Here is a 128,920-nt window from a genome sequence, read left to right as displayed (position 1 = left end):
ACACTTTAGTTTACATGAACTGCAAAATTGAGGGCTTTTATTTACAAAATTCTTATTTGTTGTCCATATGACATTTTATATAAACATTTGTTATTAGAAAGATTAACACTAAACTGTTAATTACTCAAGACTAGAGGGGTGTAATGTGTTACTAACCTAATTTATAAGTGTTTGTGAAATTAAGCATGCTTTGAAATCATTTCACCGGAAATTATAGCAACTTAAAATCTGATCGTGTTAATGAAAAAAAGGGTTTTTGAACTTTAATCATTCAAGAAGATTAAAATTTAATAAAAACTTGGTGTTATATTGAATATTGATTTTAGTCTCTTAATGTGTACTTAATTCAAATTCATATTATATTTTTGTTTTTATATTTAATAGATAACTTATTTAATGTTATTACATTAAATTTTAAATTTATTATTATACACATTTTAATTCATTAATTTTATTTAACTTTCTCTAATTAGTGTACATAAACGTTGTATCATAATATATTTTACTAAAGAGAAAATTAGAATTAGATGCCTCATTTTAGACTTTTGTAGACTAAACATTTATGATTTTTGAGTTTTTGATTAAGCTTTTGAAACATTTGATTAAGATACTCAGACTTGAACTACTTCAGTTTAATTGAAATTAATTTACATTTAAATATCTGCTATATATTTTAAATAATTTCAACTATATTTAAGTCTAAAAATTTAAACTTTTCAAATCTAAATGTACACCCACGCCAAATGGAAACGTACCAACATTAAATGAAAACGTACCGACAGTCAAACAAAAACGTTCCAACCCCGAATTAAAACGTACCCAATTATAAACTATATTAAAATGAATATTCATCTTTTTGGAATGTTTAAAAATATGTTTGATTCATACACAATGCTCTAGATAATCTTGTTTTTTGGTGGATAAGTCTTTGGAATAACTTTTAGTTGATCGGAGATAAATCCTTATTATTGTAGATAATGCTAAATAATAACGCTAAATCATATCTACCAATTAATAAAACACTCATTGTCAACCAAAACCCTATGAAAGTACAAGTTTAACCCTCTAATTAAAACAGAATATGAATAAGAAATATGGGCAGAAATGTAATTTTACACAACTAAATTTTACTTTTTTTTTCTTCAAAGCATCACCTACATGTGATCCTAAGATATCTCTAATTAAAAAAAAAAATTATCACTCTCTTCCACTCTCCTTCTACTTCAAAAAGAAAAAAATAAAAATAAAATTCACACACACTTTATATGTGCCCATATGCTAGTATAATTTTGAATTAACAAAAAAGCTATTGTCCGTTGATTAATGACTCTTTTTATAAAAATAAAAAATAATAATAATTAAAGTAATTTAAACTTTTACATTGTTCACGACTCTTTCTATAAAAAAATAATTACTTAAAGTAATTCCTCGTTATTAGGACAAAAAGTAATAAAACTTATGTTTTGAAAACAAATGTACCAATAAGCTAAATGGTCTAAAAATTCAAATGTACCAAGTAACTAAATGTACCATTATAATCAAACGTACCGATATAACCAAACGTACCTAACAACTAGTTTTGTTACATTCTATTTAATTTACTAAAATAAATATTTTAATAAAAAATAAAAAAAATCTTAAATCATCATAATAAGAGATGTATAAAAATAGGAGGAAAAAAGGGAATGCTAACGTGAATAGACTTCTAATGAAATAAAATTAAAGTACCAAAATTGTAAGGAAAATGTTTAATCAAATTTGCAAAAGGAATAGATGTTTAGTCTATGACATTTAAAAACGAGGCGTTTATATCAAAACGTCCATTTACTAAATTAGTGTACCGAAATGCCCGTACCTAAATATATTGTAGTGAATTAGTGATACATAAGAAAATAGGGTAAATTATAAAAAACTACCTCAACTATGGGTCTCACCACACTATCATACCTCATCTTTTAAAATTGACAATGTTATACCTCATTTTTAGAATTTGGCCCAATATTATACCTTATGTTAGCTTGGTCATGAATTTATCAGTTAAATGCTGATATGACTTGATTCAGGGCCCACTTTTTATTAAAAAATTAAAAACAATAATTTACCCTTAAGAAAAAAAAATAAAATAAAAATAAAAAAAATAAAAACCCAAACACCTATCTTCCTTGACCCCTTCCTCTTTCCTGCAACCCTCAACCCCTTCCCCACCCACGCTAACATCTCCCCCCCCCAAGACCCACCTTTCCCCACCCTCCCTGCAACCTCACCGTCCTCCAGCTCCTCCCCTCATTTGTCTCTCTGTTCCTCAGAACATCGTTTTCTCTCCATGGACGCGACCGACTCGGCTTTCCCAGCTTCGAGTGGGAAGTTGAGGCTCGCTTTGACACCTCAGAGCTTGAATGCTGCTCGATCGTAAGCCTTGGCTACTTCAATCGCCGCATCGAAGGTCCCTAGCCAGACCCGAGAGCCTCTGCGGTTCGGATCTTGGATCTCCGTCGCGTACTTGCCCCACGGTCTTTGTCGGGCCCCTCGGTAGTGCTTCTTCTTCTCTTTGTTCGAACTCACTTTCTGAACCGTCACTGGCTTCACAACGGCCTCGTCTAAGTTGGCAAACTAGATCCACTTAGTTTTGTTGGGAAGCGAGATTATGAGTGAGGGCTTTCGGACTAGGTTAGTGGGTTTAGGTTGCAGGAAGGGCGGGGAGAGGAGGGTCTAGGGGGAAGATGTTGGTGTGTAGGGAAGGAGTCGGGGGTTGTAGGGAAAGGGAAGGAGAAGGGATCTGGGTTTTGGATTTGGGTTGCAGGGAAGGGGAAGGAGAAGGGATGGGAAGATGGGTGTTTTTTTTTTTTTTTTTTTTTTTTAGAGGGTAAATTATTATTTTTAATATTTTATTAATTTATTAATTTTTCAATAGAAAGTGGGTACCGAATCAAGCCACATCATCATTTAAATGAGAAATTCACGGCCAAGCTAATGGAAGGTATAATATTGGACCAAATTCTAAAGATGAGGTATGACATTGTCAATTTTAAAAGATAAGCTATGATAGTGTCGTGAAACCAATAGTTGAGGTATTTTTTTGTTATTTACCCAAGAAAATATGTAAAAACATAAGTGTACCAAAAATTCTATACCTAACTATATGATATTAAACTAGTGTACCGAAATGTTGGTACCTAAATATATTATACTAAACTAGTGTACCGAAATGCCCATACCTAAACATATTATACTAACCCAAAGTATCAAAAGGTTTGGACCTAAATATATTGTAATAAATTAGTGTACCAAAAAATCTCTATGAAAATATTTTCTTATATAAGATGCTTACCATAATGAGAATTAAAATTTATAATATTTTCATAAAATCATAAATAAAAAAAGATCATTGAATACATATGATGGCATTAAATAAAATATAGAGACTAAAATCAATTTTTAATCTTGTATAAAATATTTTTCTAAATTTCATGTTATTTAGGAATTAAAATTTAGTTTTCTAACCAAAAAAAAAAAAAAAAAAGTGCTTAGAGAAAACTGTAATTAACTGCAACATGTACATTTTCCTTTGGGAAACCTCCGCAGGCAAAGCCGTTGGTCCGCGTCTCTGTCTCCCCCTCCAACCCCACTGCACATTTTTCTTTCATTCCTCTTCCTTCCATCTCTTTTACAATTTTTTTTCGGTCCAACACATTTTTCTAATTACTTCATTTACGCGTAAACAGAAAACGAAAAAAAAAAAAAAGAAAACCCAAACCAAAACTCTTTGCTAGCTCAGCTCTGCGAGTTTTCACTATTCACACCACATTTCGCCGATTCGATCATCTTCCCCCACTGATCGATCGGTCTTCCTCCCTAAAAAAGCACACATTTTGAGCTTTCGTATGAAATTCGAGTTGGGTTTTGTTAAGATTTGAATTTTAGATCAACAGGGAGAATTACGATGTCGAATTTGGCGAGTAATTTCAATCAGAAGATCGACTACGTGTTTAAGGTGGTGCTGATCGGAGACTCGGCGGTGGGTAAGTCTCAGCTCTTGGCTCGCTTTGCTCGGAACGAGTTCAGCTTGGAGTCCAAGTCAACCATTGGGGTTGAGTTCCAGACTAAGACCCTCGTGATCGACCACAAAACCATCAAGGCCCAGATTTGGGACACTGCCGGCCAAGAAAGGTAATCACTTTTTCATATTTTTGTAAATTCTGGTGCATTGGTGATTGAGTTTCTGTGTTTCTTTGATGTGGGTTTGTTGCTGCTTTTAATTTATAATGTGGGTTTGTTGTTATTTTCAATCTGTGATGTGCGGTTAGGTAAAATTTTGATTTTATATTTTTGTTTGAGATGCGGATGATGGTGATCATGATTTTGCTGAATTTAGAAGGGAGCCCTTACTTTGGTAAAAGTATTTAGCCCGAAAGAGAATTGCTTTTAGGCCTCGTTTGGTCTCTAGTATTGGATTGGAATCCGTAACTCACTATATTCAAGGTATGTTGGAGAAAGAAATGAAAAAATTGTGTCCAACTTGAAGGTAGAAGACGGATTACTCATTAAGGAAAAACCATTCACCTCTATTTTCAAGATACCTTGAATACAGTAGGATATCCATTCCAATTCAATCCTAGATACCCAACGATGCCTTGAAGAGAAATCATGACCAGAACTCATAATTCATTAGATACTTTTTATGAATGTCAACTAAGTATCGTAAGTAAATTGCTCCCGGTTGTTCAATCATTTGATAACCAGAATCATTCTTTGATAAATGATCACTATGAGTCAGACTTAATAGAATTTGATCAATCCTTTTTTTTGTCGTTAAGGTGGAGAACTGAACCAAGAATTCTCTTTCTTTATCATCAATCAAACCACTATTCGAGACCCAGGATTCTATTTTATCATCAATCCAATCACCGTTCATGTTTTTTCTTATCAATGAATGGATCTCTTTACTTGTATGTCTTAGATGTCTCGTATTTCTCGAAAAAGCGATTCGATTGATTAGATAATGTAATACTAGGTTGATGTCAATTAATTAGTGTACATAGATCTTGATTAGTGGATACTGGTCTATGAGATGAGACACAATCCATGACAATGAAGGGCTGGTTGCGAAATTTCAGTTGGCTCAAAGCAGAGGATATGTAACAATGTTGAATCATGATTTAGTAATTGTCAATTTTAGGATGAGATAAAGGTTTAGATTGAAGTTGAGGTAGAGGAAGAGGAAGAAGCTGAGATGGATGCTGTCACAAGGTTAGAGTGGATGACTGCCAAGGGAAGCCAATCGTTTTGAAACAACATATTAGGCTATGAAGACAAAGCTTCTTCAAATGACTAGCATATAGGATATATTCTGCTCATTCTTTGCTTATAGGATATTTATACATACATATATATATATGTATGTATGTATGTATGTATGTATATACATGTATATATTTCAATTAGTTACCCCTAACATTTGTGTCTATTGTATAAAATTTGAAAGTCCTGTTATTCATATTTTTGCCACAAAGTCCATCTTCTTGTGCTTGTATGTCTCACACTTCTGGTGATGATCTCAGATACAGGGCGGTGACAAGTGCATACTATAGAGGTTCGGTGGGGGCAATGCTGGTCTATGACATAACCAAGCCTCAATCATTTGAACATGTAACCAAGTGGTTAGAGGAATTGAGGGGGCATGCCGACAACAATATTGTTGTGATGCTTGTAGGTAACAAGTCCGACCTGGGGACACTGCGAGCTGTACCTTCTGAGGATGCTAAAGAGTTTGCCCAAAGGGAGAACCTCTTCTTTATGGAGGCATCAGCACTTGAGGCTACTAATGTTGAATCTGCATTCGTTACAGTCCTAACAGAAATTTATAGAATTGTTGGCAAGAAGTCCCTCATTCCCAATGAGGAAGCAGAGTCTGGGAGTTCCTCACTTCTCAAGGGAACAAAACTTGTCGTTCCTGGACAAGAGCCCGAGCCTCAAGCAAGTAGCTGTTGCTGGTCTTCATAGAATTGTGGCCTTTTCCTCCTGCAACGTGGATTTCTGCTGTTTATACTTCCAGTAATAATTTTAACCCTCTTTCTTTAATTAGTTTGCATTTCTACTTTCATGTTTGTCATTTATTGACATGGTTACATATTTCCATCGTTTCAGGAGACGAATCTTATACAGCTCGTGGTAGAGTGGGCGATTAGGTTTACCCTCTTGTAAAAAGCGGTTGGCCGACGGACTGCACAGAATTCTCAGACTCAAAACATACCAGTAATATGATACAATTGACACATGTACTTGCCTGTAGTATGTTCATACATTTTTTTTCTTCTGATTTTTACCAGCATTTGGTGGCTGGAATAGTGAAGGTTCCTTTCAATTACACTGAAGAACACTCACCTACACACGTGAAACTAGACGGAGAGCAGTGTGGCGTGTGAGTAAATGAGCTTGAGTTTGGTTGTGGAACAATGCTGCACTTAAGTACTTTTTTGAGGTTTATTTTTTATAAACGTAGCTTTTTCTATGTCACGAGATGATGGATTTGAACTTGAGATCTCTTACAATATTAGAAAAGGTTAGATTGAATGCTAGTTGATCTATAAACTTACTCAAAGGTCTGCTTTATCGAATGCTATATATGAGTCAAGGTATTGCACAAACTCGGAAAGTATATGACTGCTTTATAGAATGAATGAATTCATTTGTTCCATAAGGTTATTTGAGGGATCAGTACTCGCTTTATAATGTATTTCAATGATCTAACTCCCTATCTTTTAGGTCGTCCTTTAAAATCATCTCTACCTCAAATCATCCAAATTCGGAACTATATGAACGTTTGATTAAATGATAATTATTCTAGTGTTTCTTTAAATAACTATATTAGGAAGTCACAATGGTTTTGAATTTCTATAATTTTTTTGCAAACATTCAATTGTCATGTGTAGTCTACCTAATCAAAATGGATGAAAAATTGGATGATTTTTTTTTAAAATCTAGCATCAAGGGGAAATTGGCTATTTATAAAAGTTAAGGGAATAATCGGCTAAAATTAAAATTTAAGGGGATAATAAGCTAATTAGGAAAGTTCAGGGAAAAGTTGGCAGCTCTATACAAGTTGGGGAGGCCAATTGACAAATATGTAAGTTGCAAAAGAAGAAGAAGAAGAAGAAGAAGAAGAAGAAAGAGAGATATCAGTGAGCTATACTAAGGCTAGAGAGGAGATATAAATAGTAAGAGTTACCTTTGTACTCATATGATTTTAGATAATGAAAAAAATTACTATTGCTGTCCGACAACATAGACATATTTACTGAACCTCGTAAATATTGTGTCATATTTACTTTATATTATGCTGTACTCATATCGTCAATTTCACAACACATTATCAACACGACAAAAACTCTCGTGTCACTAGAAAGCAACCTGCTCTCCATCGCGTGCAAGAATGTGATCGGCTCGCCCCGCGTGACCTGGTGCATCATGTCGTCGAGTAGCAGGAAGGAAGGAAAGATGAAGGTTATATAGAAGATCCAAGAATCAATGGGAGGAGCTGTGACCCTGCTGGTGCATAGGAAAAGACTAGAGTTTTGGGGCGGTGCGCTTTTAGTTGCACCATGGGCAAAAGCGAAAAAGAAAGAAAGAGATACAATCGGACATGAGAAATACCAAAAAAATTCTCTCAAAATTGAGTCTCTTCATGAACTCTTCGCAATCTCATATGATGTGGCGGAAAGTCTATAAAGATCCCACTTTTGAGAGTCTCTTAGAAACAAAAAAGAAAGAAAGAGACACAATCGGCCATGAGAAATACTAAGGAAACTCTCTCAAAATGAAACTCTTCATGCACTTTCCACAACCTCATATGATGTGGCGGAAAGTCTATAAAGATCTCACATTTGAAAGAGTCTCCTAGAAAGCAAAAAAGAAAGAAAGAGACACAATTGGACATGAGAAATATTAAGGAAACTCTCTTCATAAACTCTCCGCAACCTCATATGATGTGACGAAATATTTATAAAGATCTTACTTTAAGAGAGTCTCCTAGCATTTTCCCCCAAGAACACAGGTTTGGTGGATGGTCAATGAGATGTAAAAAAAGGGAGGGGGGTGGTTTGTCGGTGATGTGAATAATTCACCTACCTTTTGCACCAGAGGCCACAGAGCCGAAGAATAAGAGAGACGGTCTCACATGTCGTCGGGCCAAAGAAAGGAAGGATAGTAAGTTGATCTTTCATTTTATACTAATATATTATAAAACGAATGGTGCATGTTAACACTCTCAACCTTTCTATATCTATATATGTGTGCGTGTGAATGGCACGACATTGTTGCCCTTATCATAACAACATTCATTATCTTTAAGTTTTAATATTAACGTGAATAGTGCTGAATTAAAGCTCTTGTCACAATCTTTACTTATTTAAAGCAATGATGAAGTTCTTTGATTCTCGTCATATAAAAAGATGAGTCCTGAGGTTCCTTTCATGCTATATTTGGAAAACCTATCCTCCTAACAGCATCACATTGAATAAATGATCGCCTCTTATATAGAGGAGAAGTAAAAATTGGCCTGCAGGCTGCAGTAGCAAACTGAACACATAAATTTTTGCTTTGCATAATCACTTTTCTTTGTTAGAGCATTATATTTCTCGTTTCATCGTTAACCCAACACTCATATCATCAACAAATTAATGATGTTTGAACAGGAATCATCGATCACCTGTTCTAGAGTTTTAATCGGAGTAGCAGAGAAGAGTCACCTCATCAAAATTCGCCTGGCAATGCTGCCACCAACACTAGCCTATATCCTTGGGGATAAATCTTGATTCATCCTCTAAACCGTCTTTATACAAAAACATGCCTGCTAAGAAACGAATACCAAGTATCAATTTTACAGAAATCTTAACCTTATATGACTGAAATGAACTCAAGGATTCACTAAAAAAGAAGAAGAAACAGAGATAAATTGGAGCAGACTAACCCAAACCCATAAACCCTCTGTCTAAAGTGCATGGGACTCACGGAAAATCGCAACTAAGGGTTTATGGTAAAAGCACAAATTTTAGAACATGTTACTATTGCGTAGTTAACATCAGGCACAAGGGCTGAAGTGAAACTGGTACATTTTAAATGTTGGCGGGAGTGAAATCGTGGAAAGACAGCAAGTTACACTTCCAAAAGCTAATGCTGGCAAAAATTTTCTCGTTTCATACAACCACAAAAAACAAAGAGCAAAGTCAATTCGCCTTTTATCTTAACGTAAAATCAAGCTTGATGCCCTCATTATTCCAGGCCAGATAAGTGTAAGGGGCTACAGTCAGAAAACGTAAACTTAATTAAAAGATAAAGCATTTCAACCACAAGAAAGATACATACTTCAGAAGAAATGGCTGGCCATTAAAAGTTGTGGCTTCTCTTCGTCTTCTTCAACCTCGGCCGAAGCTTCAGCTTTAATTTCTTCAACCCTTTTATCCCATATGCTATCTATTAGCTTCCAAGTTTCATCATTGACCCTTTGGGTCTGCAAAAAGAATCAAACAACAGTCAACTAGCATGACAACAAAATGTTGCCAGGCAAAAACCCCAGTAAGCATAAATCTTCAGATACCTCCATAGGGCGGGGTGCACCAAAGGTTGAAAATCCAGCATTCCCAGGTGCAAATGTAACTCTTCCAGGAAGTGTAATCCCATGAATTCCCCACCTCCCCGCATAAATTAGGGCACCATATTCATCAACCGGGTTCACTTCAGGCTGATAAATGAGCGAGAACAAATGCTTCAAATACTCGTATCATATGGACTAACATGTAAACTTTCTCACCCTTGTAGATTCCAAGCCTAGAAGAGTTGAATAAATGTTGGCATATGGATCAAACATTTACATAAATTAGATTGAGAACAATTTGTATATATCTTGGGTCGGCAAGGAGTGTTCAAAAAATCACGTAAGGGTTAACTCGCATTTAATCTAGATCACTAAATGATAGCATTTAGTGGTTAATTTGTCAGCTGCATTAGAATAAAATATAAACTACCGATGAATGAGACAGACATGGATAGCACCTATGAGATAAAAAAAAAAAAAAGCTTACAAATGCCTCACTCTAATTCAAACTATTTAGTTCCAGAATTATCTCAGTAGAAATTAAACATTTATTCTATCAGAAGAAGTACATCCAAACACAGCAGTTCAAAACAATCACTATCCATAAAAAAGTTCAACAATTACCTGTGGTACTTGAGGAGACCGTTTATATATGTCCCAAATTTCTTCAGCTTTAATCTCTCCATGGTCAAGTAAAATATCTGCACGACATGAAAGCTTTCAGCCAACCAAATAGTATAATTAGAGTTTGACTAGAGTGATACTACCAATCTCATATTATGTACATAGAAGCTCAAACTCTCACACAAAACAGAACGTAACCAAAAAAGATTAATAACCTGTAATTGTCTCTACAGTTGAATGATACTCCCTTAGTACAGATAAACACTTGTCCTCAGCATAACGCATATATTCATCTCGAAGTGCTTCAAGCTTGGCTGCAAGCTATTTAAATTCACAAATTACTGATACTATTTGCATCCTCAAAGTTTTTTTCTTTTTCTGAAAATGATAAATGTAACTCAGATTGAGTAGGCATACATTTGGCACAAGATCATTTTGATTTCGGTAGTATGCTTTCCCATATGCTGTCATTCCTGTCTGCAGAATCAGAAATTCTGCAAGCCTTGAAGCCTCCAATGTGGCCTTTGCAGAGATCCAACACAAGTTGTCAACCCCAAACATCTCCTCCTCAATAACTCTAGCTACAAATTGGAGCAAATCAGTAAGCCATAACACTTCTTTTCTGCATGTCTAGGATTAGATTTACCAAGAAAACAAAAAAAATAAACAAATAGATGCAGAAGAAATTCAACTAGGTGCTTAATAATCAGGTTTATACAACCAGAAGACATAGGGTCCCTTAAATTCAACTGTAGGCACTAGTTTGATTTTATATCAATAACTTGTCACTTCCCCTAACCACAGTCCTAAAATCTTAGCAGCAAGTAGTTTGAATATTTTTTATAAAAATTTGAAGAAATATGAGTAAAGTATCAAAGATTGTTACGATTGCAGTAATTTGAGAGAAGGCCGAGGGATGGAGAATAATAAAGAAGAACAGAGAGAAGAAATATGATGGCACCAGGCATTAAACAAACATTTTCATCCAATCCAATTTGATCTGTTTACAACAAATTGTGTTAAGTAGGTCATCTCCCATTGGTTCCCTAAATGAACTCCTGAGTCCAAATTTAGAAAGAATTTAGAACATTTCAACTCCAACCATGCTCTCTAGTTAGGGACTCCCTAAACTAGTGAGCATGGTTGGAGCCACTAGTATCCCATTTCTCTCTCCTCAGATTAAGGAGCACATTTCTCTTTAAATCATGGGATTCCAAATAAGGTAGACTTCTAACCCAAGCTATAGCTGCCGCATCATAATCTTGATATTATGATGATAAGTGCAACTTAGAGACCACCATGCATATCCAGGTGTTAGGAACATTCATTGAGTTACATGTTTTCATTGTGTTGAAATCTGAACTTGCAACCAAAAGTGAACTTGCTAACAAGATAAATCTCTAGGACTTACGAGCACATGCACGCACTATAGAGTTTACAAAATCTGATTTTCTTGAGAAGACCTTGCCCGGTATTTCAGTGTAGCGCATATTTGGCTGACTACGAATGGATTTTATATCTGTCTGAAGAAGATATAATGCAATGAAATTAGCATGCTTCTACACAGGAAAATACATGTCACACCAATTGAAACAAAGTCGAACTACTAGCCTCAGCGAAAGGTCGGTATGGATCGGGAAAGTAGCACGCAAGGACAGCAACAGCTGCTTCTCGATATGCCAATCTAAGTTTCAGTTCCTCTGGAATTTCAGAACTATCTTCCTGACCTGTTTCAAACGTGCCTTTTGCTGCAAAATGATAAACAAAAAGAACATGTTAGGCAGTAAGCCAGTCTATGTAATTCGTGAAGCTAAGTTGTTCGTGGAGCAGGGACGCAGGGAAGCATATTCTCGCCCAGCAAGAAAGAGCTGGATGGGGAAAAGGTCCACTAACCCGTTTCAAAGCCTCTAGAAGCTCTTCCCGTCCAATGTAATCTAAGTCCTTCCTTGCAGTCAAAATTCCAGCTTCATTCCTGTCAGGTGATTGGAAAAACATAAGCATCACTCTGTCACTATTGAATTGAAACTTTTAGATACCGATTAGGCAATAAATTACAGTATGTTCTGCAACTCTGCACCGGTAAAATCCTCAGTAAGCTCAGCAATTTCATTAAGGAGAACCTCCTTCTCCTCTTCAGAACGGAAAAATTTATTTCTAGCGTGCACCTATTGGCACAAAAAGTAGATGTTATGCAAGGATTAGTAAAAATTCAGAAGCCAGAGTTTCGTATGCTAGAAGCAATGACAAAATTACCTTCAGTATAGCTAGTCTACCATCCTTTGACGGCAAACCAACTCTAATAATCTTGTCAAAGCGGCCCTTTCTCAATAGAGCAGGATCAAGGATATCCAGTCTATTTGTTGCACCTATGACTAACACCTGAAAAGGGAAAATCAGCAGCCAACATACAAAATCTCCTTTTCAATTGAAGAAGAAAATGCATACCTGTGAAGTAGAAACTTTAAATCCATCCATTTCTGTCAGTATCTGAAGCAGACCTTGTTCCCTTTCTGCACCACCCTTCAGAAGACAATTGAAGAGACTAAAATTACTGATGTGAATTATAATAATGAAACCAACTATACAATCTTAAGACAAAAAGGCACCAGTTAACTAATTCCTCAACTTCCTATAGATAAATATGTATATGTGCCTATTTGGAAGTGCATGTGCCTATTTAGTTGGCACCAAATGCAGATTCATTTCAGTAAAACCATTGCACACTCTTGGATAATCATATCAGCAACTGCAACTTCAAAATGTGTCATCCATGAAACTTTAGCAAAATAGGAAGGGCAATGCTTGTTTACTGAAATTCATTCAAATGGGTAAGGAAACTTTTCTCCGAGAACTGCTACAATTAAAAGAATACCAATCCTTTTATAATCAGTACACTCCATATTTTCTCACACCATGTTTTGCATGTCGATTCATATCCGTATAAGTTTTGCATGTCGATTCATATCCGTATAAGCAACAAAATATATTATTCAAATAGAAATGATAGCTTTAGTTCTTCACAAGTTTTGCACTGCTCACATAATTAGACACATAGTACATAAATCTCTATTATACCTGTAGCAATTTTAGAGTACCTTTTTAGAAAAAAAAATTATTTGAAAATATAAAAAAACACAGTACAAGGCAAAGTGAACGAGAGGTACATCCCAAGATCGGTGCAACTTTCACTGAAAACAAAAGAATATCATACTACACTTCTAACATCATAAGATAAAAAAACTCTAAAAACTACCTTACATCAGCTCCCCAATCAAATAAAATTAAAGAAAAGGAGAGATTCCTAAAGGCTGGAGACAGAGAACTTTGAAAGGGAATTTAAATGTCCAGTCCGTAGAGTTATCAGTGAATCAATGTCATCATGTATACAATATGCATTATTATCTGTATAAAATGAGAAATGCAAATGTAATGAGAACAAAACATGAATGAACATACAGCCCAACACAAGCATTTGCAAAGCCTAATGCAGCAGGACCGCACAAATAAAAGTTAGAAACAAAGCAAGAGCCAACCATCAATTCAATATTTTGCCTCTACCCTTCTTTTCTTCATGAAGGTGTAGGAAATAGAGGAACATAAGAATAATGAGAGAGAGAGTCTATTAACTTACCCCACCAATATCAGGTCCACCACGTTTGCTACCAATGGCATCTATCTCATCAATAAATATAATGGAGGGTGCGAAGTTTCTGGAACTAGCAAATAGATCCTTCACACGTGATGCTGCAACACCTACAAACATCTGGAGAAAATTTAAATAAGATCATTTGGATGAAGCAATACAGTATTGATTGTTCTGTATGGAAGAAATTAGGCTTTTTAGCCAAAATCGTCCTTGAGATTGGCATAACTCCTCACTTTGGTCCTTGAGATTTAAAATCGATAGAAGCGGTTCTTGAGTTTGTCCACTGTCAATCATTTTGGTCTTTCTGTGAAAAATCTCCTTTAAATAATAACCAAAATGATAAAAACATCTCAATTTTTGTCAAATAGTTTTGGCCCATTGCTTATTAAATTGAGAGTATTTTTATCATTTTGTCCTTATTTATCCGAGATTTTTTTACGGAAGAACCACAATGATTGACTGTGGACAAAATTAGAGACCACTTCTATCGATTTGAAATTTCGGGGACCAAAGTGAGGAGTTATGCCAATCTCATGGACTATTTTAGCTAAAAAGCTAGAAATTAATACAGACAATAACCAATTCTATGTCTATCATAAGACATTACAATATAGTAAATCATCTATATAAAATAAAATAAAAAAAATAAAAAAAAGAGGCTAGCGGAGGTAGGAATTCTGAAAGAACTCTACTAACTGTTCCAGGTACTTGCTAAAGATATCTACATGGATTTTAAACATGGTATTTGATCTTTAAAAGTTTTAATTTACGAAGGCATTCACTCCTTTCAAACTCACAACCATGACTTCATCAGCTCAGACCTCTACAAAATCAGTGCCGTTTGCTGCAAAGAAAGGCAGTCCTGCTTCGCCAGCAATAGCTTTAGCCAGCAGAGTTTTTCCAGTTCCAGGAGGTCCATGAAGGAGTACGCCTTTTGGGCAATAGATGCCTTTATCTTGGAACTCTTCATCGTTCTTTAAAATTCTTACTATCTCCTGCAGTTCCCGCTTTATATATTCCTGGCCGGCAAAATCATCAAAGGTAACACCAGTAGATTCTTCTGCTGATATAAATTTTGCCCTGGAGGAAAAACAAGTATAATTAGAGACCACATAAGGTGCTTGTTAGCAAAACTTGGTACTCCATTTAAATACATGATTGCATGCTCTCATCTTATAATTCTGCAGACATAAAATTCTGAAAAGTTGAACTATCTAACAGAACAAATTTTGTCACATTGCTTTCCCGCATCAAAATGCAAACATCAGTAAGACAAACAGCCTACTAACTCTTCTCATCAAAACAAAGCAATCCACTAAGTCCAACGATAGAATCACATAAGCTCCTATGAAGGATAAACAAAAGCACAAAAACCTAACTACAACAAATATTATAAATCAATAACCAAGTCTGAAAATGATTGGCAATACCCAGAACAATAAGTGACCTACCAGTTTCTAAGTATTAAGTTACCTGCAAATAATAGCATAAAACTACAAAACCGTCTGAAAAACTTTAAGCTTCAATGGGCCAGCACATAGTTCAGCTTGGAGGGTGCTTGATTGCAAATACTCATCTTGCAAGGTACTCCAAAACCATTGCTTGTCCGTTTCAGAAATAACATTTTTAACTCTTAATGCATAATATACTTTGTAAAATTGACAGGGTACATCAACACAACTCAAACTTACTAAGTTTAAGTCCATAACAGTTTTTTAAAAGTAAGCCTAAAAAAGGGTGATCTTGCCAGCTATACACAAGCAAACTCAAAGCAAAATGAAGTATCCAACAAGTCACTCTGCACATACCGGCTCTTGCCTAATGATCCAAGCGCACGGCGCTTGAGTGGCTGCCTGGTTTTCTTGCTAGGACTTCCTAAATCAGATGGTATTAATTTTGCATAAATGGGTCTTGTCAAGTTGTCAATCCAGAGATACAATACAATGGACAATGCAAGCCGCATAGACCATACGACTGCAGTTGCCACAGTAGAATATACTTCTGCGGGTACAGTATCCACATTCAGAACCTCAACATTCACTATTTGCTGATGCAACTTCTGCCAAACATCATTCCAGCTATCTATTGGCATTCGGTCAACCACATGACGCCGAAAAATAACCTCCTTAGAATTTCCTTTCGCTTCTTCCATTTTCTCATCTTTGTAGTAAGGTAGAATCACTGCAGAAAATTTTCCATTATTCAACAGAAGGATTTAAAGAAATAAAGATGACACATGTAAAGTGTTGTCAATGTCTTGGCATGTGCAACTATCATGAGAGAGAGACGAAGAACCCAGCGGTAAATATGTTTCAGAGGTTACGCCTGATCTCATAAGAAACAAAATCTTTTATTAAAACGATAAAGAATATACAACAAAAGGAAGTAGGTGTACCCTGAAATTCAGCTAAATAATGAAGCAACAAAACAGAAGCCATTGAAAGAAAAACAAAAGAACAAAACTAATTTACAATTACATACCAATCGGGATAAATAGCATGAAAGGACCATTGCTTAAAATCTAAAGAATCTGAAAGCCCACAAAGATGTGCTCGATAAAACCTGGTAGTATTACAAATGCCGAATAGCAAACGAACTCAAGCTTTAATGGAAGGGCAGTATATCCAGCAGAATTTTTTAAAGCAACAATTGGATTGACTAAAAGCATGACAAGAAAATATGTTTAAAGCATGGAAAACAAAAAGAAACAAGAACAAGGCCTAACTTGAAAAATAGCACCAAATGGAAAGTACCAATAACCTGGAAGACAGTTTAAATTAGGAGAACAAATTTCTACCTGATATTGTTTGACCATAGTTTGAGTACTCCATATACTGGACTTTATTTGAGTTAAGGAGTCTCCAAAAGTCACTAAAATCAATCCTGTGTGAGTTCTCAGGATCCCACTCTGTTCCCCTTAACTTTCCGCGCATAGTCAACAAGGCCCTGCTCCAGTATGAAGCCATGACAAGCTGTCTCTCTAACTGCAAATTTGCCTTGTTCTCAAGTTCTTCCAAGTCATTTATCCTCTTTTTCTCAGCATCCTTCAGTTTCTATAAAGTAAGGGGAACTAGTAAGTGAAAGAATCCAAATTACTGACATTGAATTAGTTCTCCTTATAAAGACAATTTAGAGAAAGAAAGGAGGAGAACAATATAATGCATAAGATAGAAATACAAGGAGGTTTACATAGGATTGCAAGACATAACTAAAACTATTTAAACAAAAACCTCTCTACACTACTACAGAAAGCCAACATCCTATTCAGCATGGTCACTCAGTTTTTGTATTTCCCAAATGACCCGTGTTGTAGTTGAAGAGTGAGTAAATCACTAGAGTTAACAAAAAAGGGTATTAACTAATAACTAAGCCCAAGTCTTCTTATAGAATTTCAAATCTCTTCATACGCCCCAGTTTCACTATTTTTTAAGATTTGTTCCTACTTAAATATAAAATGCCAATTTATAACAACCTGCAAACAGATAATAAATAGTACAGTAAATGAATAGACCAACAATGGATGAAAACAATATCATAGAAGCGGTCGGGTACACAAACGCTAGTGATATACATAAAAAAAATATAAAGTTGGCAGCTGTAGTTAAGAATACCAAACAACTTTGAAACAGAAACAAGGATTCAAATCCAGCATCACACCCAAATACCAATAAAAAGAAACGTAACCCTAGTTTCAATAGAAATCTCAACGCCCTCAAAATATATATGTGTGTGTGTGTGTGTGTGTGTGTGTGTGTTCCATTGAGATGAGCTTATCTATGCACCGAAGCATCCTCCACAAGCTTTCTCAAAACCTAAATTAGTGGTAATATGAGATTAAGAATAACACAACCAAAGCATATAATTTGTTTTGACTATAAACCTATTGTTTTAAGGGAACTGTGGGAACACCATAAGATTGGCAACTGTGATAGCTAGCCTCCATATCACAATGTGAGAACAACACATAAACAGAGTTGGGATTCTACAAACTCAAATTGATGGAAATGAATAACCATTTATTTAGAGCTTAAAGGGGCTATTACCCATTAATACCAAGTTATCATAAGCAAGAGGTTTTGCCACCTATAATCCTAAGCCAGAGATTTCCGTGTCACCGATAATCAAACTTACAACCCCATTGTGACAATTACCATTGACGCAATTTTGGGCCACCTTTCTAGCCTAGTCCTACTCCCTACCTTCATTCAATGCAAGTTCTTCACTCCAACTAAAGCGGCATAAAGTTAAGTTTACCATTAAGATTTATCCTTTTCCTTCATTTCCCCGGCCCTCAAACAGTCTAAATACAGATTCAAACACACACATAACCAAAACCAATTGTATAACCACAACTGAATACCAACAAATAACATGAAATCCTGTTTTTCTATGATTAAAACAACAAAAGAGAATTACTTTCTTCATTATTCACCTTAATTTCTACTCTCACAATTTGCCAACACCTAAATGGATTCAAAAAACCATCACCAAAAGACAAATAAGCAAACAAACCCCAGATACAAAAATCGCAATAAAAACAAAAACATACCTCAAAAGCCGCAACGGCCGAGTTGTTCGTTGTCCCCAAATCGACAACTTCAACTTTCTCGTTGACTATACGAAGCGGCCCGACTCTTCTAACGCCGTCGAATCTTCGGCTAATAAAGATAAAGCCATTGGACGGCGTCGTTTGGCCCAGTCTCTGACCTAAAAACAAAGTCTTGGGGGTTGTGAAATCGGGGGTCTTGATTGAAGAACCACGCGAACTGCCCAGGACGTTGATTTGAGCCGCGGGGGAAGCCATCTCTGTGATTTTCAGGCGAAATCAGGGTTTTTCGTACATCACAGCGCACCGTAAGTGCATAAGACAAAGGCACCGAGAGTGTTTCTGTTAGTGAGAAATGGAAGTCAGGTGGGAGGGGATAAGGGGGAAGACGAGAAGGGGTTTTTGGAATGTTCTATTTCCCGTTTGAAGATTTGTAAGTATCGTTTGGAATATTTTTTAAAATCGTCAAAAGTATTTTTCGGTGAAAATGTTTTGGAAACATTTTTAATAAAAGCATAAGTAAATTTTTTTTTTTCAATTATGTATTTTTAGAAGAGCATAAAAATGCTTTCGAAATTTAAAAATATTTTCTAAAAGTAATTTAATTATTTTAAAAGTACTTCGTCTTTCTGTTTGATTTTGAAGGAAATCAATTCTAATCACTTCAGCCACCACCATAATGCTTTTAGCTATCTAAAAATTAATATTTTAAGACTACTTTAGCTAATTTTTATTTCATCTCTAACTATGCGGAATTATTTTTTTTTCTTTATATTTTACTTTTTTTTTACCAAACTTAATACGTCATGGACCTTGCATGTTACCTGCTCTGGGGCCAAACTTAACATGTAGGGGGCGTTTGTTGCGCCGGACTATCTCGGACTGGATTAGCTTCAAGGACTAAGCTGGACTGGCTTAGACTAGACTAAATTGGACTAACTTAGTGAAGCGTTTGGTGCAATATTGGACTAAGAAGCTGGATAATAACAAATTCTAATATTATATTATTTAATATATAAATTATTAATATTTTATTATGATCTTATCTTTTTCTTCATCTTTTCCTACCATTTCCGTCCCACTCTTTTCCTCTTCTCTCATCGTCTCACCCTCTCCCTTTTTTTTTTCCTCTTAGACCTCTCAATTCATGTCTCTTTCTCATTCCTGGTCAAACTCCTTATTGATTCCAATCTCTATTTCTCTGTCCTCCCTGCCTCTCTAGCAATGCATTGTTCGAATGGAACCTCACGGCTCCAATTTTCTCGACGAGTTGCAGGTTTCCCAATGTGTTTTCCGGCCAACCCTCGTTAAATTAGATGAAGTTAGCACCACCAAAAAATTCATCACCATCCCTAGACCGAGATCTTAGTTTTGAATGCTCGAATCTGTCATGGATTTGAAGAAGCCCAAACAGGCCGAGACTTCTAGGCCATTTTCCGGCCACATTCGACCATATTTTGGCCTCGATTCAGGTAAAATCGTAATCTTGTCACTCCCAGCTTCAATTTGGTATATTTTATATGAAAGTTGGTTGTGAAATGGATCTAAAAGAGAGTCGGAAAGTTAATGATTGATCTAGGTGACCGGAGATGATGAGGAGTTTGTCGGGAGTGGTCGTTAAGCATGACAAGGATGAGAAAGAGAGAATAGTCTTAGCTAGTCCCATGGTTATTGGGGGGTCTCGCTAAGACCTCTTAGTGAAGGGTTTTGTCCATGCTAGTCCCCTTTAGTCTCATTAATGTTAGTCCCAGCATGGAACAAACACAGCATTGGACTAATAGCTAGTCCAGTCCAGTCCAGTCCAACTTAGTGAGGGCAAACAAACGGCCCCGTAAAGTTGTAGCAAACCCAAATAAAACAGTTGGCTTCTTAGCTTGGTGTGAATTGTGTGATGATGGCCGAGGGTCAGTTGTGCTCAGGTATAGAAAATAACCAATAATTAATTTAACTAATACAGCTATAGAAAATACGCAGATAATTAATTTGTGATTATGGGATGGTTACGGCACATCCGTATCATACTCTGATCCAAAACGTTACATCCCACGGTTTGCTATCCCCTTGTGACATTGCTTGTACAAAAATATAAATTAAAAGAACTAGATCCACTAAGTCTAATAGTATTTGGATTTGGATCCAAATTTTAAAATCCTCACATTTTAATCATTCATCGTGCATCGTGCAATCAAAAATAATTTGATTTTTTAATTTAAAATTAAATATAAATAGTATCTTATTTTTTTTCAACGATTGAATCGATTACTTAATTAGCTTATATTTGAATTATAATTTCTCTGAAGACGTTTTCTTGGCAACCAAACACAAGTTCTCTCACATGCAATCAATTTATTCTTATTAAAAGGCCTTGTACCAAGTCCTTTGAGAAAGATCAAAAGGATTGCCAAGCTTCTATTAAGAAGTAAAGACTAAAGATATCAAAATCGAAGGCAAGCAAAAACAAACTACCAAACACCACCATAACAACCATAACAAAACTGAACTTATGTTTTTTACATTAACGGATATCATACCAAACAAGCAAACGGCTTTAGAAATTATCCATCAAGGGAATGCTAAAATACATCAAAACCAAAGATAATATAAGCTCTCATATCATGCCACTAAGAAACAAGATACGCGTGTGCAAGCTCCAATCCTAGCATCCTCTATCACCATACATCTCTGCAAGCTCCAAATCCTGCAATCAAAACAAGGGCAAGCATAAATTAACACCATAAGGACACATTTATACTCCAGGACAATGCACAAACCCCATCTTGTAAGATAATTACCCTAACTTAAAGCCATGAAATGATCACTTACATATTTTGTTGAAGGCTACAATGTCACAACTCTGAACATACTCATTAATTGGTTCGACAGTAAGATGTTCCTCAATGAGAGTGTCAACAGAGACCAGGTCATCAACAATTGTCATCATTATTTGCAACTTCTTAATCCCGTACCCAACAGCTACAAGTTTGGCTGCACATTAAGAAAATAATAATACCGAATTAGCATCAAGACTAAAATTTGCAGAACAATACATTAGCTTCCACACTAATAACACAATAATATGTCCTCTTTAACAACAAATAAACCTTGGATGAAGGAAGAACTTACATGCTCCCCAATGCAAGCCTTCCAAGTGGACACTTCTTACAGCCTCCTCTAGCTTTTTCATGTCAGTTTCATCATCCCATGGCTTCACATCCAACAGAACCGACGACTTGCCAGACTCTTTCTTCTTTGTTGATGCCTTGATAGAAGCTGCACGTTCTTCCGCAGCCTTTTTCTCCTCTTCAGTCTCTTCCCCAAAGAGATCAACATCGTCATCATCGTCATCCTCAGCAGCCGAGGCCTGAAAATCATATCATGTTGTACTACATCAGTATAACAATCTTATGCAAGTTTTTCAAACTGATAAAGCAACACAGTCCAACTTCGCAAATTTCAATTATCCTTAAATACATGGAAAATTAAAACGAAGACATCCAAATTCGCACTCAGTAAATAGGGAAGAAAAATACTTGCCTTTGTATCAGCTACAGGCGGTGTAGCAATTGCTTCCCCGGTGGCAGGAGCAGATCCCTCAATAGTGACACCAGATCCTTCTCCGGTTACACCACTACAACAATGAATATAATCAAATAATTCAAAACAGTGTTCACAAATCAAAGAAACCCATTAGAACTAGTAACAAACAAAAAAACAAATCCATCAAAAGTTTTACGAACTTACGAAATCCTAAGAAGAGCAGCAATGTGGTTGTACCACCTAGACACATTCACAAATTCGGAAGAAGGAGCCTTTGAAAGAGCTGCATACACAGTGATATCATCCTTGGAAGCCTGATATCCAGTGATGTAACTGCGAGCAAGCAAGTAGTCATCGAGTTTCTTCAGGCCGGAGGCCGAGTTGACGTCAAAGACTGTGACTGCCATTGCTAGGTCTCCGGTGATTTTTCCTGCCACCCATACAAAAAAAGAAAAAAAAAAAGTCTTTCAACCCTAGATGATTACCACAAAAAAATATACATTATTTACGTAAAATTCAAACATAACTATCAGTGCCAAATATCAATTACTAGAAAATTAAAAATCTTTCTAGGGTTTTACTGAAAATTCCTAATCAATTTAGTTCTAGGACTGAAAGAAAAACTAGAAAACGATTTCAATTGACTGTGAAAACGAAATTACCACACAGATTCATGAATTGTATATCCAAAAACACTCTGATTAGATAAAAAGTAAGGATCTTTAGCAATGGATGTGAGATTACCTGAAGAGCGAGAGAGCTGCAGAGCCTGAGCGAGAGAGAGTGAGGTGGATATTTTTAGGGTTCTAACGATTTTATAAGCAATTGGATTTCCTGGCTACATGCGGAATCGTTTAAATGGGCCGGTCCGAAACAAACAATGGTACGGCCCAACAAGTTTAAATAATATTGGTACGACAGAAGACGACACAAGATACGCCGTCGTTTGAAGTCCTTTGCTCGCTTATGGCCTAACCCACGGAAAATTTTTAGGTGTACCGGTACATCAAATTTTTTTGGTGTACCCTCACTCATTAAAATTTTTTTGGTGTACAAAAAGTGAGGGTGCACCAAATTTTTTTGGTGTGCCGGGTACACCGAAAAATCCCTCCTAACCCACCTGCGTCGACCTCGAGCAATTCCCAATTTCCAGTGGCCGGTAGGAAGGAGAAGAAGAGGGGAGAGAGTACAGAGGGAGAAGAAAGGAATGCCGAAGAGAACAACACACACGTACTCGAGCGAGGACGCAGCTCCGGATGGACCTGACTCTGATCTCTTCGTCTATTACTGCAAGCACTGTGGATCCCATCTCCTCATAACTGGTTCTCTCTCTCCCCTCTCTCCTTAGATACATACATAGATATATATATATATATATATTGGTTTTACTTGGATTAGTTGTATGACTAGAAATTTATAAGCTTGAAAGGAAAATTTGGTTAATGCTAATTTAAATCGTAATTTTGTATTGGGTATAATCGCTGTTTCTGAAAAGATGGTTTCTTGAATAATATTTTGGGGGCTACAAACTATACTGAAGTGTGTGTTGTGTAAGATACCCAATTGCAGAAAATGCCGAAGAGGAAGACGGACAAGGCTTATGTGTTGGACAAGAGCAAGCATCTTGCAAGGCTCAACATTGCTGAGGCTGGAAAGGTTTTGTTGAAAAGGTGCTTAATTTCTTTAGTCTAAGTTAACAATTGGGTGTTGTCACTGATGTATGTATGTTTAACACCAGCTGATCACCGGCCCTCGGTTTCTTGTAGTTTATTTCGTATTTGGGAAAGTATTTTGCAACTACACCTTTTTTAAGCAAAGCTTGATTTTGTGATTAGTTTTTCGAGTACAATTGTTATGACTTTGCAACATTGTTGATGCCTTGAAATCTTGGTTGATATAATTATTCAGGGGGGAAGGGAAATTGGAGAAGCAATTTCGAATGAACTGTGTGGGTTGTGGACTCTTTGTTCTCTATCGCTCTGAAGAAGACTTGGAAGGTGCTTCTTTCATTTATGTTGTTGATGGTGCTCTAAGCACAGTTGCTGCTGAAACCAACCCACAGGTATGAAGAAAATTTACAGAAGGCTTTTTACCAACATCTTGTGTGGTACCCCGATTCTGGAAAAGGATTATTTTCTATAAATAAAGGGCTGTATATGTCTCACTATATCCTCCTTGTAATGCATCTTTTGGATTGTAAACATAGATTTTGGGCCAGCAACTAAGCAATTTGTTTCTACATGAGCATAGCAATTCCCTTTTGCAATGTTGTCATGTTTTCTTTTTATGAACATCCATATATAATCACTTCATCCATATTTACTAATTGGGTAATGTGATGTGTGTAGGATGCTCCTGTGCCACCTTGTATATCAAACCTAGAAGGGGGACTCGTTCAAGTGGCTATAGAAGTGGAAGATCGTGCACAACGCTCAGCAATCACAAGTAAGAGAAAATATTAAATGGCTTTCTGTCATCTTATTCAGCATGCAATGCTTGCTTGTTAGGTCAGATTACTATCATAAGTCAGAATTTCCTGCATGTACTGGAATTGGATTTTTGGATTTCTTGTATGACAAGTACAAGTCCATGTGAGGTCTGTATGCATCCCACAACACCTGTAGTTGGCAGTTTTAATATGTAAAACTTGCCAAAAGTTAATTGTCGGCTGGAATTTTAGATCGCTGATAATTTACACACTTCTTTCTCTTATGCCAGGAGTGAATGCTGATGATGTAAGAGTCACTGTAGCTGCACCTGCTGCTCGGGGAGAAGCAAACAACGAGCTCTTGGAATTCATGGCCAAAGTATAATTCTGCTTTTCTTTGTTAAATTTTTAGGATCCCAATCTTTTGGAACAAGTGTTAATTTAAGCCTTAACTCAATTGCTTTTTTGCATAGGTGTTGGGTCTGAGACTAAGCCAGATGACTCTTCAGAGAGGGTGGAATAACAAATCAAAACTCCTTGTGGTGAGTTAAACGAGTTTTACTATCTCTCTTTCTCTCTCTCACTCATTCATTGGGTGGCTTCTTGATGATCATAATCTGTTTCAAATGTCCCTGAGAGATCGATATCGGTTTTGTCAAAAGAAGTTTTCCAAGATTGTATACATTAACTTCGGTGTCAGACTCTATTCACTGATTTAGTTTCTGGATGCACAAATACATGATACATCTACTCTGAAAAACTTAGGATAGGACAGCATATCAAAGTAACGGTACTGTTTATAAAATAATAGCAATCACAAGTAACGGTAGCATGAATATAAAAGCAACGTATGAGGATGACCCCTAAATTACCTATGAGTTATAGTTGCTTAAGGACATGTGACATGCCAATTTAACTAAGAAACTTCATATGTACTAATCTAACTTATCTTGCTAGCTTTCTTCCTTATCATTTGGTGATTGTTTCAGGTAGAGGATTTATCTGCTAGGCAAGTATATGAGAAACTTCTGGAGGCTGTGCAACCTTGAGTCTTTACAGTGCAATTTCAAATGTCAACTCTAATGAATAACATCAGTCGACGTGTATGTTTACAGCTTACCCTGGACATCAGCGGTACAAATTATTCTTGTGTTAGTTGTGATGCAATATGAATCTTCAATTGTACAATCCCGAGTCTTTTAGGCGATAGCTCCATATAACTCATCTGTACTCTTGCACTTTATATTGATAAAGGGTTGGTTGATTATATGCACCATTTCTGTTTCCGTTAGAATCCACTCTCTCTACTCTCACCTCTGTGAAAGATGTTAGCAATGTGATAAACAAGATTAGTGTCAATTTTTGCGCTAGTAGGGAAGGGTTTACGAAATGCGATTCCTCATGGTAGTCAATCACGCAAATGCTGCCCGAAATTCAAACAAGATTAGTGTCAATTATTGTTTAAGACAAGTAGGCTTAGGCATGTGGATGGAGTAACTGTGAGCTTTGGCACATGTTTCTTGCTTACGAGAATGATGCACGTTGCAGAATTTACAACATATACAGTGTTTGTGTCACCAAACAAACCCTCAAAGCCAAACATTACAACAAGTGATTAGGAATGTATTAAAGTTTAATAATACTTGATTATTAAAACAAACTAACAATCTGTTACATCGGAAATCAAACTACAACGAGTACAAATCCTAGATTAAAGTTAAAATCGACGCATAAAATATAAAACCACCAAAAGGAAATATGCTCCTCAGTTTTAAGCAGTGTGTGAGAGGAGCTAGAAGGTACATGGTTCGAAGTTGGCAGCGCACTTCTCCGGGAGCTGCATGGCCATGTTGCGATCAATTCCAGAGATCGGAGGGCCATTGACGAGCACACAGAGGCAAGGCTGGCCAAGAGCTTTGAGGGCATTGCAGCAAGTCTCACTCGGCGGAATGGGGCTGAAAGGAACAACTGCTACTCTGCAGGGTATTAGCTGAACTAGTGCCGAGAAGAAAGTGCTTGTACAAGTAGTTCCCTGCCCTTGATCCACCAAGCCTGTCATCACTAACACAAACACCAAAATTGGAAGAGCCATAATTTTCCTGCTAGTAAACCTTGTCTTAATTGAAAGTTAGAACTAAGATTAACCGTTAATTATGCTTTGGTAGTGTTAGGGAGAAGGTGTCTTGAATTCGGATTTATAGGGGATGACGAGGGTCTCATGCTATCATGCATGTCCTTCCTACTCAAAGGTCACACATATGATGCCATTATTTCCAGCTCTGTTGCTCATCGGTATACAAAAAACTAGTAAAAAATACAGTGTGCTAGTTGTTGTAGTTGTTCAACTCAAATTTCATGACCCTTTGTATTTTCTATAATTTATTTATAATTTTCCAGCTTATCCCTAATCAGTTTCTTCATCCTATCGACTACGAAAATCACTCAGAAAACGTCCTGCACCTTTCAAACGCATGGTGCAAATCGAAACAGTTCAAAACAAGTAAGAAACCAAAACTAGATATTCAAGAATGCAAAGAAATGATAAACTATAATTGCTGGAGGAGCAAAAGAATGTCAGTACATGATAAAGAGATAAATAATGACACGACACAATTGGCCGTACCCGACCTTCTTTATTACAATTCAGATCAACCACAAACGCCTTTTCACAATGTTGTTCTGATCGTTATAATACGTTATGATTTCAACATGTAACAAGTTGTCAAACTTAAGCTTTGTTTCCTTTGAGATTGATTACTGCAAGCTCCTGTTCAACAAACTCTCCTGCATGAATGGGCGGGTATTTGCTCGCAAGCGGGGATTCTGCAAAGTGACCTAAGGGCTTCAACACAGCATCAGATGCTATGTGCGCAAACAACTACATGGCAAGAAATGTCACAACTAAGCATACAGTGCATTTGGATATTTATTTATATAAAACCAAAGAGAACGAGATGGTATAATGACAACAATATGACTGGCTTCACTCACTGTTGAAGATACTCTCCATAGTAAGCGATTTTGCTCCGTTGCTAGTTTGATTGCATCAATCGTCCTGTTTGTTACGATAACTTCATGCATTCCAGCTATGCAATCTCCTGCAGTCAGCCATTCTATCTGCATTGAAAAATTGTGTGAATGGAATACAACTAGCATAAAGATTTAAAATGCAACACATGCCGAAGGAAACCAACCTAAAACAGCTATACGCATCAAGGAGAACTTAATTTTTAGCACACATAATTGACAAACCTACTTTTTTTTCTTTGGTACAATTAGCACACCAAATTTAATTTTTAGCACCGTTTTATCTTTCAAACATAAGACCTGCATAACCTTTTTCTTTGTTGCTACTTAAACATCTACATACATGATAATATATCAAAAGTTCATTGATGAAAAAGAAACACCAATTCCCATCTCCCTGCCAATTTGAAGTATGATTAGATAGATATCGAACATGATATTGTTCCAGTAGTTAAATTAAAGTTTAAATATGTCTTTCAAAAGTTAGGAAACTTAGAATGTGTAAAATGTATTTTCCATTGGCGTAACTGTATTCCAAAATTCAAATTGTTTTCTAGTGACAGTCACTGTAGTCCGTTGGCAACTAGCTCTGAAAACTATTCGATTATTACTTTATTACTAAGCACAACAGTTACCTGCTTCCCGGTCTGAATGAGAAGACATCCTACAGGAACCTTCACCTCAACTTTTTGCCCATTTTTAAGCCAAATATTCAGACCTGGGAATCTACTTCTGCCGTGAATAGTTAGAAAGTTGAGGTCATAATGATATCCTGCAAACACAGTACCCTCTTGGCCGTAACGCCGAAGGTCACTTCCTGTTGGAGCTAGAAGGTGCGGTCCCTGGGTTCCGAAACAACAGGCACTTAGCATAAAACGCATAAACTTATCCAGGAATCGGCAAATGCAAAGGAAGAGAGTCTAGTTCATGACACGACTCAATCCACAAGTTGGTGATTGTCGAAAATGCAGCATGTAGACAAAATGCACGTTATTGCTCTATAAATGACCACAAGGCAATGTATTTAATAAAGTTATAAAGTGATTGAAGAATATGACCAGTCCAAATTCATCCTTACAAGTAGGAGAAACAAAACAAAACTAAGAAGTGTAGTGGCATTATGGAGCAAAGCAGAAGGTATTCAATAGAATGCAACTTGAATTGGGAACACATATGTGGCAGGGTGGTTAAAGATAAGAAAAGTGATGGATACTCGATTTAGAACCTCACATGGAATTGAAAGGCATATAGACATGTATATACATATGAATATATGAATATAGACGTGAATGCAAGTTTCGATTGACAGTCATTGGTCACCTGCTTCATAAGAGAAGTGAATGCATCCTTTGGCAAGCCAAATCCAATGGCAGCCATTTCAGCAACAGCCTGGAAAGAAAGAAAGAAGGTAAACATTTACATGATGAATATTTTGATGATATTGGATGATTTGCAAAACAAGCACGCAGCTTGAACAATCTGAAAACACAAATCAGTGGCTCACCTCTATTGCCGAAATCATCTTGTAACCCCATGAATCCATGGTATCTTTCCATTCAGGAAACTCCTCGGGTACGACAGGCTCTGCATTAAGCTCCTAGAAAACAAGAATAGCATCACTATCATCTTCTTCATCTTGATCATGGCAAGTAGAACAATAAGCATTGACTTTTAAACAGTGTTTGTGCAAAGTCAAAATCAGAAAAGCAAAGAAAGAAGAGACCTGAAAGCGGGTTTTCAAGGGTCGAGGACCCACTCTCCACATGTATCGCCATTTGCGATCTGCCCCTTTGGGGATGGTTGGCTGGGACTCTTTGGGCATTTCTTTCAATTTCTCCTGCATTTCTTCATCAACAAGGCTTCTGGGGACTTCCACGCCTTCCGGTGTCACACCAACCTGTAATGTGTTATCCCCATCTCACTTTCCAAGTTTTGAGCAACAACAACCGGATTTGGCAATTTCAATTCACACCACAAATGACCCAATTTTACACAGTTTCTATTAAATACAGGTGATAAAAAAATGGATGAAATAAAAATCAAAAGGGTACCCAGATGAGCCCCCAATCAGCAATCACCGAATTGGGTTTCAAAATTCAAATTTTCAAATTTTTTCATTTGTGGGCGACATTTTCTTGGGAAACAAACAGTTCAGAACCCCACCTGGTAATGCAATTGGGGCCTCTCCTGGAGTCGCTTGAACTCCGGCGGACTGTCGAAGTACCTCTCCATCATATCAAGGAAGCGATCGTTGTCCTCCGCCGTACATCTGGGATCCTTTACCAACAGAGCTCCCGTTTCTCTCAGACTCCGACTAACCTCGACGCACAACTCCTTCACTCCGGCCTCCTCCGATTCCAAGTACGCGCCCAGATCTACCACCGTCAGCTCCATCTTCTCGATCCCAAATCCAAAAAATTTGATACGAGATTCTTGATTTTTGAGGGCTTATAAATGTTTGGGGATGGCGGGAGATTTTTCTATTTAATTTTGTTTCTGTTTTTATTTTTTCCAATGTTTGCAATTTAAGCGTCAAACGTTTGAGTCAGCGGAGAGATGCGTGTCGTGTGTAACACAAACTGTTTTTGTTTTTTCGTGTGTAACACTAATTGTTTTTGTTATGTTACAGTAATAATGTTTTTTGATTCGCCTTCCTTTCTTTGTTCTGTATTATTCTGACACGTGGACGTGGCAATCTGAATTAGTGAAGTGGATCGTACCAACGGTTTGCTGCGAAACTGGGAATTCCTTGGGTCAACAAGCCCAACCCAATAGAATGATTGGGCTGGTTCGAGGTCCATATAGAAGATAGCCCAACATTTTACGTCCAACACTATGTCCCAAGACACTATAGCCCAACGTATTCTGCAATAAGCATCAGTTATGTGTTTGTTTGTTTGTTTTTTTATTTTTTTTTTCAGGAAACACGGTGATTTTTCAGGATTTACTTGTATTTGTATTAAGGATTGATTCTAAAAACATTTTCACCAAAAACACTTTCAATCATTTTAAAAATATTTTCAAGCAACCTCTATATTTCTTTGGATGCCTCTTCTCCTTCATAGGGACATAAACGAGAGTTGAGTCGACCTACTTTGATCCCTCCAAGAAGTTCAGTAAAGCAATATTTAGTGTTTTTTTTTTTCCAACCTACTTCAATCCAAACTCATCTAATAGAAGTCGTTCTTCTTTCTCTCCTCTCTCTCCCTCTCTCTCCTCTCTCTTCTTCTCAACCTTGAATTAAATCTCGACAAATGCTTACCCGAGCTAAATTCTTATGATTTATTTTAGTTAACCTCCTTTTGAATTTTGTAAGAACTAAAAAGGAACATGCAACTTGCTACACTTTCATTAAGGGCTGTTAAAATCACTCTCCACCTTTGAAGAAAAATTTCATCCGTTCTTCATTTATGTGTTTAACTCATTCTTCTCTTTGGCTCTAAATTAGTAGTTTTTTTCCTATTTATTTATTGGTGTAATAAGATGTTTTTAAAATATGAGAGCACATCATGGACAATAGAAATAAAAGTATGATCAATTTTAGAAGCATGTATTTAGGACCAGGAAAGGCATGGTGACATGAGTCAATATTATGGGCTTAAAAGACACCTTGATATGTGTGTGGATTGAAGGCTCAAGACCTATAGGGTAGGCAGATGTCGGACCCTTTGAGTTTTTGGTGAGGTATGCTCACATTATCAGGGTAAAACTGTCATATTGAATTAAAAATCTACATGTCGTTCTTTAATTAGATGTGATTAATTTATATCTCCACGTTACCTATTTAAATTGGATAGAGGAATGGGATAAAAGCTTTTATAGGTGGGGAGGTCCCATGATGTACTAGGCAGACCGGCTATGTTGTGCTAGTATGATGCAAACTAGCTCTGCCGACAACTACATGAAGTTATTGAGAGGGCTCTAGCAGGTAGTGGCGTCGTAGCACGAGACATGACAGAACACTCTTTAAGAGTCGACCCTCCCCTCCTTATGTCGTGGAAGGCACATTGGCAAAAGTGGATATCATGACCCAAATGACACTTGATATATGTGTAGGCTACAGGCCCATAACCTATATGGTAAGCATATGCTAGCTTATGAGTTATGGTGTGATATGACATCGATGTTAGGAGTAAAATCATTATATTGAGCTAAAAGTCAGCATATCATTTTTCCATTAAATGTGATTAATTTATACCCCACATTAACCATTTAAATCGAATAGATGATTGGTAAAAAGAGCCTTATATATGCTCATAAAGATAAATCTGGAAAAGGATCCATCTTTCTCAAAAGTGTAAGTTTTCACTCAAATTAGTAGCATAATAAAAGTATAATATACACCTCCACTATTATAAAGCCACATCTACTTTTGAGTTGGAAACTTCACCAGAAAATAATATAGCAAATTGCCCTCGGACAAAAAAATGCGAACAGTTACTAGAAAAACCTATACAACAAAACAACTGTTATGTAAAATGCGGGTTTGAACTCTGTCGGCTTCCTAATTTAACGTTTAATCTAACAAATTTATCATTTGACAAAAAAAAATATTGGGGTGTATTCAATTGATAAATTGAGAGACTTTAAGAATTTTTATAGAGTTAATTGATTTGTAGAGATTCCATATAAAATTTTGATTTAATTCCCTCGAAATCTCATGGGAGAGGCGAGATATGCGGATGCTTAAAAGTTAAAATACACTACGAAATTTCTCCGATTCTCTCTAATTCCTCAACTTTCTCAAATTCTTTAAAATCAATTTCTAATTGAATACACCTGAAATGTTATAAACTTATTTAAAATTTTACTTGAATAAATCCGGATTTTTAAGTATTTTAATAAACTATCTTAACATTTTAATTGAATACACCTTAAATTTCGTAGAATCACTTAAAAACCTGATTAAATACTCTAGAATCATTAAAAGAATTAAAATCTTTCAAAATCTCAATTGAATACGCCTCTAAATCTGAAAATCATGTCAACTATAAATTTAAAATGTTGGACACCACTCATATGAGTTTTCACACACAACGTATGCACCTAGCAGACTTGTTGAAATTCTCGAACACTTCCTCATGTCTCTGACCAAGTCTGTTGAACTTTTCTCACACACAACATATGCACAGAAAATAGAAACATTTTATTTAACTTGGAAATGATTTGCATGCATAATCAGTGCATGAGTGAACATAAAGATAGGAAGTTTTGAGTTGTTTCCTTGCAAGCTAATTATATTTGGTTTAATTGAAACCTTCTATTTTATGCCAATGAGTTACTATTTTATATAAATATATATGTGTTTGTGCCGAGAGATGGTAGAGACGTCGGAGGTTGAGGGTTTTAGCAGGGGTAGAGAGCGCTGATCAGAGAGAGGCAATAGCTGGATAGTACGAGAGGCAGGAAGTGTGTTCTCTTAATGGGAGAGAGTAGGGTGATAGAGTAGAAAGATGATTATGATTTTTATTAATTTGGTCGTTGATGTCACATCCCGGCCCGGGGCGGATCACTTCCCGGGCCCGCTCCACCACCGTAGCACGATATTGTCCGCTTTGGGCTTACCATTCCCTCACGGTTTTGTTTTTGGGAACTCACGAGCAACTTCCCAGAGGGTCACCCATCCTGGGAGTGCTCTAGCCCTCTTCTCGCTTAACTTCGGAGTTCCTACGGAACCCGAAGCCAGTGAGCTCCCAAAAGGCCTCGTGCTAGGTAGGGATGGGAATATACATTTATGGATCACTCCCCTGGGCGATGTGGGATGTCACAATCCACCCCCCTTGGGGGCCCGACGTCCTCGTCGGCACACTCGCGACCAGGGTTAGGCTCTGATACCAAATTGTCACATCCCGGCCCGGGGCGGATCACTTCCCGGGCCCGCTCCACCACCGTAGCACGATATTGTCCGCTTTGGGCTTACCATTCCCTCACGGTTTTGTTTTTGGGAACTCACGAGCAACTTCCCAGAGGGTCACCCATCCTGGGAGTGCTCTAGCCCTCTTCTCGCTTAACTTCGGAGTTCCTACGGAACCCGAAGCCAGTGAGCTCCCAAAAGGCCTCGTGCTAGGTAGGGATGGGAATATACATTTATGGATCACTCCCCTGGGCGATGTGGGATGTCACAGTTGATGTGGGTTGGGCTTTTTTTATTTAAAATTTTAATTATTTTCTAATTATTTTTGTCTTTTAAAATTATTTTCTTGAACTGTTTTTGTTTTAAAATAAATTTTTACTTTTTAACTTCTTTACATTGTTGTTGCCCTTTTTAGACGTTTGAGGCTTCAACTTTTTTTTCCTTTCTCTTAGAAACCCACTTAATTATTTAAAAAAAAAAAACATTTGTATAAAATACTTAAAAATGGTAAACATGGATTTTTATTAAACCGGGGGGGGGAAGCAAAATTTATAGTAATTTTAGTGGATGGGCCATTCAAATGCATTTTTTTATTATGGAAAAAAATCACATGTATTTGTGTAATTTTGGTTTGTTTATTGCTCCTAGTTAATTTTATATCTTTCAAAATACATACGAATTTTTAATTCAACTAAAAAGGACAATAACGATGTTTGATTTCTAAGGAAGTTAAAAAGAAAATATATTTTAAAAGAAAAATAGTTCAAAAAAATAATTTTAAGAGATAAAAATAATTTGAAAATAATTAAAATTTTAAATAAAAAAGCCCAGCCCATGTCAATGACTGAATTAATAAGAATCATAATCATCCCTCTACTCTACTCTCTCACTCTACTCTCTCTCATAAAGAGGGCAGACTTAGCCGCCTCTAGTACTCTGCAGGTACTGCCTCTCTCTGCTCCTTGCTCTCCATCCCTCCTACAACCCTCAGCCTCCGACGTCTCTACCATCTGTCCTCACACACACAGATACATAGATATATTTATATATATCGCCCCAGCTGCAGGTAATATTTTTGTACTCACTCTTGTTCTATCCGTTTGCTTTCTCCCAATCCCTCGTTTGGTTCCCGAGGAAATATACTGACAATGAAGCAAATATGAATGTTTGATTCTTGCGTTTTTCAAATAATGAATTAACGATTGTTGCTCTTGGCTCAGTTGATTGAAAAGTTATATGTATATATGTATGTATATGTATATAGCGTCTTTCGGTTGTCTGCAAAATGACGAAATGGAAGGTTGAATAATTTTTTTGTTTTCATTTTCTATCAATTTCTTGGCAGCCAAACGGGAATTAATTGTTTACCCGTTTATATAATGGCTGTATTTTGCAAGAGAATGCTTTCGTGACCTATTTTAGAATTTTTCTTGAAATTTGTGTCTTTTCCATTAATCTTTGTTCAAGTTCGTATGCATTTTTAATTAGTAGGAAAGATGGAGGCTTTCCATGTTTTCGAATTGGGTATCATATGATAATGGCTGGAGCAAGTGCTTATTGCTTGAGCAAGTGCTTATGACTTGGGCATCTTGACAATATTATCAGAATAGGGGGTGAAAATGGCTGGAAAGTCGAATAAAGGGAGGAACCGTAGAGGTGCGAGCAATGCTGTGGTCCCATCTGATGCTCCTGTGAAAGATAACTCAAGCGCTTCAGAGCCCATTAAAGCCGAAGACAATGGTGTTCCAGCTGTTGAAGAGTCAACTGATGCTAGTCTGGAGGTAAAGGAGTCTGAAACAGAAAATTCAATCAGCCATACTAAGCAAGGTGAATTTAGTATTTGGGCCTTCAAATATTTATTTCTGGAAAAGACTTCTTGTTGATATGCCATTCCCATGTTCAACATTTTGTCTGATCTTTACAATGTCCTATTTTCTTTTCAGTAGAACAAAAATTTTACCACATGAAAGAAGCAATGTAGATGCCAACATACATAAACATGTAGACATTTACTTAAACTCACATGTGTGCATGCATCTGCAGGTACTCGTATACTCTAATCATGTTTGCCTAGATAATTTGGATAGATAGAAAAATAGTTACATTTCTTGGTAAATAACAATTTGATCCAAGAACCAGATACAAAAGACATGTTCTACACTTCATATTTTTGTTGACAATTTTAGGATGAATAGAATTACTTATACAACAACAAGACACGAACATTGCTTGTACATATAGGGAAATGATAAGTTATATATATACATATATGATTGCAGTCACACATGCACACCATATACACATATGTAGCTGCATTCATATTCAACAAAATAAAGGAAGAAGATCAAGAGTGAGGCCTTGTTCTTTCTTTCTTTCTCCCTCCCAAGTGTCTAATTTTGTTGTTGCATTGGTGTCATTGAAAGAAATTTGCTCTGACACAGGATATCAGCGATCTCTGGATTTTTTTACAACAAATGTTATGTGTGCTGAGTTTTTTTTTTTCCTACAAAAAATAAAATATATATATATATATATATATGTGTGTGTGTGTTTGACACTTCTTTAGAGGCAATTCCAATGCATTACTTTAGCTGGATTCCCTTAGTTTTGAGCAAATAACAACTGAATTTCTTCGGAGTAAAAGTTCATGGTTGAATGCTCATATAGCTTGCCTGTCAAGAGTATTTCCCTTCAATAGCAATTTGTATTTATGTCTTTTATTATCATTAGCAGAACCTTTAGTTTTCTCATTTGGTTATCGAAAAAGCCGTCTATCTCATTCTGATAATCCATGACCGTGAGAGTGCAGGTGACCTTCATCTGTACCCAGTTTCTGTCAAGACACAAAGTGGCGAGAAGCTTGAGCTACAAGTGAGTTAATTTTGATTGCTATTAATATAATTTTTTATTTAATTGGCTGCAAAATGCAAAAGGTAATGCAATTTGAGCACCTTTTCTCATATTTAGTTGACACATCTAATAGTTCAACTACAGAAATTGAGATGTCTATGTCTCCTTAGTTAGATATTTTGTGTCCTTCCACTGTCACGTTTTGTTTGACTGTATCCATTATAATTTCCAGTTGAACCCAGGAGACTCTGTTATGGATATAAGACAATTTCTGCTTGATGCGCCAGAGACATGTTTCTTCACATGTTATGACTTATTGCTACACACAAAGGATGGCTCCACTCATCATTTGGAAGACTTTAATGAAATTTCTGAAGTTGCTGATATTACCATTGGTGGCTGTTCCTTGGAGATGGTTCCTGGTATACTACCTCTCTGTTGCTTTGGGGTTCCAAGTCTTAAAAAGGATCTTCTAATGTAAATATATTTTTTGGCAGCTTTATATGATGATAGATCTATACGGGCTCATGTTCATCGTACGAGAGAATTGCTTTCCCTTTCTACACTTCATGCGTCACTATCGACATCACTTGCATTACAGTATGAGACTGCACAAAACAAAGTGGCGAGCCCTGGAGGTTTGAGATATAGTTCATTTAACATTAAGTCATAATCTTCTCATTTATCTTACCTGTTATCGACATTTGGAAGTGGTTTAACTTGGCACTCCTGTAATTCTATTTGATCTAGATACTGTGAAAACTGAGGTCCCAGAGCTTGATGGTTTGGGTTTTATGGAGGACATTGCTGGTTCATTGAGCAATTTGCTATCTTCACCCTCAAAAGAGATCAAATGCGTGGAGAGTATGGTGTTTTCATCCTTCAATCCTCCACCAAGCTATAGAAGGTGAACCATGACATCTCTTACTTGCATCTGATAACATAAAGATAATTTCCCCCTAGAAAATGTCTTAACTATGTACTGTTTGGTATTTTTGTTGTCAGGCTTGTTGGGGATTTGATTTATTTGGATGTAGTAACATTGGAGGGTAATAAACACTGCATTACTGGGACTACAAAAATGTTCTATGTCAATTCGAGCACGGGGAACACCCTTGACCCTAAGCTGAGTAAAAGTAATTCGGAAGCAACCACACTTGTTGGACTTTTGCAAAAGATTAGCTCTAAGTTCAAGAAAGGTACTATAAATGGTTTATACATTATTTACCTGTATTATTTATTTATTTTTTAAATTTTGAAGCATACAGATGTTTGATTAATTATCTTCTACTGTTTCCCATTTGAAGCTTTTCGTGAAATTTTGGAGTGGAGGGCATCTGCACATCCTTTTGAAAATGTGCAGTCTTTATTGCCACCAAATTCATGGCTAGGGTTGTATCCAGTTCCAGGTTAGTTGAACTTAATTGTACTTGAATTTTTACTTCAAATGAGGATCTTTGGGTGGTAGAAGGTGGCACTCTCCTTGGGCAAACTTTTATCTCATATTTAGCATATTTAGCAGTCTGGCCAATTGGCTGGTTGCCTCTTTCAGGCGTTTCTGCTACTGATGAAGATTACTGTACTATGAATTCTTCCCTTAAATATAAAGGAAATAAATTATAACGATTTTAAGTTTAACTCTTTGTGTTGGTTTGGTATATATTGGATGTGAAACCTGCCTTGGTTATGATACTTGAGCATGATCATTGTTTCTTGTTGTTTTTAAGCTGCCATTATATCTGACTTTGCCTTCAATTTAGAGTTCAACAAATTCTCAGTCATAATTCTGTATGTTTTCTTTGTCTGGAACCTTTTGCAAAATTCTTGTCAGCTCGTTTTCTTTTTCTCATGTCTTTTGTGACTATGAATAATCCACAAATGACAACGAATTTCACCATAATCATTCTTAAAGTAGGAATATTTAACCACATTACATGCAAATCATTTTCAGTTTGTGGTCAATATTCTTGTTTCTCTATTTTGACTATTGCAACTTAATTGTAGGGTGTTGTTTTCTAAGGTTGTCTTGTTCATGTATTTGTTACTTATGACACTATTATAGGGCATAACGAAGTTGGTTTTCTGAGTTTCCTTGATGTTATGCTTTATCTTTACATATAAATACATTTTAAGGGATCTTCTATTGTCAGATCACAAGCGTGATGCAGCTAGAGCAGAGGATTCCCTTACTCTTTCATATGGGAGTGAGCTAATTGGCATGCAAAGGGATTGGAATGAGGAGTTGCAATCTTGTAGGGAATTTCCGCATACAACTCCTCAGGAAAGGTAATGATTTCCGGTAAAATATTGGGTTCTAATCTAGTTATGTATGTCCTTTATAATTTTCCGGTAATTATTGTCACTCAAGGTTTTGTGTTTTATATTGTGTCTTTATCTCTCACAAAGTCCTTATTTTGCAGAATTTTGCGGGATAGGGCTCTGTACAAAGTGACTTCAGACTTTGTTGATGCAGCTATTAGTGGTGCTATTGGAGTTATTAGTAGATGCATACCTCCTATAAACCCAACCGATCCAGAGTGCTTCCACATGTGAGACTGACCTGAAACAGATTACCTTAATTTTCTTAGTAATGCTATACTTGAAGACTTTCAGTTAGGACATTATGTCTATGAATCACTTTGTCAGCTGCCTAAATGGCGAGTAGTTTTGTGTTAATAACTGTAACTCTGTAAAAACAATGTCACAGCTCCTCAGTATGCTAATTATTGCTACCTTTTAATTGCCTTTTATTGAAATAATTTTTTCAGCTGTGTAGGCTAATTAGATCCCACTATACCGTAATTCTGCTGATATTGGCAATATGTTATACATATTTGGTTTGTGCACATGCATACATGTATTTTGATTCGCTTTTCCTATAGGGGGCACATCATTTCCATTTGAGGGTTTCTGCATTGAATTTGAACTTTGAGGCTCTGCTTTAAGTTATCTCGATATATTAGACATGCTTGTTTTGATAGATTTTGGTACTCATGTACTTCCCAGGAAATATATTTCTTAAGCATATGGTTGTAACTTTGATTTTCATTGCATGTGCATGCATATTATGATGATAGATTAAATTACAATCATATGTTCAATGTCTATTGAATTGATATAAGATTTTGGTCTTTTTGGCTCTAGGTATGTTCACAATAATATATTCTTCAGTTTTGCTGTTGATGCGGACCTTGAGCAGCTGTCTAAGAAACATGCATCGTATTCTAGTCCAAAGATAGGGGCCACTGGTTTTTTACACAGTTCTGAGAAGGCTCCTGACAGTTTGTTGCATGGAGAGAGTGCAATTCCCAATGGAGAAAAATGCAAAGGATCAAGTACGGTTGATGATGCCACTGAATCCTCTACTGATGTTTCTGCCGATACTCAATTGGGTGAAACTGAGCAGGCTACTTATGCTTCTGCAAATAATGATTTGAAAGGCACCAAGGCGTACCAGGAAGCTGATGTCTCTGGACTTTATAATCTTGCTATGGTCATAATCGATTACAGGGGGCACAGAGTAATAGCTCAGGTGTGCCTCGAATCTGATGTTCTTTCTATGTTTTATAACTTTGTTACTCTTATAGAAATTGGTATTCTTAAGGCTATAGCTACCAAGTTGCAAACATCATGGTTTTTAGAAGCAAAATTGTCTATTACAGCCTGAGCTTATCTCTCATACCCCCCCCCTGGCTACACACCCCTATGTGCATGTGCATTTGTCTTTCTCTTATTAATTTTATTTGTATTATATATCCGGTGATAGTTTTGCTACTAAAATCTATCTTTAGGATTCTTGAAATCCAAAACTGTTGAAAAAGTAGTTATTGTTAAAGTTGCCTTTCTAATTACTGAATTTATTGATTCTATCATTCACAACAAATTTTTTTTTTTTTTTTTTTTTTTCTTATTGCCATGCTTGCTATAGATAATTTTTTTTTTTTTTTTCACTCTTTTTTGGTTTTTTAATAAGGAACAACTTTTGCTATCTGATTGCTCTCTCCTTATTCTATCTCTAACTCATTGGCATTGACACCAGAGTGTTTTACCGGGCATTCTTCAAGGGGATAAATCAGACTCTCTTCTGTACGGTTCTGTTGATAATGGCAAGAAAATATGCTGGAATGAAGAGTTTCATTCCAAGGTGAGGATTTGAAGCTTAGCATATTATATGATGCTGCCAAATGTACCATATTTTGATTTTTTTTTTATAATCATAAAACTGCTTTCTTTCTTTGTAAAACAGGACTTTATTGTGCAATTTCTAAGATTTTATTATGTTTAGGTGGTGGAAGCAGCTAAGCGCCTTCATCTGAAAGAGCATACAGTCCTGGATGGATCTGGAAATGTTTTCAGATTGGCTGCACCGGTGGAATGCAAGGGTATTGTTGGTAGTGATGACAGGTAAATATCTTTTTCCGCATACGTTTGGATTCTTCTGTGTGATGTTTGACTTCTCAGAACTCCTGTGTTGATAGCTTCCTCCAAAAGAATCTCTATCTATTTGTTGAATATTTATTCATGCAATCAAGAATTTACATTCATATAGATCTAACTTAATACACTTGTTTTAACTCTGCTCCTCCCTATTTCAGGCATTATCTCCTCGACTTGATGAGAGTGACTCCTCGTGATGCAAATTTCACTGGATCTGGGTCCAGATTTTGTATCTTGAGGCCAGAACTAATTACTGTCTATTCCCAGGTAAGATAATAATACCTTATATCAGTACTATATTTGAATTTTTTTTTTCATAAGTTTCTAAATATGAGCCTTTTGTGTATTGGGAGAAGGCCCAAGCTGCTGAGAAACCAAAGTCTAAGTCTAAAGATGGAGAAGGTATTATCACCACTGATTCTTCAATCATCACTGATGCTAAGCAGGTAAAATTTAGCCGATTCAACTGCAGTTTATAGAGTTTATGAACGTTGCAATTTTTGTTAGACTTGTTTCTGCATTTTCAGTATGTTTGTAAAGTTTAGTCGTTGATTTTTTATGTCTTATTGGTCCCTATTTGACGGGAAAGGGGGTTTTACATATCTTTTGGAGTTGGTAATAATTCCCATAGTATGTTAATAGTGTTAAAGGTACACTTATCATCTGTTTGGACAGTATGATTTTTTATCCATTTCCCAATGGACCTTAAAGTAATTTGGGTGATGTGGCTCTTTGGATGGCTCTTCACAGGACATAACGGAAGAAGGGAAGGCCACAGATGCACAAGAAAGTGCATCTCCAGCTCCACACACTGATAGCTCTGATCCATGTGAAGAAATTCTTTTTAACCCTAATGTCTTCACTGAGTTTAAGTTGGCTGGAAATGAGGAGGTGTGGTTTTTTACTTTGAAATTTTTTTCAGTGGGTTTGAACATGTATCCATTTATTTGTTTTCTTTTTTCCAGGAGATAGCAGAAGATGAAGGAAATGTGAGGAAAGCCAGTTTGTATCTTACAGATGTTGTGCTTCCAAAATTTATACAAGACCTCTGCACGCTTGAAGTATCACCTATGGACGGGCAGACACTAACTGAAGCACTCCATGCTCATGGAATTAATGTTCGCTATATTGGAAAAGTAAGCATTATGGCTTTAATTAATACTTCTAACTTTTGTAAGTATTGATGGATAGAAACTGTGGAAGTAGTCCTTTTTCTTTTCCTTTTGAGGTTTTGCATAAAATGTAACAAACAAGGTCTGATGACTTATGTGATTGGGATAGTGTATTTGATGCATTTTGGATTATTTTAACAGGTGGCTGATGGGACCAGACATTTACCTCATCTTTGGGATCTTTGCTCCAATGAGATAATGGTTAGATCTGCCAAGCACATTCTCAAGGTGATAGGCATTTCCTTATCTGCTTGATCTGATATTATCACATTCTTTTTATTTTATAAAAACTGAGGTGTTGTCTTGTTGGCACCAGGAAATGTGGCACATTACAATGTTATTGCCGTAAAATCTACGTGACTATAAACTAACTTATTTGGTTCAGTTCTCTAGGAGGGACACAACTCCTATGATGTCAGATTTAATTGAGTGCAGACCAATGATGCTTACGTGACTTAGATTCTATAGGAGTGGGGAACTTGACCTCTCGGGTACTTCCGTTATGTGATATATTTTTCTGGACCAATGCTTTAGCTGGAAATGTCTGCTCATTTTCCTTTTATGATATTCCTTGCTATTTTATAAGAGAGTAAAAATTATCCTGTTGAGGACCAGGAAATGTGGCGTCTTACAGCATGTTACTGCCATAAAACCTTTGTTGTTGGTCATTAATGAAGCAGTTTGATTCAGGTTGCAGTTGAGAATGTAGATCGTAATGCATGTACTTAGATACTTTAATGGCGGGGAACCTGTCCCGTAAAGGACTTCAGTAGTGTGATATATTTTCTTTAGATTTATGCTGAAGTTGTAAATGGATAGTTTGTGCATTGAGTTGTTGCTTAATTACATAGACGGTTTTGGCTAAGAAATATCCTTTCAAGTTTCCCGTCTGACCATTAAACAGCATCCATTTGGCTGTTACAGTTTTGGAATTTTTATGCGTCGTATTTGCTTTCCTGCAAAGCAGTTTGTACATTTGTTTTACTTTAATTTGAGCTGCAACTTTTCATGATTGATGCCTACTGTTTGTAATTGAGCTCCTATATTCTGGGACATCCATTGGAAACTATCAATTCTTGCGAGAGCTTGTTGCTTGTTTGTGCCTATTTGTACTTTGACGCTATTATTTTGGACCAAGGACATGATTGGGAAACAGTTGACTTGGATAGGTTATATATATTATAGGTGTTAAATATCGTTTTAGTTCCATCCTTTTGGCTTTCAAAATTATTGTCCAGTAACAGTAAAAAGTAAAAAACATTGAGGTCCTTGATGTTTGGTGGAAAGTGGTTCATGGTTTTCTTATTCTGCAGGATGCCTTGAGAGAAACAGACGATCATGATATTGGGCCCGCAATCACCCATTTCTTCAACTGTTTCTTTGGAAGCTGTCAAGCAGTTGGCTCAAAAGTCACTGCTAATAATATGCAGTCTAGAACACCCAAAAAAGTAAGTCTCATAGAATTTAATAGTACCAACCGATTGAAAAAATAATTTTTTGTCAAATTGTTTTCTTAGTTACAAGTTATAACTTATCTGTACAACTTCATGGCAATTCTCATCTAATTTTATCTGTCATCCTTTAATGCTCATCTGAGAACTCTTTTGCAATCAGAAACTGAAGCTATATGCATTTGAATATTAATTTTTAACTTTTGGAGAAACATAAAATTGTACCAAGTAAATCAGAGAAAATTTCGTTTATTAATTGAAAATTGTTGAGCAGGGTTTGTGACTTCAAGTTCCTTTATCTTCAGGAACAAACAGGACAGAAATCTCCAGGAAAATCGTCCAAGGGTCAAGGAAAATTGAAGGATGGAGCATCTGCTAGAAAGAGTCGATCCTCATTTATGCTTGCTAGCTCAGAAACTCTATGGTCCGACATTCAAGAATTCGCAAAACTCAAATATCAGGTATTAAGTATCAATATTATTGGACTGTCCTGGAGAAATTAGATTTCGTTTAATAATTTTTTGATGGATGTTCATACATGAACTTTTTGGCATGAGGAATTTGCATTTGCTTGATTTTTTCTATTGGTCGCCTATTTCTTTGAGTTTGTCTGCTTCTGCACCCACCTCTTCAACAGGTTACATATTTTTGAAAAATATAAGCACTTCATGGGGACCTGGTGATTTTATTTCAAATAATTTATCATTTGTGGTATGGGAACATTTTTCCATATTTTTAATGGCGTTTTACCATTTCCTGAGCTATATAAATTAAAATGAACTTATATATGGTTGGTGGATCTTCATGTTTATTACTTGATCCTCATATTTTACCTTTGAGTGGTGTGTATCGTTATATATTTTACCTAGTTTCCCATTGTTGATAGTTTGAGTTGCCGGAGGATGCTAGGATGCATGTAAAGAAAGATTCTGTTATACGTAATCTTTGCCAAAAGGTAACTCTGAATTCTTCTTGTCCAATGTACTTGATTGTTACTCAAATTTGTTTCAATATCAATTGAGCTTCTAAATGGCCAACAACTTAACTTTGATTTCATTTTGCAGATGGGCATTACAATTGCAGCTCGCAGATATGATCTTAACTCTGTAGCACCCTTCCAAATGTCAGATATCTTAAATCTTCAACCTGTAGTGAAACACTCAGTTCCTGTGTGTTCAGAAGCTAAGGATCTTGTGGAAACAGGAAAGATCCAACTGGCTGAGGTATGCACTTTATTGCGTGTCATTATAGCATCAGGTTCCAGATGTGAGGAAAAGTTCTCGACCAGAATAGACTTGTTGATGAGAAACTTGAAGTCAAAGCTAATTCTCAAAGATGATCAAGACTGACTTAAAAAGTTATATTAAAATTTAGAATATAACGTAGCATTTCTGGGTGTATATTTTTGTATGTTCTAGTTCTGGGATATCTACCATGAATATAAAGATGGCATAGGTTTTTATATTTAAATATAAAGATGCTGCATTTACCATGAAAATAAATATATTTCAATTCTGGAATTTTCTGAAATATAAAGCAGCATTTCAACTTTCAAGATGTTGGTGGGATTTTTATTAATTTGGAACTCTTCACCATAAGAATCTATAAAGATCTTCTATCAGTTAATTGTTGTCAATGACTCAACACCATGTTCCAATACTGATTGGTTTAATTATTTACTCTATACTTTTGTTTTCCTTCTAGGGAATGTTAAGTGAAGCCTACACATTATTTACTGAGGCATTTTCGATACTTCAGCAGGTAACTAATATTATTTGGTTGTTCTTAAACTTTCCTCAATGCGTCTATGTCTAGCACTATTATATCCTTTTTGTGATTTCAGGTTACTGGTCCAATGCATCGGGAGGTTGCTAACTGCTGTCGGTATGCATATCCTCTTTATACTTTTCAGCAGATTTTTTGTATTTATAATTAGATATTCATGATGCTGATAACATTTGAGCTAAGTATTTGCTGCGTTGAGTTTCAGGTATCTTGCCATGGTTCTGTATCATGCAGGAGACATGGCTGGAGCCATAATGCAACAGCATAAGGAACTAATTATAAATGAACGCTGCTTGGGCCTAGACCACCCTGACACTGCTCACAGGTATTGCTTTTGGTGTTTATACCTGTTTCAGTAGCTAAGATGGTGGTTGCATGTATATATTTTGAACTTAATTTTCCCGTTAGTCTTTTATTTTCTGACAGTATAACATAAACTCAAACTGTTAATTATTGAAATTCTTGATTGGTTGCTCTTTTGAGGAGTACATTATTGAAATTCGTGATTTGTTACTCTTTCGAGGATTACTATGAAGATTGTCACTGTACCTTTTTCTTAAGATGTGTTAATATTGGAATCTTGATGAGATTGTTTGTGTTTTGACATTTTGATTTACGGTGACTTATGAAAGTACCCATCCTATATTCTTATAGTGGATGTAATGTCATAATCAGTTTAAAAATTCTTTTATCTTGCATGAGAAGGTTGTTTTCTCTTTAAATATTAATTGGTTTATTTGTGTTTTTGTGTTAACCTGTATAGTACTAAACAGTGTTCACACACTTGCCTATCATGGTTGATATTATTCTTTCTCTTTCTCACTCCTTTCTTTTTCTGAATCTGATGCTCTCCTTGTCTTTGCAACTTTGCTACTGCAGCTATGGAAATATGGCTCTTTTCTACCATGGACTCAACCAGACAGAACTCGCACTACGGCACATGTCGAGGGCATTGCTCCTGCTAAGTTTGTCATCTGGACCAGATCACCCTGATGTTGCTGCAACTTTCATTAATGTCGCTATGATGTATCAAGATCTTGGGAAGATGGATACTGCTCTTCGATATTTGCAAGAGGCCCTGAAAAAAAATGAAAGGCTTCTTGGGGAGGAACACATCCAGACTGCTGTATGCTATCATGCACTTGCTATTGCATTTAATTGTATGGGTGCCTTCAAGCTCTCTCACCAGGTATGTTGTGGAAGAGTTGTCTTTTTAATGTAATTTCACTTGAACAATCTCATTCCATACACTGGGCAACTTTAGAGTGCAATTAACATTTTATAACATTTGGTGTGGCAGCATGAAAAGAAAACCTATGACATACTTGTCAAACAATTGGGCGAGGAGGATTCTAGAACACGTGACTCTCAAAACTGGATGAAGACATTTAAGATGCGTGAGCTACAGGTAAGTGGATGGCATCCTTTAGTAGCTTGCACAGTGAAAACATATTGAAGGGTGATTGCATAATATATGTACTTTAGTAGTATTTGTTTCTGATTCCTAAATTTATTTGTATCTTGTTCCAATAGATGAATGCACAAAAGCAAAAAGGTCAAGCTTTGAGTGCTGCTTCAGCTCAAAAGGCAATTGACATCTTGAAGGTACTTTGGATTTCTTCTTTTTGCTTATAAATTTGAAATTTTGTTCAATTGAAGGATAATTGGTGTGTTTCCTAAGTCATGGTCTCATCGTTACATTTCTCCTATTTCTGTTCTACATCTTTTCATATTTCTAATTATTTGTGAAGGACACAAAAAGGCCCAATAAACCTAGTCCGTCTACTAATGCTTCCGTTCATAAAATATTCTGATGTATTGTCGGAATATTTTATCAGAAAAGAAGAATAAGAGGAACTGTGGGTAACGTCTTGAAAGAAGAATATGGAGAGATTTGTGTAATATTGCCACCATAGTGATCCTTAAACTGCTAAACCATGCTGCTTTGTGTCTGGGTTATAATTTACACCAAGAATCTTGATTTCCAATTAATAGTTTACTTTGCCTGTCAGGCTCATCCTGACTTGATGCAGGCATTCCAGTCTGCTGCCAAATCCGGTGGGTCTGGGAGCTCTAACCCCTCCGTCAACAAATCTCTTAATGCTGCAATAATTGGTGATACTCTTCCAAGAGGTAGGGGAGTTGATGAGAGGGCTGCTCGTGCAGCAGCTGAAGTCAGGAGGAAGGCAGCAGCAAGGGGCCTCTTGGTACGCCCACACGGTGTTCCAGTCCAAGCCTTGCCTCCACTTACTCAGTTCCTCGATATCATCAACTCAGGTGCGACCCCACCAGTTGCTGCAGAAAATGGAGAAACCGATGGAGCGAAGGAAGCCAATAGTCATCCTGCAAATGGCTCAGCTGATGTGAAACAAGAGCAAGCAACAGCGGAGCAGGAAGCTCAGCCTCCCGTTGGATTGGGCAAAGGCTTAGCAACACTGGACGGCAAGAAACAGAAATCGAAAAGCAAAGCCGCATCTTGAAATTTTGAGCATCAAAGTTTTATTGATCGACACCAAGGTGGGTTTTCATTGCGAGGTTTTGATATTTTGAGGTAAGAATATTTTCTGTTGGTTTTGAGGATTAGAAACTAGTCCAAGGAATTTGTGGAGCAAATCGGTTCAATATAATTTGCCCTAGTACGTCAGGATGGAAAATTTCAATTGACATGTTTTTACGTTTATTTGAAAGCAGTCCCCTCTATGACATGTAAAACTGCCTTGATTATTTTCCTGATTGAGGATTAATCAGCCTTCAGTTCCCTCGGTTGTTTCTGTGCTTCAAAAATGAAATAAATTGAAGGGCATTTGACAAAGGTCTGCAAATTGTTTGTTCATCATATGCTTGATAAATTATTTTCGGAGCCGGAAACTTGGCGGATTGTAGTTTTTTTATTTGACTTGTATCGTCTTGTTTGGATTTATAAACGTAGATCATAACTTCGTCTAAGCTCTATATCACTGTTATGTTTGAAATCCCAATTGGATTAAACTTTGGTGAACAAGCTAGATGGCCGCAGGCCCGCAGTACAACCACCAACATGCATATGCCCTTTCCATCGTTGCCGGCACCATCACACTACACTTTTGGCCTCACCCGACCACGTTATCACTAGCAGCATCCAGAAAACACATCCAATCGTACCACTTTTTGAATTTTGATGAACTACATCACTAATGTGGTAGGTAGTATCGATAACTACTTACACTTAAATGAGCAAAAAAATTGATGAAACGAGTGTAAACGGTTCAAGATTCAGAGTCTTGCATTACTTGGAGGAACGCTCCCAAACTATGAAGAGGAGAGCATGCTTTATCAAATTGAATGGTTTTCAAGGACATGGTTCTCACTTCTCAAAGAAAGAAGAAGGTTTATAGAGCTTACTGTTGTTACGCTCAAACACAACTCTACATGTCACATTTGTGGACATCGTGTAACAGTGGCATGCCTATTCTCTGAGCCATCTCGTGGCATTGAGGCCGAAAGCAATGCGAGACAAATACGTGCTGAACCCAATCAAGTTTTGTCCGAATTTTGACGTCAGCACACCATATATGTACTCGACGCTTTTCCTCATCTTTCAAAACCTACAAAAAGTAATTAAAACACTTTCTTTTTAGTATATACGTAAGTTAATAGTAATTAGTAAATCAATTCTGAAAAACAGGTAGAACCTCAGACCTTTCAAACTTGTTGAAACTTGTCTTCTGCATAAATAAATTTCACACGTTGTATCAAAATGAAGAAACAATGGCATGATATTCCAATCCTCTTTTTTTACAGATTGCAACAAAGGGAATCCATTTCTTCCAAATTCGAAAATCGTAAGAAACGAAAAGAGGGTTTGTGTTTGAGATACCACTGTTGTTCCTGAACGCACTTGGTGTGTTTGACACTGCTGATGATTACTTGCAACCTTCATCATATGGGACTCGCTTATAAGAAAGGCATTGATCCTTTATATGCCTCATGTTGATTAGCTGCCACTTGTGCTTCCTTTCTCTTGCTTTCTGATAACCTTGCCCTGCCCTAATCTCATTGATGCAAACCTTGAAGCTTCAACACGCGTTTTCTTCATACAGCAAGTTGTTCAACCTCGAGTTCGCCTCAGGTGAATGAGTGGCCGCTGCAAGTTGTTCAACCTCAAGTTCGCCTCAGGTGAATGAGTGGATGCTGAATCCTATCACCACGGAGCTTGTATTTTGCAAGTTCATCAAACAAATATTGCTTCAGTGCCAAAAGTTTGAGAATTTGGTGCATCATTTTCGACATATTATTTCTGTACGTAACTCGTAAAACAATCTTCAATTCTTTTGTGATCGCGTGCTGCGACTGTTGTTAATCAACTCACATGTCCTGCATTGCTTCTCACATACTTGCGAGGAAAACATTTCAATCTCATTAAGGGATATATCTGTCCAATACACTTGTGGTAAAAATAATTAGGGACAACAAGAAACCCATTATCATTGTGAGATTATAAGTCAGAATATATGTACATTGCCGCAAAATTACTGCACGATGATCACCGATCAGGCGACCACCTCGCCTAAATGACAAAGTACGAATTATGACTCGACGGGTAAAAATTATTACATAACCTTACAAATAGAAGTGGCTCAATTGGAACCTAAAACAACTCCAATCCTTTACCAGAATGGTCTGGGTGGATCCTTTTGTCTACCTTTACTATCATTCCTTGTCCTTCCAGCTATCATCTAAACCAAGAAACCCTCTCCACGCTAATCTCATCAAGATGCACCCGCGGCTGCATGCTTACCATATTCCCCCTGTTCTTCTTTGGCAAACTCTTCAATTAATTCGCGTTGCCTTTGAGTCAGATTCCTGCATAGTTACATGTCTCAAGTTAATAAAGATAAAACACTGGCTCAAAGAGTTTTTATGGTCAAAACAGAGGTTACCATTAAGTTTTATAAAAAACCAAAAATAGGCTATACTAACAGAAGTCGTTTGGAACCACGAAAACTTACGTTGGAATGCTGACATTGAAATTCACGTATTGATCACCAAATGTATAAGAGTTCCTTGTCTTTATCCCTGTTATACATCCCCAGTAAGTTAAGTGAGAAATGACCTTGTTCTATTCACATCGAGGGGAGATTAATAAGTTAAATTTTCATACAATATTACTAAATTGCAAAACAACATAGACACGCCTTTACATAAGCCAAATTATGAATAATAAAATATAAAACTAGAGCACATTAAATGTCAGCTATAATCAGATAAGACTTAAACTTTAACCCGCATCACCAGTCCCCAACCCAGCTTGCTCAATGCTCACTCAAGCATAAGAAACATCAAAATTTTCTTTCTGCTGATTTTGCTCTGCTTTCAATAAAAGAAGAGGTTGACCGGAGATTCAACTCCGAACTTTCAAGAGCAGAAACTTACCACTTACAATAACCTATTAACCAATTCCTAATCCAACTTGTTTCTTCATAGAGTTAATGAGGAAAGTGGGGAAGTCAAATTCTTATCAGAGCGAGAAAATTAACCTATAAAGAGTAATTCGACTGCCTTACCTTTCTTCTTCAAGACTACCTTCTGACCAGGTTGGGTGCCAGCACGAACCTGCAGACAAGAAAGCAATGTGAACTATGCCACCGTTGATTATATAACAGTATCTAAACTTGAGTCATTTCCACTTGTACACGAGTTGTCGAAGAATGAGTTCCAAAGCAAACCTTTAATACAACATCGCCTGTGAGAGTTGGGACCTGGATAGTTCCTCCCAAAATTGCCTGCAAAGAAGTATTCACTAAACCTCAGTATGCCAATACAATCATGTTTCCCAATAATGGTATTCAGTTGTAAGAAAAGGCACAGTTGATAACTCCTCAAAACCAGCATACAATAATAATTAGTCTGCATAGAAACATATTAACTTTCAACAGCACAATACACATAAAAACTGAACAGACAATTTAGCTTGTTGGTGCCTCTGAGGCAATAAGATTCTGATACCTCACTATACAGGATTTTCTGTTATTAAAGCCCATTAATTTCCCGAGAACTGAAAAATTTAAGCAGTACCTGAGTTATACTGAGAACAGCATCTACATGAATGTCTGCACCTTCTCTACGGAAAACTGGGTCTTCCCTAACCTGCAAATAGATTTAAGATGTAAATTAATGAAAAGCAGCTTATACATCCTAAGGACCTGTTCCAGTGTCACCCAGAAAAAATAAATATATATACATATACATACATATATCTCAAGTGGACGCAAGGACATTATCAAGATTAGTAGATCACCTTAATGGTAACAAAAAGATCACCAGGTTGCATTCCATCAGGATCAGCCCCACCGCTACTAAACACTCTTATAGTTTCATTGTCATCAACACCTGCAAATGGAAATAACCAGTCGTCCACTATTACAAAATAAAAAGAAATAAAAAAAGCAGATATAGTAGTTCGAAAATTGGAGAGTCTTGTTGCAAATGATGATTCATAAATGCAGCCATATTTTATTAACAAAATGACAAATGTTCTGTTAATATTTGCAAAGGACAAAAGCAAAGGATTAGGCTTGAGAATCAAGAGTGTGTTTTATTATTTGAATGCGAGCAATGAAATGGAATGACGAAAGGAAGAGCGACAGCATCATAGGTGCTAAGTATCCAACAAAAATTCTGTCATATAGTAAAACACCCTCATTGAAACATTGATAACAATTTAGTACAGAGCCTAACTTGATGCCCAACTCATGGGTGTAACAGTATATGATACGAATGATATAAAAATCAAAAGCATATCAATCTATTGAATAGCTTGATATAAAATGATCAGCAAAACAAATGATCCCTTGAATAACGTAAAAACCACAACGATCACCCATACGCAACCAAATGCCTCAAAATTATAAGAAATACCTGGCATGATGTCTAACTAAAATATAAGAAATACCTGGCATGATGTCTAACTTGACAGACTTCATTCCACTTTTGACCCGTCTTCCATTACACGAATTGCAAAGTTTCTGAAACCAAAAAGTGAATTATTTTACTTCGTGGTAACTCATAATAAAAAATGATTACATAGTCAACATTTTAGACAAAACAGAACAGGATACAACATAAAATTGAGCATAACCATAACAGTATCCAAGGAGATCTAAAAAGGAAAAAATAGCATTGGAAAATAAATTTTTAACACAGCAGATCTCATTGATATGGGCAAGCATGTACAGATTTGTGCAGAAATGTAAGTATCAACTTACATGAATCCATGGGAACATACTAACAATAGAGTTTGAAGTACTCTTATTAAGATACTGCTACTATTCACATATAGGGACATGTCCTCTTCCCCTTTCCTCAGTTCGGTTTTGAACAAAATAGGTGCTTCAGAAGAAAGAGGGATAAAACGAGCACACACACAGCCCGGACACATTTACTTTCCCAAAGGCAAATACTTGATCTCTTTTGTAACTTCAAATCTAAGCAATTATCTTATGACAAACAAAATATAATCATATAGCTAACAATAGCTGACCCAAAAAAAGGGCAACAAATGTATTATGAAGTAACAAGGTTAGAACAGCAGGCAGCAAACAAAGACTAAATATTGAAAAATGAAGACATGAGACATCTGGAGAAAAATATAAACAATCAAACTTATCTGTAGAGGAGTGAAAATGCATTAGTAAAGATAAGATGTGAACCGTACCGGGAAAGTTTTACCAGTCCCCCCACACTGAGAACAAGTTGTCTGCATCCTAAATGGGCCAGTTTGCATGAAAGTCTGGGTATACAGCAAACCATGAGTTAACAAGAGCGGATGACTTGATATCCTTTTTTATTAAAATAAATAAATCAGGTTTATGTTCTTAGAGAAACTAACCATCCCAGACCCTTACAGCGCTTACATGATTCAGGTCTGGTGCCAGGGGGAACACCACTTCCACCTGCAATGATCCACAGAACAATAAGTTAGCTAAAAAGTTTCCTTGCAAACCAATTGGGCAAAAGACAACTACATACTAAGAACATTTCCACAAAAGAAGAGAAGACATTTAGAGGTGAACAAATCAGGCATACCACAGGCTTCACAAGGCACTGCAGCTTGAAATGACACCGTTTTAGCACATCCCTGAACAGCTTCCATGAAGGAAAGTTCCAAAGTAACCTGAGTATTTATAAGAACAGAAATCCATGTCATGAAGCAAATTCTAAAGCACAAATAAATATCAACAACAAAATTGAAGCAGAATGAAACCTTGATGTCTTGACCACCATTTTGACGGAAAATGTTGAAGATCTAATCTCCATCGGAAACAGCGCAACACCAATAACATGCACATACAATCCCAAAATGAAGATAAATTCCCAAAAAAAATGCAAAAGTCAGCAACTTGGGAATGTAGGAAGTATTTTAGAACATATAATATGTCTTCTATGATCATAACATATTAGATAGCATAAGATCACTTAGAAAAGATTCCAAAAATCTTCTGAATACTAAATGGAAAGAGAGATAAGAAAGACTATGTGGAGTGCTGGACCACATCGGCACATCCTCGTCAAGACAAGAACGGGCTCCTTACAAATACTTGACAGGATATACAAATTTCACCAGTTAAGAAAACTAGAATATACAGAATAGTTTAATGAGAAACAGAAAAATGCTAAATTAAGTACTTTCATGGTTGTTCAAAGGAACTAATCCAAAGGCCCTTTTTTCTAGTTCTTCAAAATTCTGATCTCAATTTCCAAAACTCCCAGATGACAAGAATACTAACAAGCAAAAAAACCTGACATAAGGATAGAGTCATTACATTTTCATCAAATATATCTTTAAATGGATTTCTGAAATCATTTGGAAAGCCGTTGCCTTGATTCTCATATGCATCATGGCCCATCTGTAAGAGAATGCTTAATTACATAAGTCATAAAGAAAAGGTACTAATACAAGGAACACGGTTACATAACACAATTCTGAAGGAGGCAACACAATAAATGTACAATACAACTGAAGTCAAGATTCACTTACTTAAAAAGATCATGAAGTTAATGAGTTTAACAGCAGAACATGGACTATAATAGTCTATAACTGCCCCTGACATTGGCCAAAAAAAAAAAAAAAAAAATTCACCAGTATCTTAGGGCCTGTTTGGTATCTAACTTGAGAACAAAACTCAAAATTTTAATTTTTTCTAAAAACACATGTTTTAATTTAAAAATTTTAAATTCAAAACCTTGTTTGGTATGCATTTTCTCAAAACTAATCCAAACAGAAAAAGTCAAACGCCCAGGCGGCCCAGCCCAAGCAATTACCAGACCACGGCATCCCTCCCATCCCCAGCGGCAAAAGACCAATTTCCTAACCACCGCATCCCTCACTTCCCTAGCGGCGACTCCTTTGGCTATTTACCAACTCCTTACTCCAAACTCATGCTGACAGAGGCTAATCATGTTGGTGGTCTCAAACCTGAGATCCAACGACCATAGGGAAGATGTGGTGGTTATGGTGCTATGGTGGTGGCTATGGTGGATGCAAGTGAGAAGAGATAAGATTGACGAGGCAACAGAGAAGAGAGGATTGAAAAGGCGGGAGAGATCAATTTCTCTTGGCCGGAGGGAGAAGGATAGAGGTGGTGGCTATGGTGGACATAAGCGGGAAGGGATTGGAAAGGCAATAGAGAAAAGAGGATTGAAGAGGCAAGAGGGAACGGAGTACATCGAATGGGAGAGAGGAGAGAGGGAGAGAGAGACGGGAGTGATAGTCCATAAAATAAAAAGTCTAAAAACACACTATTTGTGTTTTCAACCAATAGCCCTTGTTTTTAGATATTTTTGAGTTATGGTTTTGAGAATTGTATTCAAATCCACTACCAAACAAGGATTTTAAATTTGTGACTCAAAACCTATTTTTGAGTTAAAAACATTGGATCTAAATCAAATACCAAACAGGCCCTTAGTATCTTTTCAAAGCGGAACATCTGGAACTATAACCATTTTTTGTATCCTAACCTGCAGTACGTCTTCTATGTTTTTTTATAGTTGAAAGAAGTCTTCTATGTTTGTTGAGAAGTACTTTGCATCTTCAGGGGGTAGACAAGCAAAAATTGCTGGAATATATGTTTGATTGCTATTGTTTGATAGTACCCAGAGAATGAATTATAAGGAGTTCTCAACAATCTAAGAAAGTGTTATCCCTATCCAGTTCATTGTCATGTAAAACTACCAAAAGCATTAACTACAAGGTTTTACAAGAAAAATACCAAGGACCCACTACACATCATACTCAGACAGAAGCATTTCATAATGGAACACACAGAGAAGTTAATTTTGAACAAAAATATAGAGCGCATAAATAAAGAATAGAAGTAACACCTGGTCATATTCTTGACGTTTTTCCTCATCTTTCAAAACCTACAATAATAATGAAAACAAGTTCTTTTTAGTCTATTCATAAGTCAATAGTAATTAGTAAATAAATTCTGAAGAAAAATTAAAACCTCATAGGCCTTTTGAACTTCTTGAAACTTCTTTTCTGTATCAGGATCATTTTTATTTGTGTCTGGATGGAGCTTCTTTGCTAGCTGCAAAATAATTAAGGGAGATGAAGGATCAAAGAAAGATGACATTCAGAACAGAAACAATTTAAAATCAAATATGTATTCAAACTACACTACATTGTGAGTACAAATTGAAAAATGACTAAACTTCTAAATATGTAACTAGAAGACACACTAACATTATGCATTATCATGGACGTGTAAGCATCTTATATCTCCTACAGCAGTACTACGATCATACAAGTTTTCTTAGATTCCTAGAAAACAACTCTAAATGTTAATAACAATTTTATAGTTACGGTTTTTATATCTATAGTAAAATATAACTTAATTATATTCCAACATCACAAAGTTATGTCCGGTAGAAGTGGCATTTATTAATTCTACAAGACTTGAGTGAACATATACGTATAGTAGGCATAAAGTGTAGCAAAAACCTACCCCATAATAAGCTTTCTTTATTTCCGAGGAACTCGCATTCTTGCTCACACCAAGTGTCTCGTAGTAGTCTCTCACGGACATAGATGCTGATGCATAAAAGAGTACAAATCTCATAAATAAATTCCACATATTCCCTTTTGTATGCACTACCAAAATGAACAAATAATTGCATGATATTGCAAGAAACTACCTAACAAAGTAATGAAGTCTTTAAGCTCAACCTTTTTTTTTTTTTTTACACATACCATTGATACCAAAGTTTTCTCATAAAAGTGGGTTTTCAACTAAAAGTACACAACATAGACACTGAGTTTCGTGGCACGTCAGAATCAGTCAAGCCTTCAGAATGAGTAAATGATCCTTATAATTGAAATGTGCACAATCGCAAAAACAAGAACATATTTACAAACATATGAACAAATAAACCAAAAATGAAAGCGTATTCATGTGTCTGATACCAGTTCCATGAATTGATCTCGCTGTGAACCAATTTCCCAGCAACCAACTCTTTTTACACACTGCAAAAAAAAGGGAGGGTAAGGGGGAAAAGCAAAGGCAACAAAAACGAGTCAATTAAAGAGGGAAGAAACTTAATGCTCAGTCGATAGAGTAAAATCCCATTTAAACATATTAAAAGAAAAATAACTAAATAAATCCAGAGCTTCGCTTGTTTTCCCTTCAGTAAGATCCGGCAATCATAAAAGGTAACCCATTTCCCAATTCAAAAAAACGAAATAAAGGAGAAGTGGGTTGGTATTTGACATACCATTATTAGTATTAGTATAATCTCCCACTAAAACTCTGGAATTGTTGCAAACCCCAGTCCTGAATGTCCTATAACCACCACCAAACACCCTCCCGTACACCTGGAAGCACCAATTCAACATTGAGAAAGCTAATTAGCCAAAAAAGATATGAAATTTTCAGATTAACCGATTAATTAGCACAAATACAATCGAAAATGATAAAAGATTGTTACAAAAAATTACGATTGAAGAGGAAGGAGAGGGATAATAAATCGTACGGAAGATGAAGGGACGTTGGATGCAAAAGAGCAACGAGCGAGCCAGTGGACAAGCCTGACGCCATTGGAGCGAACCATTTGGAGAAGGAAGAAGCGCCAAAAAAAGATCGAGTCTTTGTGTGGAGATGGGATTTTTTAGGGTTTTTGGCTGGATGGATGATAAACCCTCAAGAAACCCTAGGAGGAAGGTTCTAGGAGGCAGCTGCCCAAGTTAGCAGTTTACGGAGGAGAGAGTAGGAAGGGCCTGGCCCAATTTTGCGGGAGACACTATTCTACTTGCTTGCCAAATAATTGATAATTAATTAATTAGGGTTTTATTTTAAAAATAATAAAAGTGAAATTTATAATTTGGTTGCGCACGTGCGTGTGGTAAGGATCTAATTATGGAGATTTTTTCTAGGATAAATTACACTATCAACTCAGGTTTAAGGTTAACTGTAGTCTCATGTAACATCTTCAAAAATTTCACTTTTATGTCTCAAGTACTATTTTATTTCAATATAGTACTTCCGTTACATTTTTTATCCATTGGTCCGTTAAGAATTGACGTAACTGCCACATTTATGTCATGTGACTGCCAAATTTGTGCCATGTGGCAAAAAAAAAATTATGCATTAAAAATATTATAATATTGACCCTATAAAAAAAAAAAAACCAACCTGGAAACCCATCTCCCCCACTTGATCCACTCCCTCTCCTCCACTCTCATCCCCTCCTCTCTCATGAAAAAAACCCACCCCACCCCTTATCGTGTGCACCCCTCACCTGGTGCTCCAAAACTGGCGATTCCGCCTTCGTCGCGAACGTGCTGCACGCCATGGACAGATTCGGCCGGATCGTCCTGAAAACCAACGATCTACACGGACTCAACACCATTTTTTTGTAGCCAAACAGAAATTAAGCCCAAAGGTGAGGAAAAAAAAATAATTGAATTCAAAAGTTCAAAATTTTTACAAAAAGTTTGTGAATTTATCGTGGGGTGGGGGGTTATAGGGGAGGTGGGGGTGGGGTGGGATAGGATGGGTTTTCGAATGGGAGGGGAGGTGAAGAGAGTGGAGGAAAGGTCGGGGGGTTATGTGTTTCTAGGTTTGTTTGCTTTTTTTTTTTTTTAGGGTAAATATTATTATTATGTTTTAAATACATAAAAAATTATTTTTTTTGCCACATGGCATAAATTTGGCAACCTATATCAGCATAAATGTGGATCTCATATTTACCACTGTCATCACTTCATGGTTTACTTAACAGATTTTCTAACAGATGTATGAAATTGAAATAAAATGATAAGTAAATGTATGAAATTGAAATGTTTTAAAGATGTTGTAAGGAATTGAAATCGACCCCAAACCGGAGGGGTAAAATATAATTTACCTTTTTTTCTATTATTGTTTTTATAAATAGAAGTGATCAGCCCCTTGGTTTACAATATTTGATTTAAAATTTAGCCTCATTAGCATTACTCGACAAACTATAACTTAAAATCTTTGAAAAATTCTGAGAATATGTTGGTCCCACCAATGAGAGCCAACATAATAAACCCATAATTAGCTAAGAAATCAACATGATTATCCTCTAGAAAAATATAAGAAAAACGAGAATACATTTTAGCTGAGAGAGCCAAGCAATTTTACCTACGAACTCTAGGACGCCATTGTGGAGCCAAAAATAATCAAGATAAATATGGAGGTGACATGTGGATTTGTGGGCAACAAAGACAAATTTACCCTCGATACACATCGGAACTCCCACGCATAAGCAACAGACAATCATAACTCAATCAATGTCAAAAGTGATCAAAATAGGTATTTATTCGAAACTCATTTCATCCATCCTCATCAAATCCTCCCCACAAGGTAACCCTTAATTATTCATTCAAATTAGGACTAATTACCTATATTAATTGATTAATTTCCTAATTAATTAATTAATTTTCTAATTAATTTCCTAATTGATTGCAAGATATTATGTATCTTGCAAGTGCACCCAAAAACCACCATAAGTGGCCGGCCACACCCATATAAATAGCTCCCATTTCTTCCAAAAACCTAATTTCAACTCTCTTACTAAATTCTCCAAATTTGTCTAAATACTTTCTCCCTCAAATTTTAACTTTTGTATCGGAGGTTGTTCAGCCAAAGATTCATCGTGGATACGTGAGGCTCTTGACCTTGACGTTAATTATTTTGCAGGTGCATTTTCGTCCAAGACGAAGAAGGTGAAAATTTGCATCCACAAATTGGTGTTTTCATTGAGAGTTTGAGTCACACGTTTGTAAAAGACTCTCGCATTCAAAGTTTTTTGTTTTCTTGTTCATTTGTAGATTTTTCGTACGTTCTTATTCTTGGAGTTTTTATTTATAAAAATTCTTCGATAAAACGTAAAAAAAAAGTACAATGGCAAGAGATTCGGAAACCTCGACGAACGGAAATTCCAACGTTCGAGAATTAGGACCACAATAATCCACATGGCTCAACATGATGATGAGTGGAATGGCACAACCCATACGGGACACCACCGTAGCAACCACCACAGCAGCCATCCTCGGTAAAGGCCACGACGCCAAGACCATGGCCCAAGCCGTGTCATTCAAGCCTACATGGGCCCAAGTCTAAGGCAAGCCAGCCCGAGCTACCTAAGTCCAATGCGTTGCCGAACCGAGCTTAAGCCAATACCCAAGTACACCACACGCGAGCAGGCCACTCCTATGGCCCAGCTCGCTCCCGTGGACTTTCAAGCAATTCCCACTAGTCCAAGATCGGCTCAACCATCCAGGCTTCAGATTTCTGGGTCGACGATTGAATCGGGGGTATTTTCACCATATTTCTCTGTGGATTTGACATTCCCAACTCAAATCTTGTGCCTGGAGCCCATTACACTTTCGTTACTCAAGGAAACGTATTCCGTCCAAGCTCTTCCAACCTAAATGGTGAACAACACTTGTGTCGACAAGTCATAGAGTTAATAAACGCCCTTACACAGTAGACAACCTTGGTGAACCAACTTTTGCAGCGCACCGAGATGCAACATGCCCCAGATGAGGTGTCCCGAAGTAGGACAATGGCAGACAAAAAACCTCTCTAGAAACGTCCTGGCAAGCAGCTACTCGACTAGCCACGAACTGAGTGTTCTGACAGTGTACACTCTCGAGCCCCCAAGATAACGTATACTCTCGTCCTAGCGCGCGAGAAGCATGTACTCTCAACTAAGCCCACGAACTAGCATACATTCACGGTTGGGGCCACATTTCGATAGTCAACATGATCAACCTTCCAGGCGAAGTATTTATTTGCGGCTAGGCCTGTAAGGAGCATCCTACACCTCACATCAGGAGTAGGCAACACGAAGGACGGAGATAAGCAGTCACTTAATCCAAACATGCATATAATATGTAATTACCAAGCATAAAACTGAATGAGTAGTTCAAACTCTAAAGTTTGGTTTTCCAATAGGATTGCTGCAAAAATTTTAGCCAAATGCAAATTTATGCCACTACTCTTTGCTCTGCTTGCCTTCGAACTATGACATGAATGCGGTTAAGTTGTTATGATTTATGAACTAAGTCCAACAGTTTATCAATGTTGGGCAAGGTAGGGATGGGCAAATACCCGTTGGTTATAGGTAATCGCAGTTATCCGCCCATTTAAATTTGATGGTTACGGTTATGGGTAACTGTTTAGATAAATAAACAGTTATGGGTATAACCACTTACCCGTGAAATTTAAATGGGCGGTTATGGATATTACTTGAGTTTTATAAACGGGTACCCATTTAACCGTTTATTTTAATATATGTAAAACTAAAAAAAAAAAAAAAAAAAAATTAGTTTCTAACTATGTTTAGTATCCCGAGATACAATTGGTTATAAAGGGTCATATAATATATATATATATATATATATATATATATGCCTCACTTGAGAGAAAAATATAGTTGATAGAACGAGCTAATGTTTAATATATGTGATTGAATGTGCTAAAGCATCAGAGTGTTCGACAGTTTTGTTTTGAAGTCTTTTGGAGCTTTGACCAATTTAAGATAATGATTACCTTGAGCATTTAGAAACATGCTATTATCAAATGATGCATACCTATATATATTATCAAAGTTGTTAGAGATTAAAGTGAAACGGGAGCCATGTATTATTCTATTTATTTTCTTCACTAGAATCAGATAAGAGAAATGAACATAGAGAGAGACAAATGAGGAAAACATGATTATTACTTTCTGCTTTTCATCTTTTTGTACTACTCATACGATACAAGCATACGTCTCTTTTAATGCATGTAAAAGGCTTACATACCAAAACAATAAAAACCAAACTTCTACTATTTAAGCAATATAATTTTGACTTCTATTCTTCCACCTTCCACCCTTAACCATATGTGGTTGTTTTTTTTTTATGTGGGCATTCACACCAATTTCACAACAGAAATCATTACTTGAGTATTTATAGTCTCAACAACTACTAATGTTAGTGATAAACAATTCAAGAATTAATTACAAAAACAAAAAGGCACAACTTTGTATTACTTGTAAGGCAAGTAACTCCATTATTTTTCTTAAAAAAGGCATAAGGTACGGAGAATTATCATCACAGTAATTCCCAAGCCTATCTTTTCTCTTTATGTTGTTGCACCCCCCTCTCTTTCCCTCTCTTTCAGTTAAATTTAGGCCACAACACATTGTTAAACACACTTCTGACACTGAGCTAAGGAACTGAATGTTTGTTTACTACAAAGTCGTTCACAATATTCATCAAGCAATCCAAATAATCCATAAAACATGGTTTCAATTTTGATATTTTTTCAGCAATGATTGCATGAAACATTCACCATAAAGCATGAACTCTAATTTTATGTTTTTTTTTTTTTTTTTGAAATTATAGATTCAGCTTAAATTTATTGTTCTTATAATTGTGGTGAATTGAATATGCGTGAATAAGAGAAGAAAAAAAAATGGAATTTTTCAAACCCTACACGTATGGGAGCCGTAGGCTGAAGCCGCGCTGCCCGAGCCACCAAGTCGTTCCTACTCCAAAACTCTAAGGTCCAAAACAAAGCCGTTTTGCATTACCTTTCTTACGGACTTAGGGTGCCTGCAGTCGACACGCAACCCAATTGCGCATATGCACCAAACCGTCCCACTTGTTTTTTTTTTCTTTTAGGCCTTGTTTTATTTTTGGCTCGCATGAAATAACAAGCCCATGGGTTAGGCCTTATTTTTCACTTTTCCTTCTTAGCCCAATAATTGGGTATATAATCTGTTAACCCATTTACTTCTCATTTGTTGTCCAACAACTCAACAACCACTCTTTTGGGCCTGCAAGCCACGACAGCCCCATATTTTGGGTCGTCACTCATTCTTTTCACACATGGGTCCAGAAACTATTCTCGTTCACTACATATGTATATTGTGTTTGTTTACAGGTATCATGAACATATAGTTCGTACTTAAACTTGAACTTGAAGTTTTGAAAATAAGTGCCATAGAAATTCGAAGTTTCATAAAACAATACACCCGTAAAAATCTGGAGTTCTTGTAGGTGATTTGTTAGGATTACATGTAGATGATGCTTTTAAAAATAACTATAAAATTTAGTTTGTGCAAATTACTTTATTGTCCATAATTTTATTTTGTGATAGAAGACAAAAATGTTTTTTCACCCTCTTATAGTTGACAAAAAGAGTTTCATTAATATGTGGTTTAAATTAACTTATTCCTTACAAATCTGTTATGTGTAAATAAACTAACTTGAAATAGGTCCAATTTTATGGAAGGAGATCCTCTCCAGATCCCTTCCACCAAATCCACCCAATCAATCAATCTAGGCCCTTGAAATTTGATCCAATGACTACAAACAGGGGGTCCCTTTAAAAGTTATAATAATTTTAGCCGTTTGACTAAATTTCAAGGGTCCGAATTAGGTGATTGGATGGATTTGGTGGAAGAGATCCAGAAATGATCACTTTCCCAATTTTATGGCCTAACAATTAGATTAGTCCAATTTTTAGTTTTTTTTTATTTTATTTAGGTCCATGAATAGGACTCCATGTGTTAGCACTTTTTGTTGTTAGGTTGATACTTTGCATTGTGATTACTATTTTACTCTACTATAGCTATTCAATGGAAAAAGAAAAAAAAGAAAAAAAAAATGATACGATCGGTACTTTGCTACCAACTCTTCTTGATAATAATCGCTAAAATAAAAGCGACTTATTCAAAACTAAGTCGCCATCTTCATGCCGATCCGCCCTTTTCAATATTTTTTTTTTTTTTTCAGTTTGTTATTTTTATTTTTTATTTTGTTAATGTTTCTTTTATTTCTCTTACCATAATAACAAATTATCATATTCGTGTTTTTCAAAATATAATATATTATAATTCATTTTTAAACACTTGTAATCAATGATTTAAAACCCAAATTTAAAGATATTTTTCTATTTTCTCACCTTAAGAATCAATAAAAAATAGTTTCAGGACCTAATAATCGGTAGGATCATATCTAAAGGTTTTGCAATATTTTCCTTCACTCCAGCGCAAAATATTTCTTAAAGCTAAAAATTTCAAATTTTTTTTTTCACAAAAAACTGTGTGCTATAAGCCAAAGTTAGAGTCATTCTATTCGCACCACATATTTCCCAAAATTAATTTAGGACATTTCCAAAATTTCGAACACCTATAAATCTTTTGGGGGGCCTCGCTATTAGTTATATTATTTTTCTATTTTTTTTTTCAACTCAGGTACCCTATTAGTCAGTATAAACCCAGATTTCAGCTGATCTTTTACAATCTAAACCACGTATCATATAAGTACTTTTACAGTCTAAACTACATGTCATATAAGTACTTGTACAAGCCAAACTACCTATCATATTATAATATTAGTCGGCATAAATTTAGATTTCAACTGATCTTTTATAATTGATGTGATAATTATAAGCACACAAATTAACCCTCTTTTTATCAATTGTAGTAAGTATGTAAGTAGAGATCGTTCTAGGCCGGGGATTAGGAGGGATTGCAAAATCACTTGAAAACTGACTCAAATACGTAAAAACAAGTTTAAAACACTATACTAAACTCAAAGAATGCAAAACTAAACTTTAAAACACCAAAACAAACCAAAAGACTAAAAACAGCACCAAAACACTCAAAACTGCCTTAAAAACACAATCTGGGCAGTTTTGAACACTAGACACAACTTTGGACGAAAATTGGTTTTAACTTGACCTAAGACACTTAGAAACACAAACTAAAGTGATTTCTAACTACTATGACTCAACAAAGTAAAGGGGGATTGGTTTTGGACGAATTTAAAAACAAAACAAACTTTTTGAATTAGAACAGATTGTAAAAACGAATTTGATGGAATTGAATGGATGGGAAGCTAGCTAAGGGGTTCATCTCCACACATGTTATACTTGCACACAAAACGATTTCTAATTGCTTTTCAATAAATCATGAATTCTCAACGCCCCAGATTAACCGTGAATTGTACTAATTAACCCTCAGATTTTCCTAACGTTATTGAATTGGATGATTGCATACGACAACCCAAAACATTCCCCACAAGTCCCCTACATGATTGCATAATAGAGATACAAGCAAGAATCATTAAGTTCTATGAAAACCATAAGCGTTGACGAAGCACTTGTTACTATGATTGCATGAAACTTATGCCAAGAATTTACTTAACGCGATTGAGATCATCAATCTTTACTACTTGTGAATATAATTCCATAACGATTAGGTGAAATTTCCTTATATCCTAGCATCCAATTTATGCATGATAATTAAGTGTGCACTCTCAACTAACACACACAAATCAATGTAATTCACATAGATAAGTAAATTGAATTCACAACTTATGAAACGCAATTGGAAGTAATCAAATCATATTGCAAGCATAAACATGTATTTCGAATCCCCCCTAGCCAAGGGGAGGTTTAGTTCCTCATACGCGCAAAACAAAGAGAATTGAAATTAAAAATTGAAATCAAGGAAAAGAAACACCTAAAAATTCCAACAACTCAAACTTGAATTGTATGAACGTTTAGGATGGATGTAGGGGACTTCAAGGCTTATTTTAGGGCAGAAAATATGAAGAATGGTGAAGTATGGATGTGTTATAGAGAGGGGATGAATTTCTGGCGTGAATGGTGAATGAATGCATGGTTCTTTTGTGGCTGCAATGAATGTTTATTTATAGGTGGATGAATGATTAAAGAGGGAATATGACAGATAGGTTGGTTGGTGGTTGCCATCATGAAGAGTGCATGGATGTGGCTGAATGGGTTAAAGAGGGAATGATGATGGGAGAGCATGTGGGTGACAGCTAGGTTGGTTGGTGGCTGCAATGGAGGTGTGGAATGATGATGGGAGAGCATGTGAGTGAATTATGAAGAGTGAATGCATGTAGGGTGCTGCTATGGTGGGAAATATTGGGCAGAAAATATCCTAAGGCTTTATTACTTAGTTTAGGAAAGGATGTAACTCCAAATCCTCCTTTAGGTCTTCAATTTCGTCCATTCCTTTTGCTCCAAGCATATGCTATCCATTTCAAGCCCAATTTTGCTCCAAAATGCTCCAAAATGCATCCTTTTGCGTACTTTGCCCTTAAATCTTGAAAATACATAAAACTAGCTTAAAAGACTACTTTACTAAGGAAAAACACTTTAAATGCACAAGACAAGCTAAACTAAGGTGCATAAATATGCTCTTATCAATAATCTAAACTACCTATTATATAAGTACTTTTACAGTCTGAACTACCTACTATATAAGTACTTGTAGAAGCTATAACTACCTATCATATTGTAACTACCTATGATGGTGGAATAAGTAATTTTACATGATTCTAACAATAAGATGTAGTCCTCCATCTTGGTAATGTTAAAAGCCCCCGAAGCTAACACAATCAATGTCAAAAGCCTCTTGAGCAATTACTTACATAAGACAATCAATGTATAATGCTCACGAATCATATAGACTAGAATTATGTAACAAATACCAGCAAAAATGAAGCTTACTGTTATAAACGACTCAACGAAAACATGTAAAATTACTTGTAGTTCTCATACCTTCATGCGAATTCAAATTCAAATTTGGATACTAATCTGCAGGAATCGCGAGAAAAATTCAAAACAGGAGTTGAATAGAGTTTTTGATGAAATGACGAGATTTGATGAGTAATTTTTTTTTTTTTAATACAACGATATATTTTACACTAAAAAAGATAAGAGTTTTTTATGAAATGATGAGATTTGATGTGTAACTTAAAGTTCCATGTAAATTCTGGAAGAGTAATGATAAAACATTCAATGACAGTCGGTGCAATTTTGTTTTCAAATTATGGACACTTTAATTGCTCTACCTATTAGACCCTATCTATGATTGTGCAATACATTAGACCCATATCAAAACATGTGGATCAGGATCCTCTCCTGAGCAAAGGGTGAGGATCCTCCTGATCAAACCCATCGGGCCGTTGAAATTTTATCCAATGGCTACAAACAGGGGGCTTCTCTAAAAGTTATAATAATTGTAGCCGTTGGATAAAATTTCAACGGCCAGATAGGCTTGGTCAGGAGGATCCTCACTAGGGATGGCCAAATACCCATTGGTTATGGGTAACCACGGTTATCTGCCCATTTAAATTTGACAGTTATAGTTATGGGTAACCGTTTAGATAAATAAATGGTTATGGGTATAACCGTTTACCCGTGAAATTTAAACGAATGGTTATGCGTATTATATATATATATATATATATTTATGCCTCACTTGAGAGAACAATATAGTTGATAGAACGAGCTAATGTTTAATATATGTGATTGAATGTGCTAAAGCATTAGTGTTTGACAATTTTGTTTTGGAGTCTTTTGGAGCTTTGATCAATTCAAGGTAATTACCTTGAGTATTTAGAAACATGTTATTATTAGATGATGCGTACCTATATATATATATTTATATTTAATTGGCCTCGAGTTTTCAATAAATATTTGACCCCAAAATTAGAAATCGATTAAATGACTTGGATCGATGAACATATGTTTCTAAATAAAAATCCAAATATTTATCAAATTAGCCTTTTAGCAAACTGATGCGTACTTACATATATATATATATGTATGTATGTATACAAGAATATTAATTAATCTACAATCATGCATGATTTTTGTAATAGATTGACCGTCAAATAATTGGGAGACATCCCATATATTCATAAATAATATTGCCGTTAATATAAAAATACATGTTAAATGTACTTATAACGGTGTTTAGTAGTTAGAAAAAAGAAAATTATGACAAATTTCTTTTTAATTTTCAGGTTGTTAAAAAATAGGTAGACGGGTAAAAAAAAAAGTAAACGGGTACACGGTTATAGGTAAATGGGTATACGGTTATAAGTATGGTTAACCGTTTATAAACAGTTATGGGTATGGGTATACCCGTTTATGTAAATATCCAACGGGTAAACATTTATGTGGGTAAAAGCTTAAAATGTTATGGGAAAATAACCGCAGTTATCCGCCGATCATAACCGTTGCCCACCCTAGTCTCGAACTATATATACATTTCACGTACTATATATATCAGTTGATATATATATTTTATGAACAAACGATATTTATCGGGAAGGGGGTGGACTTAACCTCACAATGGACTAGCAATAATGTGGTTCAAATTCGTCTTTGGCTAGAATCGAACCTAAGACTTCTCACTTACAAATAAAAAAGAATATCATTAGACCATAATACTAAGTGATCTATATCAGTTGATGTTATATGCAACTCTTACACAGTTAATTACGTTATGACCCTAAAATTAAAGTACAACAGGCCATGTTCACGTTAGATATCCCCTTTCATCCGGAAAGTAAAAATATGTTGCCCTAAACATCAGCCTGGCCTTCTCCAGCCATAATCCTTCGTTTCTGGATGACAATGAAAACATTCTTAGAGGATATTCGAAAGACTTCTTCTTTTACAACTGGCGCATTTCGAGTTTCATCATGTTTTCCGATAAACTAACATGGTTGCAGATTCTTCGCGGGAATATAAAGACATAATTATTCACAACCTTGTGTGTAGTTTTCTGGTTTTCCTACTAATGTGGCAATTAGAGTCTGTTTTGATGTAGGGAACGGACAATTGGGATCCAAGAGATCCTTCTTTGCAAAAAATTTCAAGGTGCAGCAATGCCGGTACTGGACACGTTATTTCAACTAGAATCGAATCAGAATTGAGGTGGCTTGAACATGGCGTCGAAGAATTTCAACATTGTATTAATACTAGCAAATGAGGTGAGGGATACAACACGAATAATAAGTAAGGTTAAAAGCAAGAAAATAATAGAAAGAAAGCTCAAAGAAGGAAAGAAAAGCATAATTTGATCACAAGCCCCCTCCCTCTCCCTGAAGCTTCCAATAAGAAACTATGCCTTTCATGAGCTAATTCCCTCTCTTTTCCCAATTTTTCTTTCCTTTACAATTCACAACACATCCAGATTGCTGCCTACCCAGGAAAGGGATTTCCTCAGCAAACAAAAAGCAAGATGTGGAAATTGCAGCATTGGCTAGAGTGAACATGCTCCTCCTTTTGAGCCCGAGTTCGAACCCCCTCCCGCAGTTTAGACTAGATTAAAGTAGAATATCTTTTGTATCAAAAAAATCAAACAGATCATAACTTGAGAATATATAGAAATGACAGAGGTTCACTTTCCCACTTTATAAAGTTTGAAGCTTCCCTCCGTTTTCGACCTTCTTTCGAATTTTTAACAAAACTGAGAGGCAGCTTCTTCATCAAAACATTCTTTGCTTCACCAAATAAACACAAGCACCACTTTGTTTGGTCCTTGTTTTGTTTCAGATTGCTTGTGGGTGTCACTGCCTCTAGATTCCCACAGCAGCCAAGCAAGCAAAAAGAGAATGAAGCTGCTAGTAGAAGTGGTAGATGCTAATGATCTTATGCCCAAAGACGGCGAAGGATCTGCTAGTCCATTTGTACAAGTCGATTTTGTGAACAAGCTTAGCCGAACCACGACTATTCCAAAAAATCTCAACCCCATTTAGAACCAAAAACTTTTCTTTGATATTGACCAAACCAAAAACTTCCATCACCAAGCCATTGAAGTCTCTGTGTTCAACGAGAGGAGTTCACCTATTCCTGGCCGAAACTTTCTTGGAAGAGTGAGAATTCCTTGCTCAAATATTGTCCAGAAAAGTGAGGAAGCTTATCAAAGATTCCAACTTGAAAACAAGTGGTTTTTCTCATCTGTGAAGGGTGAGATTGGCCTAAAAATCTATATTTCTCTAGAATCTGAACCCAAAGCTCCTCCATATTCTCCACCACAACCCATAGAAGCCTCTCCTTCCAAGTCTCAACAACAACCACCCGAAAACTCAAGTTCTAGTCCCTCTGCTTCTCCAAATACAGAAAACACAAAATCCAATAGCAAAGTATTGGCTGCTATTCCAAAAGAAAAAGAGTTCAGACAAAAATCAGCTGAAGTAAGATCAACTGAAACATCCCACCACGTATACAAGCATCAAGTTCTGCAACAACCAGGCATATCGGTAGCAACACAACCTCAAGGTTTCCCACTAACCATGCGGCCAGCTCACCTGGAAGCGCATCGTAGTCATAACCAGCAAGACGACTATGACTTGAAGGACACCAGCCCGCAGCTTGGCGAAAGGTGGCCAAATGGTGGAGAGTACGGAGGAAGAGGATGGATGAGCGGTGGTGAAAGATTTACAAGTACTTATGACCTTGTTGAGCAGATGTTTTATCTGTATGTTCGAGTTGTGAAAGCCAAAGACCTCCCTCCCAGCTCCATTACCGGAAGCCTTGATCCTTACGTGGAAGTAAAGCTGGGGAATTACAAGGGAAGAACAAAGCATTTCGAGAGGAAAATGAATCCAGATTGGAACCAGGTGTTTGCTTTCTCAAAAGACCGAATCCAGTCATCGGTAGTGGAAGTTTTTGTCAAAGATAAAGAGATAATTGGAAGAGATGATTTTATTGGAAGGGTGGTTCTTGACTTGAATGAGGTTCCGACCAGAGTTCCACCTGACAGCCCGCTCGCTTCTCAGTGGTACAGGCTGGAGCACCGCCGCGGGGAAGGAAAGGTTAGAGGTGAGATCATGCTTGCAGTCTGGATGGGAACACAGGCTGATGAAGCCTTTCCGGATGCATGGCATACGGATGCTGCAACTGTGTATGGAGAGGGTGTGTTAAATATTCGATCCAAGGTATACGTATCACCAAAACTTTGGTACCTGAGGGTGAATGTGATTGAAGCTCAGGATGTGCTGCCTAACGACAGAAATCGCCTCCCAGAAGTCTTTGTCAAAGCTCAGGTTGGGAACCAAGTGCTCAGAACCAAGCTATGCCCAACTCGAACTGCGAATCCATTGTGGAATGAAGATTTAGTCTTTGTTGCAGCCGAGCCTTTTGAGGAGCAGCTGGTTGTTACAGTTGAGGATCGAGTCCACCCTTTGAAGGACGAGGTGTTGGGTAAGATAAGCATGCCAATTGATGCGTTTGAGAAGCGGCTTGACCACAGGCCAGTTCACTCCCGCTGGTTCAATCTCGAGAAGTATGGTTTTGGTGTGTTGGAGCCTGATAGGAGGAACTGAGCTAAAGTTTTCTACTAGAATTCACCTGAGAGTTTGTCTTGAAGGTGGATACCATGTGCTAGATGAATCGACCATGTATATAAGTGATCAGAGGCCAACGGCAAGGCAGCTTTGGAAGCAGCCTGTTGGGATTTTGGAAGTTGGCATTCTAAGTGCACAAGGGCTTCTTCCAATGAAGATGAAGGATGGCCGAGGGAGCACAGACCCTTACTGTGTGGTTAGGTATGGCCAGAAATGGGTCCGTACCAGAACAATTCTCGACACATTTAGTCCTAAGTGGAATGAGCAATACACATGGGAAGTGTACGATCCGTGCACCGTGATCACATTGGGAGTTTTTGACAACTGCCACCTAGGTGGAAGTGAGAAGCAACCACCAACTGCAGGCAACGGAGCAAGAGATTCTCGAATTGGAAAGGTGCGTATTCGACTATCAACTCTTGAAGCTCATCGGATGTATACACATTCGTATCCTCTCCTTGTTCTACAGCCTAATGGAGTAAAGAAAATGGGCGAACTCCAACTAGCTGTTCGATTCACAACCCTCTCCATAGCTAACATGATACATGTTTATGGGCACCCCTTGTTGCCAAAAATGCATTACTTGCATCCTTTCACAGTGAACCAAGTCGATAATCTACGATACCAAGCAATGAATATTGTAGCAGTGAGACTTGGCAGAGCTGAGCCGCCTCTGAGAAAAGAAGTGGTGGAGTACATGCTAGATGTTGATTCCCACATGTGGAGTATGAGGAGAAGCAAGGCCAACTTCTTCAGAATTATGTCATTGCTTTCTGGTATGTTTTCCATGAGCCAGTGGTTTGCTGATGTGTGCAACTGGAAGAACGGCGTCACCACTGTTCTTGTTCACGTTCTCTTCCTGATACTGATCTGGTATCCAGAGTTGATACTTCCAACTCTTTTTGTCTACATGTTCCTCATCGGAATGTGGAACTACAGGTTCAGGCCTAGATATCCTCCTCATATGGATATCAAGCTTTCATGGGCAGAGACAGTTCACCCAGACGAGCTTGATGAAGAGTTTGACACATTTCCAAGCTCTAGACCCCACGATATAGTTCGAATGAGGTACGACAGGATCAGAAGTGTAGCGGGGAGGATACAGACAGTTGTCGGTGACATAGCAACGCAAGGGGAGAGATTTCAGTCGCTACTCAGCTGGAGAGACCCGAGAGCAACCAGCCTTTTCATAGTGTTCTGCCTTTGTGCGGCTGTGGTGCTTTTCGTGACTCCGTTCAGGGTGGTTTCTTTGGTTGCAGGGTTGTACAACTTGAGGCACCCCAAATTCCGGAGCAAGCTGCCTTCCGCACCCCGCAATTTCTTCAAAAGACTGCCCGCTCAGACCGACAGCTTACTCTGAAACTACTTGTGACAAGTCCTGTGCAAACCGTAACCAGATTATGTTCATCTGACCTTTCCTTCTCTGAGTTTGAATAAATGCCCTGTTTTATGCTGATGCTGCTGTTTTCGAATGTGTTGGCTACTGGCCTACCATACGGATGACTATATAACTAAACAAATAGGCCTAAACGGATAAGTGGTCATTGCGATGACAGGGTGGGTAGTCGGAAGATAGCACTTGTGCTAAAAAAAACGGATTTAAATCATTGTGATGAAGTCGGATAGGAATTAGACTCAAAATCAAAAGTCCTGTTATCTCTTCGTTAGCTCCTGTTAGTCATGGCTCCACACTCAACAACCAAGCTTCCTCAAAGCTTTTTAGCTCATGTCGCACGACATGGATGTGAATTTCGTGAAAGTAAAGATCATAGGTTCAAGCCTCTCCTTTAATTTAAAAGAAAAAAGAACTTCGCACAACTCGAGATCTGAAGTAACATCTGATTAGATGTCAATTACAAATAAAACTTAAAAAGTACCACCACTGAGATCGAGTTCAAACAAAAATGGAACGCTTGTAGGATAGGAAAGCAAAATCTAATACTTTCCAGCTTCTTCTCTAGAATACAAGCTCATGAGGCTTCATGCCTTGCTTGAGAGAGAACCTTGCAGCCAAATAAGTCTTCAAATCTGCAATTTTGTCGATGCAATTAACCAAGGGTGTATCAACAGCCTTCTGGTCTTCTTTTTTCTCCTGGGGAAGTACATTTTTGTCCTACAATTTGAAGAAAGAAGTCAAAAGGTTATAACACAACAACAAAAAGACAGACACATGAATTGCCATCCACAGTATACACTCAAAATACAGAAGATAAACACCCAACCTCCTTTTCCGCTTCAAAGAATTCGCCTTCTCCCTTCTTCTTTTTCTTCTGAACTTCCTTTGCAAAATACTTGTCATCAAATTTATCAACATTAACCCCAGAGATGTCAATCTTAGTTGAAGTTCCAATAACGTAAGATTGGTTCACACGTCTTAGAGGAACACCGTTAATCTTGAATGGTCCTGAAGGGAAAAGAAAGAACAGTGGGAAACACTCCAATGGAGTTAAATGGCACACAGGGAATATGAAGAAGAAAAGAAGAAAAAAAAGCTTTACAAACTACCAATCCCGATCACCAACATACACAACCAAGGTGCTCTCTTGAACTGACATTAAACACACTAACAAAACTAATCACTTTAATCAATGTAAACAATGACCTATTTCCATGTAAACGGCCACAGCTTCATCAAATTGCAACAAGTACATGTTCACGAGCATGTTTTCCCTTGTAGTATATTTGAATCGTTTGAAATAACGCACGATATTACGCAATACAGCACACCATATACCGTCGTGGAAGAGATTTTGTGAAATAACGCAAAAGTATCACGATAGTCTAAAAAATCGTTCGAATTCTGCACGATATTCCACGATACGGCACAATATACCACACCGAATGCCTGGTGATCCTATTGCTACAATAATCACCACATTCATCCATTCAATGACTATACTACTGGTTTATTATGCATTAATGTGAACTTATATGTGTTTTGGTGCAAGTATATATATCTACACTACCTATTAACAAAATCCTCTTTGTCAACCAATATTGGGTGAAAGGACAATTTGGACTTCTATCACTAAACAAAGTCATGGGTAGTAATGTAATTTTGCACAAACCAAATTATTTTTTTATTCCCTCACCCACATGTCATCATAGCATTTCTCAATTTTTTTTTTTTAAATCAAAATAAAAAAAACTCCCCGCATGGGCTCTCACTCTCCCTTTCCAACTTCTCTCCAACTTATCTCTTCCATATAAAAAGATTTTAAAAGAAAAAACTAATAATATGGAAGAGATAGAAGTTGGCAAGAAATGTGAAAGAAAGAAAGAGAGAAAAATGAGGGTTATTTTTATTTTTAATTTTTTTAATTAGAGACATGCTTTGATGACATGTGGGTGTGGGAAGAAAAAAAACCAACAAAATTTTCTGTGCGAAATTACTTTAATGCCCATGATTTTCTTTTCGGATATTTTCTTTCAATTATGCATGAAAGAGTATAGAAGTATTTTCCTTGGTTTTTGGTTGACAAAGAGTGTTTTATTGATAGGTAGTGTGTGTATTATTCATATACTATTTAATGCTATGCAAGTCTCAAATAGCTTACATGAAAACTCCCACCCACCCCCTTATGCGATGCAATTTCTAGTACTGGTATATTAAACCAAGTCATCATCTCAAAAAATGAAATCAACCAGCAGCACAACCGACACAATCATTAAGAACTAATAAATCAACCAGATCAATTTGGTATCAAGAACTGAAGCAGATGAAAAAAATATTCACTCCCTGTTATTTTTCTTGCACCAATATCATTAAAGTTTAGAAGAAAAGCCCAATTAAGGAGAACAATAACTTACCAGTGACCAAAAGCAAGCCAGACGAAAGCTGCTTCAAAAACACAACTCTCTTCCCCTTGAACCTCCCAGCAAGAATGATTAACACAGTTCCAGGAGTAATGCTAGCCCTATACATTACAAGAAAAGAAAATGTCAACAGATTATTAAAGGTTTATAGAAGAAAATACAAAAAGATTACTAGAAACCATAAACTTCTCAGTTATATGAGGCCTAAACAAACCAATTCCAAATTGAAGCAAACGCTGAAAAAGAAAATAAAACATTTCCATCCCAAAATTTGTACATGATTGGTCCTGAAAAGAATAAGTGATTCAATTTCTACTCTCCACATCGTAACTTCTCACTATATTGTAACTCATAAGAAAGTAAATATTTTTCTCAAATCCCTAACCAATAGGAGCTCAAATTCATATCATCACTTTCCAATTTCTATGTTCCCAATTTCTTATCCTCAAGACTGAAATGGGTATTGAAAACCATAAACAAAATCCTAAAAACAGAACCTTAAAATGAATGCACGCATGTTGATACATTACATCTCAACATTTCAGCTGCACATCTTCGGAAATGGAAAGCCTAACATGACGCAAGGCAATAATAATCATGTGTATACAAAATCCCACCTATCACTCACTTTCAGACCGATTTTTTGGTATTTTTCTGGCAAAAAATAAAGAGTGGCCATTCCAAAATCTTCAAATTAACTAGATAAAAAGTTACACAATTCATAAAATAATCACACATTTCCTCAGAACACACTCACAAAAGCACATATATTTCTCAGAATCCAAACACATTAAGACAACAATTCAACACATTTTCTCATCAGTCAACAGCCAAAGAAAACACAAATACACAGAATCTATAGATACAAAGACAGAGAACAGGGATGGATAAGTACCTGAGTTTTGTGGGCTTGGGCTTGCGCTTGTTGACGAGAGGCTTCTTGACATCGTCGGCGGGGTAAAACTTGGGCGGCTTGACAGCCGGGGCGTCGGCGGCGGGCTTCTTTTCGTGGCAGGGGAAAGCACCGCCGTTCTTGGCCTTGATAGCCCAAAGCCCTCGCTTGTGGTACATCTTGGACCTCGAGTATTTCCCAATCCCTCTGATCAGATCAGGGTTTCTGGTCACCTTTGGAGTCCTCTGCTTCGGCGCCATCGCTAACACGCGGAGGTGAAGGTACGTTCTCTCTCTCTTCTATCACTCGCTTGCCGTCTCTGATAGGCGCGGCCACAAAACACAGTGGGGAAGAAACTTGGGGGTATATATATGGGCCGAACCCTTCAAAACCCTTGACCTACTCTGTAAAATGGGTACTCGGTATTCGCTACTATCACTTTTTACACTGACTTAGGCGCATACGGAAAAATGAGGGGTTGGCCTAAAAATCCCAAACCAGAAAATCGAATTGAACCATGATAAAAAAAAAATATCGTAAAAAATCACGTTGATTAAAAAAATCAAAATTAGAACAAAAACCGAACCGAATCGTTTCAAACGGTTTCGGTTTGGAAATATTAAAATCTGAAGGAACCAGACCAAACTGTTTTTAATATAAATTATTATTTTATTTTTTTTTTAATATAAATAAGACATTTTTCCAAGAAACCCATATCCATAAGCCCAATTTTCACTTCTCTCCCCCTCCTTTGTTTTTTTATCACTTTTCTTCCCTTACATTATTTTTCTCCATTCTTTTTCAGTATATTATGCATTATGTACATTTCAGTTTTAGTTTAAGATGTACACTTTGGTCTTGATATGAGCCTTTCTATCTTTTGATTTATATTTATAAGCACATTTTCTATCTTCCGGTCACTAATCTTGTAGATCTAGTAGTGGAAACTCAAATTTACTTAAATTTGTGGTTGAAATATGTGTTTGGTATTACAAGTAGAAAAATTAGAAAAAACATATATATAATTTTGGTTAGAACCGTAAACCGGCATGAACCGTCACGAACTGAACTGTACGGTTTTAGTAATAAATTTAAGCGAACCACACCTAACCTTTCAGTTCCATTTTGAGGGGAGCTGGGCATAACCGAATTGTGCCCACCCCTACAAAAAATGACCATTTTGGTCACTGTACTTTCGTAGTACAATTTTTTTATAGCTCTTTACTTAAAATGTTATTTGAAATTTGTATAATTCATCACTTTGGTCTCTGAGATTTGAAATCAATATAAGTGGTTCCTGAGAATGTCCAACATCAATCATTTTGATCATTCTGTTAAACATTATGTTAAATAAGAATCAAAATGACAAAAATACCCTTAATTTAATAAACAATAGTTCAAAATAATTTCACAAAAGTTGAGGGTATTTTTGTCATTTTATTCTTATTTAATAGAGATTTTTCACGGAATGACCAAAATGATTGATGGTGGACAATCTCATCGATATCAAATCTTAGGAACCAAAGTGAGGATTTATGCAAATCTCATGAACCATTTTAGCTAAAAAACCTTTTTTATACAACAATATATTTGGGTAAAGAATAATAAATTAGAATTGATTTATGTGATTTGAATTTAAGAATTATGTACAAGTAAAATGAATTATTCTAAGGCAATACTAAATGACTTGTAATTTATTATTTCAACTTTTAAATAAAGGAAAACTAATGAAAAAGGTTTGAAAACTTTGAGTTTTAACGATAAGAACAAAATACAGGGTAAAGTGAATAGTACCAGGTTTGACTTTTTAGTGTAAAAATGTGGTTTTTCGTTAATGTGAACAGTACCGAGGGTTTTTCGTTAAAACTCCCTTTAAATAAAAGGTCGGCGCTAACCAATTTACATCGGTTTCACTAAATTCATCAAGTATTAAACGGGGAGATAGTTTCACCCTGTTGTACCTTATATTGGGCCTCAGTATTTGGGCTTCATTACTTAGCCCATAATTCATGTAAGAAGGGAGGAAACCCTTATTCCATAAAAGGGCTCCCTTGCACTCACTAGGGGGAGGAGACTCGACGAGAGAAAGGGAAATAGATAGAGGGGAAACAGAAGGGCAAACAGAATAGCAAAGAGAGCAAACACTGCCTTTATAGCCTCCATGTATATTCAACATTCATTTACATAGTGAAATAGAATCAACACCAGTGTAGACGTAGCCTCAACTTGAGGTGAACCACGATACATCTTATGTTATTTGCTTCCCTATCTCTATTCATTTACATACTTATCCACATTAATGACCAGAGCAACCTAGCGAAGGTCACAAACTTGACACTTTCTGTTGTACCAAAGTCCTCGCCGATTGTGTGCATCAACATTTGGCGCCGTCTGTGGGAATCGATACGAAAAGCTATGAACAATCCCAGAAATTCTGCTATCTGCAAGGCCCTGCTGCCCATACCCTCAGAAGCTTGCAGATCACAAATGGCACTCAAGTCAGCCATACACGAAGGCTTTCTGCAACTCGCACCCTTCCTATTTTTTGAGTATCTGACGTTTCAACATTTTAGCATGACATTTATCCAACACGTCTTCCGCATCAAAAGCCAAGTCCCTGAGATCATCGAGCCAGAGCTTCAGTGCGCCGCTCTCAACCATCAGTTGTCTTTCCTCCACGTCATGCAGAACCGCTCCAATTGCAAACAAGGTGGCATTCCATTTCTTCAGATTTTTATCAACGCCCTTTACGCGTCCACAATACTTGATGACCTCGCGCTGTGCCAACTTGCTAACCAACACTCGAAGAAATGCCACAAGAAAAGCCTATGCCGCCATAGTTTCTTCAACAATAGATTTCCAACTGTCGGTTCCGGCGATATCACGACCTTGCCGCCACCACCAGTGGAATCGGGGGACTCAAACTATCAGATTCTCACTCAACCCGATTGGTGCCGCTGCCATCTCCACTGTTTGAAAAAAAATCCATCGGAGAAGATAAGGACTCTATCTTCTCCAAATTATCACTGTTTATTTAATATTTTATTATTGTATCTTTAATTATTCCTAATCATTATTTTCATTATTTAAATATTAGAGTGAAACTTTAATCATTCATGGCATGGTACAATCAAAGAAGTCAGGTCCATATTCCACTTTCTGAAGAAACCCACAGGAAAACCAGGAAGAAGATAAACTTTCTTATAATAATTTTATTATTATCCCCCTTTGATATTGTCGGCCATGCTTGAAAGAAACCCATCATTACGTTTTCCCAATATCATTGCCTATTAATATTTTATATTATTATTTAATGTTTATTACAAGACCACTTGTCTGACACACGACTTAGTCTTGCCAGCTTTATTATAATTATTTTCATACATGACTACTGACACATCCACCTAGAACCCTCATTATTCTTTACACCCAAACTACACCATTTACATTATTTAATGATTTTATCACATGATTATACTACAACACATGACGCCTTCTAATCAAACCATTTATTTTCATTATTTGAATGTTAGGGCACAATACACAACACAGGGTTATGCACGTATATATATGTATAGTTATGCATGTATATATATGTGTGTATTATCTCTACATCCATCATGTTAAGATTATTATGCTAAGAATGCTTCCCAAATCCATAACTCGAATTTCACTAATCTTAGTCGCATCACACATGTTTAAATAGGCATTTATTTATGCAACCTTAAAGTGCTGCCTAGTGTCATGTGATTGCCTTTAACCATGTCACTTATGCAACATGTGATTTACCACATAACTGAATAAATTATTTACTTATAGTAGGCACATAGTACAATATTTTACCTTGACAAACTTTGTCAATTTGATTTATTCATTATGCGTTCATACTTATACTATCATTTATTCTCAGGAATTATTGAGCAACTAGCTCTATTGATCAACAGTGTCACTGATTAAAGAAGCCTACCAACTTATAGATCGATGAGCCACATTCTTACGATGACAAATATTTAGTCTGAACAGTAATCTCTTGTCTGATCGGACACCCGCTTCCTCAAACACTCACTCATTTGGACACCTATGTGCTTGGACACCCGCGAGCTTGGACACCCATTCGTTCGGGCACTTACGAGATTAGACACCGTCAAACTTGGACACCCTTGAGCTCGAACCCCGACTTATGGACCTACCTTGTAGACCCAACTCAAAGACCCTACGTATGGCCCCGACTCAAAGACCCGACTTGTGGACCCGATCCGCGGATCCGACACATAGACCCAATATGCGAACACGACAAGCGGACCCGAGTCATGTCAAGAGTTAACTCATAATGAGCTCACGCTGACGTTGAGTGCATAATCGCAATGAAGAATGCCACAAGCCTAGCCGCCTCGCAACGAGCACTACCTCCAGCCGAGCAATTTCCTCGCTGCGAGTATTGCCTCTAGCCGAGCAGCCTCGCAACGTGTGCTACTTCTAGCTGAGTATTGCTTTACGTTAAGCACCGTTTCATGTCGAGTACTAGTTCTAGACGACATCTAGTCACTTCGGCCCGCACATGGATTGAATTTGAAGTCTCCAGCCAAAAGACTCTCTTGACTGAAGACCTGGGGGACTCCTATTGTACCATATATTGGGCCTCAATATTGAGGCTTCATTACTTAGCCCATGATTCATGTAAGAAGGGAGGAAACCCTTATTCTATAAAAGGGCTCCATCGCACTTACTAGGGGGAGGAGACTAGACGAGAGAAAAGGAAATAGACAGAGGGGAAACATGAAGGCAAACAGAATAGCAAAGAGAGCAAACACTGCCTCTATAGCCTCCATGTATATTCAACATTCATTTACATAGTGAAATAAAATCAACACCAGTGTGGACGTAGCCTCAACTTGAGGTGAACCACGATACATCTTGTGTTATTTGCTTCCCTATCTCTATTCATTTACATACTTATCCACACTAATGACCAGAGCAACCTAGCGAAAGTCACAAACTTGACACTTTCCGTTGTACCAAAGTCCTCGTTGATTTTGTGCATCAACACACCCTTTAGGCCTAAGTTCATTACTCTCATTTTTACTGGATTTTAGTGTTAAAACCAAATCAAACCAAACTGGTCAAATTAGTTAATTTTGGTTGATCTTCTGCCTTCCTTGCTTTTAGATATGCTCTACAATGCAATTTTTTTGGTATTCTAAATGTGAAATTCAATAAATCAAATAGCTAAGCTAATATTGTTTACTTTAAGCTAATCTAAATTACCGCACGAGATTAAGACGCATGCATATGGGAGCAAATTCTCGTCTCAAATTGAAATGATGAAAATCTACATACACAAAGAAAAGAGCCAAGCAGTTGGCATTGGCTATATATTAGAACAAAGTAGTTGGCATTGGATATATATAAAGAACTAAGGAGTTAACTCTAGCGTTTAGGTTCGTTGAAACTCTTAGTAGAGTGTTACCTAGTATGCACATCAATGGAGCACTATTCCCTTGAGATTCCCATAATATACTTTGGGGGTGGACGTAGGAAACTCAAAAAGATGTAGTTTGTAGTCGCGTAGTTAATGTTTGTTTTCAAAATCAAATAGGAAATTGATCTTCAAGGTGGAATAAGAAAGCAATATTCAAAGTTCAATGGGAAAACAATCTTCTTCATTGATCTCCAAGTTAGCTTGAGAGATTTAATTCTTTTAGGATTTCAACAATGAATGGGATGCCGTTTCTTCATTCATTGCTGAAGCAACTATCAATAAGGGTGCTTGGACTCTTCTTTCTCATCACAAATATTTACGTAAGCATTCGTCGAGAGCAAAGAGCAAGCAATTTATGAAATTTCTGGTGAGTGTCAAACAATCCAACACTTTTGCCGAGAAAATCAGAAATAGTCGAAAAAAATTCGGTATGGCTTTGACTAGCAACTTGGGCTAGGCCTTTTTTTTGTTTTTTTGTTTTTCGTTTTTTTGGCAAACTTGTTGATCGTCGGCCTTCTTTTTCGTGAGATGTGAACTATGTCTTTTAAAAAAATCTATCGTCCGAGAGAAATCTCTTGAAGTTTCTTTATATAGGCAAGGCGGCTCGACCACTTATGTGGGCTATTTTGTTGCCTCGTTGTCTAATTCGGATATTGCTGAGAGGTATCGGGACTGGAGGCAAAATGATCTTTCTATTTTCCCTCAAAGAGTCAAAGCTTGGTTGGTTGGTGACTAGTTTGCCCTGAAACTATGCATGAATGTGAATAAAACACAGAGATTGGTACAGAAATTAATAACGCTACACTACCTCATGTACATACAGAAAATTAGTAAAGAAACAAACTGAGAAACCTATCACTCACCGCTCCGCCACTCCACTTCAAGATTCCAGCAAAGGTTCTTCCTCTTCTTGTCTATTTATAGTAATATTGTTTTTGTCTTAAGAAAACACCCTAGCATTTTTTGGGTTAATATTAACCCTACTATCTCTACTATTAATATAATTCTCTTTATCAACTAAAAATGTGCGAAAAAGAAACATTATAGACAATATAGTAAATTACACGTAAAATGATTTTGCTATTTTTTTCTCTCTCCATCACAGCCAGGTGATCTCGTATTTTTCCTCCCACCTCTGACTCTCCTCTCCTTAATTTAAAGGAAATTTTAACGAAAAGCCTGCGATACCGTTCAATTTAACAAAAAATCATATTTTTACGCTAAAATGTCAAACATGGTACTATTCATTTTACCCATTATTTTGTCCTTATCATTAAAACTCAAAGTTTTCAAGCCATTTTCATTAGTTTTGCTTAATTTAAAATCATTAAAAACAAATCATTATTCTTATAAAGTAATATTTCTCTCACACACTTGACCTTTGCTAGCAAGAAAATGGGAAAAGAGTGCCCAAGAAAAAATGAAATGAAGAAAGAGGTTCCATTCATATCTCATCTTACCCGCGGGTGAGATACCTCTGAAGAAGACTAAAATCCCAGCAAGATAATGAGACAATGAAATTGAAGCCTTCCTCCTCAGCAACTTTCCCACCCTTTCTCCCACTCTTCTCGCTTAAAACCCCATTAACCCGAAGATGGCCACAATCTCATCCATATTCTCACCACCCAATATCCTTCACCACCCCACAAAACCCATCGAAACCTCACCTAAACTGCCCCTCCAAATCCTCAAACCAACCCAATTTCAGGGCTTTCACAAACTCACTTCCTCCTATCTGACTCTGACCCCCAGGCACTCACAGAGGCTCTTCGCTGTCGCCCAAGAAGTCGCGGCGGACCCGGCTTCGAAGGCTGCCAGGAGAGTCTACATTGGTAACATTCCCAGGACTCTGGATAATGCTGAGCTTACCAAAATTGTTGAGGAACATGGTGCTGTCGAAAAGGCTGAGGTATTTCAAAAATTTCCATGTTCCTTCTGTCTCCCTTTTGTATTTTCATGCCCTTTTGTGCTGTTTTAATTTGTTGGGTTATTGAAGATTTCAGAGCTCAGTGTGATTAGTATTTGATATTTGGTAGGCACTACTTTTGTGTTTGTTACCTTGAGAATGTGTTTAGTTTTGTTAATTTGGTTTAATTGGTGCAAAGGGAATTTGTGTTTATGAATTTGGTTTTGCTTGTCGCAAATCTTTAGTTATATTTTACGAAATTTGGTTTACGTCAATAAATAATTCCATGGGGATGTGTGTGGAGAATTGTATTGAAGAACGCTTTTTTTTGTATGAGTTGACTTTACTATAACAAAGAAAAGAGATGGCTATCTTTCCTTCCTTTTGGGCGTAGGTGATGTATGATAAGTACTCTGGAAGAAGTCGCCGATTTGCATTTGCTACGATGATGACTGTTGAAGATGATGCCGTGGTTGAGAAACTGAATGGAACTGTAAGTGTTACCAAGGTTCATAAGTTTATTTTGATTAAAACACTGTTAAAAAATGCATCTACTGAAATGTTTTCTGCACTCTGTTGGCACTTTTTTCAGTTTCCGTAGTAAGACCTTATTAATTGATGGAAATCAATTAACTCCATCTTGTTGTTATACAGGAGATCGGAGGACGTGAAGTCAAAGTAAACATAACTGAAAAACCCCTGCTACAAGCGGACACATCACTTGTTCAGGCAGAAGAGTCTCAATTCATTGACAGCCCCCACAAAGTTTATGTTGGAAATCTTGCAAAGGAAGTAACCACGGATACACTCAAAACCCTTTTCTTTGACAGGGGAAAAGTTCTTAGTGCAAAAGTTTCTCGGGTTCCAGGGACCTCAAAATCTAGCGGATTTGGGTTTGTTTCTTTTTCCTCGGAGGAGGATGTAGAAGCTGCAATCTCATCTTTCAACAATACTGTAAGTTTCTAGCTGGTGTACCATGTTTTAGAGGAAGCTTGGAATCTAACCATACAACATGCATACATATATTCACTTGCACATATTTATGGATGTTCTGTTGAGTTTTTGATACACTTGAGCCTGTTTGTTTATATTCTTATATGTTCTTATGGCAGTTTTCATACACTTTTATTATAGAACATATGACAGGGCGACATGCACCATAATCGAAAATGTATTACAAATCATGGCTACACTACATATATCTAATGCTTAATTGCTTATGCATCTAGAATCACCCCTGTCAATCTGACTTAATTCCTTTGTTCAGTGAACTTTTTAATCACCAACGATGAGCCAAATTACTGCAAGTCTTGTATAATTCTCCAAACTTTTAATCTGACTTAATTCCTTTGTTCAGTGAACTTTTTAATCACCAACGATGAGCCAAATTACTGCAAGTCTTGTATAATTCTCCAAAACTTTTTAATCTGCATGGTATCTCGTCCCTAGTTGCCTTTTAGTCTGCATAATTTCCTGCAAGTCTTGTATAATATCTTATCCCTAATCAGAACACCCTATGTCATCCTCCGAGCTGTATGCTTCCTTTTGGTTTCTAATCCTGCTCATGGTCATGTGTTACTACTACTACCACTACTAATAATGTATGCTGTCGAAAAGTGTTTGAGTTGGTACTGATAATATATTGTTCTTTTATCTTGATGGATTATGCTTTCGTCATGAATTTGTTGGAAGTGATTCTTCCCTTATTGCAAATAATCGAAACTGTTTGATTTCCTTAGCAAATTGAATCAGTTGCTATCCCCTTTCATCACGTTATACCATTTATTTGTATTACTTATTGTTCATTACAGTTGTTCGAAGGGCAAAGAATTCGTGTGAACAAGGCATAGTAGAGCTGGCAGAAGGGAGTTTGCACTTGTATCTATTGTATCAGAAACTAGGGTAGGCCCATATGATTATGAGTGAAACCAAAAATCGAAGTCATTTTTGTAGTTTCTTATGGTTTCAATCTTAATGACATTGTCACGACCTTGAGGTTTTCTGGTCATTCCTGGTAGAAGCTGATTGGATTGAAAGTTATCAATGTATGATATGGCATAATTAGTGCGTCCTGATTTTATTGTGGCTTATCTTGGTTGAAACTGCCTCTAACTTGAACTAGATTGAGCATCCGTTGAGTTAAAGTAATCTTGCTCAAGCGTCGTTTTGGATTTGGTTGGATTTAACTTGTTTAACAGTCAATATTAAGATCAAAACGAATGGCTTTTCTTTTGACCCATGTTCCTTAGTAGGACATGGAATGCTTTGTAATTTTGAGTGCATGCTAGAATTTGTGACATTTGATGTACAATGGTCATTATCACATCTGTTTATGCATTAATTATACTACGTAAAATTTGAAAAGACTGATCCGAAGTTTTTTCCGATATTTTTACAATTAGATAATTAATACGTTTCAAAGAAAACAATAGACACGAACAATACTCAAGAGGTGTGGCATGACCTTGGGGAATATCAAATTTCAGTTTTAAGACTTCTAACTAAGTTGAGGCGTTTCGATAGCTTCATTAAAAGAAAAATAGCTTGTGCACAATTTTCTTTTTGGATCGAAATTAAGAGGAATGTGCAAAAGATGAAAAAAGATTTGCAAAACCGCTCTCTAATTAAAATTAGGCAATAATAAAAATTCCAAAGCAGGTTTTCGCGAATAAATTTACGACTAACCCCGTCCCGCGCCAAATTAACAGTAGGACGTGAATGGCAAGAGTCGTAATTCTTGTAAACCTCAAGGGCTATTCGCGCTCCAAATAGGCGCCACTTTTCGTTTCCCGCGCCCCGTCTTCGCATTCAATCTCCAAGTAACCCTAAAACCCTCCATTTTCCTGCTCCACTCTCTCTAAGAATTCATATAAATACACACACAAACACAATCAAACAGCTGTATTTCTTTATAATTATATATCAGTTTCGGCATTGAAGAAGAAGTGCGGAGGAAGGCGGAAGGATGTTTTATTCACAGACGTTCTTGGCTCGGAAGGGCCCACTGGGAACCGTCTGGTGCGCGGCCCACCTCCAGAGCCGGCTGAAGAAGTCCCACTACACCTCCACCGACATCCCCTCCACCGTTGGTCAGTAAAACCCCTTTCCCTTTGTTTGATTGCCTAAATTTGAGTTTTTTTCTTCTTAATCTGGGTGTCTCAAATTCTGAATCCAGTGCTGCTGGTGCTTTCTGATCAAATTTGTGTTAAATTTCGAAACTTTGTTGCAAAATCATCGCCTTTTTCCGATAAAGTTTTGTTCTTTTCTTTAATTTTGATAAAATTTATAGTGTGTAGTAATATTCTTTGTAATAAAAGAAAAATTAAAATTTGTTTGGGTTCAAATCACTTCATTATTTTACCCTTTTTTTTTTTTTTTTTTTTTTTAACTTTTAATCCCTTGTTGCGAATGTTGTGGGTTTATTGTGGGCTGAATTGCTCAATGTTATTTGGTATAAGTTTGAATTTGAGGATATATTTATGTGCGATTTCTCATAAAAAAAAAACTCAAATATGGGAAAAATCAATTGGCTTTACGATGTTTGTACAAATGTGTTTGTCAGATCGCATCATGTTTCCGGATGTTCCTATTGCACTGAGAATGTCAGGACACCTTTTATTTGGCGTTGTTCGGATATACTCCAAGCAGGTCGACTATCTTTACCAGGACTGTAATGTTGTTTTGACTACCCTAAGAAAGACCTTTGCTTCCATAGACTTGAATTTGCCAGAGAATGCAATGCAAGCTCCAGTTCAGTCCATCACTTTGCCGGAAACATTTGACCTTGATGCTTTGGATTTGGATGGAGGCGTGTTTGGTGAGGGGTAATATTCTCATTAAGCCCTTTTCATTCATCTTTCTGTTCTGCTTCTAAATGAATGTATGATGCAAATGACCTTGTTTCCTCAGGGCTTATGATAATCATCACGCGAGTCAGGAGGACATCACACTACCAGGTTGTAGAAGTTAATTGCTGTTTGGAATTCTCATCTTTATTATTTGTCTTTGTTATGTTCATTCGATGAAAGTCTTAAAAATATTTTAACTTTGTGTCACAGATCAAATTCCTATTGCAACAGACCGTTATGTCACTATAACTTTTGACGAGGTTGACATCTTTTCTTTTCAATGATAGAGTTTAATGTTTCTGCTTTTCTTTACATTTATGTTTGAATGGTAAGGTACTCGATTTGTATTGTTACTGAATGAAACATGTGTTATTTTTAGGATATCCAGAACGAGGTTTTTGGTTCAGATGTTGCCCCCATGGATGAGGAGTATGATTCCTATTGCACTTAAATTCAATGTATGGTTCAAATATTTGTTCAACAAACCTGTAAATTTATTGGTTATATTTCAATGGTTACAGCATCCACTCTACAACTCCAGGTGAGGGTGTTCCTAGTGATCGCTTCACCCCTCCAATAAAGAAGCTCCAGAAGTAGATGTTCCAAATGATTTTGTCTTCCAAGATTCTGTTCCAAGTAACCATAGAGAAACTGGAGTAATGCAAGATGCTCTTCCTGATGATAGTTCCCTGCAGTTTGTTCAACCAATGGAAGTTATGCGAGATGATGCTCATCTTCCAGATGACGGTTCCCCTCAACATGTTCAACCAATGGAAGTTATGCGAGATGCTGTTCCTCCAGAAATTGTTCCTACGGTTTCTCTCAATAACGGCAATGATGTTAGTGAACCTGACAAATCTATTAACACAGAAATGAATGAGAATAAAGTACTTTCTCCAATTACAGAGGAGAATACACCTTCTGGTGGGCCATCTCCATTGTCCCTGCCAAGTTCAGGACCACGAGCTTCTATTGCTTCTTTGCCAGAAATGAACGGGAAAGATGTTTCCTTTCGTGAGTAGAGTTCTCATTGTCTATAGTGTCCTTAATATGTATGCATTAATAAGACACAACTTTGTTTTTTCCCTTGAATGTTTCTCTCTCCTGTTGCAGAAATGCAATCAACACCACATGTTGAGCAACCAAGAGCAAGAGCAAGGAAGAGAAAGCAGTATTTTGACGAGACCCTTGTGTTATCCAATGAGTATGGTTGCACATATTATTACTGTAGGGTCATTGTTTCTTCTGGTATTGATTACTGAGATTGGTTGTAAATTTTGTAGGTTTATGAATAGGACAATTCAAGATGCTAGTGATTTAAAGCGTAAAAGGAGGAATATTCCGTACTCTACTTTGGGTGTTTGGAAGTTGAACAACAGTCTAAGAAAGGAACAAATATTTTTTCAGCCTTCATTAACTGGTGAGGCGATCTTTTCTCTTCATGTATTTTCTCTCACTGCTTGTCTTCTATTTTAATGAGATTTTTTTAATGAGGATCTTGGTGTCTGCCTGTAGGATTGTGTTCGGATCTTCTTAACATTTTCGACAAAGACTATATATCCAAACAGTCCCATTTGTTTGAGGGAGCTCTTCCAGTCTCTGGACCTGCAACACCTCCTCCTCCTCCTTCTACAACTGAATTCTCCCCAGAGCGCTGTGTTCCACCATCTCTTCCTGTCATTGAAGTTTCCACAGAGTTTAATGGCGCAGAATCTCCCCCAACAATTGAACGTTTTCAGCATGCTGAAGAACATGATGGTGGAAATAACTTACCAGAGTATGAGGGTGCACAATCTCCGCCACAAATTGAACGTTTTCAACATGTTGAAGAACATGATGGTGGACACAACTTACCAGAGTATGAGGGTGCACAATCTCCTGCCACTCAATATGACTTTATTCCTGCTCCGTCTCCAAACTTAATGTCAGCTTCAGTTCCTCCATTGGAAGCAAGCACCGGAACTCAAATACTGCTGACACCGGATCAAACAGCATCGACTAGATTTCACGAGTCTGTAAATGAAACACCAAAGACAATGTTTGAGGGGTGGCTAGGTCCAGAGAACACTGGTCTATCAAATAATCCTGAATTCAACGATTCTACTGAAGCAGTAAGTTATTTAGTATTTGGTCCTATTTGTGTTTTGTGTAAATTGTGTTTGGCTTTGGTATCAATTTGCCTGTTTGACCGTTTATTGCCCATTGGTTGGAAGCCTTAAGTTCCCCCCTTATATTTGCGTGAGATGCAACTTAATAGAGAGCCTAAGGCTTGTAAAAACAGCTTACGGTATTGCACACAGTTCATTATACCGAGCTCTATAAATGCTTCACTTAGCCGTGAATAATAAATCTTACAAAAACTATAGGCAACTATTGCATCTACAAGACAAGTATTCCAGTCATATATATAGTAAAATGTGAGGATGATCTATTTGGAACGGAAGATAAAAAGGACAATTAGCATCTCTCATATTAGCTTAATGAATTCTCTTGAAATATTGAAATACATTCAAAAATCATCAACCAAAAATATTGAAAATTTCTGTATGTCGACTGGTTTTACATAAGCTTTAGGTGATTTTTGCTACAAAAAAGATCAATGTATGAGCTAAATTTCTTAATTACTTGTCAAGCTAAAGACGAATTGATGTAAAAGCATAGTACTAGTTGGCAGACCTGAAAAAAAGAAAGATAAAATGAGATACAACTCCTTTAATGAATATTACCTCTTAATCAATCCGAAAGGTTTTAATAAAAGCTTCTGTTTCTTACAAAAAAAGAAAAAAAATTTGAGATAAAAAACTATGAATGCATATCACCCAACACATAAGCAAAGTACTAAAACGAGGGCAAGACTAGTATTTAATTTTTTTTATTACCATGCACTTCATTTAGAGGATCAGATTTTTATTTGAAGACTATATGTGCTCTATATTTTGGCGTGGGATGGGCCATGTCCCCATTGTTCTCCCCATAGCCTTTTATTTGGAGTCACAAGTATATGATCTTATTCTTATTTTATGATAATCCTAACTCCTAATCCTCATTCATTTTGACCTTCTTTTCCTTGTGGACTAATTGTAGAAGTTGAACTGTTCTTACCATTATACAGGATTATCAACTTTCGACCTGCCATGCATTATGTGATGTTACAATTGTCATAATCTATCATTCAGAATATACTATGAGAGACATACTTTTTATTGTGAAACCGCTTTTGATGAACCAGTTAACTCCATGTATTAGTGCGTAACTCCACTTTTTTCCGCCTGAACAGTTTACTAATAATTAACATATTAACTCGTTGAAATGTTCATTGTAGGGTCTTTTTTTCCTAGAAGCAGATGGCAATACACCAGCTGGTAAACTCAGAAATCTTTATTTAATCTGTTATTCGAGAGATCATGTAAATTGTGCATAGTGTTTTTCTTGGCTGACTGTACGAATAAGTGTACACATTCTTCATATTCATTTACTTTTGTGTACACTGTTTGGATGACATATCTATGCTTGTACCAGGATCTCAAGCGACACAAGGAATGTCGGGATCTCAAGGGACACAAGGAGTTGATTCATTGTCAGTTAGAACCAGGTACTTCTCTTTCAATTGTTTCCGTTCTTTATTTACACAGGATTTAGTTAGTCACTGATTTATGTACTCGGTGGCTCATTATATTTATTTTTCTTATTATTCTCCCCATTTGGTATGCAGGGCTGTGGCTCAATTTTTGAAGAGGGAATCTTCTATCTCCTCAACTTCGGAAGATGTCACCGGAGATCTCAGCTTGAACAAAATTTTAGAAGGAAAAACTAGAAAGCTATGTGCCCGAATGTTCTATGAAACACTGGTAATTCGTTTGAGCCATATCAGTTAGGTTCTCTCGTTTGAATGCAAGTTTTTTTTATTGGATACTAATTGGAATTCACCTTAGCAAATTTAGAAGTTCTCCAAGTATTTGATGTGGCATGGATCTTATGGCACATCACAGATTTTATCATTTTAAGAGCATTTTAGTAGTAGGAACAAGGGAGCAAAATGTTTGCATAGTTTTCAATGCACAACTTGGGAGTTGATGTTCATAATAACCTAGTTATTGGAAATTGATTCAGTACAAGGGAGCAAAATGTTTGCATAGTTTTCAATGCACAACTTGGGAGTTGATGTTCATAATAACCTAGTTATTGGAAATTGATTCAGTTATCCAAGTTTTATTTCTTTGTTCAATATCATTTCACCTTTGAGTTTTTCGTTACATATCATTTATGTCTGATATCTGTTCCCGCAAATGTCACTCCACAAATAATAGCCAGAAAAATCTGTCTCTTAGCAGCAGAAGTTTCTCAAGTTGATTTTACATCAAGTCAAATGTTTTGGACTCAAATTATTTGTATGTTAAATTGGTTTTTGTTATCTGTTTTCTTATACTCTACGAACAAGTTAAAAATATGCTACCTTTTTTTTCCCGGGTCAAGGAAACTTATACTGCCTGTAGAAGTACGAATTGAGCATGTATTGGTATTAACTACTAATATGATTGTTCATTGTCACTTTCAGGTTTTGAAGACTTATGGTCTTGTTGATGTAAAACAAGAAGTACCTTATGGTGACATTATTTTGACATTGAACCAAACCCTATCAAAAGCTCAAATTTAAAAAGAGGATATGAGGTAATTTAGAGCATGTTTATCGTTGCAATATTTTTCCTGGAATCATATACACTTTGATATGTTTCAGTATTTGGGCTTTCTGATATTTAGCCACTCTGTAAGACTTGGCATGAGTAGCAAGTTTGTCTAATCGCGGTGTTTTAACCACAAAGGTAGCTACACTACTTGAGGTAAATGAGCATTGAAAAATGCTTGGGAGAAAATCCAAAACACGGGATTATACTGTTTTTCAGAATCTGGGTAAAACATTTGTGATTTTAGAGTAGTTCATATTCTCATGGGTCGTCTTTCTTTTTGCTTTTTCAGTTCAGATTAACTTTTATGTGTTCTCTCGGGCATGCTCTTACTGTGTGGATTTTTATTTTCTGTGAATTTCAGGCATTGGGTGAAAGGACATGGAGGGAATGCAGTTGAGTTTGTACAGAAGTTGCAGTGGAGTTTATAATTTTTGACCTCAGAGAAGTGTTAGGAGAGTCCACATGTGTATAACTAGCAGAGGAGGTTGTGATGTAAATTAAGTTACTCTGCTCATAGCTTGAGCCTTAAGTTAACTATCTATAAATTGCAATAATTCAGGCCTTATTTTCAAATGGTTCATGCTTTCATCATTTTCATGGTTAGCTTCGGGCCTGTTTGGTATCAACCGAATCCTGAAAATTGACTTTACCGTATAAGCCTCTACGCAATGGGTGATTGGTTGCTTCTACGTAATTGGTCGGGTGGAGATTGGCGACCAGTCTGCGGCCTGTCGACTACTCGATCTTGAGACTGTAATATACAACTGGCTGGTGGAAGTGATCATGATACCTCCTAACACAGAACTTGTTTCTTCCATACACTCAGACATGAATTCAAATTGAAACTGATTTGAGTACTTTCACAATTACCGTTTCTTAATAATTTACATATTGTAGCTCTTTAACTTGAAACTCAAATTCTGGCACACGGATATTCAGGTAGATGGTAATCACAAGCAAGTTCAGAGGAAACAAGAACAATTAGCTGCGAAATCATGACATTATTTCTTATTAACTATTGAAGTATGCAGAACACAAGTACGGCCAGAAGTCTAACAAGTCATAAACCATCCAAGAAATTCAACCATCTTAGATGTTCAAATGATACAAACTTAATTTCCAGCAAGAAGGGCATTGATTTTGTTTTCAACATGCGCTTTGTGGTCTTCAAGCCGACCCTTGATTGCATCATTTTCCCTGCGGACCAGTGTTGGAACTCCGGTCAGCTTAAACCTCGAGTCTACTCTCCATGGGTGATGTGCATTCCTCCATGTTCGTCTGTCTCCAACGTATGCTTCCAAAAGTGCAACATCAGCTATAGCTAGTAGCTTTTTGTAAGTTACAGGTTCAGCTCCACACAATCTGACATTGAACAAGGGACATCAGTGACAAGTACAATTCAATATCTTGTTTACGTTCCATAAATTGGAGGATCATCTAGCTAAATTCTCAATGCAGTCTTTGGTAGGGGAATCATGCAACGAGTTCTTTTACCACTAGCCTAGTCAACACACACATGAATAAGTATTCCAAAACCAAATAGTTTGTATCAGGAACAGTTCCAAAGGACAAAGAAGAGGTTTTAGTTTGTATCAGGAACTGCTCTAACAAAATAGTTTCCTACTCTCTTCTTCCATTACACTTGTACAATTTCTTTCTAGTTATTTTGTAAGAATATTTTGAATTTTGCTAAGATTCTAAATTTTGTTGTATCCTGAAAGTGATTTGCCAATAACCGTTTAACAAACTCATGTGAGTAACACTTTAATAAAACGACTCAAATCATAACTCAAAGTTCTGTTTAATCTTATTCTCCATATATCCACAATTACCACAACATGTAATACATCTATGAGAGTTTAAATTCAAATTGGGGGTTGCAAACTTTTGATGGCTTTTTACAACACCAACTCCTTGGGTTGCAGTTTTGATAAAAAATGATTTTAGGGAGACCATATTTTAGACTACATGATGTGCTGGTTGATGGTTGAATTCATTCTTTAAATTATTAAGGAAAGAATTCAATAATTAAAGAAGGAATTCAATCATCAAACACTACATCACGTGGTCTACAAAATATGATAGATAGTCTTTCTAGCATCACTTTTTGATAAAATGTTTCTGCATAAACATGTGTTTTTTTTCTTTCACAAAAATTCAAACATGAGTAAACATGATTGTTCAAACAATGATAATAATAATGAATCTCGTTGTTTTAAGCAATTATGGAAATAAGCGGAAGGAGTGTAAATCGGCGTGCAGATAACAAGATCTCATAATAGTGGATCATTTACTTTATTACTATGCATTGTCGGACGGTAAAAATAAAAAAAATCGTTATTTATTTTTAATTATTAGAAAAATTATAAAATTTCTTTATTACTATATGTTGTCGGCTACAGTCGAAGTCCGGACAGAAGGTGAAACCCACAGGCCCAAGGTCTGAGACCATGATGATCCTGCCCGTAATCAGCTCGAAGGTAAAGACTCCCATTATTTCAATGGTTACGACGCTTCAAAATAAAAAATTAGAAAATTCATTTTTTTAGAAAAAATCCCAACCATATTCCTGTTCACTGCCCACATCAAAACTTAATAATAAAAAAAAAAAATTATTTTGACATCTTTGTGAATAGTAATTGGTTTTTTTATATCCATTGTGAATAGTAATTGTTTTGCCAATTTCACGTTATGGGTAAGAATAGTGATTGTCTTGGCAATTTCACCTTATAGGTAAATAGTAATAATAATTGTTTTTTTTTTCTTGTTGGAAGATTAATGATTCTCTTTGCCCAAAAGGTTAAAGTGCTCTTATTGGCCTAAGGTTTAAAAAAAAAAAATTTAGGCTTTTGGCTTATAAAGATGTCAAATTTTTTTTTTTTTTAGTACATTGATATTTTTACATTAAAAGGAAGGGAAGTTCAGCTAAGTCACACAATGGGCAGCCTAATTTGGTATTGAATTTGCCATCCACGAGATTTGAACCTAAGACCTCTTACTTTCAAGTGGAGAAATACCACTAGACTGTAGAACTAAGTGGCTACAAAAATGTCAATTAAATAAGGGAAATGTTATTGGCACTCCAAAAATCTCATTCTACACTCCTCACAAGTACATTTTTCTTTCCAAATATAGAAAGTTTGAAGTGTAGAATAAGAATTTTGGAGTGCCAATAACAATTCCCTTAAATAATCAAGGTTCAAAAAAAACGCTAGGCGTTAGTTGGGTAGTGGGCTAGCGCCTAGCGCCTACGCGGCTAGGCAGGGCCTAAACGAATTTAGGTAAATTTATTGTATATCTTGTAAATAAGTGCATATTGACACTTACAAAAAATTATACTTGTATGAAATCCATAGATAAGATAATAAAAGAATGATAAAATGCAAAAAGAGTATCCAACAAGTCCGAAATTTAAAAACACATTAAGCATATATATGCTATATAATCATAGTGAGGAGTATTGTAATGTAGGATGACACATGTACAACAAGTTCACAATTTAAAACAACATAAAATGCAAAATGGGAGAAAAATAAGGAAATGGCTATAGGACATGACTGAGTTCTCTCCTACTTTGAATCATGTCTGTAGGACATGGCTATAGACTATAGCACACAACTAGAATCTTTAAGTTCTCTACAAGTGAGAGTCTTTCGCTTCGTGTTTGAGAGCTTTTCTCACTTTTTTGTGTGAGGCTTTCAATCTTGAACAAATCCGGTGGCACCTACCCTAGCTTCGGCCAGGGTAGGTCGTCATTTCCCCCTTTCTTTCTTCCTCTTTTTTTTTTCCCTTACTTCTACTAGTTTCCCCCTAATTTCTTTACTGATTTGTTCTGTTCCTTTGTCCTTGTTGGTATCCCTCCTCTTGGCTTATCCATATTCCGATTTTTAGCCATGCATCCTGTTGAGATCATATGTAGAGTTTTAGTGTTTCCATCACCACCACATTCTCTGTGTTGTTTGCATTTACCAGCAGTGTCACTCGTGCGTTTCCAAAGTTTATCTTGGTAGTTGGCTTCTCTTGTTTAGTTGCTAGCTATCCTTATTTTATGGTTGTGCTCGGGGAGCAGATTGGGGTTGGATGTTGCGATTGATGAGGCGATGCTCGGCTTTGGAAGAGGAATTGGATGGATAGTGTGGAACTATGGTAGCGGAGATTGCAGTAGAAGATTCTAGAATCTGTGTTCGTTGGTTTTCGGCCTAACTGTTGGTTGGCTCATTCTGTGTTTTGTTTTGTATTTGCCCAATTTTTTTTGTTTGTTTATAGGTTTACTTTGTACCTTTAGTTTGCTTGTATGTATATATTGGTTGGTAATAAAAAAAATACAACTTTTTACCCCAAAAAAAAAAAAAAAAAAAATTAAAGGAGGATATAGTCCAAATCTTGGACTGAGAATCCATCTGATTAAAGAGCTTGGTCATTTTCCGATAGAGCATCCCAAGTATAGTTTTAGGGGTTTGCTATTCACACATCATTTTTTACTTCTCTCACACCTTTCTCAATTTTTAACCGTCGGATCGAATGAATTAAAAAAGATCAAGTCACAAAAATTAACAAGAAGTGTGTAAGAAGTAGCAAAGAGTACGTGAACATCCCTACTCTAATTTTACTATATTGATTTGAAACGTTCAAGATGCTCGGTCTATATGGAGTATTTGTCTGGTCAGAGTCTCCAAGCAGCCGCGCGTAGTAGTACCTTCGAACAACAAAGTTGACGGTGACTTTCAAATTTTGCTTGCTTTTCAAGTTAATGGAGAAAGTCGTTGGAACTTCAACATTATCCTTGCCCGGCAAGTTAACAAAGCAAATCGTTAAATTTCTATATATCCCACTATAAATATTGAGAAAATATACTAGCTAATCAACGACCAAAAAACAACTCGTATCTCTCTTGCTTTTTGTTATTCATTTCCCATCCATTTCTACTTTGCTAAGCCAAGTCCAAACCGACCAAATGGCCATGTTCTCAGCTTTTCTCAGTTGCTTCTTACCGTCTGCATCGTCGCAGGTCTCTGATGATGCAAGAGGGTCTAATAGCAGCGTAAAAGACTCCAACAAAAGAAAGTCACTATCATCGTTATCATCATCCGGAGCTCCCATACTCGTCTCTTACTTCCCCCAAAATTCGTATCTCTCTCGCTTGTAAAGTTGTAATTCTTTTTTCTTAACTTTGACTAGGTAATAATGAATCTGATCAAAGAAGGGTATATTCTGGTCTCATGCGTATACGGTATACCTACTTTCATGATCATATCATCATGATCAATGAACTGAATATATCGAGTTCACTTCGCGACGGCATCAGTGACTCTGAGGGGGAACTGCCCTGGATGCCAGTTCGCTAAGCAGCGTGTGGCAGACTGAAGTCAAGGAAGGAATTTATGATAATTAAAAAACAAGTGGGAAAAACAGCATTGGAATAAGTGTTATGGCTTGCTTAAATGTTGAATCTATCTAGCTATCCTGTACTTGGGAGTAGTTTCATGATTTCATGTTTAAATATCTTTCTTTTTGTAATTCCGGGTTTGATGTTTATGTTAATTAGTGTGATATTTCAGTTTCCTTAAGAAATAATAAGAGAACTTGAAGTTCAATTATTCCTCATGGATTGTTTTTAATAGAGTTTTTTGGTACATACCAAAGCTCAATAAATTCCTAAGGAAGTAATGCAAGTAGAGCACATTACTTTTATTTATTTTTCAATGACAAACGTGAGTTTATTTCATGGTATAAATGTCATAATAAAAAAGAATTATTTATACTCTTTATTATCATTTAAAAATTATCTCTAGAAAAACTCATTAAATTTGTAAACTGTTTAGTCATTCATACATATATTGAACAAATTGATGGTTATGGTAAAAGTAATGCAAGATGAACTTTCAATTTGTTCGATTCATATATTTCAAACCAAATGAATTTTTTCATAGTGTTTAAATGATGATAAAGCGAATGAACATTTCTGATTTTGATAGTTGTCTAGTCAGATGATGCTGCGTACATTGCCATTCAAGCAATATCCATCCGTATAGGCATCTTATTTGACCTCGATTCTCCCATATTTGTACACTTCCTTCCTTGGTTGTTTGTGATGATACGCATGCACAACCCTGGCCTTATAGAGGTAAACCTTACCCAAGTGGGCATTACGTATTAGCATCGTGAATTTGGTAAGTATTTCATGTTTTAGTGTAATTTTAATTCTTCATGGTTAGAGATAATACGAGATAAATGAAAAATAACGGTATCGTTAAAAGAGAAAAATAATAAACACAGATTATTTTTTTTTCTTATGCAATTCTGTTTAATTTGGTTTATTGTTTTTGTTTGATTTTTTTTTTTTTATTCATGAGCATAAATAAAGAGGGGTGCGTGCATAAGAGACTAAAATGGTGTTTGAACGAGTCTCTGGTGTTTATAAATTTATTAAGTGCATTGGTCTGCAACTGCAAGCCTCTTTTGAGAAATTTACAATTGCATCATCAGAACGCCAGGAATGTATGCGCGTGTTTGAAATTAGATTCAAAGACACATCATTACCTTTGGACCACATGTGGTCCTCTCAGAACCCAGAAAATGACATCACCATATCTGCTGAGACTCTGAGAGTGACTTCCGAAATTCACAGGTAATTTCTTTTAATTAACTGACTTCTTAAAAGACCATAAAACAACTCAACCTTGAATTCAAATTAAAGCCAAACGGTCAATTGACCAGACACAGAGAGAGAGAACCAACGGTTAGTCTAGCCTTACCATGTTTAGCAGATAACGGTAAGTAGGTCCTACTAATCCTTTTTAGTAGGTGTCAGTGGAAAATTTGCACATTGCTTCTGTAAATATATATATATTTTTAATAAAAAAATAGATCATATCAGACAGATGCCTCTCAGCTATACCTTTTGTTAATTGTTAACTTAGTTGGCAGGAAATTTCAACGTACTTTCTTCCCATGTTTAATCGCCAGTCAAAGCAGCCGCGTGAGGTGGTGATTTCAGTGAAGGGGACAGAGCCATCTTCCTTGCCCTGCAAGTTAATCTACATGTATTTTCCCATTTCGATCTATAAATGAATCAAGGACATAACCACAACGCACTTACCAATTATTGAACTACTCTCATTATCTATATATACATCTCTCAGTTTCCTCAGCTAATTGAAGACTAAAGCAAGAAACCACAAACAGTTACATCACCTTGCTCTTTCTAAGAGTTATTTTGATCGAAAAAAGAAATACAAGAGGTTCGAAGCGAAGATACAATGGCGGTTTTCTCAACTTTTCTCAATTGCTTCATGCCATCGTCACAGGTCTCCGATGAAGTGGCAGCTAGCTCTGCAAGTGCAAAAGTGCCTTCTTCAAAGGATTCCAAGAAAAGCAAGTCAAAATCATCGTCATCAGGAGCTCCCGTATTAGTCTCTTACTTCCCCCAAAATTCGTATTTGTCTCGCTTGTAAATCTCCTGCAAAGTAATATGAAAGTTTTGGCTCATATGGGTTAATTTCGAGATCGATAATATTTCTCATTCAGTACGTTCAATCTTCCTTTTAAGTAAGTGAAAAAATAGGGAATTATAATATTTACTTTTTTATATTTGTTAAAAGAGAAGACTATTTCTCTTTAGTTATAGTATACGATTCATTGTAATCATGATTTATTAATACAAAATCAGATTTTTTCAGTTTACTTTTCTCACAATTGAACTTTCCTAGCAACCAAACAGGTTAGGGTTTTCATATTTGCATCTACAAAAGGTACATTTACATTTAAGGGCGTCCTTTTTGAGTATTGCCCCTCGAATTTAGGTTATTTATTTACTTTGGAAATTTCAAAAGAACTATTTATTCTTCAAAGATTACGTTGTGGTAAAGCAAAATTTTTTATATATGTATCCGAAAGATATACAATCAACATGATATATCAATGCACATATTATATTAAAGATAAGCGATGTAATTGATATGTCTTATTTTTAAAGTATATTAATAAAAAAATCGAATTCATGTATTATAATTTAAGTAACAATTATATCAAAAAACTACTTATGGAAAAGAAGAAAATCATGAGGATGGTAGGAACCACACCATTTGAAACTATTCACAAAATGACATGGACGAATAGACCCATAAATATGACTTTATTAAACGGTCCCTGTCTTCTTGCTCTCCAAGTCGAAGCTATTGATACTTGCTGGTTCCTAATATTTTAACTTTCTCGATCTCGTGTAACCAAGTGGCACTTAGATATTAACAGACTAACAGGTTGAACGGAGCTGAAAGTGTTGAATTTGATTATCAACATCTTGTGTCATCAACTGTTGGAAGTGCACCATTTCAATCCCTTGGCCTGCAACTATTTATCTCTCACATTTCAATATTGCTTTTAATTGGAATGGCGCGCATGGTCCCCATAATGTCCACAACCATGAAAATGTCGTCTGTGACTATTAACCATGACAAAATGAGTCAGGGGAACACACAGACACAGTTCTTCCTTCTCTGCTTTGAATAATGTCAATTAAATAATAGTTACATGACCGATTTCTCTCGCACTTTAAATTACGTTTAGAAAAATGGTAAGTATACCATTTTTAAAAATTATATTTTGTATTTTGCAAAATGTGGCAATAAAGTAAGACTACATAATTTAAAAAGAGAGATTATATTCTCATCCCAAATTACTTCTCCCATATCCTTTTAATTTTTTAATATTTTTCTATCAAGTGTTAGTGGTGTGTAGAAAATATTAAAAAATAAAAAAATGTGGAAGAAATAATTTAGGATGTGTAAATATAATCTCTCTTTAAAAAATAAAAGAGGGTCAACAACCACATCAATTGATGTATAAAAACATAATTAAAAAAAAAATAGTCTCTTTAACATCACATTTTTGTTTATACACAAACAAAGCATATTTTTAATATTAATTTGACACGTTTCAACATGCTTTCTTGTCAATCTACATGGAGTCCTTTGTCTGGTCAAAGCAGCCACCTTCGCAGTACCCAATATTACTAACAACAAAGTCTACAGAACTTTCACATTTTCCTTGCTTTGCAAGTTAATGGAGGAAGTCGTCAAAAAAACTTCCACATTTCCGGGTAATTGTTTTTATCGCCCTTCAAGTCAACAAAGAAAGAAAGTCACATTTCTTTCACGCTATAAATATTGAGCAAGCATATACTAGCTAATCAACAACCCAAAACAACTTATACCTCTACAATATACTCATCCCATCTCTCTCACTTTTTGTTATTCATTTCCCATCCATTTCTACTTTGCTAAGCAGCCTCAGTCAAGTCCAAACCGATCACACAGCAGTATAGGAATGGCCATGCTCTCAGCTTTTCTCAATTGCTTCTTTCCATCTGCATCGTCGCAGGTCTCTGATGATTCACGATGGTCTAAAAGCAGCGGAAAAAAGCCTTCTTTAAAAGACTCCCTGGAAGGAAAATCACAATCGTCGTCGTCATCATCGGGAGCTCCCATACTTATCTCTAACTTCCCCCAAAATTCGTATCTCTCTCGCTTATAAAGTTGTAATACCTTGTTTAATGCAAGAACTTTGAGTACTATTGAATCGATCGAAGAAGGTATCATCATGTTGAACGTATCGAATTCACTTTGCGACGGTGTCACTAACTCTGAGCAGGAGGTGGCATGCATGGATACCAGTTTGACAAGCAGCAAGGCAGACTGAACCCAAGGAAGAATTCATGATCATTCAAAGACAAATACTGGGAACACCAGTTTGCAAGTTTAAATAAAATATCTTTCTTTTGTATTGTTTAAATTATGCGTTTGATGTTTAGGTTAATTAGTAATACAGTAAAACCTCTCCAAAGTAATACTATATAAAGAAATAACATTTTTAAAGTATTAAGGAATTTCAATTAATTAGTGATACTGTATGCGCGTGTTTGAAATGGATTCAAAGATACCTCATTACCTTTGAACCAGAAGTGGTCCTCTCAGAACCTGGAAGAGATGTCGAAATTCACATGTAATTTTCTTCTGGGTGATTTTGTATAAAATCAATAAAAAAAAATTAATATTAATAATATTTATGTTAATTATAATTAAGTTAATCATGTATTGTGATACTTAAATTATTTAAAATAAAAAAAATTATAAAATATGCAGCTGGCACCCACTTCAACTTACACCCCCTTTCTCATATTTTTTATATTTTGAAATAGGTCAATCCGGATTCAGACACTTCAACGCAGTGTCAGTTTTCTGGTTCTGTTTTTTACATTTGAATTCAGACACTACGTTGCAGTGTCTGTTTCCTGGATACGTTTTTTTTTCCATCACTCACTTATGCTTCACACATCGAGCCACTCTTGTTTTCTACATTTAGCTGTAGACACTTCAACGTAGTGTCTGTTTCTTGGTTCTGTTTTTTGGATATGGATTTAGTTGTTATGTTGTAGTGTCCATTTACTGGTTCGTTTTTCCATTCCTCACACATAGCCTACGTTTCACACCTTGCGTGCCTCTTGTTTTTTACATTTGGATTTAGACACTGTAACGTAATGTCTGTTTCCTTATTCTATTTTTTTACATTTGGATTCAAACACTAAGTTGTAGTGTCCGTACTCCTGGTTTTGGTTTTTTTTTTTTTTTTTTTTTTTTTCCATCACTCACACGTCGCCTACCCTTCACACCTCGTACGACTCCTTTTTTTTATTTTTTTTTTAAATTTGGATTTAGACGTTGCGTTGCAGTGTTCATTTCCTGATTCTCAGGAAGCTAATGTACGACCACTCCTTCCTGAACCCCATCGCCACCATCCAGTTTATGATCTTGTGGAGGTCATTGATGGTTCTTAAAAGAATCGTGATGTCATAGTCACTGATCGGCTAAGCTGTTGGTGAGGTATGGGCCACCTAAGACCTTTTGTTATCTCTATTATAAATAGGTAAAAGTTATAGAGATAACCTTTACTAGTGACAGGAGTGAAGCTGATGTAAAATATCACATTATAACTATAACACAAGGGAATGACTAATAAAAATGGGAGGAATAGATACTGATGTAATTTATCTTTCCTTTCTTTCTCTGTGTTTTGATTGAAGTCGAGTGCTTTATTTATAAAGCAACTAGCATTATTACATTTTGAAATTTACATCACATGACTTTGAAAATACGATCCTTTTGTTTCCAAAGTCTACATCACATTTGTGGGCATTGAAAAATCTGTGTGGGCATTCATAACAATGCCAATGTTTTCAACAATCTCTAAATATATATTCAACTGGCTGATTAATTGGGAGGGAGCTAGTCTAAGAGAACAAAATATTGAATATGTCCGACCATGCCCCTACGCTAAAATCAAACAAATATTTCAACTAAACCTTACTAACTGAAAAGGAGATGTACAATGAGGAATGCAAAATTACAGATGTCAAAAATATGTCCACTTCTATATTGTATCTGCTAAACAGTTTAAATTTACTTACATGAAGGTCCATTGAGTGAAGTAATGGCATTGGAACTCTCAGAAGCAACAAATCCCACAACTACAAGATTTGCAGATGAAACCAAGAAAAAACAGCTACTAGCGATGTTGCTAATTCGCTTAATTAACGCTACGAAGATTTAGGTTGCATGAAGAGAGTGAATAATATATGTTGGATGTATTATTAGAGAGAGATGGAAAGAAGAAAGTAGAGATGGACGGAAGAAGTGAAGAGAGAGAAAGGAGGAAAAGTCAAGTTAGACGGTTAGAATAGACTAGATAAAGATGAGCGAGGTGAGAAGATGAGGAAAAAATAAAAATAAAATGAATAGAGAAGTGTATAATAATTATTATCTAATTATTTTAAATTTATGTGACATGCTTAATTGATTTATTTATAATTATTTAATTGATTATGTTAAAAAATACTAATATATAGCTAATTAGTAAAAAAATATTGACATTTAGCTAAATAACCATTATCTTTTAATATTGACTTACTTCTTACAAGTTCATAAAACAACTCAACTACGAATTCAAAGAATCAAACGGTCAATTGACCAAAAAGAGAGAGAGAGAGAACCAACGGTGAACATTCAGTCTAGCTTTACTATATTCAGCAGATAATGAGAGCAGTTCCACCGTGGGTTATTGCCTGATAGACTGGCTCTCAAACAGGGCTAGAGAGCCCGAGTGGGGGGGTCCAGCGTGTGTTGGCGATGGAGCCCGAGCGGACCCGAGGGAAAGGCCTGGCAGGAGTTACCAGCCCGAGAACCTGAGGGCTGTGTGACGTGTGCCTGATGTGCGGCATCGGTGATGTGCCAACCTTGACATCTCCCCGTCCTCATTCGATATGTTGGTTCAACTCATCCCCTTTCTTCTGAACACCAATTGCTTATCCCTCTCACCCCTTACCTTCCCAGATCTCAACATATCTCACAGTACACCCTAATCCCAGAAAACCCACTTTAGCTTTGAACTTAATTACATAAATTCACTCTGTGAAATTGGACTTTTTCGTTGATGGGGTGGGTTGTGGCCTCATTGGATGGTTGGATGTGGATACGTGTGCTGGGGCAACCTTGGGTAGACGAAAGTTTGATGTCGAAATTTATTGAGCATTTTGGTCAAGCAGCTGCAGTGGAAGAGAAAGAGCGAGATAGAAAAGGATGTAAAATGTTTCATTAGTTTTACTTGGTTTAGGGTGATTAAAGAGTTAGAAGCAAATAAAAAATAAATTTTTTATATCAAATTTGAACTAATTCATGTGATTATGAGTCTTCTACATGCGTCTAGAGTCTTCTCCAACATCAAGAATAATTTTTTTTTAATATAAAATAAAATTCTCTTTAGTAAAAAAAATTCAAGACTAAAATTTCTTAAAATAATTAACATATAAAATAATTAGTTAAAATAATGACACGTGGTGCAACGAGTATGATTAAAAATCTTATCGGAAATCCATCATCAATAATTGTCTTTTGGGATTTTATGACAAGTGGCGCAATGAGAACGATTAAAAATCTTATTCGAAATTACACCACAATTATTTTGTATTATTTTATAACTTTTCGGATAATGGCACGTGGTGAAACGAGAACGATTAAAAATCTTATCCGAAATTACAAATAAAATTATTTTGTATTATTTTATAAATAAAAAAAATACTAATATTTTATTGTCTATTGCCAGGGCTATTGAAGTGCAATGGTGGAGATGCAAAAGACGATTACTGTTCATTAAGGACAGTTACTGTTCATTGGATGGATAACATAGTGTATTGCCTGGGGGAAGGGTTCCCACGCTGAAACTGCTCTGATTAAGTAGGTCTGGCTAGTCATTATTAGTAGGTGTTAGTGGAAAATTTGGGAACCAGATCCCTTTGGACCCAAAAGAATTGAACTCAATAATCAAATGATTTGGATCATTAAAATTTGATCTAATGGTTATAATTATTATAATTTTTAGAAAGATCCCTATTTATAGCCGTTAGATCAAATTTTAATGATTTAGATTATTTGATAAGTAGATCCGGTTCCTTTCGATCCGAAGGGGATCCGTCTCTAATTAAGTCCTTTTGACGAAAAGTATATCATACCAGACAGATGCCTCTCAGGTGATCTATTGTTCAGTCAAATAAAATTCATCTGTACCACGTTGCTTTATGTTAATTGTCAACTTAGACGGCAGGTGTGTGTGTGTATGTGTGTATGTACTTTTGACGAAAAGTATATCATACCAGACAGATGCCTCTCAGTCTCAGGTGATCTATTGTTCAGTCAAATAAAATTCATCTGTACCACGTTGCTTTATGTTAATTGTCAACTTAGACGGCAGGTTTGTGTGTGTGTGTGTATAATATATATATATATATATATTGGTTTAATCGCCAGTCAAAGCAGCCGCGTGAGGTGGTGATTTCACTGAAGGGGACAGAGGGATAGAGCATCAAAAAGATTAACACAATGCATGTGGTTCCTTGCCGTGCAGGTTACTCAACGTAATTGTCCCATATCTATCTCACTATAAATGAATCAACGACAGAACCACAACGTACTTACCAATTATTGAACTATTTGATCAGGTAATTCAAGCCTAAAGTGAAACCAAAAACAGTTGCATCCCCTTGCTCTTCTAAGAACTCTTCTTTGACGCTAGCTAATACAAGAGGTCTCAATCGAGTGAAAAAGGTCCAAAGCGTAGGCACAATGGTTGTTTTCTCAACATTTCTCAATTGCTTCATGCCATCTTCTCAGGTCTCCGATGAAGCAATAGGCTCCACAAGTGGAAAAGTGCCCTCATCAAAGAAATCCAAGAAAAACAAGTCGTCAAAATCATCGTCATCGGAATCTCCCATACTAGTTTCTTACTTTCCCCAGAATTCATATCTGTCTCGGTTGTAAATTTATTATCATGAAAATTGTGGTTCTCATGGGGAGTTAATTTCAACATCAATAGTAGTTTTTTTTAGTACATTTTTTTGGAAAGTGAAGACTGTTTCTCTTTAGTCATACATACGATTCATTGTAATCATGATCCATTAATACAAAATCAGAGTTTTTCACTTAATATTTCTCTCAATTGAACCCAAACAGATTAGGGTTTTCAGGTTTCATTTTCATCTACAAAGGGTATCTTTACATTTAAGGTGGAAGATGAGGGTTAGGTATTTATAGAATTTTTTTTTTTAAATTTTCTGTATTTTTTAATAATTTTTCTGTATTTTTTTCATAATTTTTAATAAATTTTAATGTAGTTAATTAATTTGGACCGTTGGATTTGAAAAATATCCAAATCCAAGAGCCAAGGAGCTGTCATGTGGCCAACGGTCATAATTCTGACCGTTGGACCTTTTTTTTTTTCATTTATTTATTTATTTTTGGGGAAAAAACGTGGACCGTTGATATGTGATTGGACGGTCCATTTTAAAAGTAAAATTAAAATTTTTTGTACTGTTGGAAATCCAACGGTCTAGAAAAACTAGCCGTTGGAAATCCAACGGCACTAAGAGGGCCACGTCGCCTACTTCTGGGTGAAGAACAAGTGGGTTGACAGCGGGCCCCACTGCCTGCACCCATGTCCCCTACTCGCGCCCACTCGCAAGTAAATTGCATGCGCCAGCCAAATAGGCTGGTCTCTGGATCTGTCAAAAATGGGCTGGTCAGTTGCCTGGCGTGGATTGGGTGCCAGGCAAGTTTGTGGGCTGGTGCGAATAGACTAACCCCCATCTTAGTTTTTTGACTGGGTGCTGGCATATTTGCACCCCAGTGGAAGTGCTCTCGTGTATAGCACATTAGCACGTATTTCTGAATATTGGCCACGTGGGTTTAGGTTATTGACGTACTCTGGACATTTTAAGGCATATATTCCTCATTAATAGCTGTTACATTGTAGTGATTATTTTTTGGTAAAGGAAATTTTTATATAGTTATCGAAAATATAAGTCATAAGATAAATGATTGCACATAATATAATATGAGTACACAATAAAATTGATATATTTAATTTTTAAATTATATTCATCTAAAATAAATTTAATGTCACAATTTGAAAATAATGATATCACGGGACTGATTCTAAGTGTAAAAAGTGCTATGGTTCTGGTGAAGAACAAAGTAAGTTTTTTAACGAAAAAGAGTAATTGTAATCATTAAAGGGAGTGGCCCCCAAACATCCAATTTGCGTACAATAAAAAGTAGGGTTCATTAGACATTGGTCCTGAAAAATCATGATTTCTAAACATAAACCCATATATAATTAAACATCCAACAAAAACCCAAAAGTTAAATAAACTGCCACATAAGAATATAAGTAACCTACTAATACAAATTATTTACAATTTTTGCCACAACCCACACTTGAAAATTAGCTTCAATCAAGGGCCTTAAAATCTAATTAATCATCCTGACGTTTTTTTGACGTTTTTTCTATTTATTTATTTTTAATTTCTACAACAATCTAGTGCATTACTTTAAATAATGACTACATTATTATTCGGTGTAATTATTCTCCTTATATATAATAGTTAAGCATCCCTACTTGACCTATATAAATAATAGCGCCCTATTATCTGTAATTTACCTACATTATATAAACAAAATATTCTCATATTTCTTTTGGCAATTTACCTGTGATATATGCAAATAATATTCTCATGTTTTGTTGGCATTTTCCCTAAATTATGCAAGTAGGTAAATTTCAATAATAGTAGGTAAATTATGCACACGTGATTTACCTACATTTTTTATGTGAATCAGATATCTAGGCTGTATATGTAAATAATTTACCTATAGTTGGTTCTTTTCTTTTTCTTTGTCCTAAAATTAATTTACCTGCAATTTTTATCTCCTTTAATTTATATATTTTTACTTTGACAACAATATTTTTTATATATTTTGAAGTACAATAATTTACCTATATATAATATGGACACATTGTAATGGTAAATTGAAATCGAGAGCCAAACTAACCAACAAATCCCTACATTTATATGCAAAATATTATTTTTGTAAAATCATTAATTCTCCCTTACAATTTGCATAGAATTAATTGTGTACATTAAACATTCAACAATGGTGTTTTAGGCATTCGAAATTTTTTAAATGGATAAAGTCAAACATAATTAATGAATTTGCTTATGTGGAGTCTAGTCAATGGGTTTTATTTGAGCAAAAAATTTACGTCGGGTTTTATGTGGAGAAAATTGAGTTACATGGGCTAAATTCATATTTTCAGTAAAAAGTACTGGTAATAGCATGGGCCAAGGAATTTGCTTCTCTGAAGACATGACTCCACGCAATCTCATCAAAGGATCCAACCAATCTCTTAATGTCGTCCATAATAGTCTTCAATCCGAAGGTACATTGGAGGCAACGAATGGTGTACAAACACTAATTTGGAATCGCCTTCCACAAGAATTTTTCTAAATCTCTGTTTCTAGCCATCCAAAGAGCATCTCTGGGCGCCAAGCTTTCAGCTACAGAGATCGTATTGCCCCCCGAGCTTCTAGCACCAGCAACAATAGGATCACCATTCTCATATTCCTAATGATAAGGCAACCAGGCCATGGCTCATCACAAGCCTATCAAAGTTACTTTTAAGAAATCCTGTACCCCAGCACCGTGCCCGGGGGTTGGGGGGAGGGGAGGGAAAAGGATCCTCGTTGGATCCTTTTCCTGAGGATCCTCGCCGGATCTTTTTTCTGAAGATTTTAGGGATCTCGTGATCATAACCGTTCATTGTATATCGTGCGGTCAGTTTTCATTAGGTAATATTCATATTTAATTTTAAAAATTTAAATTTTGAAATGATTTATAACCGCATAATGTATGATAAATAATCACGATTATGGGATCCTTAGGATCGCTAGAAAAATGATAATCACAGGATCCTTTTCCAGAGTGGAGGGGTAGGTCCATCTAATTACATGGTTTTCTTTGCTTTTTTTTTTTTTTTTTTTTTTGAAGTCTTCCCTTAGCATTTGAGTACTCCTTACCATCCTCAATGTAACAATCCTATTAGGAATTGCAGGCTTATTTTGAAACACCACCAGGTTTCTTCCTTCCAAATCTGCCAACAAATGAGCTGGGCCTTACTGAGATTAGATAGATTGTCGTTATATACCCCTGTAATCCACAAATGAAGCCAGTCAAGAAGTGTATTTGTGTTTATTTGAACACAATGGATTTATAGTTGGGGAATTTGCCCAAACTGGCCTGGCAAAATTACATGAGGATGGTACGAACCACACAGTATCTGTAGATATATACAAATTAAATAATATACATGTGACTTTATTAACTGGTCCCTCTCTTCTTGCTGGTTCCTAATTGTTTAACTTTCTCGATCTCATGTCACATGTAGCCAGGTGGCATTCAAATGTTATATAATAGTTGAACGAACCTGAAATTGTTGCATTTGGTTATTCAACTTTTTGTGTTGTTTAACTGTTGGAAGTGCATTTTAATTCCGTGCTCCGCAAACTTCTAATCTCTCACATTTCAATATTACTTTTAATTTGAATGGCGCACATAGTCCCCGTAACGTCCACGACTTAACCATGTAAATGTCGTTTGTGACTGAAAGAGAGAGCCTAACTTCTTGGAAACTCACAGGTACCGAACATTTCTTACAAGTCTTGATAGCAAAACTGTGGTTCTTAGAGTTCATTGAAAAATAGTCACTTTCGGAGGTCACATGAACAATGAGACTATTTAGTATGACATTAGATGCCATTCATGTGTTTGGAATTTTAAAAATTGTTGTCAGTAGCACTACAAAAACGTCATCTTATACTCTTTTTTATATAACTTTTTGCTTGCGTTTTTAGGAAATTGTTATGCATAATATAACAGCTAAAAAAAATGCTCCACTGTTAATGATTTTTAATTTCAGATATTTCCAAAAGGAATAGTTATTATGAGTTGGTGGGTCGATTTATTAGCTAGGTCTTAGTCTAGGATAAACGCATATATTTTCTAATCATCTCTCCCAATCAATGTAGAAAGAACAGATGTCTCTTAATTTAGTCAAAGTTTGGAAATAAGCTAAACCTGCACAATTCATGCTTCATGTTAACTTGACAGTATCTAAACTACCTGTTGGAAATATCTTATCCAACATTATATCATATAAAACCACCACGATTCTCTAACACATTAAGCTAATTTTGTAGTAGTAAAACAGCCCATGTCAGTAGTATCATCGTGAAACTGCAGTGAGATCTTGAAATCTTTCGTGGCCTCTAAGTTAATCGACAAAGTCCCATTTCCATCTCATTACAAATACTGGACAATAATACAACACACCCATATATCACAACAACTTAGCAACCCTTACAAATTACTAGCAAATGGTTATTTTCTCTGTTTTTTTTCAACTGCTTCATGCCATCGTCAGAGGTCTCCGATGAGGGAGCTGGAAAGCCTAGTTCTTCAAAGAACTTCAGAAAAAGCAAATCAAAGTCATCGGGAGCTCCCATAATAGTTTCTTACTTTCCCCATAATTCATACCGTTCCCATTTGTAATTGTTTTACTCCATGCAAATGCAAATGCAAGCAAAGTCCTTGTGAAGCCAATTGGATTGATAGTTAATTTTCTTTTGTTTTGTTGTTTTTCTATTTAAATTATTGGATTTGATGTTTATAATTTGATTGGGAATTACATTACTAAAAGTGCCTAGATAGCATCAGATGATAGACAACATTGACACCAATATCAATTTCTATACCCAGTATTTAGAATTTTTCAATGTGCTAGGAATATGGCCCGCTACATTAAGCGTAAAAATATAATTGGTTAGAAACTTGAAAAACAATTTCCAACCAATACATTGTGTTATAACACTTGTTATACCGAGTTGTGTTTTCGACATACTGAAAAATTTCTCCAGTATATGGAGAGTATATACCGCACTTCTTGAAATCTTCATCAAAGAAGTACTGCTATAAATCACCTCCAACAAACGTCAAGTTTTCTCCTCATACTCCTTTAATGTTTTCTTTTAAGGTTATAATAGGAAATGCAAGTGGCCGATGTAAGTTTGATTAAAATTCAGTGACAATGAAAACACTATATTTAATTCAAATCCGAGCAGGCACCGCCCACAATAAAACAGGGAACATTGGTGGATTAGTTCTACATTATAGAAAATATTATTTCTATTATGCATGAAGACTTGCATGTTAATGGATTCGGTACATATCAGTCACCTTTCTTGGTCCCATGCATTTTCGCTGATGCAAGGCTGCTGGCTGCTAAGTTCCTTTCCTTGCGATCTGCTTTTTGTAATACACAGCTAATTAATGGATCGATTCAGTCGCGGATTCAGGAGTTGTAAATGTAAGCAAAAGAAACACCTTCTGGTATATATTCCTTTTACCCTATCTAGACAATACAATCAACTTTCAGAATAAAAGATTTTCAAATCTAGAAAACTGCAGATATATAAAATTAAGACATATAGTTACTTCTTCGTGAGTATCACACTACCGTTGGCCCAATGATGCTGCCAAGATATGTCTAAATATCTATCAAAAGTTCATAACCTTGTAATTAGTAATCAAAAGGGAGAGATTAGAGATACCACCACTTACGTTACAGAAGGTTGGTGGTCCAGCTCATACTTTCTTTTTGTGATACCATGTGAATTCTTAGGTTTTTCCTTATTACAAACGGACATATATATATTACAGCCACTTAGAGTCACAGGCCAGAACTATAACAAGTCTATTACTCCTAAATTAATGGCGCTTTTTTTTCTCTCTTTATCTTATGTAAGGATAATCATTCAAACTGGAGATGGTTTTCTCTCTTATGACTTACCAGAATTATGTTTATTTCTTTATTTCTTTTTTTTGGTTAAGAAACTTAAACCAACAGTAGGTACCAGTTGAAAAAGTGGTGATTCTCACATACCGCATTTGACCTCCTATACTCCTTTTTAATTATTTTAATATTTGTTTGCTCTTCTTCTAGGCCTATTGTTGGAACCAAAATTTTGCACCACCATGGATGGAAGAGTTGTGCGAGATCAGCTACCTACATGAGAGAACAAACAACCTTAGTTTTTCGGCGTTGTACCTCATTAGACTGTGGTACTAATTGACTACTCCAAATATAGATAATTAACATGCCGTCTCTCTCTCTCTCATGTGTATTAAATCTATAAATGCATATCACGTTCCAACAAGACCACCATTCCTCTTCCAATTCTACGTAATTGAAGATGAAGTCTCAGCTGCAAAATCCCAAATCCTTCTCTGTCTTCCCAAAATCCTCCATTAACCCTAATTATCTTCCGAGGCATGCCAACCCCTCTCACATCAAACTCCTTCCACGCCACTATGTGCCTATCGAACATAATAAGGAAAGGTCCTCAATTATGGTACGTGCTAATTCTAATGAACTCAGGCCTTCATCAGCATCCGCGGTCGCATTAACAGAGATTAAGGCAGTAACCATAAGGGCTGTGGTTACAGTCCAGATAAGTGTTGGTAACTTCATCTCCACCACAGGCTTGACTCGGCCCCTCGATGACCTTGCCGATGTGTTCGGCGGAACCATGCTTTTGGAGCTTCTTAGCGCCGAGCTTGACTCCAGTAAGCTGTCATTAGTATTACTGCTTGCATACATGCACATTAACATCATTAAGTCGTACCAAAGAATAAAAGATAAAAAAATAAAATATAGTTTTAACCTATAATTTCCTGTTCTTTTCGTTTCTTTCATATTGGAAAATTGAAGTCCATGATATTTGAAAGGGTGCTTTAGATTTTAGCCCTTACAATTCGTGATTCCTAGATAAAAACTCATCTACATATAAACATCCAATAAAAGTCCAAATTTAAAATCTACAGTCACATCGGAATACTATTGACCTACTAATACATTTTATTTACACCCATGCCACTTTCCCAAATTCCTAAATTTATTCCAAATTAAAAGTTGTAGAAAAAGTGAAATAAAATATCTAAACTATTGTATTGCATTAATTGTATCCATATCATACCAAAAATTTACCTTTTTTGAGTATATATATATTTTGCATTAATTGGGAAGTAAATTAATTTGTTCCAATTATTAAAAAAAAATATACTAAATCCATATTATATATTTTGAATCAAATAACACTTCTCTAACTTGTAGGTAAATTATTTTTCATGTATTGTTACATATTTTAGGCACGTTTTATTGTTGTATAAATATAGGTATGACATAATATTTTTCAATATAATACATCAAATTATATTTCTTCTTGTCATGGGTAAATTATTCTCCATGTATTAGTGAAAAAAAGATATTATATTACAAACGGGGTATAATTTTTTATAGGTAAATTATTGGAAATTAATTTGTAGGTATGTAAATTAATTTGTTCCAATTATATATAAAAATACACACACACACACACACACACTACACCTAGATTATATATATATATATATATATATATATAAATATTCTTTGTTTTTGAGAAAACCTAGATTATATATTTTGAATCAAATAACATTTTTGTATACATGGTACATAAATTATTTTTCATGTATTATTACATATATTAGCCTATTAGGGACATTTTTTGGTAAAAATATATAAAGTAATATGTATCTGATTGCTTGTAGGTAAAAGATAAAATCAAAAGCATGATCCAATTCCTATGTTTATGCAATATTTTGTTGTTGGTATACATTATTTTGCATAATTGGAAATGAACATTTCAAATAGTACGTAGGTAAACTAATATGGTCTAATTATATAAACACACACACACACACACACACACACACACACACACACACACACACACACACACACACACACACACACACACACACAGTGACAGCCCGTCCCGAATTATTCGTACCGTAGGTGTGAAATGACGATTTTGCCCTTGGTGGGTATTTGTCATTTTGGGATGTTGTTTAATTGTTTTTAGGGGGTTGACTCTACAGGACCACACACCTACACCCATATCATCTTCTCCCGTGCTCTCTCTATCGTAGACTCTCTCTCTCTCCTTCTCACTTGTACGGACGAGACTCAAAACCCTTGCAAACGTAACGGATCGAAGTGGAAAATGGTACCTTTGTGTTCGTGATGATCATACGAGTTTAACCATACCAATTTCAGGTAAGGAATCCTTCAATTTCACGTCAAACCAAGAACCCCTGATTTTGTCAATATTCATGCACATGTGAAATATTGTTTTTCAGGGAATTTGAAGCTTATAGGAAGCTTAGGGAGGTCCTTAGGAAGCTCGGGGTGGTTCGTTGGGTGGAATTGGACGTCGAGAAAGCTAGTTTTGAAGTTGGTCGGTTTTTCTCAAATTTTTCCAGCTAGATCTTGTGATCTTTGAGGTTTCAAACAGGTAAACCGTTGTTCTACTCATCTCCAGCTTTCCATTGGTGCAAATTTCATAGAAATTGGTGAAGAAACGAGTGAGAACGAAGGGTTTAAAGTTTTTTCCAGGTTTCCGGCGACCGGCAACTCGCTGCAGAAGAAGACGGAATATTCCGTCAGTTAGGACGGAATATTCTGACGCCGTCAGTCAGATTTAACGGAATCCATTAGGGTTTAATGGAATATTCCTGACGGGGTTAATTGATGCCATCAGTGTGACTGGCATTTGGCCGTGAGTGGGGGGCGCGTAGGTCCGTGCACTTGCCAGAGCGTGGCGGCGCGTGGGGTCTCGAAAAATTATTTTAAAAATATGGGGATGTTCGTGAGGTTGAGTAGATCACGTTGGTATACCCAAACATCCCATTTGAGCATTGTATGAGAAGTTATTACCTAGTTTTGGTTATGTGCTTTAAATTGACGTTTTTATAATTGTTTCGCATATAGGTGAGACCTATCCTGAGGACGAGCGCAATCACTCAAGGCAAGGGGGTTACGACCCTTTCACATATCAGTAAGTGGGCTTTTGGTTTTCCGTATATACCTATATACTTGTGGTTTTTCCCAGAAAATGAAATGGAATGTTTATCTGTTTTAAATGACATGCATAGTGTTTGCCTATTTATTTATGCATTAGTAGTTGCATATATGTATGTTTGGTGCTGCGGACGTACAGGTAAGTGCCAGGTAAGTTTATGGTTTATGATTGTGAATTAGTGGTTATGTGAGATGCATAGAGAGCTCATAACCTACACCCCTAGTGTTAGTGCTCTTGCCTAGAGTAGGGCACAATCATTCACGTGATGTTCACCTTCCGCATCACACGCTCATCTTGGATCCAAGTTAGGTGCACAGTCTTGTTGTACAAACCACTATAGGTGGTTCCGACTCGTAGGTGATCCGCGATTATTCGCCCAGTCTTCACGTGATCGTAGCACTTGAGCGTATTTATTTACACCCAGTCATGTCGTACAGACCACTTTAGGTGGTTCCGACTCGTGTGCAGGTATAGTTAGTGAGTTAGGGATTTGAGCTCTAGATTCAGCCGTACAGGTCACGTTAGGTAACTCCGGCTGACATGTTACTTGCATTGATTGACATTAGCTGGGTCACTTACATTTTATGTGGAGGCATTCGACATGGCATATTTCTGAACATGTTTTCGATATATGTGTATATTCTATTTTTCTGGGAAATTATATAGGTTTTACAGAGAGGGGTTAGAACTTTTTTTTACAGAGAGTAGAGTTCTCATTGTCTATAGTGTCCTTAATATGTATGCATTAATAAGACACAACTTTGTTTTTTCCCTTGAATGTTTCTCTCTCCTGTTGCAGAAATGCAATCAACACCACATGTTGACCAACCAAGAGCAAGAGCAAGGAAGAGAAAGCAGTATTTTGACGAGACCCTTGTGTTATCCAATGAGTATGGTTGCACATATTATTACCGTAGGGTCATTGTTTCTTCTGGTATTGATTACTGAGATTGGTTGTAAATTTTGTAGGTTTATGAATAGGACAATTCAAGATGCTAGTGATTTAAAGCGTAAAAGGGGGAATATTCCGTACTCTACTTTGGGTGTTTGAAGTTGAACAACAGTCTAAAAAAGGAACAAATATTTTTTCAGCCTTCATTAACTGGTGAGGCGATCTTTTCCCTTCATGTATTGTCTCTCACTGCTTGTCTTCTATTTTAATGAGATTTTTTTAATGAAGATCTTGGTGTCTGCCTGTAGGATTGTGTTCGGATCTTCGTAACATTTTCGACAAAGACTATATATCCAAACAGTCCCATTTGTTTGAGGGAGCTCTTCCAGTCTCTGGACCTGCAACACCTCCTCCTCCTCCTTCTACAACTGAATTCTTCCCAGAGCGCTGTGTTCCACCATCTCTTCCTGTCATTGAAGTTTCCACAGAGTTTAATGGCGCAGAATCTCCCCCAACAATTGAACGTTTTCAGCATGCTGAAGAACATGATGGTGGAAATAACTTACCAGAGTATGAGGGTGCACAATCTCCGCCACAAATTGAACGTTTTCAACATGTTGAAGAACATGATGGTGGACACAACTTACCAGAGTATGAGGGTGTACAATCTCCTGCCACTCAATATGACTTTATTCCTGCTCCGTCTCCAAACTTAATGTCAGCTTCAGTTCCTCCATTGGAAGCAAGCACTGGAACTCAAATACTGCTGACACCGGATCAAACAGCATCGACTAGATTTCACGAGTCTGTAAATGAAACACCAAAGACAATGTTTGAGGGGTGGCTAGGTCCAGAGAACACTGGTCTATCAAATAATCCTGAATTCAACGATTCTACTGAAGCAGTAAGTTATTTAGTATTTGGTCCTATTTGTGTTTTGTGTAAATTGTGTTTGGCTTTGGTATCAATTTGCCTGTTGTTAGACCGTTTATTGCCCATTGGTTGGAAGCCTTAAGTTCCCCTTTATGTTTGCGTGAGATGCAACTTAATAGAGAGCCTAAGGCTTGTAAAAACAGCTTACGTTATTGCACACAGTTCATTATACCGAGCTCTATAAATGCTTCACTTAGCTGTGAATAATAAATCTTACAAAAACTATAGGCAACTATTGCATCTACAAGACAAGTATTCCAGTCATATATATAGTAAAATGTGAGGATGATCTATTTGGAACGGAAGATAAAAAGGACAATTAGCACCTCTCATATTAGCTTAATGAATTCTCTTGAAATATTGAAATACATTAAAAACTCATCAACCAAAAATATTGAAAATTTCTGTATTTCGACTGGTTTTACATAAGCTTTAGGTGATTTTTGCTACAAAAAAGATCAATGTACGAGCTACATTTCTTAATTACTTGTCAAGCTAAAGACGAATTGATGTAAAAGCATAGTACTAGTTGGCAGACCTGATAAAAAAAGATAAAATGAGATACAACTCCTTTAATGAATATTACCTCTTAATCGATCCGAAAGGTTTTAATAAAAGCTTCTGTTTCTTACAAAAAAAGAAAAAAAATTTGGGATAAAAAACTATGAATGCATATCACCCAACACATAAGCAAAGTACTAAAACGAGGGCAAGACTAGTATTTATTTTTTTATTACCATGCACTTCATTTAGAGGACCAGATTTTTATTTGAAGACTATATGTGCTCTATATTTTGGCGTGGGATGGGCCATGTCCCCATTGTTCTCCCCATAGCCTTTTATTTGGAGTCTCAAGTATATGATCTTATTCTTATTTTTATGATAATCCTAACTCCTAATCCTCATTCATTCTGACCTTCTTTTCCTTGTGGACTAATTGTAGAAGTTGAACTGTTGTTACCATTATACAGGATTATAAACTTTCGACCTGCCATGCATTATGTGATGTTACAATTGTCATAATCTATCATTCAGAATATACTATGAGAGACATACTTTTTATTGTGAAACCACTTTTGATGAACCAGTTAACTCCAAGTATTAGTGCGTAACTCCACTTTTTTCCGCCTGAACAGTTTACTAATAATTAACATATTAACTCGTTGAAATGTTCATTGTAGGGTCTTTTTTTCCTAGAAGCAGATGGCAATACACCAGCTGGTAAACTCAGAAATCTTTATTTAATCTGTTATTCGAGAGATCATGTAAATTGTGCATAGTGTTTTTCTTGGCTGACTGTACGAATAAGTGTACACATTCTTCATATTCATTTACTTTTGTGTACACTGTTTGGATGACATATCTATGCTTGTACCAGGATCTCAAGCGACACAAGGAATGTCGGGATCTCAAGGGACACAAGGAGTTGATTCATTGTCAGTTAGAACCAGGTACTTCTCTTTCAATTGTTTCCTTTCTTTATTTACACAGGATTTAGTTAGTCACTGATTTATGTACTCGGTGGCACAATATATTTATTTTTCTTATTATTCTCCCCGTTTGGTATGCAGGGCTGTGGCTCAATTTTTGAAGAGGGAATCTTCTATCTCCTCAACTTCGGAAGATGTCGCTGGAGATCTCAGCTTGAACAAAATTTTAGAAGGAAAAACTAGAAAGCTATGTGCCCGAATGTTCTATGAAACACTGGTAATTCGTTTGAGCCATATCAGTTAGGTTCTCTAGTTTGAATGCAAGTTTTTTTTTTATTGGATACTAAATTGGAATTCACCTTAGCAAATTTAGAAGTTCTCCCAGTATTTGATGTGGCATGGATCTTATGGCACATCACAGATTTTATCATTTTAAGAGCATTTTAGTAGTAGGAACAAGGGAGCAAAATGTTTGCATAGTTTTCAATGCACAACTTGGGAGTTGATGTTCATAATAACCTAGTTATTGGAAATTGATTCAGTTATCCAAGTTTTATTTCTTTGTTCAATATCATTTCACCTTTGAGTTTTTCGTTACATATCATTTATGTCTGATATCTGTTCCCGCAAATGTCACTCCACAAATAATAGCCAGAAAAATCTGTCTCTTAGCAGCAGAAGTTTCTCAAGTCGATTTTACATCAAGTCAAATGTTTTGGACTCAAATTATTTGTATGTTAAATTGGTTTGTTATCTGTTTTCTTATACTCTATGAACAAGTTAAAAATATGCTACCTTTTTTTTCCTGGTCAAGGAAACTTATACTGCCTGTAGAAGTACGAATTGAGCATGTATTGGTATTAACTACTAATATGATTGGTCATTGTCACTTTCAGGTTTTGAAGACTTATGGTCTTGTTGATGTAAAACAAGAAGTACCTTATGGTGACATTATTTTGACATTGAACCAAACCCTATCAAAAGCTCAAATTTAAAAAGAGGATATGAGGTAATTTAGAGCATGTTTATCGTTGCAATATTTTTCCTGGAATCATATACACTTTGATATGTTTCAGTATTTGGGCTTTCTGGTATTTAGCCACTCTGTAAGACTTGGCATGAGTAGCAAGTTTGTCTAATCACGGTGTTTTAACCACAAAGGTAGCTACACTACTTGAGGTAAATGAGCATTGGAAAATGCTTGGGAGAAAATTCAAAACACGGGATTATACTGTTTGGGCCCAAAATATTATGATTGGGCCGAGCAGCAAGATGTGCTCGGCCCAAGGTAATGACACATGCTATGGGCCAAATAATGAAACCCGGACCAGCTGGCAAGGTCGGCCAGATCCTATCTTAAGTAGTCCAGATAAATGAGGAAAGGTCGAGGAAATCCTAGTGCGACCAGGATTCTCGACCGGCAAGGGATAAAGCCTTAAAAGGAGGAGAATTCAGAATCCCAGTAGGACGAGGATTGTTCGAGTTAAAGGTAAAACGGGACAAGGACTCCCAATCCAAATCAGAATGGGATTCAAGGAGCGAGGTGCTATAAATACAAGAAATTACGCAATAGAAAGGGCCCTTCAACATCAGCATACAATTGCCCTGCGCAAAACCTCTCAAACACCTTGAGATTTTTCCTTTTCTTTTCCTACCGACACACCTTCAGTTTGGATAAACAGCACTGTGGAAGCAACCGGTGAGCACCTTCAGTTTGGATAAACAGCACTGCTGCCGCAGAATCAGCCGACCGAGGAGCACCTTCAGTTTGGATAAACAGCACTGCGTCGAGGTCGACCGATTATCTATCTAAGTCTCGGCCGAGAAGGGTTTTCGAACTCTTGTTGGTAGAGGTCATCCTACTAAGCCTTTCCGGCATAGTTGGGTGTTACGAATTGCATTGCTCGGCGTATTGGACGCCGAGTGAGTTTATGATTGGATACTCGCAAGTAAGTTTCAGGGTTCGGCATTCCGACGGCCGAACTACGTTTACTATCAAGACGTATATCACATTCGAGTACTTGTGCCCGTATAGTTTGGTCTCGATTCGGCGTGCTTATACTCTCACGAATATAATCACGGTGACCGAACCAGGCTTCGGCGATTTGTGAACTCCGTAGAATTAGTAGCCTTGTCTTCAGGCTATAGAACCCAGAGACCGAGAGCGTTCCTTCCTCGGTCGCAATCGCAAGATACAGAAGTCAACAGCGCACCCAACGCGACAACATCAAATTTTACTCCTCGGCCGAGCTCGGCCGACGAGTTGGCACGCCCCGCATACAACCGAAGGACTTAGTTAGCTCATTAGTTACTCGGCCTGTGCGCCACGTAGGTTTTGTAATTTTTAGGGTCAACATTTTGGCACGCCCAGTGGGACCATTGTGCTAAACCTTCGGAGTTCATGACCGTTGAGACACGGTCTACCAAGAAGAAAACAACCATGGGGAAGTCAACAGCTGACTTACCAGTGCAAGGCCTTGGGCAGGATTCGCACCCAGCAAAAAATCCGATCATTGCTGTGCCACCCGAGGCTACAAGTGTGACACGCCGAGAAAATGAAATCTGTCTCGGCGGGCAAGCTCACAGTGCGGCGATCCCGAATCAAACGACGCCCATGTTTGTGGAGGGAATAGTGGAAGATTGCGACGACGATGGTGGAGAAGGCTCTGATCCACCAACTAGGTCGTTTCTTCGGAGACGACTTGATGAGCAGTATCGTCAGGTCGAGCAGTCGATTGGTCAAAAGATGAATGATTTGCTAGAAGCAATACGAAGTAACAACGATACACAGACCAGAATGCTTGAAATATTAGTTAGTAAAGCCTTCGAAGATGGCCAGGTCGGCTAACCTCGGCAGCTCTCGACGAACGTGCCCATACCAGCCGAGAGAGGGTCCGCTCGACCGCAACCAGTCACCTTAGAAAGAAGAGGACCAGGAAACAGATCCGAGGGACCAAGCCAGGGAGAAGAAGCCGCTTCCGTGAACATGACCGAGGTCCAGAGAATGATTGATTCGGCCCTGAAGAAAGGGCCGAAGTTTCCAAAATTCATTCATCCATACCCGGCTTACGTAGAAAGGTTTGAATACCCACGAGGATTTAAGATCCCTGATTTCAGCCTCTTCGCCGGGGAGTCGTCTTTGTCCTCATTAGAACATGTGGCTCGTTTCACAGCGCAGTGTGGAGACGTCAATAGCGACTTCTACAAACTACGTTTGTTTAATTTTTCATTGACAAGCTCCGCTTTCGCCTGGTACATTAACCTTCCACCCAATTCTGTGCAGAGTTAGGAGGAATTGGTCGAGAAGTTCCATGAACAATTCTATCGGCCAGGGATGGAGATGTCCGTATCATCTTTGGCCAGGATGGCTCAAGCATCCGACGAATCTCCAATGGAGTACTTAACAAGGTTTAAGTCGGCCAGGAATTGGTGCCAAGTACCACTCCCCGAGGTGGAATTCGTCAGGATCGCTCTCAACGGATTAGACGTGGAATACAAAAAGAAGTTCCTGGGGGCAAACATTCGCGATATGTACGAACTTGCTCAACATGTCGAGCAGTATGATTACCTGCTCCGAGAAGAGAAGATCTCAAAGTCACCATCCCGGGGAACGTTGTATAACCCCACGGTCAGCTATGCATCGGCCGAAAGCGGGGACCCTCAGTATGTCAGTGTGGATGCGGCCGAAATAGTAATAGACAAACCTTATGTCTGCAAGGCTCTGGCCCAAGTAAATGGCAAAGACACCAAAGCCCAGTCGACCACCGAGGAGATGAGTAAGTCATCGAAAGTCTACACGTTCGACATCACCAAGGCCGATGCAATTTTCGATCAATTATTGGCGGCAAAGATCATCAAGCTTCGGCCGGGGCATATTATCCCTAAGGCCGATGAATTGAAGGGAAAAATATACTGCAAGTATCATAATTCTAATAAGCATGCAACCAATAATTGTGTTGTATTCCGGGATACAATCCAAAGTTGGATCGAGAAAGGGAAGTTGAAATTTCCGGAAAAACAGATGGCGGTCGACGTCAATCCCTTCCCTTCAACAACAATTGGTATGGTGAATGCTCATCTTCCTAAAAACAAAGGGAAGGCCGAATACGTCCCGGTGCAGCATATCCGTAAAGAGAATGGTCGAACAAGGCTAAAGCTTGATATATTTTCGAATGCACCACCCACGGAACAATCGGTGCCGCTCGCCGATGAGCCTATGACAAGGTCGAGTTCCGACGAAACTAATGGATCAAAGGTTTTATGTGACCATTGTAAAACACCGGTTGAACCTGGGTAGAGGACATTTTCCACACCACCCACGGCCCTTACCACATCACCAAAGGAACTTGGTCCGCAACGTCAAGTGTTCGATCGACTCGGCCCACATGTATGGCCGAAAGACCAGGCCTCGGTCAGACGGCGTCTTGACTTCGACGCGCCCTTCTATAATGAGGATTACTACTCGCACAATACCAACAATTCCAGCTCATCAGCCGATCGCAAAACCTTCAAACCACCCAGGACATCGGATCAACGCTGGTACAGTTACAACTCCCCGACTGGCTTATATACAGCACTGTCTAAATCCCAAAAACGTCGCCGTCAACGGATTGATTGCATGGCTCGGCGACGAGAAGCGCAGGCCAGCACTGCCAACCAGTGGCAACCAAAGAAGGCCGCGGAAAGCATAGGTGAACGGCCAACCCCGACTATCATGACCGAGTTAGCCGAAGGGAAGAAAGTGGCAGTTGCCGGTTTCGAGACCACCATTGAGGATGCTGAGAAATGTATCAAAATCCTTCTCCGGCCTGGGGAAACTAGAGCTCGGCTAGAACACTTCACACAAGAGGCCGAAAGGAAACTTTCCCCGTTAACACCGCGTGAATCGTTTATCAAAGTACGGCGCAACTTACATCCCCCATTCCTCGGTGAATCTTTGGAATACATGCGAGAGTTTCATAAGAAATACTCCGCCAATGACTTGTATGGACTCCCCAAGGCGTGTCAGGAAGCCCTTGACCTAGCTCTCACTTGCCCCGATGCCGAGGAAATCATTCAGAAAACCTCCGACCCAGCAATTAAGGCAAGGTTCCAACATATACGGGAGGCTCGGGTACTTGGTTTTGAAGTCGATCCCTATACAGATATCGACACCTCCGAATTACCTTTTTCGCTCGATGACCTTCAGCATTTGCGCTATCATTTCGAAGTTTTTTCGGCTGTATCACTCTTCGGCCTCACGGCCGACGAGGAAAGACGGATAGCACGGCTGGATACATATCTAGACACGAGGAACGCTCGTATTGCCTATGAAGAACGAGCCCGTATAACGAAGAACCAACATAAGTCTTCAGCAGTCAACATGGTCGAGGAAACTAGCCAAACCACACTCGACTTGGTCAACACGTTTCGGATACCGGCTCTTACCGAGGAACTCAAAAGTCTGATCGAGGATGTTCCGCCGACCGATACTATGGTTAGTTCTGCAAAAGACGACGACCACGATCCAATGGGTCCCTCGGTCCTCGAACAAATGGAGATCAGTATGGTCCACGTCCTACCAGCTGAATTCCAACCAAGTACCCCCCAGTCGAATTTCTTGGATGGGGACGTGATCGCCGAGGAGGCCACACAAGTCGATTTCGTCGCAAACGACGACGACCGAGAAGCCCGAAGCACGGACAACCTTAAGGCGGCTTTGGCCGAGCTATTTCCTCGTTCCCCATCGGTTAATCTCCAACATCTGAAGCCGTTGTACGTCACGGCTCACATCGAAGGATTCCCTATTTCCAAAGTGTTTGTCGACTGTGGAGCCACAGTCAACATTATGCCAATATCTGTCATGAAGGCTTTACGCCGTTCTGATAATGAACTCATTCCGTCAGGGATCACTATGAGCAGCTTCGTTGGTGACAAGTCTCAGACCAAAGGAGTGCTACCGTTGGAGGTTAGCATTGCCGGTCGTCAACACATGACGGCATTCTTCATCATTGATTCCAAGACCGACTACAACGCGTTACTTGGCCGAGATTGGATCCACCAAACCAGTTGCATTCCTTCATCACTGTATCAAGTCCTTATCTTTTGGGACGGCAAATCGGTCACCATCCATCCAGCCGATAATCAACCATTTGAAACCAACATGATTCAGGCTCGCTATTACGATGATCACGTTGGCTACATCACCCTCCAAGGCCTTAAAGAGGATGGGCGGCCGACGCGAATTTCGGTACAAAAAGTAATTGAGGTCGGCGCCGAGACTGTCCAACAGGATTCGGCGAGACTTGGCTTGGCGGATTTAGTCATCAATACTGATGATTGAGTACACCAAACAAGAACAGCGTCAGGCCGCGGTTTCATCAACGATGGAACGTCTGCTGGCCCATTGGTACGCCATTACCAAGCAACCGCATTCTGGCATTAATTTAATTGAATTTTTGGCCGAAGCAGATGACGGCCCTGTTTTGTCTCTCGATAAAGTTCGGGCTGCACCGGCCGAACTTGAGGACCATCGGCCTCAAGTCAAGGACCCATTAGAAGAAGTTAACGTAGGCACGGTCGATAATCCTCGCATATTGTTTATAAGTGAGTTACTCCCACCGGCCACGAAGGTCGAACTCCGTAAGTTACTCCAGGAATTTAAAGATTGCTTCGCGTGGAGTTACCATGAAATGCCAGGCCTCGATCGAAATCTAGTAGAACATGAGCTACGCATCAGAGACGGCTGTAAGCCTTTTCGACAACCCCCTCGCCGATTTTCGACCGAGGTACAACTCGGCATTAAGGAAGAATTGGTTCGGCTTCTCAAGGCACGATTTATTAGGACCGCTCGATACGTCGAATGGTTGGCCAATATCGTCCCAGTGTTGAAGAAAAACGGTGCCCTCCGTATTTGCACCGATTTCCGTAACCTAAATCTGGCGACTCCCAAGGACGAATATACAATGCCAATCTCAGATTTGCTAATTGATGCCGCAGCTAATCATGAACTGCTATCCTTCATGGATGGCCATGCGGGATACAACCAGATTTTCATCGCCGAAGCCGACGTCCACAAAACGGCGTTCCGTTGCCCAGGGGCCCTCGGTACTTACGAATGGGTGGTCATGCCATTCGGCCTCAAGAATGCCGGCGCCACATATCAACGAGCCATGAACATGATCTTCCACGACTTAATCGGGACCATCGTCGAAGTTTATATCGACGACGTGGTGGTAAAGTCGAAACGCCGCCAAACGCACCTGGATGATCTGCAGCAAGCGTTCCTTCGCATGCGCAAGCATAATCTCAAGATGAACCCAGCCAAGTGTGCTTTCGGTGTTTCGGCCGGTAATTTCCTAGGGTTTTTGGTGCACCATCGCGGCATCGAGGTCGACGCAAATAAAGCCCGCGCCATCATTAGCGCCCCACCTCCCACAACAAAGAAACAGTTGCAGTCGTTACTCGGGCAGATCAACTTCCTCCGCCGTTTCATCGCCAATTCGGCCGGTAAAATGAAGGCATTCTCGACTCTCCTTAAACTTAAGGATACCGATAAATTTGTTTGGCGCGAAGAACATCAGAGTGCATTCACGCAAATCAAGGTGGCCCTTTCAACCCCACCCGTGCTGGTTCCACCTTGTCGCAACAAACCCCTTAAATTGTACATTTCGGCAGCCGCCGAATCCATTGGGTGTCTCCTCGCGCAAGACAACAATATAGGACGTGAACAAGCTATCTTTTATCTTAGCCGAAATCTGAATTCCCCAGAGCTCAATTATTCACCCGTCGAAAAACTTTGCTTAGCTTTGTTTTTCGCCGCATCCAAGCTTCGGCATTACATGCTTCCATCAGTTACGCAGGTCATCGCTCAAACAGACGTAATTCGGTACATGCTCACTCGGCCTATCGTCAAAGGCCGAATCGGGAAATGGACGCTCGCCTTATCCGAGTTCAGCCTGCAGTACGTACCCCAAAAGGCCGTCAAAGGGCAGGCTCTCGCCGACTTCTTGGCCCAACACCCCTCCCCATATGGTTTTGAAGGAGGCGATGTCGACATCGGTCTAGTCACCATACGCGATAACCATTGGACCATGCATTTCGATGGCTCCAGCACTTCGACTTCGGCGGGTGTCGGCATTGCAATTCAGTCGCCCGACCACTGCCGATGGTATTTTTCTCTCAAGTTGGATTTCAGCTGCACGAATAATCAGGCCGAATATGAAGCCCTCATTATCGGCCTACACGTTTTACACGATCTACAGGCTTCTCGTGTTCTTGTCCTCGGTGATTCCGAACTTGTGATTAACCAATTGAACGGCATTTTTCGTTGCATGAGTTGTACTTTAGCGCCATATCACATGGTCGCCACCTACCTGGCCGAGTCATTCGAACGGATCACATTTGAACACATTTCCCGAATCCACAATACCGATGCCGATGAACTCGCCCAGATCGCTTCCGGAGCACAACTCATGGGGGGCAAGCTCGGCCGAATCGCAGCCACAGGCCTGCAATCGTACCCGGCCTTGATCAATCGGCAAACCTTCCAGCGCACACACGTAATACGTACCAGGGTAATGTCGCTCCCATCCCTACTAGAACGAGGAGACCCCGTAGAAATATGTGTCGTCGAGGTAGAACCAGATGATTGGAGAAAAACGATGTTACGGTACCTCGATAATCCCAACGGGAAACACGACCGGAGAACGAAGGTCCTCGCCACGAATTACGTGTCGTATCAAAATGAATTATATCGCAAGGGCGAGGATGGTTTACTACTATTGTGCCTCGGCCCAGACGAGGCTGCCCAAGCAATGGCCGAGGTACATGAAGGAATTTGCGGAGCACACCAGTCTGGACGAAAGATGCGCTGGCTGCTTCGACGACACGGTTATTTTTGGCCCAATATATTAAAAGATTGTATCGAATATGCACGGAGATGCGTACCGTGCCAAATTCATGGACACGTGCAGAGAGCCCCGGCTGAATTACTACACTCGGTTACTAAACCATGGCCGTTCAGAGGTTGGGCAATGGACGTAATTGGCAAAATCACGCCATCATCGGGGGCAGCGAAACACGCGTGGATAATGGTAGCAACTGACTATTTCACTAAGTGGGTCGAAGCAAGATCATACGCCGAATTAACGGCCAAGGAGGTATGCAATTTCGTAGAGGAAAATATTGTGACCAGATTCGGCGTGCCAGAAACGATCATAACTGATAATGGCACTATATTCACGGCCGATAGGTTTAAGGAATACGCGGCAAGCTTGAACATCCGACTCGAGCAATCTACGCCGTACTACCCACAAGCAAACGGGCAGGCCAAGGCAAGCAATAAAGTGTTGATCGGCATCCTTGAAAAAATGGTAAAAGAGAAACCGGGGTTGTGGCACTTGAAGTTAAATGAAGCGTTATGGGCATACCGAACTTCACCCCGGTCGGCCACTGGAACCACTCCTTACGCGTTAACTTATGGACACGACGCCATGTTACCGGTCGAGTTGAGTATAAGTTCGTTACGAGTAATCGAGCAGAGTGATTTGTTCAGTATTGAATATTGTCAAGCAATGCGGCAAGAATTAGAAGATTTAGAAGAAAGTCGAATCGACGCGGGCAACTTATTGGCGGCGCAAAAGAAAATTGCCGAACGAGCGTATAACCAGCGTGTAAGACAAAAAACGTTCGGCGAAGGAGAATTGGTTTGGCAAACTGTGTTGCCTGTTGGGATTAAAGACCCAAGATTTAGGAAATGGTCACCGAATTGGGAAGGGCCATTCGTCGTTCACAAAGTCCTCGGCAAGGGGGCATATCATCTCAGAGATCGGACGGGTTCAGTTCACAAATTACCGATTAATGGCAAATTTTTAAAGAAATACTATCCAATTACATGGGAAATGCAAGAGTAAGACCATTGTATGGATAGCAAAACGACCATTGTATTGATATCGGAAGTGTCATTACAAGAACAAAATACAAATACAATGATAGACCGGCTAAGGGGTCGAGGGGAGAAAAGTCTCGAGGGCAGCTTTTAGCTCCAGCCACTTCGCTTCGCCCAGGATGACCTCAGCCTGCCTGGTCTTCTTGTTAAGCTGCAACTGCTGGACATGCCGTGCACCGGCAGCGAAGGCCGTCAGCCGAGCCTTGCTAGCCTCGAAGTCCTTCTCAAGCTCGGCAGCGGCAACGGACCTTTGCCGTTGAAGGTCAGAAATTTGACGCTGGAGGTAAAAAATCTGGCGATCAAACTCAGTCAGCTTCGCTTTCTTAGCTTTGAGTGCCACCATCTCAGCTCGGCCGGCCTCTTGCGCGACCTTGGCAGCCTTCAAGTCATCCTCGGCTTGAAGGGCTCGCTCGAAGATGTAGAAGTGTTGCCGAGTCCGCTCCAGGAGGTCGGTAAGGAAAGAGATACCCTCCGGGCTCAGATGACCACCGCTGGCGAGGTCATTGAGACACTCTCCAACAGAGTCAAGGCCTTTGCACCGGAGAGCTTGGGAGGCAGTCAGAGACAAGACTTCGTGCAGCTTCACGAAGACTTCGGCGGGCGTGGCTCCCGCCGATTCGGCCGGAGCAGCAGAAGAACCGGCCTCACCGGTCGTGCTCTGAAGAAGGGCGTCGAGCTCCACTTCCCACGACGGCTGCACATAAAAGGAGAACTTTGTGAAGAAAAGTAAGACGTCGTGATATAGTGCATAAAGGAAAAAGGGGATTGTTTTAGACCTGCCGAGAGGAGACTTCGGCCATGCCCTCTGGGTCATTGCTCGAACCCAGGGAACTTAATGGCCGAGCCCAGTGCCTTAGACCGCTACGCAATTCACGCGGCCGATGGAGGTCATCTACATTTGATGGCCACGACGGCGGCCAGGAAATATAAACAACACCCCTCGGCGCATAAAATTGCCGGTGAAATGAATGTTCGGGCACCTGACATTTAATGGTCTTTTAAAAACATGTGTCACGAGAAAAAATCAACACAAAAGAAGCGAGACTTACAAAGGCCGAAGAGACTTCCTGTGGAGGAATGGGAGGATCTTCGTCCTGC

General features: G+C 37.3%; 10 protein-coding genes, 1 long non-coding RNA gene and 2 pseudogenes across 15 annotated transcripts; 8 read left to right on the top strand and 5 right to left on the bottom strand.

The window, feature by feature from the left end:
- Positions 1–3,532: 3,532 nt before the first annotated feature.
- On the top strand, positions 3,533–6,508 carry LOC103954889 (ras-related protein RABA4c). Its single transcript, XM_009366742.3, has 3 exons — positions 3,533–4,167; positions 5,559–6,051; positions 6,145–6,508. The coding sequence occupies exons 1-2, from the start codon at positions 3,941–3,943 to the stop codon at positions 5,998–6,000; spliced, it is 669 nt and encodes a 222-aa protein (XP_009365017.1). The 5' UTR covers positions 3,533–3,940; the 3' UTR covers positions 6,001–6,051; positions 6,145–6,508.
- A 1,810-nt stretch (positions 6,509–8,318) lies between these two features.
- On the bottom strand, positions 8,319–18,844 carry LOC103954890 (probable inactive ATP-dependent zinc metalloprotease FTSHI 4, chloroplastic). Its single transcript, XM_048570322.1, has 18 exons — positions 18,409–18,844; positions 16,657–16,912; positions 15,668–16,040; positions 14,681–14,939; positions 13,845–13,976; positions 12,659–12,733; positions 12,467–12,592; positions 12,269–12,378; positions 12,103–12,185; positions 11,825–11,961; positions 11,625–11,736; positions 10,631–10,794; positions 10,429–10,534; positions 10,214–10,290; positions 9,593–9,736; positions 9,361–9,505; positions 8,705–8,845; positions 8,319–8,561 (listed from the first exon to the last, which is right to left on the bottom strand). Exons 1-16 carry the CDS (start codon positions 18,661–18,663, stop codon positions 9,362–9,364), a joined length of 2,553 nt encoding a protein of 850 aa, XP_048426279.1. The 5' UTR covers positions 18,664–18,844; the 3' UTR covers positions 8,319–8,561; positions 8,705–8,845; position 9,361.
- Positions 18,845–20,897: 2,053 nt separating this feature from the next.
- Positions 20,898–22,826, bottom strand: LOC103954891 (elongation factor 1-delta 2). 3 transcript variants are annotated; one of them, XM_009366747.3, is made up of 6 exons: positions 22,687–22,826; positions 22,147–22,372; positions 21,940–22,033; positions 21,529–21,766; positions 21,229–21,390; positions 20,898–21,103 (listed from the first exon to the last, which is right to left on the bottom strand). In XM_009366747.3, coding segments are annotated over exons 2-6 (699 nt in total). In that variant the 5' UTR covers positions 22,350–22,372; positions 22,687–22,826; the 3' UTR covers positions 20,898–21,101. The 3 variants fall into 3 exon arrangements, with proteins under 3 accessions (XP_009365022.2, XP_048426328.1, XP_048426327.1); XM_048570371.1 differs by having other exon boundaries at positions 20,898–21,061; XM_048570370.1 differs by lacking the exon at positions 20,898–21,103 and having other exon boundaries at positions 21,221–21,390.
- Positions 22,789–25,646, top strand: LOC103954892 (UPF0235 protein At5g63440). 2 transcript variants are annotated; one of them, XM_048570373.1, is made up of 8 exons: positions 22,789–22,918; positions 23,059–23,264; positions 23,498–23,612; positions 23,851–24,004; positions 24,291–24,387; positions 24,661–24,749; positions 24,844–24,912; positions 25,360–25,646. In XM_048570373.1, exons 2-8 carry the CDS (start codon positions 23,150–23,152, stop codon positions 25,417–25,419), a joined length of 699 nt encoding a protein of 232 aa, XP_048426330.1. In that variant the 5' UTR covers positions 22,789–22,918; positions 23,059–23,149; the 3' UTR covers positions 25,420–25,646. The 2 variants fall into 2 exon arrangements, with proteins under 2 accessions (XP_048426330.1, XP_048426331.1); XM_048570374.1 differs by lacking the exon at positions 22,789–22,918 and having other exon boundaries at positions 23,199–23,259; positions 23,501–23,612.
- A 1,324-nt stretch (positions 25,647–26,970) lies between these two features.
- On the bottom strand, positions 26,971–29,907 carry LOC103954893. Its single transcript, XM_009366750.3, has 7 exons — positions 29,561–29,907; positions 29,121–29,294; positions 28,902–28,994; positions 28,718–28,786; positions 28,033–28,239; positions 27,362–27,487; positions 26,971–27,248 (listed from the first exon to the last, which is right to left on the bottom strand). The coding sequence occupies exons 1-7, from the start codon at positions 29,789–29,791 to the stop codon at positions 27,099–27,101; spliced, it is 1,050 nt and encodes a 349-aa protein (XP_009365025.2). The 5' UTR covers positions 29,792–29,907; the 3' UTR covers positions 26,971–27,098.
- Positions 29,908–34,128: 4,221 nt separating this feature from the next.
- LOC103954894 (clustered mitochondria protein) lies at positions 34,129–47,758 on the top strand. Of its 2 annotated transcripts, none has more exons than XM_018649331.2 (29): positions 34,129–34,317; positions 34,862–35,078; positions 36,061–36,122; positions 36,334–36,523; positions 36,599–36,739; positions 36,852–37,008; positions 37,107–37,300; positions 37,409–37,510; positions 38,252–38,387; positions 38,522–38,650; positions 39,246–39,633; positions 40,141–40,245; positions 40,387–40,505; positions 40,697–40,805; positions 40,895–40,984; positions 41,289–41,429; positions 41,504–41,674; positions 41,852–41,938; positions 43,024–43,158; positions 43,467–43,622; positions 44,048–44,116; positions 44,226–44,384; positions 44,866–44,922; positions 45,005–45,045; positions 45,152–45,271; positions 45,826–46,135; positions 46,247–46,354; positions 46,480–46,551; positions 46,959–47,758. In XM_018649331.2, the coding sequence occupies exons 2-29, from the start codon at positions 34,871–34,873 to the stop codon at positions 47,424–47,426; spliced, it is 4,224 nt and encodes a 1,407-aa protein (XP_018504847.2). In that variant the 5' UTR covers positions 34,129–34,317; positions 34,862–34,870; the 3' UTR covers positions 47,427–47,758. The 2 variants fall into 2 exon arrangements, with proteins under 2 accessions (XP_018504847.2, XP_009365026.2); XM_009366751.3 differs by having other exon boundaries at positions 34,857–35,078.
- Positions 47,759–49,385: 1,627 nt separating this feature from the next.
- LOC103954895 (chaperone protein dnaJ GFA2, mitochondrial) lies at positions 49,386–57,209 on the bottom strand. The gene is made up of 18 exons (XM_048570330.1): positions 56,956–57,209; positions 56,698–56,797; positions 56,390–56,449; positions 55,932–56,017; positions 55,431–55,514; positions 55,306–55,344; positions 53,748–53,831; positions 53,189–53,230; positions 53,011–53,098; positions 52,810–52,877; positions 52,640–52,714; positions 51,878–51,950; positions 51,224–51,315; positions 51,001–51,072; positions 50,652–50,708; positions 50,490–50,538; positions 49,935–50,001; positions 49,386–49,788 (listed from the first exon to the last, which is right to left on the bottom strand). The coding sequence occupies exons 1-18, from the start codon at positions 57,031–57,033 to the stop codon at positions 49,695–49,697; spliced, it is 1,308 nt and encodes a 435-aa protein (XP_048426287.1). The 5' UTR covers positions 57,034–57,209; the 3' UTR covers positions 49,386–49,694.
- A 10,790-nt stretch (positions 57,210–67,999) lies between these two features.
- Positions 68,000–72,072, top strand: LOC103954901 (annotated as a pseudogene).
- Positions 72,073–72,387: 315 nt separating this feature from the next.
- On the bottom strand, positions 72,388–75,677 carry LOC103954900 (60S ribosomal protein L6-1-like). Its single transcript, XM_018649333.2, has 4 exons — positions 75,330–75,677; positions 74,429–74,535; positions 72,841–73,022; positions 72,388–72,731 (listed from the first exon to the last, which is right to left on the bottom strand). Exons 1-4 carry the CDS (start codon positions 75,584–75,586, stop codon positions 72,576–72,578), a joined length of 702 nt encoding a protein of 233 aa, XP_018504849.1. The 5' UTR covers positions 75,587–75,677; the 3' UTR covers positions 72,388–72,575.
- A 6,600-nt stretch (positions 75,678–82,277) lies between these two features.
- Positions 82,278–84,799, top strand: LOC103954898 (30S ribosomal protein 2, chloroplastic). The gene is made up of 4 exons (XM_009366755.3): positions 82,278–82,714; positions 83,106–83,204; positions 83,366–83,665; positions 84,523–84,799. The coding sequence occupies exons 1-4, from the start codon at positions 82,400–82,402 to the stop codon at positions 84,559–84,561; spliced, it is 753 nt and encodes a 250-aa protein (XP_009365030.2). The 5' UTR covers positions 82,278–82,399; the 3' UTR covers positions 84,562–84,799.
- Positions 84,800–85,549: 750 nt separating this feature from the next.
- On the top strand, positions 85,550–91,817 carry LOC103954897 (sister chromatid cohesion 1 protein 3-like). Its single transcript, XM_009366754.2, is given in 15 exon segments — positions 85,550–85,800; positions 86,274–86,535; positions 86,621–86,667; positions 86,770–86,819; positions 86,939–86,988; positions 87,081–87,133; positions 87,136–87,573; positions 87,673–87,763; positions 87,843–87,979; positions 88,075–88,670; positions 89,882–89,921; positions 90,079–90,151; positions 90,272–90,407; positions 91,115–91,227; positions 91,606–91,817. Coding segments are annotated over 14 exon segments (2,196 nt in total). The 5' UTR covers positions 85,550–85,676; the 3' UTR covers positions 91,214–91,227; positions 91,606–91,817.
- A 20,401-nt stretch (positions 91,818–112,218) lies between these two features.
- Positions 112,219–113,963, top strand: LOC125470768. The gene is made up of 3 exons (XR_007253103.1): positions 112,219–112,303; positions 113,708–113,834; positions 113,918–113,963. It is a non-coding gene; the product is annotated as an uncharacterized LOC125470768 (long non-coding RNA).
- Positions 113,964–115,416: 1,453 nt separating this feature from the next.
- Positions 115,417–128,920, top strand: part of LOC125470729 — a 17,838-nt pseudogene continuing 4,334 nt past the window's right edge.

The sequence above is a fragment of a genome, unplaced genomic scaffold, assembly GCF_019419815.1.
Source record: "Pyrus x bretschneideri cultivar Hongxiangsu unplaced genomic scaffold, Pyrus_bretschneideri_v1 Contig52, whole genome shotgun sequence".
Lineage (NCBI taxonomy): Eukaryota > Viridiplantae > Streptophyta > Magnoliopsida > Rosales > Rosaceae > Pyrus > Pyrus x bretschneideri.
Note: the sequence above shows the minus strand (reverse complement) of the source record. Positions and strands in the feature narration are given on the sequence as shown.

Coding starts and splice junctions, on each gene's coding strand:
- LOC103954891 (XM_048570370.1), bottom strand. CDS start 22,349: ATGGCAGTCACAGTCTTTGACGTCAACTCGGCCTCCGGCCTGAAGAAA. Junction 22,034..22,146: donor GCTGCTCTTCTTAGGATTTC/GTAAGTTCGTAA, acceptor TCATTGTTGTAG/TGGTGTAACCGGAGAAGGAT. Junction 21,767..21,939: donor CGCCTGTAGCTGATACAAAG/GCAAGTATTTTT, acceptor TATGATTTTCAG/GCCTCGGCTGCTGAGGATGA.
- LOC103954889 (XM_009366742.3), top strand. CDS start 3,941: ATGTCGAATTTGGCGAGTAATTTCAATCAGAAGATCGACTACGTGTTT. Junction 4,168..5,558: donor GACACTGCCGGCCAAGAAAG/GTAATCACTTTT, acceptor TGATGATCTCAG/ATACAGGGCGGTGACAAGTG.
- LOC103954900 (XM_018649333.2), bottom strand. CDS start 75,586: ATGGCGCCGAAGCAGAGGACTCCAAAGGTGACCAGAAACCCTGATCTG. Junction 74,536..75,329: donor CCCAAGCCCACAAAACTCAG/GTACTTATCCAT, acceptor TGTAATGTATAG/GGCTAGCATTACTCCTGGAA. Junction 72,732..72,840: donor TCTTTGAAGCGGAAAAGGAG/GTTGGGTGTTTA, acceptor TTCAAATTGTAG/GACAAAAATGTACTTCCCCA.
- LOC103954895 (XM_048570330.1), bottom strand. CDS start 57,033: ATGGTTCGCTCCAATGGCGTCAGGCTTGTCCACTGGCTCGCTCGTTGC. Junction 55,515..55,931: donor TAAAGAAAGCTTATTATGGG/GTAGGTTTTTGC, acceptor ATTATTTTGCAG/CTAGCAAAGAAGCTCCATCC. Junction 53,231..53,747: donor AAGATATATTTGATGAAAAT/GTAATGACTCTA, acceptor GATGGAGATTAG/ATCTTCAACATTTTCCGTCA.
- LOC103954894 (XM_018649331.2), top strand. CDS start 34,871: ATGGCTGGAAAGTCGAATAAAGGGAGGAACCGTAGAGGTGCGAGCAAT. Junction 43,623..44,047: donor TCGCAAAACTCAAATATCAG/GTATTAAGTATC, acceptor CATTGTTGATAG/TTTGAGTTGCCGGAGGATGC. Junction 44,923..45,004: donor CATTTTCGATACTTCAGCAG/GTAACTAATATT, acceptor TTGTGATTTCAG/GTTACTGGTCCAATGCATCG.
- LOC103954893 (XM_009366750.3), bottom strand. CDS start 29,791: ATGGAGCTGACGGTGGTAGATCTGGGCGCGTACTTGGAATCGGAGGAG. Junction 29,295..29,560: donor GGCCCCAATTGCATTACCAG/GTGGGGTTCTGA, acceptor AACACATTACAG/GTTGGTGTGACACCGGAAGG. Junction 27,249..27,361: donor TATGGAGAGTATCTTCAACA/GTGAGTGAAGCC, acceptor CTTGCCATGTAG/TTGTTTGCGCACATAGCATC.
- LOC103954890 (XM_048570322.1), bottom strand. CDS start 18,663: ATGGCTTCCCCCGCGGCTCAAATCAACGTCCTGGGCAGTTCGCGTGGT. Junction 12,734..13,844: donor GTGGACCTGATATTGGTGGG/GTAAGTTAATAG, acceptor TGTCTTCTGAAG/GGTGGTGCAGAAAGGGAACA. Junction 10,795..11,624: donor TATAGTGCGTGCATGTGCTC/GTAAGTCCTAGA, acceptor TCCAATTTGTAG/CTAGAGTTATTGAGGAGGAG.
- LOC103954898 (XM_009366755.3), top strand. CDS start 82,400: ATGGCCACAATCTCATCCATATTCTCACCACCCAATATCCTTCACCAC. Junction 82,715..83,105: donor GTGCTGTCGAAAAGGCTGAG/GTATTTCAAAAA, acceptor TTTTGGGCGTAG/GTGATGTATGATAAGTACTC. Junction 83,666..84,522: donor TCTCATCTTTCAACAATACT/GTAAGTTTCTAG, acceptor TGTTCATTACAG/TTGTTCGAAGGGCAAAGAAT.
- LOC103954892 (XM_048570373.1), top strand. CDS start 23,150: ATGCCGAAGAGAACAACACACACGTACTCGAGCGAGGACGCAGCTCCG. Junction 23,265..23,497: donor ATCCCATCTCCTCATAACTG/GTTCTCTCTCTC, acceptor GTGTTGTGTAAG/ATACCCAATTGCAGAAAATG. Junction 24,005..24,290: donor CTGCTGAAACCAACCCACAG/GTATGAAGAAAA, acceptor TGATGTGTGTAG/GATGCTCCTGTGCCACCTTG.